General features: G+C 40.8%; 3 protein-coding genes and 1 pseudogene across 6 annotated transcripts; 3 read left to right on the top strand and 1 right to left on the bottom strand.

The window, feature by feature from the left end:
• Window positions 1-11,377: 11,377 nt before the first annotated feature.
• Window positions 11,378-25,678, bottom strand: ARMT1 (acidic residue methyltransferase 1). Of its 2 annotated transcripts, none has more exons than XM_041743135.1 (5): window positions 25,527-25,678; window positions 23,418-23,523; window positions 22,744-22,988; window positions 17,057-17,222; window positions 11,378-13,063 (listed from the first exon to the last, which is right to left on the bottom strand). In XM_041743135.1, the coding sequence occupies exons 1-5, from the start codon at window positions 25,565-25,567 to the stop codon at window positions 12,296-12,298; spliced, it is 1,326 nt and encodes a 441-aa protein (XP_041599069.1). In that variant the 5' UTR covers window positions 25,568-25,678; the 3' UTR covers window positions 11,378-12,295. The 2 variants fall into 2 exon arrangements, with proteins under 2 accessions (XP_041599069.1, XP_041599070.1); XM_041743136.1 differs by lacking the exon at window positions 25,527-25,678 and adding an exon at window positions 25,439-25,478.
• Window positions 25,679-25,889: 211 nt separating this feature from the next.
• Window positions 25,890-69,816, top strand: RMND1 (required for meiotic nuclear division 1 homolog). Of its 2 annotated transcripts, XM_041743133.1 has the most exons (12): window positions 25,890-26,085; window positions 32,077-32,531; window positions 39,909-40,017; window positions 41,981-42,056; window positions 46,112-46,151; window positions 48,162-48,262; window positions 50,422-50,528; window positions 51,387-51,451; window positions 52,190-52,266; window positions 55,555-55,675; window positions 68,998-69,114; window positions 69,605-69,816. In XM_041743133.1, the coding sequence occupies exons 2-12, from the start codon at window positions 32,091-32,093 to the stop codon at window positions 69,635-69,637; spliced, it is 1,287 nt and encodes a 428-aa protein (XP_041599067.1). In that variant the 5' UTR covers window positions 25,890-26,085; window positions 32,077-32,090; the 3' UTR covers window positions 69,638-69,816. The 2 variants fall into 2 exon arrangements, with proteins under 2 accessions (XP_041599067.1, XP_041599068.1); XM_041743134.1 differs by lacking the exon at window positions 32,077-32,531 and having other exon boundaries at window positions 25,958-26,085.
• On the top strand, window positions 47,976-48,100 carry LOC121485875 (annotated as a pseudogene).
• Window positions 69,817-77,846: 8,030 nt separating the features above from the next.
• ZBTB2 (zinc finger and BTB domain containing 2) lies at window positions 77,847-105,519 on the top strand. Of its 2 annotated transcripts, none has more exons than XM_041745178.1 (3): window positions 77,847-81,516; window positions 96,798-96,982; window positions 102,727-105,519. In XM_041745178.1, exons 1-3 carry the CDS (start codon window positions 81,019-81,021, stop codon window positions 104,096-104,098), a joined length of 2,055 nt encoding a protein of 684 aa, XP_041601112.1. In that variant the 5' UTR covers window positions 77,847-81,018; the 3' UTR covers window positions 104,099-105,519. The 2 variants fall into 2 exon arrangements, with proteins under 2 accessions (XP_041601112.1, XP_041601113.1); XM_041745179.1 differs by lacking the exon at window positions 77,847-81,516 and adding an exon at window positions 81,526-82,061.
• Window positions 105,520-112,164: the final 6,645 nt, after the last annotated feature.

Here is a 112,164-nt window from a genome sequence, read left to right as displayed (position 1 = left end):
AAATATTCCTCCACTCCATGAAGAACTTCTGTTTACAGTGCCTGCAGTCTACAATGTGGAATATTTTCAATCAACTATTTTAACTGAAAATAAATGGTGTCCTTCAGGTCTTACAAACATATATAATTATATCTCTAGCAATCTATAACGTTAAGTAGTAGAATAATTGAACACCTAACTGAAAATCACATAATTAATTAATAACAGAGCTGGGATGGGAATTCAGATTCCTTGCCCCAGTTACCAACTCTTTGAACAAGAACCCACCTTAGAAATGGAAGGTGGCTGACAGGTCTTCTCTAAGATCACCATTATTGGGGTTTCAGAAGTTCAAATCACAGTCTATTGGGAATTTATGAGAAAGGAAATAGAAATAAAAAATTAAGGCATACTTTTACAGATTTGTATAAAGTGTGCCTCATTTAGTATAAAACAACTTATCAGCATTGCTATTAAAGACCAGACAAGAATTGAGATAATTTACATGAACAGATTTTGGATTTTCACCAAGATAGCAAAACATTTTTATATCATCCCTTTGGTTAGAAGAATGAACCAGTTCATTCTTGTCAAATCACTTCCATCTGTTCACAAAAATAATTTCCCTTCAAAATAACTACCCACTTGTTTTCAGCTGGTTGGTGGCCTGAAACATGAGAGGCTTCCATTTCATTACCGGATTTGCCAATGTTTAGCCCTATGCACCAAAGTACTCAGAGAAGATTCCCTTTCTCAGTGTGATGTTCAGCCTGTTGTAAAATTCCATGAATTCATGTATGTCCAATGATACAAAATGTAATAATTCAGAAAAACAATCCTTATTACTGCCTCATCGATTCTAGATCATTATTCTAAAATGTATCTTTGATATTTAGAGCTGAGGTTTTTTCTACTTCTACTAAGATTTCAACATATTAATAATTGATAATATGGTTTATGATTCACATAATCTTATGACTCTAATTTCTAATGATAGCATATTTACTTATTTTTTAAAAAATTAATTACATGATTACAGATTATGCTAACAGCATAACAACTTCAATAAAAGCCATAACTTGAGTTTTGGAATTTAGCCAATCGGAGTTTAAATTTTGGCTCTGTCATTGACTACATGAGTGGCCTTGTGACCTGTTACTTGAAATCACTGAGACTCCATGCTCTTGTATGTATAATGGAATACAGATATTTGTCCTCTGGATTGTTATGAGGATATGATGCCACATTATGAGTGAAGCTCTTAATACCATGCCTGGAACATAGTGTTCCATAAATGGTATCTATTCTGATGATAACACATCTATATGTGCTTGATATCCACTGATTAAAGATGACTCAACCCATGTGCATGTGTCAGATTTTTCCACTTCTTTTATTTTTTTAAGGACCCCTGAAAGAAGCCAAGCTGGATGACAGAGGATTAGCATGAAGTGAAGGTTGAGATGAGAAGAAAAAATACAGTAGAACGTGTTTCCTGTTTGCCTCAAAGAAAAAAACTCTGGCAGAATAAATCCAATCATGTCTTCCACTGGCTTTGTGAAAAAGAAAGAAGAAAAATTGGGGGGAAACGAGAAAAATAAGAGCAGTTCTTCTTAACTGTTTTTGTGCTATCAAGTCCCCAAATAAAGTGTCTTAAGTTTTGACATAATGACGAAGCAGTAATTCAAGAGGGCTGAAACAACTGTTATGTGGTATGAAAAGCTCTATGATTTCCACAGGTGACAAAGGGACAGGTACCACTAATATTGCTCAAGTTTATGGCCCAGATAGAAAACTGGAGGAAATACTTTAGGAAGCCATGTAAAAACCTAAAAATGTGCTCATTATAATCGCAATGGTATAAACATAGAATTACATGAAAGGGAATAAGCTAAAAAATTAAGACTGTATTATTGACATTTTAAAACTTTTTTGGGGGGATCCCTGGGTGGCTCAGTGGTTTAGCGCCTGCCTTTGGCCCAGGGCACGATCCTGGGGTCCCGGGATCGAGTACCACATCGGACTCCTGGCATGGAGCCTGCTTCTCCCTCCTCCTGTGTCTCTGCCTCTCTCTCTCTCTCTATGTCTATTATAAATAAATTAGTAAATAAATCTTTAAAAAAATAAAAAAAATTTGCCAATATTTCTGCAACTAAAATCATTAAAAATCATTAAGCCATTAAAAAATGTACAATTGACATAAAAAGCTGAAGGAAATACTAAATTTCAGTTCAGGATTAATGAAAATAAAGATGAATCTTTTTCCCAGTCAAGTTTACTGTCTGCCTGGATATGTCTGATGAACCACTTGACACCACTTGAAAAATTTCTGCATTGAAGGCAAACCACAATTTATTTTTTTTTTTAAAGATTTATGTATTTATTTATTTGAGAGAGAGAACACACAGGGTGAACTGGGAGGGGGTGCAGAGGGAGAGAGAGAATCTCCAGCAGATGCCTGGCTGAGCGCAGAGCCTGACCCAGGGCTCTATCTTCACCCCCAAGAAGATAACCTGAGCTGAGATCAAGAGTAGGTCACTTAACTGACTGATCCACCCAGGCGCCGTCCCCTGCCCCAATTCGTATTTTCTTTTTTTTTTCAATTCATATCTTCTTAAATGTAAGGTGCGATTGGCATATCATTTCCTTTAAATTTTCTGAATCACAGTATAAATTAATTTGCTATATTAAAATTAACCAAATAAGGAAACAAAAGTAGTAGTGCTTTTTCCCTTCAAGCAAAGGCTAAATGAATGGAAAACAATTATTTTTATTTTCTTACAAAGTTTTTTCTGGTGTGATTTTTGTATATTGTTAAAATTTTTTTTTACTCATCTTGAGTTTTAATTGTATTTTCTCACCTATTTTGATATACTTCTACGATAAACCACTATATATTTTGTTGCAAATATATGTATACATAAAATTTCAGCCAAGAAAGGAATGAGGACAATTTTTTTGTCATTGACCTTGCTCCATTTTACCACAGCAAACACCAGAATCCTAGCTCCACTGTAATGATTTTAAAGTTGAAACCACAAGAATGTGTGCAGTCAACAATGAAAATTATACTCCACCAGTTTTTCTTGCTGAAATGAAATCTCTGTGGTAAATAATACAGAAGGAAAATCTAGCCACTTTACTATGCTAAAGGATCTCCCCCTTGTGCCTAAACTTTGTATTGAACTTAAAAGAACTGAAAGTCATGACACATGGCATGAATTTAAAAAAAAAAAAAAAAGGTAAGGAAAAGAGACTTCCCTTCTCATATCAAGCAATTACTCAATACTGAAGGTTTCGGGCTATCAGTCTAATACATTATTATTCTAGCAGGACCAGAATAATTGGGTGGCTTCAAATAATTTGCAGGAACTGAAGACTTGCAAATCTTAATGGGAGTTAGTTGTCCAAAGATTTCATTTCAGCCTCTTTTATAATAGCAAAAGTTTTGGACAATCTACTCAGCAAAAGAGAATATGATCTAGCTCTATGATGAAATGTTTGTAGCCATTAAAACTCACATTTTTTTTCGGTAAAGGGAACAAAAGCAAAAATGAACTATTGGGACTTCATCAGGATAAAAAGCCTTTGCACAGCAATGGACACAATCAACAAAATAAAAGGCAACCTAAGGAACAGGACAAGATATTCACAAATGACATTACAGATAAAGGGCTAGTATCCAAAATCTTAAAGAACTTATCAAACTCAATACCCAAAAAACAAATAATCCAGTAAAGAAATTGGCAGGAGACATGAACAGACATTTCTCCAAAGAAGACATACAAATAGTTAACAGGTACATGAAAAAATGCTCCACATCACTCAGCATCAGGGAAATAACAAATCAAAACCACAATGAGATACCACCTCACCCCCGTCAGAATGGCTAAAATGAACAATTCAGCAAATGACAGATATTGGCAAGGATGCAGAGAGTGGAACCCTTTTATACTGTAGGTGGAAATGCAAATTGGGGCAGCCACTCTGGAAAACAGTATGGAGGTTCCTCAAAAAGTTAAAAATAGAGCTATCATATGACCCAGAAATTGCACTAGAGGCATTTATCCAAAGGATACAAACATAGTAATCCAAAGGGGCACATGCACCCCAATGTTTACAGTAGCAATGTCCACAACTGCCAAGCTATGAAAAGAGCCCAGATGTTCATCAACAGATGAATGGATAAAGAGGTGGTATATATATATATACAATGCAATATTACCCAAGCATCAAAAAGAATGAAATCTTGCCATTTGCAATGATGTGGATGGAACTAGAAGGTATTATGCTAAACAAAATAACTCAGTCAGAGAAAGACAAACACCATATGATTTCACTCATATGTGGAAGTTAAGAAACAAAACAAATGGGCAGCCCGGGTGGCTCAGCGGTTTAGCGCCGCCTTTGGCCCAGGGTGTGATCCTGGAGACCCCGGATCAAGTCCCAGGTGGGATCAAGTCCCAGGTTGGATCAAGTCCCAGGTCAGGCTCCCTGCAAGGAGCCTGCTTCTCCCTCCGCCTGTGTCTCTGCCTCTGTGTGTGTGTGTGGGGGGGGGGGGGGGGTGTCTTGTGAATAAATAAATAAAATCTTAAAAAAAAAGAAACAAAACAAATAAACATAGGGGAATAAAATAAGATGAAAATTGAGAGGGAGGTAAACCATATGAGACGTTGAACTTCAAGAAACAAACAGGGTTGCTGGGGGGAAGCTGGGTGGGGGATGGGGTAACTGAGTGATGGGCATTAAAGAGGCACCTGATGTAATGAGCACTGGCTGTTATTTGCAACTGATGAACCACTAAATTCTACCCCTTAAACTAGTAATACACTACATGTTAACTAAAATGAGTTTAAATAAAAATTTTAAAATTTTTTTTTAAAATTTTTATTTATTTATGATAGTCACAGAGAGAGAGAGAGAGAGGCAGAGACACAGGCGGAGGGAGAAGCAGGCTCCATGCACCGGGAGCCCGACGTGGGATTCGATCCCGGGTCTCCAGGATCGCGCCCTGGGCCAAAGGCAGGCGCCAAACCGCTGCGCCACCCAGGGATCCCAAAAATTTTAAAATTTTAAATCATATTTTTGAAGAATTTTTAACAATGGAAAACTGACCACAATATAATATTGAAGGAATAAAGTAGTATCCAAAGACGCATATATTTATGGAAAACTCCCAATTATGTAATATGTACTTCTTCATTCATTCAACAGTTACTATTTGATCTTACTGATCAGGCTAACAGATTCATTTCATCCTTAAACTTCAATGTAAATAGCATTACCTCAGAGGTTTAAAAATTATTTCAAATGCTAAAATTAAAATTCATCACCTATCAATCAGCCATTCACTACCTCAACCGTGTGTGGGATAAATATGCAGAAGCCACAGTGGGTTGCTTCCCCCCAAAAATGTACAACTAATGGGATTCAACACTTTAGAAATGTCTTCTATATGAATGATTTTCCCTCTTATTTTCTAAAAGGTCCGAAAATGGAGTGAATATTAAATAAACTAGAAGGGGGGAATGTGACCCATCCAAGAAAACCAGAAAGGAAGAATAATGTGAGTGGTGGTCTCTAAGGGATGGTTTAGTTTAACCTGATGCTCCACTCAAAACAGCATCTCCCTGTCAGCACATTACCAAGGGAAAAAAAATCAGATTTTACGGAATATCAATGTGGCCACTAGGGGGTGCCAGAACACTAATATCCCTGCATGACTCTTTTTTCCTAGGGGACTCCGGATTTGAGATTGAGCATAGTTCAAGTTGACCAGAAATAACTTTTCTTTTTCCAGTAAAATGGTGAGAATGTGACAGGTCACATGATTCATAGGAGACCAGGGATTAGAGATCCAGTATTTATGAGTCCGTTATTGAGTCCCAGGCCATACTGATACCCCAGGGAAAAAACGAAAACAAAAACCCCAACAGACTTCTATGCCTCCAGCAGGAACTAATTAGTAAATTAGAAAAAAGTAAAATGACATTAACAAAAACATAGATTAACCAGATAAAAACTTCAGGAGTTGGAAAAAACACTCCAGAATTTACAAAAAAAAAAAATTTCAGACAGTATGATCCTTTTTTATCTTAGGTATGTAAAAAAATGTCTAAATATGGAGAAAAACCTAGAAATAAAACATAAAATTCCATAGGGGTATTTGAAGTTGCTAGGATTATGTTCTTGTTTTTCCTATTTTTTTTTCCTTCTGCTTTATTTTCTGTAATTTCAAGATATCACTGACTGCTTTCTACCATGACAGACATTACATTAACACTTCAGGTAATAAGATAGGTGTGCGTAGAAGTGTTTGGTCTCCCCAACCCCTACCCCCAGTTCAGCCAAAATAAGAGTGAGAGAGAGTGAGAGAGAGGGTAGAGGGGAAAATAAAAGATTTATGGAGGGAGAGTCTCCAGAACAAGACTCAGTGGAGGTTTGGGCAGAAAGAACTGTTATAAAAATGCACAGGAGAGAATTTTAAGAAGTATAACTCTGAATTGCTTTTGATCCATTCTGAAGTTTTCTTAAAATGTAAGTAAAGAGTTTGAACTACGTTGATACTGCCTTTTGTGGTGGATATTTCTTTTAGAGAAACTTGAGGTTGAACAACAAGGATTCAGGCTTGATAAAGATTCAAAAGCATTACTGCATTTTTATCCAACACAAAATACCACCTCAAATTATAGGGGAAAAAGCTGGATCACCCCTAACAAATATTTTCCATTTGCTGTTTAATCAGAAAGTAACATAAACCCATGGAGTATAAATCACCATCCTCCCCTAATTATTTACCTGCCCTTCATCCATATTTCCATCATAACATACATAAGATACTGGATCTACATCCTGATAAAAATGCATCGCATAAAATGGCTGCTTTATCCAGAAGTTACTTCATACTTAACCAAGTATGGTATCAGCAGTTGAAACAATTGCAGATGCTATTTTGGGAAAGTTTCCCAGGATCACTCAACCCCACAACTAATGGACTCTGGTGCCTCGGCTTTACCCGTTATCCTGCTCTGTAGCTGTGCCAAAGAAAGAAGGACCAAACTTGCTAAGTTGAAATAAGTGGGAGAGCAGAAGACTGTAGGCAGAACCCTGACATTGGGGGTTTCTCTCACTTCAGTGGCCCTGAAGGGGACGTCAAGAAGTAGTTCAAAAACCAAGGCTTTGCAACAAAAGAGATAAAAGAACTTCATCAAAACAGAAAACTTTTGTGCTCAAATAATGCCATCAAGAAAGTGAAATGACAAGGAAGGAAGGAAGGAAAAGAAAGGAAGAAAGAAAGAAAGAAAGAAAGAAAGAAAGAAAGAAAGAAAGAAAGAAAGAAAGAAAGAAAGAAGAAAGAAAAGGAAAGAGAGGAAGCCATGGGATGGGAGAAAATATTCATAAATTATGGATCTAATGAGACTGATGTATCTTAGGAAGATATATAGAAACTCTTACAACTTGATAATAAAAAGATAATCTAATTCTTAAATGGACAAAGGAATTAAAGACATTTCTCCAAAGAGGATACACAAATGGCCAATCAGCACAGGCAAATATGCTCCAATACACTAACCCTTAGTCATTAGGGAAATACAAATCAAAACCACAATGAGATACCACTTTACACCCAGTAGCACACTGTAATAAAAAACATAGATAATAAAAAGTGCTGACAAGGATATGGAGAAATTGGAGCCCTCATTCAGAGCTTGTGGGAATGTAAGACACTGCAAATGCTTTGGAAATGTTTTGACAGTTCCTCCAAATGTTAAACATACTTGCCATGGGATCTTGCACCTTATTCTCAGGTAAGGTCACCCAAGAGCACTGAAAACATATGTCCACACAAACACTTGTAAATGAATGTTCATAGTGGCATTATTCATGATAGCCAAAAAAGTGGAAACACCCCAAATGTCCATCACCGATGAATGGATAAATAGGACATTTCCATGTATCCACCTAACCATATGATGAGGCAACAAAAAAGAACAAAGCGTTGTGTGCTACAACTGATGGCCTCGGAAAGAGGCCAGCCACAAAGCCCAAATACTTGATTATTCTTTATATATGAAATATCTAGAACAGACAAATCCATAGACAGTAAATTACTGGTTGCCAAGTGCTGAGAAGGGAATGAGCAATGACTGTGTAGGGGTACAGGGTTTCTTTTTGGGGCAACAAAAATGTTTTGAAATTAGATTGTGGTGATGGTGGCACAACTGTAAATATACTAAAGTACTGTATGCTTGAAGTAGATGAATTGTATGTGAATTATCTCTCAAGAAAGCTGGTTTTAAAACAATTCAAAAACAACAGAAAAGGAACTCTTGCATAGGAAGAGTGGGTGGGAATGTAAATCGGTTGCAGCCAATTTAGTATTGAGGGTTCTCAAACAATTAAAAATAGAAATATAATACATCCAGTAATTCCACTCCTAGGTATGTACCCAAAGAATAATAAAATGTTAATTCAAAAGAATATATCACCCCTATGTTTACAGCAGCATTATTTATAATAGCCCAGATATGGAAACAACCTAGATGTCCACTGATAGATGTATCATATACACACACCCACACACAGTGTTAGCCATAGAGAAGAGAAAAGAAAAAAAAAGATCCTGCCACTTGCAATAACACGGACGGACTGAAGTGGTATTATGCAAAGTGAAAGAAGTCAGACAAAGACAAAGCCCGTATGATTTCACTTATACATAGACTCTAAAAACAAATAACAAAGGCAGAAACAGACTCAAATACAGAGAACAAACTGGTGGTTGCCACAGAGGACGGGGATGGGGGGATGGTAAAGTGGGTGAAGTGGAGTGAAAGATACAGGCTTCCAGTTAGGGAATGAACAATCACCCAGATGAAAGGTACAGCCTAGGGAATACTCCATGGTATTGTGACAGCAATGTGTGGTAACAGAAGGTACACGTGTGCTGATCATAGCAGAACATGTGGACTTCTCCAGTTGCTGTGTTGTACACTTGAACCTAATGTAATATTATGTGCCAACTAAACTCCAATTTAAAAAACCCAACCCGTTCAGGCAGGTCCTGCCACTGCTAAGCATTTTTGAAAAATGCCATCTTAAACCAATTTCCTCTTCCAAACTGGCACTTTTCTTGCTTGCTCTTTTGCTTCCTTGCTCTTATAGGAGGGGTTGAACTATTCCTTACCAAATTCTAATTTTGTGTTCTTAATAAAACATGATAAAAACAGAAAAAAAATCCATTGCTTTAGAAAATGCAATATATTACACCATAGTCCACACTGTGGCTATGAACTCAATACACATATACAGTGGTGTTCTAACTTATGTCAAGTGTCTACAAACAATTCTCTCATGTTCAATATTTTAGTAACTTAGTACTTAAAACAGGAAGAGATGTAGAGAGTAAATTCAAAATGTGCAGCTTTACAAAAAAGACACATAGATCAATGGAATAGAATAGTGAACCCAGAAATGGACCCTCAACTCTATGGTCAACTCATCTTTGACAAAGCAGGAAAGAATATCCACTGGAAAAAAGTCTCTTCAAAAAATGGCATTGGGAATATTGAACAGCCACATGCAGAAGAATGAAACTGGACCATTCTCTTATACCACACACAGAGATGGTTTAAAGATCTAAATGTGAAACAAGAATCCATCAAAATCCTAGAGGAGAACACAGGCAACAACCCTTTTGAACTTGGCCACAGCAACCTCTTGCAAGACCCATCTATGAAGGCAAGGGAAACAAAAGCAAAAATGCTCATCAAGATAAAAAGCTTCTGCACAGCAAAGAAAACAGTAACCAAAACTAAAAGACAGCCTACAGAATGGGAAAAGATATTTGCAAATGATATATCAGATAAAGTTCTATAAAGAACTTATTCAAACTCAATATCCAAGAAACAATCTAGTCAAGAAATGGGCAGAAGACATGAACAGACATTTCTCCAAAAAAGATGTACACATGGCCAATAAGCACATGAAAGAATGCTCCACATCACTTGCCACCAGGGAAATACAAATCAAAGCCACAATGAGATACCACCTCACACCAGTGAGAATGGCTAAAATTAACAAGACCAGAAAACAACGGATGTTGGAGAGGATGTGGGGAAAGGGAAACCTTCTTGCACCGTTGATGGGAATGCAAATTGGTACAGCCACTCTGGGAAACAGTGTGGAGGTTCTTCAAGAAGTTAAAAATAGAGATCCTCTATGACTCAGCAATTACACTACTGGATATTTACCCCAAAGATACAGATGTAGTGATCCAAAGGGGCATATGCAGCAATGTCCACAATAGCTAAACTGTGGAAGAAGCCACGATATCCTTCACAGATGAACAGAAAAAGATGTGATATATATACACTTTGGAATATTACTCAGCCATCAGAAAGGACGAATACCTACCATTTACATTGACATGGATGGAACTGGAGGGTATAAGGCTGAGTGAAATAAGTCAATTGGAGAAAGACAATATGGAGGCCGAGAAAAATTAAGGCCATCCCACCTAAAGTTTAGCATTAGCACAAGGACAGCCATCTTAGGCCCCTGTGAATAAGAGCTGAACTTTATGCAAAAAACTGCAGAATGTCCTCAATGTCCTTGGCAGGTAATCCCCGAGGCACTTACCTTGTTGTCAGAAAGACAACAGAGCCCACGCCCATGGTAGAAAGTCCCATATTAGAATGAGAACAGAGCTCAATGCCCTTGAAAGCCTCACATCAGAATGTAAACAGAACTTGGAGAAATTCTTCCACCCCTTCTGAAAATCTCCTAGACCAGCCTATAACAAACCCAGCTGTAAACCATTTCAGGATCCAAGTCCCTGCTCCGCTGTGTCGGGCACACTTGGACCCAAGCTCGAGCTTGCTAATAAACCCTCGTGCGCTTGCATCGGTGTCGGCTCCTTGGTGGTTTCTCGGATTCGCAATCTTGGGCACAACACAATTATCAGATGGTTTCACTCATATGTGGAATATAAGAAATAGTGAAAGGGATCATAAGGGAAAGGAGGAAAACTGAGTGGGGAAAAATGAGAGAGGAAGACTCCTAACTCTGGGAAACAAAACAGGTTGCAGAAGGGGAGGTGGGTGAGGGATAGGGTAGCTGGGTGACAGGCATTAAGGAGGGCACATGACAAGATGAGCAGTGGGTGTTATACTATATGTTGGCAAATTGAATTTAAATAAAATATTTTAAAAACGTGTAGTTTTATATAAACATTTTACAAAACTTTTTAGAAACACTTAGCAAGGACACAGACCATAACCTCATTGTGACATAATTTAAGAACTGCTTTGGCGACATACACATTATCAGTTTATTACATAGACTCATATTTAATCTTCCCTTCTGGATCTTCTCCCACTGGAAAATAAAACCAACAAGATTTTCAGTATGATTCATTTTATTATACCATCAGAAAAACATTTCCAGGTTTACTGCTGATTTGTTTCAAAACAAACTGGCCTGAAACTTACATACTTTAATATCTAATGGTCACCAAAAAATGGGTAAGCATATAAAAAATTAACTTAGTACTCCAAATTCAATGCATAAGAATCTTTTCTATCTAAACCATTTTTTAAAAACTTCAGAACAATCTAAAAATCTGTTCATGTAAAGCACTTATGTATTAATATAGTTCAGTTGATTATGAATATCACAAATAGAAGTAAAAGAGATCAGTTCTTCAAATACCATGTTTCATTTTGTTCAATTTTGGGTTTCCTACTATCCATTCCTCAGGTCAATCAAAATACAAATGCGTGCAAAAGTTCAAGGAGAACAAAATTTACAATTAACTTATGAGGTAATCTTTACTTTCATTGTTCAAGTATCACAGTTCTAAGAAATGTCTCTTTCTAAGCATGTCTCATTTAAGAGGTTTGTTTTCAGAGCCCTTATTTCTAGAGCCCAAAACAAGTGAAATAAAATCCCATGCTTCCTTGAATATTAAATACCATGCAGCATAGCATTAAAACAATGTTAACTGACTTTAAAAGCAGAATTCTCATATTTTACTTTCTGACCAATTAAAAGTTCATTAAAACCGCTTGAAATTATGTTATTAAAATTCCAACATAAATATCTACAACTAGATTAATCCACTTATCTCCTAAACAATGTAGTGGGCAAAATGCCCAAAGAGAAAAGCATCCAGAGTGTACTTAAATGAACACTGAGAAGCCATGTTTCCCAGAGCTGATGCAGAAGAGCTATGTGACTAAATTCACACACTGCTTTGTCTGGGGATGCAAAGTGTGGGTCGTATTTTTCTATGTAACTTAAGAGTTCCTAAAGCAAGTCAGAGCGGACCATCAAACTGAAATATTCCATACTTGCCACTGGTCAGCCAGTTGGGCTCAGAGGCCATGTACTGTTCAGCCTGCCCCGGCTGCAGCCCAACCTGAATCTCCGCTTTTAATGTTCGTATACTGCAGAGAGGGGCAGGATGGAAGCCGTTCAAAGCCTGATGAAATGGAATGGTAAATTCCCACTTTCTATCACCTGTCAACTTCCTATAGTTCAAATCACCCTTGAATAAAATTAAATGTGCCTTTTGTAGTTCAGCATACAAGTCAGGAGCAACCTGAGACATTACACAGAATTCATGAGGCAGAGTCCAAAATATATGGTCATGGTAAACCCATTTGCCCATTTTAATATAATTTTCCCAGTCAACCCCACACCTGGACATCCACTTATGATTAGAACTTTTGACTTGTTCAATTAACCAGTTAAAATCATGGATAGTAGTATCAGAAACAAACCACGGAATAGTTTTTCCATAAAAATGGATCTCAGTAGCCAGTTGCGAGGACAACAAAAAGTCAGCTAAAACTAAATCTGTAACAAGTTCAAACCCAGAATTATCCAGAACAATATCAACTCTAGTAATAGATGCTTTTTCTCTTGTTTTCTTGCAGTTGTTAAGCAGCGACCAAAGATGTTCCATGTCATTCACTAAAATCAGAGGTTTTAGTTCCTCCAAAGAATTTATTATATTGATTTTCTGAGAACTGGTTTCCCCGCCTGATAGAGACAGATCACACTTATTTCCCCACAGTGAAATCTGAAAAAGAAAAAGTACATAACTTTTACTCTTCTTTTGAATAACCAACAAAAGTTTATTACGTAAAATGTGGGGGGAACAGTTGTTAAAAATATTCATAAAATTCATTTCCACAACACTCGATATAAAATAACCTTCAGATCTACACCTTCTCTAATAATACAAACACTGTGTTTACATCATGATGTAACCAGGTTAAGACAATGAAACATTTTATTGGTCACTATATAATAAATTTTTTAAAAAAACTAGTTTGAATGAGGTTAATGACCTGGATGGCTTAAATGAGAATGATTTTGCATCTTGCAGACATTAGAATATTTCTCTGTAAAAAGATGCTACAAGGGATGCCTGGCTCAGTGGTTGAATATCTGCCTTGGGCTCAGGTGGTGGTCCCCGGGTCCTGGGATCGACTCCTGCATCGGGCTTTCTGAGGGGAGCCTGCTTCTTCTCCCTCTGCCTATGTTTCTACTTCTGTGTCTCTCATGGATAAATAAATAAAAATCTTAAAAAAAAAAAAAAAGAGGCTACAAAGTTTATTTAAAAATCCAAAGTCTGGGACACCTGAGTAGCTCAGTGGTTGAGCGTCTATCTTTGCCTCAGGTTGTGATTCCCGGGTCCTGGGATCTAGTCCCACATCAGGTTCCCCTCGGGGAGCCTGCTTCTCCTTCTGCCTATGTCTCTGCCTCTCTATGTCTCTCATGAATAATAAGTAAAATCTTTTTTTTTTTTTTAAGAGTTAAGAGATTTATTTATTTATTTACTCATAGAGACAGAGAGAGAGAGAGACGCAGAGACACAGGCAGAGGGAGAAGCAGGCTCCACGCAGGAAGCCCGACGTGGGACTTGATCCAAGGGTCTCCAGGATCACGCCCCGGGCTGCAGGCGGTGCTAAACTGCTGCGCCACTGGGGCTGCCCGTAAAATCTTAAAAAATAATAATAATAGTAAAATAAATAAAAATTCAAAGTCAAGAGAAAAAGAAGTTCCCTTTTCCCTCCCCAAACTGCTCAGTTTCTTTCAGTAGTTGTATAACTAGGACCAAGCAATCTCTTTGGTATTTAGTTCTCTTACTTGAAAAATAAAGAAATTGGGCATAGTGATGTCTAAAGATCCTCCAACTCCAATCATGTATCATTCCACTTTAAATTGAAATGATACTGAGGCTTATTTTATAGAAGATGGTATGTAATTAAATTATGTGTTTAGGAGTACAGGCTCTAGAAACAGATACGGGTTCAGATCCCAACATTTCTAGTTAATATACCATTATATATAATATATATTAATGTATACTGTAATATATATTTATATATTATATACTGTAATATATAATATAAGTAGAAAGTTAATATAACTTTCTAGTTAATAACTGTTGGTCAATTATGTATGTTCTCTAAGGCTTAGCACCCACAACTGAAAAATGACATAACAGCACTTACCTTGTAGAGTTACTGTGAGAATTGACATAATATATTTAAGTAATATACACCATACCCTGTAAATATTTGCCAAAACAGACTCTACTCTTGTGTGATTCAAAATAAGAGGAAAATGCACATCCTAAGAATATTATTTTAAATAATATTGTGGATGAATGAATAATATCATCATCTTATAAATAATAAGATAACGGTAAGTGTCCACCTGATGCGGAACACAGCAGTGTAGGCGACGGTACCCCTCTGCTGGCGTCAGGATCTCAGTCCACTGCCTGCACATCTCCCTCATACCATCTTCCAGTTTGTAATTCCATGTTGATTTGTGCCATTACTTGTCCATCTATATTCCCTCAAGATTACAGGTTCTATGATAGCAAGAACTGCCTGTTTTCCTTGCCATCACAAGCCCAGCATCCAGTCTGACAGAGCAGGCACTGAATTGTTCGCTCTGTGGATGGTGGTGGTGTTCTGGCTTCTAAAAACAGATCAGTGTTCCCTGCAAACTAAAACACCTTCAGGTTTCTTGTGGGAAGTTAACCTGCTGGTCATCGTGAGGGCTAACAGAGGGAAACTTTGAAACTTTGGCCTCATTTATGCGGCCAAATTCAAGGACAGAAAACACAGTGATATTTCTCCTTCTTTACAACTTACTAGACTCATGGGACAAAGAGAAGAGTCAAAGGTCGCTCCCTGAAACAATGGGCCATGGAGGGGTAAAGACTGACTAGATACTGCTTTTTTTCCTTCTTTTTAAAATTCTAAACTGTGCATAAAGGATAGTTCCAGCGGGGGTGGGGTGGGGGGTGGGGATAATTAGGCTTATTATTTAACAGTACCCTGAAACAACTTTTCTTCCCAACTTAAAATAAACCTTTCCTCTTAATCATGCACCTTACACTGCGTGTCCTTTAAGTTTTAACAGGATTCCGCCATCTGTATTGTCAAAGTATTTCCAGAGTGCTGGTGGCATTTAAACTTCTTCTTGGTCCAGTCATCCCTCACCCAAGTTGCATTAGTAACAGACTTCCCCGTGTCTAGCCTTGTACCCTTTCCATGTGTCCCAAGAAGTAATCCTTGAAACATGTCGATCCTTCTTACTCCTCTGATGAAAATACTCTAATAGCTCCCCGATGATTGCAATGCGAGTAAAAATGCTTATGAGGCCTTCTGTGGCCCTTCCAGTCCTCTCATCTCACCTCGTTTCTGCAGAATCTACTTGCAGTTTCTCTCACACACCTGCCAGGCTCCCACCTCAGGTACCCTGGCAGGAACGCTACCCCACACCTGCAATGTGACCCACTCCCTCACCTGTCTCGTGTCTTACCCCATCACCCTCTGAGGCTTAAAACTGCTTGGCAGCCCCACTTAAAACTGCTCCCTTGCATCTCCCCCAACATCCCCATTCTCCTGCCCTGCTTTCTCTCTCTTCCTGGCATTTCCTAAGAGCATCTCTTTCTGGAAAATGTTTTTAACTTTGTCTGGGAGATGAGGGCTGGGGATATTGTTGCATAAAACCACACATTTTCAAATAGTTCTGATTCTAATAACACATCTTAAATCTTAGGATGTTTTGAATGAGAACTAAAAACTAAACTTAATGCAAGACAGATGAAGAAATGTAATAAAATCATATTAAACAGGCCACTGACCACCTGAGTGTTTCCACCTGACAACAGCAGCAGGCTAGCTGTTCTAGGCTCTGTGCTCCACGCTGACACAATTGAATCTACCTTCATTCTCACGTCAAATGACAAGGTAAATATGCCATCCTCATTTTACAGGTGAGAAAACTGTAGCTCAGGGATCCCTGGGTGGCGCAGCAGTTTGGCGCCTGCCTTTGGCCCAGGGTGCGATCCTGGAGACCCGGGATCGAATCCCACGTCGGGCTCCCGGTGCATGGAGTCTGCTTCTCCCTCTGCCTGTGTCTCTGCCTCTCTCTCTATCTCTCTGTAACTATCATAAATAAAGTTAAAAAAAAATTAAAAAAAAAAAAAAAAAGAAAACTGTAGCTCAGAGAGATTAAGTACCTTGCCTCAGGTCCAGTAACAAAGTAACAGAACCAGCTTTCAAGCCCAAGGCAGGCTAGGCCAACCAAATGACTGTGAAATATTTTCTCTCAAGAATGACAGAAGCTATAAATCCAGATGACTCCTGTGCCACTAAAATCACTTCCAACTGAAGATTTCAAAACTCATTTTCAGGGGCAGTCCAGGTGGCTCAGCAGTTTAGCGCCGTCAGCCCAGGGCGTGATCCTGGAGACCCAGGATCGAGTGCCATGTCGGGCTCCCTGCATGGAGCTCGCTTCTCCCTCTGCCTGTGTCTCTGCCTCTCTGTCTCTCTCTCTTTCTGTGTCTCTCATGAATAAATAAATAAAATCTTTAAGAAAAAAAATTTTTTTCAGAGATTAGGTGGAAACACTATCACTAAAATGATAAAAAAAAAAGATCCATTATAACTTAAGTGACAATACATACATGTGCTTTGTTGTTAAATTAATACCATCTTTTAATTGAATATATGAATAGGCTCATGAGATTAATTATCACATTTACCTGAAGAAGTCGGAAAAATTCATCTTTCAGCTGATTTTCATCTAGGTCTTTGATAGCTGTTACCAACTCTTGTAGGTGAGTGCACAAAGCAACAATAGATTCCTGTGACTCAAAGAAATTTTGCTCTTTTGATTCTTTAAATACATCAAAGTCATCAATTGGTGGACTATAGGAGGAGAAAATCATTTAGGACAAACATTTATAAAACTCTGTACCTTCTTTTTTTAACATTTGGGTAATTGCAGTTATTTTTAAAGGAAAGAGAATATTACTGGTAATAGACACTGTATCAAACATAAATCAGGTTACATAAAAATAATTATCAAATTACACAAAATAAATCAATTTGATCAAATTACACAAAAATAAATCCCCAAACTCATTTTAGTTAACTGTCAGAAGTTCCCTGATCAAATATTTTACTGGAATTTGGAATAATTATACTGATATACCCATATCCATAATTATTTACCCAGTAAGGTTTCTAGAGCAAAAGGAGAAAGAAACAACTTTTCAAGATAACTGCCTTACTTTAACAAGTATTTTTTGCATGCTAAATGTGGCAGGGTTTCACGAAACAAATATATGCATATATTTGTATATAATAATTACCAATAGAGTCAAACACATGGTACTATGGGAACACAACAACTAGCAAGAAATCAGAAAATATTAACATAAATTTTACTGTAATAACAAACTTTGACAAATTTTGACATATATGTAGTTTTTTGGGTTTTGACCAATGGTGATATACATGCCGGAGCTTTATGCTGTCCAATGAGATCAAATAATATTAATACTGACCTAATAACATATCTAGCAAGTATAAATAAGAACATCATAGACTTTACAGAACCAAACAGAAGAGACATTCAGATCAGCTGATCTTCTAAGTTAGCACCTCTTTCCATGGGTCATCTGCCTTAAGATAAAACCAATGTGACTGATGTGAGACTCACTGAAAAAGCAAACACATACCAGGATTCATACATCCACACAATTATGGTTTCCTTCCAGTCACCTGGGAAGCTACATCCCTACTCCAAGGATGCTGCCATTGCTCAAAGCACTTTTGGAATTTCCTTCAGAACCTGTGGCACATTATTGAACGTCCCATCAGTGATAGCACATCTTTATTTTCTAGAGTTAATCTGGAGCCAAGTCACTTGGAGAAATTTCAGTAGAGTGACAGGCGTAAATCAAATGGAGTAATAGATTTTCTATCAAAAACGAAGAATGACTAAAAACTAATGAGACTAATTTCTTTTTGAGGCTTGTACACCGGCTCTGAAAGAAGTTCCAAAGAATTAAAAGATGACTTCAGCAATGGCAGCTTTGCTGAAATAAATTAGTCTCTCAAGGTGATTTAAAACGAATAAATAAAACCTTTACAAAGTGGGGAGGGGCCTGGGTGGCTCAGTCAGTTGAGCATCTGCCTTCAGCTCAGGTCATGATCCTGGGACCGAGTCCCCACATCAGGCTCCCTGCTCACTGGGGAGCCTGCTCCTCCCTCCCACTTGTGCTCTCTCTCTTAGTATGTCTCTCTCTCTCAAAAAGTAAATAAAATCTTTTTTAAAAAAGTGACTTAAAAAGATAAAAATTATTTGGACGCATAGGTTCAAGAGTAGGGTGAGCAAACTGCAGCTCGCAGACCCATCGTGGCCCACTCTGTTTTGTATGACCTGTTAGCTAAGAATGATTTTTATACTTCTGAATGGTTGAAAAAGGATTATTTTAAAACACAGGAAATTCAAATTTCAGTGTCCATAAAGAACATTTATTGACACACAGCCATGCTTGTTCATTTACACACTATCTGTGGCTGCTTTGCACTGCAAGGACAGAGCCAAGGAGCTGCAACAAAGATCATGTGGCCCCCAGAGTCTAAAGTATTTACTATTCCGCCCTTTACAGAACAATTTGCCAATCCTTGTTCTACTGTTTTATTAGTCAATCATTAAAGTCACAACATATATTAAGAGTGAGCCTTATTCCTTGTATTTAGTAAACTCCTACACTTATATATGATTTCTGATTCTAAAAGTGTTTGCTATTTTAGAATCTACTAAAGCTGTATATGTGCACAAACTATGGCCAGGTATTCCAGTCCTAGATTACACCCAACAGAAATACATGTGTTTGCTCACCAAAAACATGTGCTAAAATGTTTGTAGCAGTATTCTTCATAATAACCCCATGCTGGGAACTACTCAAATATCCATCAACAATAGAATAAACAGACTGTGATATATGCATATAATGTAATCTGATGTAACAATGAAAATTATTTACATTTATATGCAACAATATGGAATGAATCCTGACAATGTACACTGAATGAAAGAGGCCAGACACAAAATTATCTCCAAAATAATTTCACTTAAATGTAGTTTTTAAAACAGGCAAAACTAACACAGGTCAAGATAGTGTTATCCTTGAGGGGTGGGAATGGCAGGATGGAATGGGGCCACAGGGGAGGCTTCTTTGGGTCCTAGTAAGGCTCTGCCTCTTGATCTGGGTGCTTGGGACGTTAAGTGTGTTCTAGTAAAGATTGTTGAACACTTAAGATACGTTCTGGATATACATTATACTTTATTAAAAGCTTTTAAATGTCTGCTATTTTCTTTGTACTTTTATTTTTCAATATCTGAAGTACATTCACTTAATCTATTTAAATTTTGCATACGGCTGATACTTTAAGTCTTAATTTAGACCTGCAGATTACTTACCTATTTAACTTTTTTTTTTAAAAGATTTTATTTATTTATTCATGAGAGACACACACAGAAAGAGAGAAAGAGAGAAAGAAAGAGAGAGAGAGAGAGAGAGAGAGAGAAGCAGGCTCCATGCAGGGAGGCCGACATGGGACTCGATCCCGGGTCTCCAGGATCAGGCCCTGAGCTGAAGGCAGCACTAAACCGCTGAGCCCAACCTATTTAACTCTTATAAAAACTATAAAACATGCATCTTGGCAAAGAAAATTAGAAGTATATTTCAGTGTAAGGGGCAAAATCAACATAAACATGTCTTAAAGCTAATGTGTACTTTGGGAGCCTAGAAAAGTAAAGATCCTACTTTGGTCACTGGCGCTATTACAGGCCCAGGAGAGGAATTCCTTCTATGAATTGGACATTTAAAAATATTCAGCACTAGTTCTCCTATAGGATATATCTTCCGCACATAGACCTAAAACCTGAGTTCTGCTACAAATTTCCTGACTTTTGAGTGTCAGCCACAGAGATCACTTGAGGAGAGCTCTAACATTCTTGTTCCTGCAACTTAAAGCTATATTTTGCCTTGACCCCTTTTAATAAAGCTGTTCCTGAACCAGTGGGTATATCAAGCCAGGATGTCCAGAATCTCCCTGAGGCATGGAAAGAAAAACTGATGCCCAGGCCCTACTGCAAAGAAATTAAACCATTGGTGTTTATTTTAATATAATGATTTCAAACCCTGCATGTTAAAAAAAAAAAAAAAATTCTCCTCTAACTAGGTTATAAATGTGTAGCCAGATTTGTAAACTTCTACCCTAAATTTTTAAATTCTGAACCTAATCTACCTCCAAAATCAAACTTAGAAACATATTCCTTTTAGCTTTCTATCTTCCAAACTCCCTCAATCCCACACAGGGAGCTACCCCATGTTTCAACACTTCAGCAGCTTTGACTCATACCATGGATATTTTCCAGATTTATGAAACCATCACCCAGAATTTCAGACTCATCTTAGTCCTTGACAGACATCCAAATCTGCTACTTGAAAAAAGGTTTAATGAGGGCTCTAAGCAGATTTACACAGACCAAGGTCAAGTAATGGCTTTACCATTTACCAGCCATGTATCCATGTAACCCCAGGTAACTTATTAATAACATCATCAGACCTCAGTTTCCTCAACTGTAAAATGAAAACCATAATTAATATCTACACTTCAGTGGGCTGTAAAGTAACTGGAACATAGCTGGTGTCCAAAACATGACAGCTCCTAGTATTAGCTATCATCTTGCTTAAGTGCCTCCCCTGTGTCAGGCAATGTGCTACATTTTTAATAGTATATATACTTTGCTTTTAAAGCAAAAGTTTTAAAATACATTTATTCAGCAGTGGTTGCAGAGTGAGACAGAACTAATTAATTAAATACACTTATTCAGCAAAAACAAGCTGTCACTTTAAAAAATAATTTCTAAAGATTTAGATAGAAAAAGCTAATGTATAGCCTCAACTTGTTTCCCCAAATATTTATTTTATTTTATTATTAGTACTGATTTGACCAATTGTTCTAAATTATCCTTTCCTATGTTTTGAACTACCACCAAAGAATTTCTTTTAGCAAACCTGTATTTTTTATCCAATGACCTAAAAGGATAATCCACATTACATTTTCTTCTGCTTTTTAAATCGGTTCTATATCAGAACTTTCCTAGGAAAAATTAAATTAGTATAAACAAGCCTAATAAAAGTAATTTTGATTTGTGTTTAACTTTTAAAGTCTGTCTGTAATCTAGCCATTAAAAAAAGGGGGGGCTAAGAATTAAGGTAGTGCAAAAAAAACTGTAGTGATCACATTTCTGTTGACTTCTTACCCCAAATTAACTGACATATTATCTATTTTTATAAATAAAATATGATTCCTTTGCCCTATCTTGTTTTACAGAAATAATTATTTGAATAGTGAAAGGGAATAGAAGGGAAGGGAGAAGAAATGGGTAGGAAATATCAGAAAGGGAGACAGAACATGAAGACTCCTAACTCTGGGAAACGAACTAGGGGTGGTGGAAGGGGAGGAGGGCGGGGGGTGGGGGTGAATGGGTGATGGGCACTGAGCGGGGCACTTGACGGGATGAGCACTGGGTGTTAGTCTGTATGTTGGCAAATTGAACACCAATAAAAAATAAATTTATTATTTAAAAAAAAGAAATAATTATTTGAAATTAACATTTTTTGTTCAGGAAATATAATTTTACTCTAAAACTAAGTCTTCATAAGAATTTTTAATTAGTTCCCATTTCAGATATTATATCCTTTTAAAGAAAATTCTTTTTTTTTTTTTGTATTTTTTTTATTGGAGTTCGATTTGCCTTTTTTTTTGTATTTTTTTATTGGAGTTTGAAAAAATTCATTTTTAATAATCTCTATACTGAATGTGAGGTTGGAACTTACAACCCTGAGAACAAGAGTCACATGCTCTATCAAACGAGCCAACCAGGCACCCCCGGATATTATATTAAGATATAATTGCCAAGGGGATCCCTGGGTGGCGCAGCGGTTTGGCGCCTGCCTTTGGCCCAGGGCGCGATCCTGGAGACCCGGGATCGAATCCCACATCAGGCTCCCGGTGCATGGAGCCTGCTTCTCCCTCCGCCTGTGTCTCTGCCTCTCTCTCTCTCTGTGACTATCATAAATAAAAAAATAAAAAAAAAATTAAAAAAAAAATAAAATAAAATCTCCTCTTCCTCCTGTACAGGAAAGTATTTCCAGAAACGAATTTTCACATTTAAAAAAAAAAAAAAAAAGATATAATTGCCAAGAATCTATTATATCAATAACATTTGCAGAAATGTCCAATACTGCCACTAGTATCTGTTGAACTGAATTCTCGCTTCCACTGGTTTTTAAACTTATCATTTTATAATTTAAAAAAAGCATTAAGTCATCTAAACATTTATAATTTGATGTTATGTACTTACCTCTGGATAATTGCTTCATGAATTCTACGATACATGTAGCATTCTACAAACAACCAAGGTGAGTAAAACCACCTGGGTTTTCCATCATTTTCATTTAGAAGACTCTGCTGATATTCTAGGTACTGATTCCATATGTCAGTATCAACAAACTTCTCAACAAAGGGGATTATTGGTTTATCTGTTTGCAATTCATTTCGTAATTTAGAAAGAAGAGAAATTGCTTTCTTTTCAGCTTCTGTGCCTTTCTGCAGAAAAATGAAAAAAATTTATATACCTAAAATATATAAATAATCCATATATAACTCATATATGTAAACAGTTAATTTATATAGGAATAAGTCCTCTTCCATAAAACATTTTTAAGGTCTTAAAGAAGGAAAAAAAATAACTAGCTTTCCAAACTACATTTCATGTCTTTTACAAACCATTATAAACACTGAAATTCAGAAATCTTCAGTTGAAAATCAAAGAACACACACATTATCCTGTCTTATCGATTCTATCCTTTTTTCTTTCTTTTTTTTTTTTAAGTTTCTTCTTAGGAACCCTTTGGTTCTTATCTTCTGGAGGCAAGATCTTTACCACAGAAGGAAAACAGCTATTGTGTTTCTGTTAAAGAGTTAACGAGGAAAAAAAAAAGTTAACAAAAAATTAAACTGAAAACACGGTATTACCTCTCCATGTTTCTCAAAAAATTCACTTTTATGTCGATGCAGTGTATCAATAGCCCTGGTTAAGATCTGTGGTATTCTGTCTTTAATTGTAAGATATGCAAACGATCTAGAAAAGAGAGCCACATACACAGTACATTACTTAGCGTTATTATCAGCAGATTGGCCATCTTCCAGTTTCATTTGAATCAAAATTCCTTTTCATACAAGTATTATAAAGTAAGCCACCATTGTTCAACTACTATATTAAGACATATGAAAATCCTGAAACTTTGCTGGTTTTACAGGTCATGAAAGCTAAACAGCCTTTGTACATCTAATCCCAGATTCTCCCCTTGAGAGAATCCTGTGTCTCTGCTTCTCTCTCTCTCTCCTCTCTGTGTATTCTCATGAATAAATAAATAAAATCTTAAAAAAACAAAACAAAACAGGCTCTTGTGCCAGGTTTATTATTTAGTAGGTGACTTCATATACTTAGATGAATGAGGCAATGGATGTAAACCTGCATGAAAGCCTCTAATGTGCTAGAATATAAAGATATTTATGAACCTGCTTCTCTCTTTTTAGTCTATGTTCTTAGCCAATTTTAATTCTCCTCAAAGGTTTTTTTTTTTTCTCCTGCCTTCTCTACCTACACAGTGACTTCATCCAATCCATCCCACTGTGCCCCCAAACAAAATTAAGGCAGGTTACCATCACACTCTCCCAACCAAAAAATTAGGAGACTTTCTAGAAGCGCCAAAGAATGAGAAAGCTAGTGGAAAAACTTGAGACTTGCATTAAAAAAAAAAAAAAAATAGGGATACTCTTGATTCTTGGCATACAAAAATCAAAATTTACAGATCATTTTATATACAATGAATTTTTAAGTAAATGCATAGGATTCAGTTAGAAAATTAAGACTTTTTTTTAAAAAAAAAAAAAAGGAAAGAAAGAAAATTAGACTTTGGGGGCCGCCTTCGGCCCAAGGCCTGATCCTGGAGACCTGGGATCGAGTCCCACGTCGGGCTCCTTACAAGGAGCCTGCTTCTCCCTCTGCCTGTGTCTCTGCCTCTCTCTCTCTCTCTCATAAATAAATAAAATCTTAAAAAAAAAAATTAGACTAAGTGATGAAATTCTGTGCATTTTTAGGGCACAAAACTTAGGTTATCAGTTCACGTATATATCTTCAGATCACCCAAGTGCAGTAGTTAAATCTTGAGGGAGTCAAAAGTTATACCCAGGTTTCCCAGCAAAGGGGGAGAGAGGGGTGTCAGGACCCCTAACCTCAACCCGCCACCACCACCTTGCGTAAGAGCCAACAGTACTCGATTTCCTCGGAGTTTCCTCAAAGACCTGCATCTGGGAGGGTAAAGTCCCAGGTCAGAGCCCAGGGAAGAGCCAGAGGAACCCAGCGCTCAAAACAAATCTGGGGCACGGCGCGTGGAAGGGGAAGAGCTGCAGGCACCGGACAGCGAGATCACCGATTAATCTCCACGGCCCTGGGGGAAAAAAAAAACCTATTCCCCGACAAATCTGAGATCCCTGACTTCTGCAGGGAATTTTAGCCTCCCCCAAAAGAGCGCTTGTTGGAGCAAAATAGAAAATGATCACAGCCTCGGCGCTGCGACACCCTGAAAGGGGACAGAAGAGGCTTAAACTCTGAGACGCTCATGAAAAGTTCAAAAAAAAAAAAAAAAAAAGGAAAGAGCAGCATGGGATGGGGTCGCTTCAAAGACAAGCTGTTTAACGTGAAGGGAAGCCAACGCCTCCTAAAAGGCCCGGAGAAGGGCGCAGGGGGAAGCGGGGGGACCGGAGGATGCCCGCAGGGCGCGCGGGCGGCGGCCGGAGCTCGGCCACACGGCTGGAGCCGATCCGAGTCGGGCCCCGGCGGGCAGTCGCGGCCCGCGGCCCGCAGCCCGCAGCCCGCAGCCCGCCCCGCGCCCCGCGCCGCCGAGCGGGGGGCGCCGAGCAGACGCGCCGGGCAGCGGGGCCGGACGGCGGCACCGGGGCCCCTCGGCCCGCCGCACTCCCCCGATGGTTACCCAGAGGCTTCCGGCGACGCCCGGCTTCCCGCAGACGCGGGGAGGAGGAAGAGCAGCGGAGGGACTGCGCGAGGAAAGCGACACGAACCCTACGTCCTGCCCCGAGAGGGACGCCGGGGACCCGGCCATCGCTGCCGCCGCCCGCGTCGCACCCGCCGCAGGGAGGGAGGCGGTCCCGGCGCGGAGGAGGAGCCGGGAGAGGGAGGGGCCGGGGCTTAAAAAAATGCGTTTGAATGAAGAAACTTTATTTAGTGCCCGTGGAAGAGACAAACAACGGCCGGCTGGAGGACGCGGAGATCTTCCGGGGACGAGGGCGGGGACAGCGGAGGGCGACGAGAGCAGCGGAATAAGGAAGCGGGCGGAGGCGGAAGCAAGCAGGGACCGGGAGGTCCCTGGCACTAGGGAGCGGAAAAGGTCGCGGCGACGCGGGTCACGTGGTCCGCCGGTCACGTGGCCCCGGCGGCTCACGCTCCCGCAGGGCCCGGCGTCCTGTGCGCCTGCGCAGTGCGGGCGCCGGGAGGGCCGCCGGAGCGGCGGTGCAGGCTGCGGGGAGCGGGAGGTGCGGCTGCCGTTGCTCTTCTCTTACCTGCCGCCGGGTCGCGGAAGCTTGCGCGCTTGGCACGTCCCTCTTCTTTTCCGGCGGAGAGGTTAGTGCGCTGCTTTTCCCCAGTAGCTTGTGTGGTTCCCTCACCACGGGCCTCACCTTTGGTCGTGGCCGCTCGGAACCGCTGGGGTCACGGGTCACAGGTTCCATCGGAACCGCTGCGGTGATCTTTGGTTGACTTAGCTGGGACTGAAGCACGCAGTCCACAAACACTTACTGAACCTTTTTTGAGCCAGTGCATAGCGCCTACCGCAAATATTTTTTTTAAAAAAAAAATTGAGTTTAAGGAATTGGAAGGCATGCTCCAAAGGATTAGCGCCGCTTATCCGTTGAATCGTAATCTGGCTGATACTGTTTTATTGTTTGGCATTGTTCTTAAGAAGTAGGAAATGTGCCAGTAGCTGCCTTGTATTTCATTCAGAAAATAGGAGTTGAATACTGAATACTGGGCACTATGGTTGCAGAAGACACAGCAGGAACGGTAGGCAAATCTTATCCTCAGGAAGCTTATATTCTAAAGAGAGAGGAATCTATTCTTTCTTCTCCTGGTTTCTCCTTTAGTTTTGTCACTATTTTTTTAAACAAAATTTATACATATATTTTAAGTAATCTCTGCACCCAGCATGGGGCTGCAACTCAAAGCCCCGAGGTCAGGAGCCCCAGGTTCCACCGACTGAGCCAGCCAGGCGCCCCTCGCTTTGTCACTACCCAACATATATTTCACTGACTTATCCAGTTTATGGTCTGTCACCTCCAATGTGATGTAAGGTTCAAACGATAGGGGTTTTTGTGTTTCATTTTCATGAATATTATCACCTTTGAAGAGAAAGTCTGACACATGGCAGGAACTCAGTTCATCTTTGTTGTAAGAATTGACAGATTAGAAATATGAGGCATCCAAGTGATGTTCAGTGCAATGGAAAAATAAAAAGTGAAGGAAGATAGTGGGTCTTGGATTGTGGATTTTAAATCAAGTTGTTAGGAAAGACTTCACAGGAGCAAGGAGGTGAAGCAGTGAGCTTTACAGGTTCCTAGGAGAAGAACACAAGGAATAGTAAGTACCAAAAAAGTACCAAAAGACAGAGTGACTGCAGCAAAATGAGCAAAGCATAGAGCTGTGGGAGATGTTAAGGTGGAGATAAAGGGCCAGAAAGGGGGACCATGCATCCAGTTTAAGATCGTTGACTTTTGTTTCATGTGAGATGAGAGGCTGGCATCAGATTTTGTGCAAGAGAAAAGACGTGATCCTTCTTAGGTCTAAAAAAGGATCATTTTGGTTGCTGCACTGAGAAGAATCTGTAGGAGGTAAAGAACAGAAGCAGGGAGACCCGTTAGGTGGCTATTTCAGTAATTGTGGGAAAGACAGCAGCTTGGATCATGATAGTAGCAGTGTTGGTTGAGACCTGATGCAAATAAAGCCAATCTGACAGATTGGGTATGGGGAATGAAGAGGTAAAGCGGATTATAGGTTATTGCCTTTAGCAAAGATAAGGGTGTAATCGCTATTTTGTGAATGGGGAAGACTATGGGAAGAATAGAACTTGTGGGAAGATTTTAGACGCTCTGTTTTGAGCATGTTGTATTTTTCATGCTTATTGGAGTGGTTTAGGGATAAATACTTGCTATTCGTTACTGCATAGATTGTATATAAGGAGCTGAGAATAGAGAAGTGGCCCAAATACTGAGCTGTGGTGCTTTCGATTGTTGAGGGTATAGGAAAACACAAAAGAGACAGAAGGTACAACCAATGAGGTAGGAGGACAATGGCCAGTGTCATATCCCAGAAGCCAAGTGAAGAAGGTACTTCCAGGAGGGTAGAGTGGTCAACTTATCTGATGTTGCTGGTGAGTCAGGTAAAATGAAGACCGAGAAGTGACCATTGGAATTAGAAATATGGAGGTCATTGGTGGCCTTGACAAGTGGGTTTTGGTGAAGCGGTAGGGATGAAACCCTGATTGGAGTGGATTCAAGAAAATCAGAGGAGTTAGAGACAATAAACTTTTAAAGGAAACTAACTCAGAAAAGGTGTAATATGTGGAAGGAAAGATGGAGTCAGGGGAGAATTGTTTTTATAAGATAGAAAGAAATCAAAGCATAGTCATGTGCTAATAGGAATATGCTGGAGGGGGGCGCCCCAATGGCCCAGTTGGTTAAGCATCTGACTCTTTGTTTTGGCTCAGGTCATGATTTCAGGTTCCTGAGATCAAGTCACATAGTGGGCTCCATGCTTATCCCAGAGTCACTTGTCCCTTTCCCTCTGCTCCTCCTGCTCTTTCTCTGGTATTAATAAATGAAATCGTAAAAAAAAATAATAATAATAATAAATAAAAAAGAATATACTACTGGAAAGAAGGAAAAATAAATAGCATGAGATAGAAAAGAAGAGTTTAACCATTCCTGCTATAGGCAGGAAGAGTGAGACTTGGTATGCACATGGAGGACTTGGTTCCAGATGGGACCAGGGGCAGCTCTTCTGTGGCAGAAAGGAAGACAAAATACATGGACACAGAAGCAGCTGGTGAGCAGGTGGATCCTGGTGAGAACTTGTGGAAATTCTATTCTGATTGTTTCTGCCCTGTCAACAAAAGAGGAAACAAGGTCATTATTGAGGAGAATGGAAGAGGAGGCATCGGAGGTGAGGAGAGAGCACAGAATAGACTGTGGTAGGGAAACAGTTTTTTGGTTGTCGAGCAGCATGAAAGGCACTCCTGAAGGAAGCATTCATGATTAAAGTGAGACCAGTTGGTTTGGTTTGTTGGTTGTAGCCATGTTCAGAGGCAGGAGTACACCCACAAATTAGGTGAATTATATTTAATTCTGGTTGATGTGATGTGGAGGAGAGAGGGATGCAAGGGGTTTGAAGTATATGGGAGAGGAAGAGACGATAGGCCGCGGAATGTAGGCTGAGCATGGTGGAAGAGAGGTGTGGGGAGTGAAGGACACTGGAGGGTGTTTGGATCATTGTATGGTTAGGTCCTATTGAGGCTGAAGAATTGTTAGAATTGAGTAAGAGAAGAAAGTGAGCTTAAAAGACCAGACATGGGGTTTGGAGTAGCACACCTGAACTTGAGCGGGTGAGGTTGCAGTTGTTGATAAAGACGGATCTAGAGCAAGACCCTCTAGGAGAAATACAGTGCAAGCTATATAACGGCATTTGAAGTTTTCTAGGGGCTTTAACCGTAAAAATAAGTGACATCACTTTTAATTTACTTAGCTCAATATACTTAAAATATTATTTCAACAAGTAATGTAAAAGTTATGGAGATATTTTGCTTTTTTGTATGAAGTATAAAAGCCAAGTACAAAAAATTTTTAGCGTTTTTGAGTCACATTTCAAGTGCTCAGTCCTTGTTTGTGTTTCGTGGCTATTATACTGCTGAGAGCATGTGAGCCCGGGAGGGAGTGATTGAGGGAGAATGGAAGACAAGATAGGCAGAGAACCCAGGCTAGGGGATTGGTAGACTCGTGTCCACCACTGATCTGTGCAGAGCTTATGCAGAGCTTTTAGAGTAATTAACAATCTAATAAACTTTTAACCTTTAAATTTAGTTTGTGCAATTACAATTTAACTTTCCTGAGATGTGCCCCAGTTTTTAACAAAGCCTAAATCTGGTGTGTGTGTTGGATACCTTAAGTGCTACATCTTTCTCTGCAAAGACAAAAGACACACTTCTTGTTTGTCCTGTAGCTTTTGCATTCTTTGTCCTAATGCTTTGCATGGCCTCTATATTAAGGCAGTCTCTAGTTTCAAGGTAAGAATTTCCTAGAAAAGAATCAGTGTATACAAATTTCTAACTTTTTTTTTTTTTTATAATTAGGTTCTTCAAAACCCACTGGCTGAACTGGCAGGGAATAGTAGTAATTAAAGGTGAACTATAATAGCTAATTGGACTAGAACTAAACACAGAATTCCAGAAATATTTTTGAAAGCATATATTTTATGCTTATATTTTATGCAATATTTTAGTAGCTTCTAAACATTGCTGTGATGCACCCTGGTCCTCCTCTAGGAGGTTGGTGATAGAGCACAGTGGTTAGGTGTCATCTTTGGAACTGGAAAAGCCTGGGATGTAATTACATCTCAGTAACTTCCTACCTGAGCAGTTAGCCTCAGCTTCATCATCTGTAAAATGCCTCCTGGGGTTCTGTTCAGGTAAAGCCCAGAGCCTCATGTGTGACAATACTCAATGAGTAGGGTCTTAGTCTCTGTTCCTTTTCTACCTGTTACCAAAGATAGGTTTCTTAAACATACATCAGATCGTGTGAGCGTCTCATTTAAGATCTCTGGCTTCCCCCTATCTGTAAACACTCTTTTGCATCACTCACTGTCTGATGCCTGGCTCCTCCTCTGTCCTAATCTCCCGCAGCTTACTCCTGCCTCCCCTGTGACTGCACTCCAGTTGTCAGATAAACAGTAGTCTATCTGAGGTGTTTGATTTGATGATTCCTTAGGCTTTTTGAGACCCAGTTCAGATGTCACCTCTGTGAATATGTCCCACCCACCCATTACCCCAGATGCTCCCTCCTCTGGGCCCCATAGCAGTTGGTACATCGCTCTGTTCAGAACTTATTACATTACTCTGTTTACCCAGCTAGACTGAATTCTGAGATGACTGATCCACTCATATACCCCTAGCACCTAACATGCTATTTTTATAAATTATTATTATTGATTCCCCAGTATAGGGTTTTAAAGATTTTATTTATTCATTTGAGAGAGAGAGAGAGAATGTGTGTGCACAGCAGGGGGAGGGGGAGAAGGAGAGGGAGAGGCAGACTCCCTGGGATCCCAGGACCCTGGGATTAAGACCTGAGCCGAAAGCAGGTACTTAACCATCTGAGCCACCCAGGTGCCCCAGGCTTACGTTTTTTGTTTTTTTTTTTTTAAAGATTTATTTATTGGGACGCCTGGGTGGCTCAGTGGTGGTTGAGCATCTGCCTTTGGCTCAAGTTGTTATCCTGGCGTCCTGAGATCAAGTCCTGCATCAGGCTCCCAGCATGGAGCCTGCTTTTCCCTCTGCCTATGTCCCTGCCTCTATCTCTGTGTCTCTCATGAATAAATAAATAAAATCTTAAAGAAAAAAGATTTATTTGAGAGAGAGAGAAGAATATGTTAACAAGTGGGGGAGAGAGAGGGGAAGAGAAATCCTCAAGCAGTCTCCCTGCTGAGTGTGGAGCCCGAGGCAGGACTCAATTTCGGGATCCTGAGATCATGACCTGAGTCAAATCAAGAGTCAGATGCTTAACCGGCTGAGCTACCCAGATGCCCCTATAAATTAGGCTTGCTTTTAAAGAACAAATATTTTGTGCTGTAAATAAAGGGGGAATTACTTACATATGCAGTCTCTTTCCTTTGGAGTGTTTCTTTCTCTCAGTGCCTCACATCCCTTACCCCCACTACCAGGCCCAGTCTCAACCTGAAAAGCACTTTCCTGTTCAAGAAGCAGCTCAAATCTTTCTGAGAGCCTTTCCTGACTCTTGATGTAGAATCAGGCCAGCTTCTTGTATGTTTCCTCTGCACCCTGTGCTGTAGATTTTTGTAGAACCTAGGACCTATCCCCCTGAGTTATAATGAGCTGTTGAAAATGTCTGTCTCTAGGAGACCACTAGCACTGGATGGCAGGGGCTGTGCCTTTCATGGATGCATCCCTGGCCCTAACTCATTGTATATCTCATTGAATAAATTTTGAATAAAGGAATTCAGGAGAATCGTTCTTTTAAACGGTTCATATGCCAATGAAATATATGAAGAGATCCCATTACTGTGCTTTTCTTTTTTAGGTCCTTGTCATGTCATTGGCTTTATAGTGTTGTAATCTTCCAGAAAGAAGGCCAAAGGTTAATCAAAGGAAACGTGGTGGAAACACCTGTATTTATTTTTTTAACGTCATTCTTTTACTAGACTCAGGTTAAAGTATGTTTGTTTTGTAAATGTTTTTACAGAAATCTGTTTATTAGGAAAATATTGTATATATTTGAAAATATGTAAAAACGAAATGAAAAAAACAAACTTCTAAAACTCTTTTTCTTTTAGCTTGGGATGTGGTAATGTCATCCAGACTTTTCAGAGCCCTGGCCGGATCTCACTGTATTTTATCAAAAGTGTGTCAGTGCCAAAGACTTGTCCAGCGAACGTTAAAACCACTTAAGGAATTTAAGACTACAACATGCAACACCACAACGAGAAGTCAAAACTTGGATTTGTTCTTTCCTGATATAGCAGCTGGTGGTTTGAATAAGTCCCAGGTCCTGGAAAGGAATCAGCACCTTCCAACCAGGAAATCTTTTGGTACTCACAGGAAAGTGACTCACAGACCAAATCTATTAGGTTCTAAGTGGTTTATAAAAATATTAGAGCGGCATTACTCATCTATATCAACAGAAACACTTGTTCCTAAGCAAGACTTTCCGCAAATCAAGAGACCACTAAAGGCATCGAGGACCAGGCAGCCATCCAGGACCAACCTTCCAGTTCTGTCTGTCAATGAGGTAAAAACGTGTGGTGGTGGCAGTCTGTTTTATAATCATTGCTTGCACTGTAACTAGTATCCATGGCACCACAGCTGTACCATGAACATAAGAGGGCTGGCAACAAGATCTTTGAAGCCTAGTAGTAAAGCCTGTGATATCCAAAGGGAATCAACATCTTTTTTTTTTTTTTTTTTTTAAGATTTATTTATTTGAGGGCATCCCTGGGTGGCTCAGCGGTTTAGAGCCTGCCTTCAGCCCAGGGCATGATCCTGGAGTCCCAGGATCAAGTCCCACGTCGGGCTCCCTACATGGAGCCTGCTTCTTCCCTCTGCCTGTGTCTCTGCCTTTCTCTCTCTCTCTGTCTCTCATGAATAAATAAAATCTTTAAAAAAAGATTTATTTATTTGAGAGAGAGCACGAACATATGAGTAGGGGGAGGGGCAGAGAGAGAGAGAGGGAGAGAATCTCAGGCAGACTGCGTGGATGGTGAGTGCATAGCCTGATGTGGGGCTCGATTCCAGGACTCAGATATCACATGAGCCGAAATCAAGAGTTGGATGCTTAACTGACAACCACCCAGGTATCCCAGGAAATCAGCATCTTAGTTTTAAGGATTAAGAATATGTTTAAAGACAAACTATAGGCAATTAAATACAAAAATAGGACAGCCCGGTTGCTCAGCGTTTTAGCGCCGCCTTCAGCCCAGGGCGTGATCCTGGAGACCCGGGATCAAGTCCCAGGTCAGCTCCCTGCATGGAGCCTGCTTCTCCCTCTGCCTATGTCTCTGTCTCTCTGTCTGTCTCTGTCTCTGTCTCTCTGTTTCTCTCATGAATAAATAAATAAAATCTTAAAAAAAAATTAAATACGAAAATATAGTTTGTGACAAGTTCCAGACTTAAGGAAACTGAGAAAGAAGACTAGTATTAAGTCCAGTGTTGGAGTAGTACCATAAAAACACCCAGTTAAAAAATTTCAAACTATAGAAGTTCTTCATCAAATTAAAATAACCATTTTTTTAGTAACTCTGCGGACAGGTGAGTGCTCATTAGTCTGTGGTAACTGTATGGGATGGGTTAGTGAGATGACATGGGAAGTACACTCAGAAAACAGGGTTTTGCTTCTTTAACCTTTGAGGTTTAAAGGGGGTTTTTTCATTCACTGTTAAGAAGTTTGTGGGAGTTTCTCAGCTACAATTGCATTTGGCTTCTGAATGATCAGTACTATTTAAGATCAGGATTGAGCCCTTTGCTAACTTTTGTATCTTGCATAATACCTAGGACTGTGCCTTCTACTTAATAAACATTTGTTAAATTGGAAAAGAGGAAAAAAAAAATTGGAAAAGAGGGAAGAGAGACAAGGGATCTTTGAGGTCCATGGTCATCAACATTAACACTGGAAATATAAAATATTCAAATCTTGATCAGGCCTTCTGAATCTATCAGAAAACAGATTAAAATATCAGTCTTAAAATTTTAATTCTGAGGGTACCCTAAACATGTATAATTTGTGGGGTTTTTTCCTTACTGCATAGTTGACTTCCTTCAAAAAGGTCTTATAAAAAACAAACAAACAAACAAACAAAAAGGTCTTATAGGCCTTCAGTATTGATCCTCAGGTTATGAAGTTAGGAGTTGATTCATGATTTTTAGTTTGGACTCTAGCTTTATTTGAATTCTTGTGTGGGGTCTCTGAACCTAGAGAAGAAATGAAGGAAGTGTTGCATGTGTGCTAGTCTTTTCCTTGTAGCTCCTGATTTTTTTATTGTATTGTTTAGCTTTGTGGTAGTTTGGGAAATTCAGCATTTAAGTGACAGATGATATTAGGTATAAAAACCTGAATTCATGGCAGATCCAAGAAAGAGGAAGATCTGCTCCCTTTGTTCTTTTGTTATATCTAATAATCAAGTTTCTTAATAAAGAGGCTGATATAGTGGAGATGTCACTTTTTTGTAGTTATTGGTCGTAAACTATCTCAGAGGCATTATTTCTTTGGGCTATCCTCAGACTTGGAGGCAATTTTTTTGAAAATTTTTTTTTTTTTCTTTTTTAAGGGTTTGGTTTTTTTTTTTTTTTTTTTTCCCTGTTTCCAGGAAAGGGTTTGAGGTAGATTTTCAAAATTCAGTGTAGTTTTAAAGGAGCCAACAATTGACATAGAGAAGTAACTGGCTCCAAGTACCTGGTATGAATATTGAGTTCTGAGAAGCCCAATGATTAAAGAAAAAAAGGAAATCCTCCTGGGTTGTACATCTGTTGTTCTTTAACAGGAAAAAAAGAAAAGCATAACAATAGTTTATGAGAAAATCATGATTTTGTATCATGGAATTTAAGGAGTCCTATTTCGTGGGTTCTTATATCAGAGATATGTAACATGATAGATGTGACCTCAGTTGGAGTTTTGCAAAAACAGAAACAGTGTGTTGTCACTGTAAAAGCACAAGGAAATCATAGAAAACTTAGGTTTGTGACGGCATTTTTAGAATGATTTCAGGTAGTGCAATTTTGGAACTTTTTTTGGTTTATTTATTTATTTTTTGTATTCTCTACACCAGCGTGGGGCTTGACCTATGACCCCGAGATCAAGAGTAGCATGCTCTTCCCACCAAGCCAGCCAGGTGCCCCATGGAACGTTATTTGTGATGATCTTACTTTTCATAGGTGAGCATAGTCTTGAGATGTGACTGGATATTCTATCCCCAAGGCCAAAGACTGGCTTTTGTCTGGCCCAGATGGAGGGCATCATGGGGCTGACAAATCCTTTTTGGTGGTATAGCCCTATCTCCCCTTCTAGACTGAGACAAGAAGGACTCTGCTTTGTACCAGAGAGCGGATGTGCTTTCTCTTGTCCCCATTCATGCTTCTGAACTCGCCCTCTTCATCTGCCACATAGCATGCTCTCAAATTGACTGAATGAGGTCAAGCACCCTCTCCACTGGAATCAAGTCTTTACCTGGTGTCATTTTGCAGAGATCATAACCTACTAAGATATTCAGCCCATGTGCCATTGGCTCATAGTTTATCATGGCAGCAGCAGTGCTCCCTATTGGTGTGTCCTGTCTCTCAGGAGGAACATGCTGGAGGATGACAGCCACTGCTCTGAGCAGTATGGAGGTGGGCACGAAAGGGAAGGTGCTGGGTGCCTGCTAATGATTTTCGGAGGATCACCACTGTATACTGTAAAGTTAACTAGTGGGTTGTTAATAGTTGTTTGTTATGGGTTGGTTGGGTTTTTTTTTTTTCTTTTTTTGTGACTAGAATAAAAAGCATGAGAATGTATTACTGTGGTAGAGCTAAATACTATTTTGTGAATTTTCTGTGCCAATTACTGGTATGTATGCACATATGCATATGTGTACTATGTATACAAAAGGCTTTCTCACCATGGAGTGTAGTCAAAAAACTTGAAAGCCAAAGCATTGTACTGCTAACATAAAATGTATTTGTGTTTTAAAACTTTATCTCTAATGTATACATAACAGGAAAAACATGCATTCTTTGACAGTACAGAAGTAACGTTGCAGTAATGCATTAAATTTCTTTAGTACTAGAATATGAATAAAAATAAACTTTCTTTTTCAAGAAAAGCATTCCATCAGAGTGTGTAATGTGCTAAAACAAGAATCATATATAGATTTCTAGCCCCATCTGCTGGAACATGTTTTCTGTTGCCAGAAAAATGAAACACATATTGAAACAAAGGGGCTTTCTTGGCTTTGAGTTTGAGGGGTTTGCTTTTGTTTTTGTTTTTGTTTAACATTTTAAAATAGAAAGGCCTAAACGTAGGTGTTAAATGCAGTAACTATTTTAGGTTAATTTGGCACATTTATTTAAGAATGAGTTGTTAATCCTTATCCTAAACCCTGAAATTTGCACGCTCTCTCTCTATATATAGATATGTGATTCATTATAAAAATCCAGAAAAAGACATGTATGGAAACAAAAGCTTCTTACAATGTAACAATATAATAGGGAAAAAATGTGACTAGAACACATTCCATGGGCCCATCTTTCCCTTTACCAAATAGATTGAGTACAGTCCTGAAGTTTAAAGGATATAAAACTTAGAAAAGAGCTAGCAAATCAAACTGAAAAACTTAGTGAATCATTTATTAATAGAAGCAGCCACAACTTAAAGAGAGACTGAGATCCAAGGTGCTTCAGGAGGTAAGCGGTAATGGGTATCAGGGAAGGCCACAGTGGGCAGGAGGGAAGTATTGTGGCAAACCATGTAAGCTGTGTGACACTGGCCGGAACTTTGAGCCAAACCAAACAGGAGACAGAGAAGGAAAGGTGACAATCTTCAGAAAGTCTGCAAAAATCCTTGGAATGGCTAAGTAAAAACAGATTGTGTTTCAAGATTTATTTTTAATCTCTTTGGAATCAATATACTTTCTCATGGAAGCAGCGACTGCTTTGTCCCATCCTTGAGCATGCGCAGTAATATACCTTTTTAGCATGGATGGGTCTGGTTGGTGACAAATGATGTTAAGGCAGGCAGGGGACAGTAGGGAAGGGGAGAGGGACTGGGTTGACTGGAGAACTAGACACACACACACACACACACACACACACACCCCAATCTTAGTTGATCATTGCCAGATATTCCACTTGATCAGAAGTTGGTGGAAATCTGGGTTTTGTGTGAAATTTTAATTCGTTGTTGATGAAGAATTCAAATCTTCAAAACACTGGATGGGTCAGCTCTTGAGTTGGTTAGTTCTCTGAGCTGCCAGTCCACGATTCTGATTCTAGAGACAATCAGCCTCTGCCATTTTCAGTACAGTTCTGGAAAGATCCTCCACTAGAATAGTTCTGGGACTGGGGTCCCCTTATCTCATCTCTCTTTTTTAATTTAAAAAAAAAATATTTAAGTAGCCTTCACACATAGTGTGGAACCCAGTGCAGGGCTTGAACTCACGACCCTGAGATCAAGACCTGAGCTGAGGGACGCCTGGGTAGCTCTGCATTTGAGCATCTGCCTTCAGCTCAGGGCATGTTCCTGGGTCCAGGGATCGAGTCCCACATCAGGTTCTCTGTGAGGAGTCTGCTTCTCCCTCTGTCTGTATCTCTGCCTCTCTGCGTGTCTCTCATGAATAAATAAATAAAATCTTAAAAAGAAGAAAAAAGATATGCCTGGGTGGCTCAGCCGTTGAGTGTCCGCCTTCAGCTCGGCATGATGATGATCCCAGGGTCCTGGATCGAGTCCCATGTTGGGCTCCCTGCAAGGAGCCTGCTTCTCTCTCTGCCTGTGTCTCTGCCTCTCTCTCTCTCTCTCTCTGTGTGTCTCATGAATAAAGAAATAAAATCTTTAAAGGAAAAAGAAGACCTAAGCTGAGATCAAGAGTTGGACACTCAACCGACTGAGCTACCCGGGCACCCCTCTCCTCATCTCTTGCCTTTTTGTGCCCCCTGCCCTTCTCCTTCCAGCCCAGACTAAAGCATGTCAGGTGTAGTAGTCACAGAAGTAATTCTGACATCCAACCTAATAGACTGATTTTTCTTGGCAAGCTTTGATAAATTTGTTGGGTGTCCTGCAGAGCCGAGCCCACCCACTGTGGCCTTCCCTGATGCCTGTTACCAGGATTCCTCTCTTTGATCCGGCTTAATCACATGTCCTATCAGCTCTTTCTAACGCCATGGAGCCTTGAACAGATAACTGCTAGCAGTTCTAAACCTTGATGCCTTTGTAATCTATACCATGTATACTCTGGCTCTACGGATCCATATGATTTGTGTATCAGTATGTTCTTACCCTTCATGGTGACTCTGGGAATCAGCTTATCAGCCTACCTGAAAAAAGAAGGGGTGCTACATCCATTTATCCTCACATTTCAACGACAATTTCTACATCTGACTTTTCTTTATCCCCCCACAATTAAGTTAAAATCATTTTGCTGATGAGTGGATATTTGATTGATTTTAGGCTTTTCAGTTTGTGTGTATTCTCAGGTCCTCTGTTTATTACTCTGCTACTTTTTAAACCACACATTAAAACAGTGTAACAGACTAAGGAAAAGGCAAAGCAGGGTTAGGCCATTTCTTTGAGATAGGACCAGGAGTTAGGTAACAAATGTAGGATACGGGAAGGAATAAATATACTACTTTTCTGAAATTTTGTACTAGGCACGTAACACAAAGGGAAAGAGTTCAATGCTGAGATGAAGAACTCTTAGGAGGAAATTTTGAATCAGTGACTCATAAACCTCTTTTAACCAGTGATGGGCAAAAGCAGCATATATATCCAATGAATATAGAATCACTCATGTCCTGATCAGAAATATAAAATGATGACCATATGAAAATTCAGATGTAAATTACTAGATAAACTTTTTCACCTCCCATAAATTTTGATGGTTTAAACATACCTGTACATGCAACAGAAATCACTGTAATCTAACAAATAATTGATCGTTTGTGCTAGCCATGAAATTGAGCAGCTGACATCAGCTTGTTTCAACTTCACAACTCTGTAATAGACATTTTGTCATTCTGATTTTTTAAAAAATACTATTCAGATTCTGTGCTGAACTCATGAAGCCTTTGCCAATAGCTTTTAATCTTAATTGACTTCATCCCCTAGTGAGAAATATATTTTCCATTATACAAACGTAGACACACATAAGTGACCAAAAAAACTTCATAAAATAACATTTAGCTTTACTCTGAATAATGGACTGTAACATTTTCTATTTTATTGTATTTAATTTTTTTAAAAGCTGGTTTGAGTCACCTAAATCGGTAGCAGGAACTCACTGATGGGCTGTGACTTACAATGTGACAGAAGCACTGTGTTGTGCCATGTTCTGTACTATATAGACATACATAGCACAGATGTACATGTGTGTACACAGGCGAGATAACATGCACTAATGAAACTGGGACAGATTCTCAGATAAACAACTTTTCGTTTAATATTAACCAGAGTAAAAGTTCTGTGCTTCCTTTGTAGATTTGAAATAATCTCTGCTGTAGAAGGCTAGTGACAAATTAGATGACCTCTAATAATTATGTTGCTGTGAAAAAGTCCTGGAAGCAAAAGGTTTGGAGAGACTGTAAATATCATTCCACCCAGGGCCATATGATGCCTTAATCCTCTCCATATCTTTTGTTCAATCTGTGCTTGCAACACTACCACTGGGGGAGCAGCTCTCTTTTCTGGTTAGCCCATTACATCTTTTTGGTGGCTGGCAAGAGAAAGTTCTTTCACAGATTGGGCTGAAATCTGTCTCCCTATACCTTCTTTCTCTTCACCCTTATGGAACCTCTTGTATGAACTTTTGAGATGTCTATTGAAAACTCTCAAGTGCTTGCTTTGCAAAATGGAGTCCTGGAAGATGATAGCCATCACAGACATTTTAACCTCTTGGTAACCCATGTCATGCTAATCTCGCCAACACAGGACCTGATGCACTGCACAGCATTTGCAACTGCAGATGAATATCATCTCGGGACTCTCTCTCAAGATCTGACCTCCCGTGGATATGTTGAAGTAACAAGCTTGCCTAGAGGTACATCTTGAACCTGGGGCCAAGTATGTTAAAACGTATGAGAAAATAATTTTCCTCTGATAGACCTTAAATATGCATTTATTTACGTTCCATTTTCTTTTTAAAAGATTATATCAAGGGCACCTGGGTGGTGCCCTTAGTTAAGCATCCAGCTCTTGATTTTTGACCTAGGTCATTATCAGGGTCATGAGATCAAGCCCAGGTCATTGGGCTCTGTGTTCAGCAGGGAGTCTGCTTGGGACTGTCTCCCTCTCCCTCCACCCCTCCCCACCTCCTGCACTCTCCTGCTGTCTCTCTTTGTGTCTCTCTCTCTAAACTAAATCTTTTAAAAAAATAAAAGATTATCACAAAAATGTTGAGTCTCTTTATACAAATGGCAAAGATAAGAAATTAAAATGTATTTACAGAGAACTTAGTTCACAGATTAAAATCAGTATGATTTATTAAGCTTTACACTGTGACTTGGGATGATCAAAGTCACACTTCATTTCTATTGCATTAAAAAGTTGTTTCAGTATTATGGAAGAACCATGCAATTGACAGAAATATGGGGGAGAGCCTTTAAAGAAAAATTTACCAGTACAATCTGATACTTTAAAACTAACAAAATGAACTAAAAGAGAACTACAAAGAATATTTAAAAAGAGAATTAAAATAAAAAGAGGACGTTAGGATAATATCAGGAAGGATTCTTGGGGGAAAAAAGCCTATTTTAATATTAAAAGATAAGTAACTTGGAGCACTCTGATGGAAATTCATGAATTTACCAGAAGGTAGCAAAAATGGCAAGTTGAAAACCTCCCTGCTACATAGAAAATTCTTCAAAGAGTCATTGACCCCATGAGAAACTCTTGAAATGTCATTGTGCTCTTTCAGCCTCAGGGATCGAAACAGACTTTTTGTGCTGTTTGATGGCAGAAACAAACATAAATTGACTGAGAAAAAGAGTTATATCCAGAACCCTGAAGATAAAAAATTTCCCAGGTATATCCTTGGCTGATTCCAAGGGCTGTCAGCAGGGTGACCCTGGTACCCTGGGCTAGCTTCTAGCACCAGTCCCGCAGCCCTGGCAGGTCTTTTCTATTTCATTTACGTTGCTCTTGGCTACATGGGTGAACTTTGCCCTCTGTAGGATGTAGTGCCTAAGGAAGTTAGAACTCACCCAAAAATGGTAGTTTAGAATTTGGTCTTTATCTGAACACCCTGTACCCCAACCTCTATTAGAAACTTGAAGTTTTGTTGGTCCTACTTTTTGGTTAAGAAATTACATACAATTTTTTGCATATTAATATTAGTATATGTATTGATATATTCATGTATGTTTATAATTTGTTGTAGAATATTTACATACTTATAACATATTAACTATGCTTGTATAGAAAGCAACTACTCATTGATGAATATATGTATATAATATGTATATTTAATAATATTTGAAAGGTTAAAATATTAAAATAGTTATGGGTGGCTACTGTGGTAGTTCTCATGATTAATTGAACTCAGATATGTTTTGAAATGGTCAATATCTTCATTTCTGTGTATTTTCTCTATATAATTTAAAATTCATCAAAATGAGTTGTTTTGTAATACTATATTTTTAATAAAATGGTATTTAAAAGAAGAGAATTTTATAGATAATTTAAGTCTTGAATCTTAGTGTATTAAAACTAAGACTTTTAATAATTATTAACTGGACTAGTGACTACTGAATTAAAATGAGTGTCAGTGAGTAGTTTTAAATAGTACTAATAATAGTGTCACAGGTGTTTCAGTGTTTTGTGAAAGTAATTTCTTATAGTCTTTGCATTTTCAAATGTCAAATACTTTCAGAAACCTAAAATTGGATAGAATCTTACTATATGAAGGAATGATCATAAATACGTTATTAAAAGTTCATAGGTGACTCCTAAACCTTGTATCAGTTTCTGATTGTAGCTTTTCACTCATTTATTTTAAATCACAGATGCAGCAAATATTTTGGTGATGGGTGTGGAGCACTCGGCAAAAGAAGGCGATCCTGGAACAATATTCTTCTTCAGGTAGGACAAGTGAGCAACCCTTACTGGGAAATGGCCTGCTGTCAGATAATATGGTCTTTCCTTTTTTTTTTTTTTTTTCCTCTCCGAGTGGTAGAACTACAGACGGTTTATTTTTGTCTTTCTGCATTTTGCACATTTTCTACGTTGTAATATTTTTTTCCTTTTTCAAATTTTCATTTAAATTCTAGTTAGTTAACATATAGTATAATACTGGTTTTAGGAGTAGAATTTGGTGATTCCTCACTTATAAATATAACACCCAGTGCTCATCATAACAGGTGCCCTCCTTAATGCCCATCACCCATCTAGCCCACCCCTCACCCACCTCCCATCAACTCTCCGTTTCTTCTCTGTAGTAAAGAGTCTCTTATGGTTTGTTTCCATCTCTCTCTCTTTTTCTTTCCCCTTTTCCCATATGTTCATCTGTTTTGTTTCTTAAATTCCACATATGAATGAGCTCATTTGGTGTGTCTTTCTTTGGCTCACCTATTCCACTGAACATAGTACACTCTGGCTCTATTCACATAGATGCAAATAGCAAGATTTCATTCTTTTGATGGCTGAATAATATATATATACACATATATATTAAGTTATATATATTATATATGTACTCATTATATATCTATATATATTACATTGTATACATACCACGTCGTCTTTATCCATTTATCTGTCAGTGGACATCTGGGCTATTTCCATAGTTTGGCTGTTGCTGATAATGCTACTATAAATATCAGGGTGCATGTGCCCCTTCAAATCTGTATTTTTGTGTCCTTTGGGTAAATACCTAGTAGTGCAATTGCTAGATCGTAAGGTAGTTCCGTTTTTAACTTTTTGAAGAAACTTTGTTCTCTTCTCCAGAATGACTGCACCAGTTTGCATTCCCACCAACAGTGTAAGAGGGCTCCCCTTTCTCCACGTCTCTGCGAACATCTGTTGTTTTCTGTGTTGCTAATTTTATCCATCCCGACAGGTGTGAAGTGGTATCTCCTCATGATTTTGATTTGTATTTCTCTGATGATGAGTGATGTTGAGCATCCTTTCATGTGCCTGTTAGCCAAATGTGTGTCTTCTTTGGAAAAAATGTCTTCGTGTCTTCTACCCATGCCTTAACTGGATTATTTGGGTGTTGAGTTTGAAAAGTTTTTTATAGACTTTGAGTACTAGCTCTTTATCAGATATGTCATTTGCAAATATGTTCTCCCATTCTGTAGGCTGCCTTTTAGTTTTGTTGATTGTTTCCTTCACTGTGCAGAAGCTTTTTATCTTAATGAAGTCCTAATAGTTTATTTTTGCTTTTTTTCCCCTCGCCTCTGGTGACATGTCTAGTAAGAAGTTCTATGACCAAGGTCACAGAGGTTGATGATTTCCTATTTCACACTTAGGTCTTTCATCCATTTTGAGTTTATGTTTGTGTCTGGTGTAAGACAGTGGTCCAGTTTCATTCTTCTGTATGTGGCTGTCCAGATAACATGATCTTTAAACTTTAAGGTGCACCCTCTCCGTTAATAGTAAATGTATTCAAAACTTACTGTGATTTAAATTTCTCCTTAGATTCTTATTTGATCTGGGAGATTTTGTCAATTTTAGGAATTTTCTGGTAAATCCTCTTATAAAACAATTTTTAAAATAAATAGTTTTTCCATGGCTTGTCTTTACAAGTCTGGATTTTTGTTTACTGAGAGTAGGTAAAGTATCCTATTTTTCATCTGCAGTGCTCCTTATCGGACTCATGTTCCCACCCCTCTGTGTTTTCTTCCTTTTTTTCTCCTTCTGTAGCTCCTTTGCTATAATTTCAGACCACCTTACCCCTCCAGAGACTTCAGACTAGAACCTTGAGTCACATATACTTAATCCTTTTATTTAAAGGTTGTTTTAATACCAGATACTCCCGAGTAGCTGATTGAGAATGATTATGATAATAGAAACCACTTAAAATAATTTTGTTTGTCCTCACAGCTCTTAAGGAGCTGGGGAAACTCAGTGTGAGAGAGATTTTTTTCTTTTCTTTCTTTTTTTTTTTTTTTTTTTTAAATGTGAGAGAGATTCAGGGAAATACCACAGTCATGGGACTATTCTGTGGCAGAAGAGAAACACATAGAATGTCTGGAAGAACCCAAACTTTGATAAAATGTTTGTGATATCATTTTGTGTAGTTGATGATAACTGGCAGCTCTAGCTTGCTTCCCATCAGTGCCTTACCTTCTTTTGACATAACTTTGGAGATAATCAAGAGTTCAACATTCAGCCCAAGTAGAATAGCATCCCCTTTAACTCAGTGAGGAATTTGGATTTCTGAGGGCCTCTATATTAGCACCATCCAGTAGAAACACTAGGCAAGCCTCATATGTAATGATACATTTTCTAATAGCCACATTTTTAAAAGTTAGAAAAAAAGATTTGAATTTGAACACGAATTGTATTATATGTTGCCTGAAAATAATTTTAATAATGTGTTCTATTTAACCAGCATACCTACAATGCTATCATTTCAACATGTGATCAGTCAATATAATTAATGAGATTTTTACACTGTTCTTTTCATACTAAGTCTTTGAAACTCAGTGCATGTTTTACATTTCCAGCATTACTTGGTGTGTACCAGGCACATTTCAAGTGCTCCACAGCCCACATGGTCTCTGAGTGCCACACTGCATAGCACAGCTCCCTGAAGGGAGAGGGGTATGATCCCCAGATTTCTCATCTGCCTAGAAGTGATAGTCTGAACTAAGAATACTCCACCTGTGGCTTTAGATACCAATCACATCTACATCATAGATCCTACACTGGCTGGTTGCCCAGCTTGCTTTCTGGTCCCCCAGCCTGTCCACTCTCCCCTCTGCCAGTCTGCTTGCCTGTATATAAACAGGATCATTTTTCAGTAGGTGCTTTGGATCACTCCACTTTCCTTCTTAAAATTCTGTGGAACTGGACTAAACTCCTTGTCACTGTCTCTCTGATCTGATTGCCTCCTGCTTACCCGCATCCACAGCCTTGCAGACAACTAGCTATCTATTCTGAGATGTTGTCGTGCTCCTCATACCTCCTCACGGAGGCAGAGTGTTCCCTCTGCCGTATTTCCACTTCCCATTGTCTCATTTGGCTAGTCCTACTCGTCCTGTGAGAACTGTGTCCCTCCCATGGACATCCCAGAGTACAAGCTGCATAACTCCCAGAGCACCAACCACGCCACACTATAATTAGAGGTCTATCTATCAGTCTTTTCTAAATTGGCAATTCCTTGAGGATAGGAACTAGACCATACTCATCTTTGTTTTTGATGCAACACACAGATCCACACATATACTAAGCACGGTGCTTAAGAAACATTTAAATAACGGTCGGGGACCACAGAATTTTTACCTTCTCCTTCATTTCCACTTTTCCTTCCTCCAGTGCAATAACTCAGAGCCATAACTTCTCTCTCTCTCTCTCTCATTTTTTTTTATTTACCACCAAAAACAGTTCACCATGTCAAACTTTAGGAATCAAAACAAGTTCATTCATAGTTTTTAGACCCTATATTCTTTCAAAGCCAGAAATAGATGGCTTCATTGTACTGCTCCAAGCACTGTAAGGATGGGTGGCATTTTTCCATGGGTGCTTTTAGCCATCTTTGGCTTTAATTTATCTCAGTCTTTTTATTCCACAACTATTAAAAGCATGATCCTTTATTCTTTTCCTATAGCAGAATCTGCCTAATGACAGCTAAGACGGGTCCCAAAATTTTCCTTATTCTGTACATCAGAATTGAACCAGGTATGAAACAGTCTAGATACATGAAGTTATATAGTATTACAATAATATTTATTCTGCAAGCCATGTGAGAAGTCATGAATTTGGGGGAGCTCAGGTTTTATCAAGAGTTCAATAATAGCTCTTGTTTTAGCAAATCCATCTAGGAACCATAATGTCAAATAAGTAATAAATCACATTTTTAAAAATTGCCTTCTGGATATATTGTAGAAGTTACCTAAGCATGGCTTTATGTATGGCCCTAAAGAATATATTCCAGCATTAACTTAGTTGATTATTTTATTCTTTTAAATCAGAGAAGGAGCTGCTGTGTTCTGGAATGTGAAAGACAAGACTGTAAGTATATATAAAGTATAAAAATATAAAAATTTAGTTTTCTGAGAAAAAAATTGTTAATTATCACTCAATAATCAAACCACTAGAAGATAAATTAGCAGATAATTCACAACTTATTTGCTCTGCATTATGTGTCATTATTTATCCTAGCATTTTTATCTTCTAAAGTGATTATATTTTGGCTTACAAGTTTCTTCCATTTTTTTATCCCCTGGACTTTGTGAGAGTCTAATTTGTGAGAATCAGAACAATCCTAGCTACACTGCAGACAGAAAGACGTATACTTTGTACATAATAATCTAAAAAATGAAATACAATTCAGTGGAAGCTGGCTGTACTAAATCTTATTTTAAATCAAGTTTTCGGGGAGCCCGGGTGGCTGAAGGTGGTTAGCGCCACCTTCAGCCCAGGGTGTGATCCTGGAGACCCGGGATCGGGATCGAGTCCCATGTCCACCTCCCTGCATGAAGCCTGCTTCTCCCTCTGCCTGTGTCTGTGCCTTTCTCTCTCTCTCTCTCTCATGAATAAATAAATAAAATCTTTTAAAAATAAATAAAGTTTTCTAGAACCTACTCATGCACAGGAAATAATTTCTTTGTTATCTCAATCACAGTTTGTTACTACTATTACAGTCTTTTTAGAGACAGTTTGGTAATACACATCAAAGCTTTATGTTTAACTCAGCAAAGTTTTTTACATCTTGAAAATTATCTAAAGGGAATAATCACAGTTATGTGTGATAAATGATGTACAGATATGTTCATCAGTGTACTACTTACTGTGGTCAAATTAGAAATAACCAAAATATGAAAAAAAAAAACAAAAAAAGAAATAACCAAAATATGTAATAGGCAGTTTATTAAATATCTCCATAGGATATACTACAGTTCTTAAAAATCACGTAGAAAAATATCTATTCCTAGGAAATTGTCTAAATTAAAAGAGCAGATTATAAAATATAACCATTATAATGCCAGAGCTGGTGAAAAAACATGCCTCATACGCTCCCAGTTTTACTAAAAGGTAATATACCTTCCCTACACACACCTACACACAGCAATGGTAGGGTGGGGTTTTCCTGAAGAAAAACAAATATAAATGACTAATAAATATAAGAAAAATTGGCTGTTTGAAGTGGCAGAGATATAAAGAGCTGATAATACCCAATATTTTTTAAGAATGCTCTCCTAAATATTTGGATTCTAAAACTGGAAAAAAATGTTGCTAAGAGTTTAGCAACATTTATCAAAATTGTAAGTGTGCATGTCTTTTGATCTAGCAGTTCCTAAGGAAATAGCCCTATAAGACCATGGAGATACACACATAAAAATAGTACATTTGTGCCCTTGTAGCAGTAGAGAGTAGAAATAATCTGTGGGTGGACATTGGAGAAGATTAAATAAATCATTTCTGTATTAAGAGAGTATCACTGAAAATGTTTACATGCACAGTATGATCTCATGTTCTATAAAAAGCAAATATATATACCCATTTTTTAAAAAATAAGATCTGGAAGGATATGCAGCAAATTTAGTGAGGGTTACCTTTGGGAGTTAAGAATTCAGGAAAGCAAAGAGACTGCCACTTTTCTGTACCTTTATGTAGTTTACAATTTTACAGGTATGTAACTTACATATTTTTTTAAAGATTTAAAGGATACAAACCATGATGTTAATTAGTTGGTTTTCTTTAGGTTCTGGAATAAGATAATTTTAATTTTTTTCCTTTTGCTAATCTGTGTTTTCTAAATATAAAAACAATATATTATCTTGATGAATTTAATATCACAAAGAATTTGCCTTTTCCTTAAAAACTAAGCAGAAGACCTTCGCTCAGTGGCAGGATCATAGCCAATGAGGTTTCTCTGAGGCACAAGTATTGTTAATTAAAAACTAAACAGAAGAAACGTCATCTGATGTGATGAAAAATATTATAAGCATTTAACACTGTACCATAGTTTTGTACTGAGAGAGTCAGGTATAATTTCGGGTTGTCTTCCTTCTTTCCTAGATGAAGCATGTGATGCAGGTCTTAGAAAAGCATGAAATCCAGCCCTATGAAATCGCGCTGGTGCACTGGGAAAATGAAGAGCTTACCTACATAAAGACAGAGTAAGCATTTTATCGAGTTTACGAAAAGGGCACTTGGCATAACTTGGAGGTGATAAACAACTTATGTGTCTGGAGACTGATTTTAAGAAAAAGGTTATTGATGCAAATATAAAGCCTAAACTATATAATAAATATTAGTAGGTAAACATGATGGTTTGCACTTACTAGGCTACCCATAAATTAAAACAAGTAGATAGTTTAATCCCAAAATGATTGAGTGTCCTAAGCAACCTAAATCAGTAAAATGCTCTGCCTTCATCAAAATGAACCTGTCAAGTTACTATAGTAAAGGTTTCTCATAAGTAAGTCCGTTTTTTCCCTGTTGATTTTGAGTACAGATTAGGTTGTGATCTAAGAAATGGGGATGCCTGCAGGAAGTGGGGGCCTCACAGCATTCTCAGGGAAGGTGCATGGGTAGGCAGCATACCAGCTGACTTTCTTGTCTCAGCAGGCAGGGAGAGATGAGGATACATGTCAGGGTCGAGAGAAGGCAGTGTGATCAAAACTGCAATGCCTTTTTCTTCGGGGAGTGACCTAGTGGAACATGGAAAAAGAATTCTTTGTATTAAGAATGGAAGAAAGGAAGTGATGAAAGCAGAGCTTTAGGAAAATCTGTAAGAGACACCAGCTGTAGACAGACAAGATGGGATCAGAGCTAAATAATAACAGCCAACAAAGATAAACCACTCGCCCTGCACCAGGCACTGTTCTAGGTGCTTACCAGGCATCCTTTCGTTTAATCCTGACAAAAAAACCTGCAAATGGCATTAGCTAGCTTTTGGACAAGGTTTGGAGATGTTTCGTCCTGCCCTTGGGCACCTGACCAGTGCGTGAGGGCCTGGGCCCAGAGTGTATATACTTGAAAGTCAGGTTGTGAACCTGAGAGAGACAACAGAGGAAGAGCTAATAGAATGTTATTCATTTTCTTATTAAGCCCTCGGCCTTGTGGTTGTTTCCCCTGAACTTCCCTTCTGTACTCTACATCCAGATTAGACTGTTCCTGGGCACTTACAGACACACACACAGGCATGCTCACTTATTACCTCATAGTCTGTGGAGGGGTAAAGTCCCCACCTGAGATTTCTTTGGATCCCGGATCCCATATTTGGTTTTGTCAAAAAGCCCATCATAGCTGCCACCACTGTGGCTGTTACGTGAGTCCTGCCAATGATTCCAGCTGTTTGCTGACTCCAGCAGTTCTGTGATGTTGGCTGGGCTCCTTCATTAAAGCATCCTGTCAACTCTGCTCTTTCTCCTCTTTTCTTCTTCCTTCCACCTGAGGTTGTCAGCACATTGTACCTCACTGCTCTCCATTGGGCCTCCTGGTCCACAGCTTTGCCCCTCTCCTGCTTCAATCTTCCGTACGGTTTACCCTATATTTTTCCTATTTGCTTTTGACATTTCTATTCCCAAATTCCCAGTCCTCCCAAAGCCCTTACATGTGCACTTCACTTTTTTTTACCGCTTCCCCACCTCCCTCCCTGTTTCTACCGTGTCATTGTGGCTTTAGGTCACATTGTATAGATAGCTTTATATTTACCATGTGATCAGTTAGCAATTTATTGTGATCATGTTCCTTTTCTACAAAATATCAAAACATGCTTATTAATTTTTGCCATGTGGATTTGCTATAAGTGAACCATTCCCCTGTTGAGCATTTAGTTTCTTTCTTAATTTTTTACTGTTAAACATTTGACTGTCAAAAATTTTTTTCCCACACAGATCTTTCTTTGCATCTCTAATTATTTCCTTAGGATAAATTCCTAGATGTGGAATTACTTGGATCAAAGGGTATAAGAACGTTTATTTTTTTATTTTTTAAAAGATTTTATTTATTCATGAGCAACACACACACACACACACACACACACACACAGAGAGAGGGAGAGACACAGGCAGAGGGAGAAGCAGGCTCCTCACAGGGAGCCCGACGCGGGACTTGATCCCAGGACTCCAGGATCATGCCCTGGGTGGAAAGCAGGTGCTAAACCGCTGAGCCACTCAGGGATCCCTAAAAACTTTTCTAAGACTTGGTACAAATTGCCGAAATGACCTCTAGAAAGAGTATAAGGTGACTACTTCTTCAAAAGGAAAAGTTAAAAAAAAAATTTAAAGGCTTTTTAAGATTTAGAAGATCATTTTTTTTTTCCTCTTCACAGGGGACAGTCGAGACTTCACAGAGGGGAAATCAGATTAAATTCAGAGCTAGATTTAGATGACGCCATTCTAGAGAAATTTGCTTTCTCTAATGCTCTTTGCCTTTCAGGTAAGTTATTGCTACTTATCAGAAAAAATGTTACATAGTTTTCATTTCATTGGGGAAGTTTAAGCATTCAGTAAAGATTTCGGCATATTTTCAGATTACTCAGCAAAGCCATAACATTTCTTCTCAAGAGAAAAAAACATATAGAGAATAGAGTATCTGTGCTGAAGCTGTTCATTCATTATTAACCGTATTGATAAAGCTTACCCTCTCCAAAAATATTTTCTGTAGTATCATTATTCTCTTAGTTCTCCTGTCCTCTCCAGTGTGGTTGTTGCTCTCAGGTTGTTGCTGATCCAGGCAGAGAAAGCCCCAGGCCTCTAAAAAGTGCACACCAGTTCTCACAGCAATGGGACAGAAACGCATGCCCCTGAATAAAACTGCAGAAATTCTCTAAGAATTTTTTGAGTGCCCCCTCCACAAGGCTGCGTCTGACATGGCCTTATCCACACCATTCTAGAGGCTTCGGGACTTGGGAGCTTTACACACGGCCCCAAGGAAAGGAAGGAGGGTGGGGGAAGGTAGAGTAGGCCTGGCTCCATTTCCCTTCAGGATATACCTTACACACACTCTGGGCTTCTGAGATCCGGTGTTAGAAAATCAGGAATTCTACTAAATATCGCTTTGGTCTGCCAGCAGGGCTTGGGTATCTACTCTATATCTTCCATCTTTTTCACTTTAGTGCTGCCCTTTATGATGATGAACTATTCTTAAGTTTTCAGTTGTATATTGTTAGTGCATTGCTTTTTAAACTCTTGTTGAAATGGCAGCAAAGGTACTGGGCAGTTAATTTATGTATTCTGTATTAACATGAATATGATGATGAAAAAAATGTTCCATTGTTGTTATTTTTTTCCGCAGTGAAACTGGCTATTTGGGAGGCATCACTGGATAAATTTGTTGAGTCTATTCAGTCAATTCCAGAGGTAATTATGCCAGTTTTATGCTTGTTTTCAAGAATTGATTTGTATTTGGGAAAAATACAAATTTCCCACCTTAACAATATACTTAGGAGTACAATAAAGTAGTAATAAACACTACACTGAATTTAAGCCAAAACAGAACACTTGTTACATATATAATAAAAAATTTTATAGGTTTTTTTTTTTTTACTTTTGAAAACTTAGAATTCTAATTCTGTCTGGTGGTGTAATATTTGTAATGTAACTGAATTTTTTAAAAAGTGAGCTGTTTACTCTCTAAGGAAAAAGTTTATGACCAGTTATCTTTTTTTTTTTTTTTTTTTTATGACCAGTTATCTTGATTGAAAAGTGCTTTGCTGAATTATGAGACAAATAGTGGCTTGAAAATACATATAAAGTTTTTTCAGAATACACCAAAACTCGTGTTTACTGTTATTTTGTTTTTATTGTAAGAATAATGGAGTTATACTTGAGAAAAGAGGTCCTGCTTTTTTTTTTTCTTTTCAGTAAGAGATTAGGGATAGATCCTAGAAAATGCTAGTGGGAAGGGAAATAGAACAAGGGAATACAAAATTTCTACCTAATAAGATGTTGAAATTTCAAAGAAAAATGACTCAGAGACATCATTCAAGAGATGTCATTTACATCTGCTCTAGAATGTGCTTTATGGTTCTGTTACTTGTTGGAGATTTGTTTGTACGTATATGTATGTATGTGTGTATTTTTTTCCCTCCCAAATAGGCTTTAAAAGCTGGGAAGAAAGTGAAACTATCTCATGAAGAAGTTATGCAGAAAATGGGTGAACTCTTTGCCCTGAGGTAGAATTTTCTCTGTAAATAAAATTAATGTATGTATTTAACAGTCTGAAGAAGACATTCCTGTACTTGTATAGTAAAAAGCAAACGTGTGCCTTTATGGGAAGTGCAGCCATTTATATCTCATGGATTTTCAGCAGGGGAATCTCTTATCCATTAGAGGCACATAGGCTGTACTAGGACTGCGCTGCAAGAAATTCTGCATATGCACAGAGATCATAATTAATCTACATTAAAGCTATGTGAGGGAGCCCAGTAGATGCTCTCTGTAGGTAGAAAGATATATTCTAGAATTTGGAAATGTGAATTCTCGGTAAAAATATGTCATTCCATCCAGAGAGTATAATGCTAAGCAAAATAAGCCAGAGAAAGACAAATACCATATGATTTCACTCATATGTGGAACTTAAGAAACAAAACAGATGAACAAGGGAAAAGGAGAGAGACAAACCAAAAACAGACTCTTAACTATAGAGAACCAATAGTTGCTGCGGGTGGGGGAGGTAGGGGAAGGGGATTAAGAATACATCTTATCTGGGGATCCCTGGGTGACTCAGCGGTTTGGCGCCTGCCTTCAGCCTGGGGCATGGTCCTGGAGTCCTGGGATCCAGTCCCGTGTTGGGCTCCCTGTGAGGAGCCTGTTTCTCCCTCTGCCTGTGTCTCTGCCTCTCTCTCATGAATAAATAAATAAAATCTTAAAAAAAAAAAAAATACACTTATCATGACATGCACTGAGCAACATATAGAATTGATGAATCACCATATTGTACACCTAGTATGACCAATAGAACACCGTAAACTACATTGGAATTAAAAGAATATATATATAAAATTGCCTGTCGCTAAGTAGAAGCAAGTGCTATAGAAAAGTTATGTACCATATTGACTCAGACACACGGTAAGACGCCACAGCAGAGACAAATGCTGTCAGTGAAGCTATGATACGATGCTTGTTTATCACAGAATTCACATCTTACGCTGAAATAACTCCTTTAGCTGTATTTGGGTGTGGATTCCATCACATTCCCCCTTGGGCATACGTAAAAGGGAGGCAAGAGGGAAGTTAAGGCAATGACAACTAAGTCCTGCCTGCCACCTGTAAGACATCATCAGCTTTAAAGCTGCTGTCCATTTTCAGAGACTGGAAAGAAAAGTGTCTTAAAACTGATGAAGTAAAAAAAAAAAAAAAATGATGAAGTACATCAGTGCGTCATTTTAAATAAGTTTCTGGAAAGGTGTCCAGTTATTTTAATTTTGTAATTTTCCCAGGATTTATGGAATGAAACATCCTGAATCTTGGCATTATTCTTACCAGGCAGCATTATTCAAGGTCTTTTCCCTCAAAGTCTACTGTGTGAGCTGCTAGAGATCGTTGTAAATAGTTTAGAGTTGTTTTTCCACATTCCCCATAGAGGTTGGCCTGGAGAGAAGTGGTCCAGGATTTCTTCATCTCTGTGTTCTTCATAACCCAGGGGCCCTCATTCAGGATGCCAACAAGATGAAAACCCATCCATCAGGAGCGTTCCGTAGCATATCTGAAGCGTTGAGCCTTGAGTTCTCTAAGAAGCGAGGTAGAGAGTGTCTCTATCCTCTTCTCTTGATAATGCCAGTAAAATTTGATACAGCAGATTAGCATCCTATCAAAACTCAGAAGTCACTGGGTGGCTCAGTGGTTTAGCGCCTGCCTTTGGCCCAGGACGTGACCCTGGAGTCCCGGGTCAGGCTCCCAGCCTGGAGCCTGCTTCTCCCTCTGCCTGTGTCTCTGCTCCCCCCCCTGCCCATGTCTATCATGAATAAATGAAATTTTTTTTTTAAAAAAAAAGGATACATGGCAGGTTACAACATTGGGTGAAAAATCAAGTCCACATTATGTATGGTATGATCCAACTTGTGTAAACAAAAATGAATAATCATCTTTATCTCGATATGTATGCATACCAAACATCTGTGTTTGTGTATGCACACATACATGAATATATGCATAGAAAAGGTCTGGAAGGACACAGTAGAGGGAGTGTTCACAGAGCCTAGAGGATTTGGGCTGTGTTTTAGGGTAAGAGAACTAACTACTGTTTCTCAAGTTCTTCTCTAGGGCTTTCTTTGTTATAGTGAACAGCCACTTACGTGTTACTTCCGTGCCTTAAATTTTCATTTAAAAATAAACGTAGGGGGGATGCCTGGCTCAGCAGTTGAGCGCCTGCCTTTGGCTCAGGACGAGATCCTGGAGTCCCAGGATTGAGTCCTGCATCAGGCTCCCTGCATGGAGCCTGCTTCTCCCTCTGCCTGTGTCTCTGCCTCTCTCTCTCTCTCTCTCTCTCTCTCTCTCTCTGTGTGTGTGTCTCATGAATAAATAAATAAATAAATAAATAAATAAATAGATAGATAGATAAATAAATAAAGTCTTTTAAAATAAATAAATAAAAGTAAACCTAGGTGTCTCACATAAAAAGAAAATAAGGGTTTGTGTATGCGTGTATTGTCCAGCGTTTGCAGAAACACTGGAAGAACAGAGGAAGGGTTAACCTGTCATGGGTGGGAGAAAGGGAATGATGGGAAGAATAGGAGTGGGATTTGTCAGTTTACCTTTTCTGTCTTTATAGCCACATAATTACTTACCAATAAAAAAAATGTATATATGTTGTTGTAAAAAGAATTTTTTTTTAAGATTTTATTTTTTCATGAGAGACACACAGAAGCAGAGACATAGGCTGAGGGAAAAGTAGGCTCCATGCAGGGAGCCCAATGCGGGACTCGATCCCAGGACTCCAGGATCATACCCTGAGCCAAAGGCAGACGCTCAACCGCTGAGCCACCCAGGCATCCCTATATTGTAAAATGTTTTAAAGAAAACAAAAAAGCTCAGATATTAAAAGCAAAATGAGAGGTTTTATTTTTCTAACAACATAAATAACATTAACGTTAAGGATTGAGTTAATTTGGTTGCAAATTTCAAAATGCTTATGTAAATTTTTGTATTTACATATTTCTCAGAAAGGTCAGTATTAGTAGATGTTTTATTTTTTTTAATTTTTATTTATTTATGATAGTCACAGAGAGAGAGAGAGAGGCAGAGACACAGGCAGAGGGAGAAGCAGGCTCCATGCACCGGGAGCCTGACGTGGGACTTGATCCCAGGACTCCAGGATCGCGCCCTGGGCCAAAGGCAGGCGCCAAACCGCTGCGCCACCCAGGGATCCCTAGTAGATGTTTTCATAAAGTACTTTGTAAAAAGAAGATAAGGACTGATTTATAATTCAGAATTAAAAAGTTATCATTTTGTTTTTTTTTAAGACACCGTATAAACTTGAGTTCAGACTTCTTGATCACTCCCGATTTCTACTGGGACAGAGAAAACCTGGAACAGCTTTATGATAAAACCTGTCAGTTCCTTAGCATCACTCGTAGAGTTAAGGTATGTATTTTGCACTTTTACTGAGAAAGACAACTCTCTTCTAATTTGTGTGACTATGTGAAGAGAAATTTTAAATGAAGTTAATGTGTTTAACTAGTTTTGGAGAAATACTTTGACTTTTATTCATATCTCTGGATTTCCCCCTTGCCCATCTACTAAATACAGTTTCCAACATGTTTCTTTATTGTATTAGATCATGTTCTGATACTTGCTCTGCAGACTAGATAAAGGTAGTGAGAGTTTAGAGGCCTACTCTTCCATTAGCAAGCTCTGATCAAGTCTCAAGAGTTCAGGGGTCCTGGAACTGTGTTGGTGGCAGTGAGAATAGAAATGAATTCAAGAAAGAATTCTCTGAGACAAATCCAGTGGCTGGTTAACGGGAGGACAGACACAGGGAAGAGTCAAAGATGACTGACGTTTGCCTGTGAGTGACAGATAGGAAGATGACAAAACAAACAGGTGGGGTCAAGGGGAGTGTAAAAGCAAAACCGAAGATATGGTGAGAGTAAGTGGCAAGAAACCATCCAATGAGAACCATCACGCAAGCATTTAGATGCATGGAAGTAAAATTGAGAAGAGTGACATAGGTATCAAGAGAATGATGGAAGTGGATGGAGGTGATCGTGATGGAGATAAACCACATGATGGAGATGGGGAAGGAGGGTTGGAAACAAAATGGATGTTGAATGACCATTGCACATAGTTCTATGTTCTATGTTTATTACATTACGGTCCACATAACCACGCAGTCGAGATGCAGAGCTGTTCTGTCACTACAAAGATCTCGTTGTGCTGCCCCTTTCTTGTCACACCTCCTCCCCTCCCCCACCATCCCCAGCCCCTGACAAGTAATCTTCCCCATCTCCATAATTTTGTCATTTTGAAAATGTTACATCAATTAATCATACAATGTGTGACTTTTGTTTGAAACTGACTTTTTCACTGAGCATAATGTCCTTGCCATTCATCTAAGTTGTTGTATGTGTCAAACCCTGCCCTCCTGTGCATTACTTAAACATTTTTTGGAACCCTATTTTGATTTATCTGTTTTTAGTATATCTCTTAGGCATTTAATGGTTGCCTTAGATGTTATATTATATATATGTAGTTTATCATAGTCCACTAGTTTTGACATTTTACCAGATTAAGTTAAGTACAGAAATCTCCTACCCTTCACATCCCTTTACCCTCTACCAGTTGTCTGAACTATTTTTCTGCAGACATTGAAAACTCCGTCACAGTTACAATTTCTGTTTCAGCCATCAAATACAATTTAGGAAACTCAAGAGGAAAAGGAGATTCCATTGTGTTTACCTGTATTTTTATTCTTTCTGTCATTCTTTTTTCCTTTGTGATGTTCCATGAGTTCAAGTCTGTAGAAATAGATTCTAGAGCAGCCTGGGTGGTTAGCGGTTTAGCGCCACCTTCAGCCCAGGGTGTGATCCTGGGGACCCAGGATCAAGTCCCATGTCAGGCTCCCTGCATGGAGATCTTCATCTCAGACTGTATTGATTTCCCCTTCCTTCCCAAATAATATTATTACAAGCTCTAGGATTCTGGGCTGGCAGTTCTCTTCCAGCACCCAAAAATTGCTATGGCACTTAGTGCTGGGCTGCTTGGTTTCTAATGGGATAACATCAGGTCCTTTCTTACACTCCCATGCATATGTGAGGTTCTGTTCACTTGTTTTCTCTCTGTTGTTTGAATGGGGTCATTTCCATCATTCTGTCTTCAAGTTCACCCATTCTTTTCTTCATCACCCTCATTCGGATGCTAAACCCATCACTGGGTTTTTAAATTTTACTTATTGTATCTTTCAGTTCTAAAATTTTCCTTTGATTCTTATGCTGTCTATGTCTTTGCTGAAATTTTTTTTTTTCACTTGTTTCAAGCATGTTCGTAATTGCTTATCGATAACCACTTTAAAATGCTTGTCAGATCATTTCAGAATCTGACTTATCTTGATGTTAGTATCTCCTGATTGCCTTTTTTCAATCCCTCTGTCAGTACCTCTAGTTTTCTCTCAGTGCCTCAGGTGTTATGTTTGTTTTTGCTTCATATACAAGGACCTTCATGTTCTCTACTCTTCCTCAATCTGATTTCCTACCACTTAACCCACATTCATCCTACGCCCCATCAAAAATAAGTGACTTATGGAGTGCCTGGGTGGCTCAGTTGGCTGAGCATTCGGCTCTTGATTTCAGCTGAAGTCATGGTCTCAGGGTTGTGGAATTGAACCCTGCATCACATTCTCTCCCTCTCCCAGCTTGTGCGCATGCACACTCACTCTCAAATAAATAAAATCTGAAAAATGACTTACGATTTCAGCAGCCCATCATGGCTCATTAAAATGGCAGCTCTGGTATCTACATATTTTTTCTCCAGGCAGACATTTGCCCTGGAATAACATTGAATTTACCTTAGTTGTCACTGACCTTGTTACCAACCCTTCCTATACAAGCATCTTCCAGCAGAGGAGAGTGGAGGTCATTGCCAGTGGTTGGGGAAAGAGGCCCATCCCAAACTATGTTGCTTTTAGTTGACCCAAAAAGATTGATCAGTGATACTATGAGATTCAAACTTCAGTGGATTCCAATATGGTTTTAGATACTACATCTAGCTAAACAGGATTTGACCATACAGATGTCTGGTCAGACATGAAAAGCATTGGACTTCCCATGGTGTGGACTATGTTAGATAGGCTGAAGACAGGGGCTATCAAAGGGATGCTGAAAGCTTTACAGAGTTGAAGGATATCTTGTGGTTGTATTAGTTAGCTATTACTATAGAACAAATTATTCAAAATCAAGTGGCTTAAGACAGCACTTACTATTTTACAGTTCTTTGGGTCAGGAACCCAAGTCCAGCTCAGCCAGGGCCTCTGGCTCTCTCCTAAGGCTGCAGTAATCTCAGGGATTGGCTGAGAAGGTTAACTTCCTAGTTCATGCATGTGTTTGTCGTTGACAAGATTCAGTTCCTCTCAGGGTGTTGGGCTGAAGTGTCAGTTCCTTATGAACTCTTGGCCAGAGGCCTCCCTCAGGTCCCTGCCACATAGTCTTCTCCAGAGAGCAAGCATCTCCCAACATGGCTGCTTGTTTCATCAGGGTGAGCCAGTGAGAAGGGGTCAGAGCACTGCCAAGACAGACTTTAAAACAATATTTTGTAAACTAATCACAGCAATTACAGCCTATCACTTTTGCTGTATTCTTTTTGTTAGAGACAAGTCACTAGGCCCAGCCCACAGCCCAGGGGAGGGAATTGCACAAGGGTGTGAGTGCCCAGAAACCGGGACTTTGGGTGGCATCCTAGAAGTCTGCCTAACACAGACTTCAGATTTTGAAAAAGGTGGAGAAAAGTTTAGAAGCCTACTTGGGAGGCACTGTGACCCACATCATCCTCATAGTGCGGTTACTTTAGCGATTCCTTCCTTCACACCACCAAAGGTACTGCCAGCAAGCATCACTGGTCTCATGTTCTGATTCATCAGTAAGCCAACTGCCATGGCCACTTGGCTTGTGCAAGAAGGTTGATGCCAAAGAAATTATCTCATATTCCACCTGGAAGGTGACCATCTTTGTCTATCCTCACAATACTAGATGGAATTATTGGCATCAAGTCTACAACTGAGGACACCTTGAGTGACGAATACCTTGACAACCAAATGGTCAACTAATTCAAGTGCAAACATAAGAAAAAACATCAGTGACAGCAAAAGAGCTGTGTAGGCTTCCCCTCTACTTATTGTATGCTGAGTACTCTTGTTTTCAAGTATCAGGCCAATTTGAGGTTGTGTCCCTCCATGACGGTATTGACATGTAACCACTGTCACACATCAGCAGTTGGGAGAATCAGATGCTAACCTGTCTCTGGGTAGAGAAAGTCCATGCAGTTCCAGCTATTAAAGGCACTAATCCCTGTGGGTGGTTATATTTATAGCCCCAACATTTAACATCTTTGAGAAGAAGTAAAACTGAATTTATTCACAGATGATAGGATTTTATACGTAGAATATCCTAAAAAATCTACACCAAAAAAAAAAAAAAGAATCTACACAAAGCAACTAGAACTAATTAGTGAATTTATCACGGTTACAAAATTCAGGGTCACTGTATAAAAGATAATTCTTTTTCTTTATAACACCAATGAACAATTGGCAAATGAAAAATTTGAAATATCATTTACAATAGCATCAAAACCTCATATTCCTTAGGAAAGATTTTTAAAAATAAGATCTGTACCCTGAAAACTATAAAACATAGCTGAGAAACCAAATGAATGAAGACATGTATCATGTTTATAGAATAGAAGACTCAACATTATAAAGATCTAACTTCTGGAAGTTGACCTATAGATTCAACTCAATCTCAATAAAATCCTCAGCAAAGGTTTTTTTTATTTTAGAAGTAACAAGCTGATTTTAAAATGTAAATGCAAGGAGGCTTAAACTAGCCACAGCAATGTCGAAGAAAGGACAAAGTTGTAGGACTTTTATTATCTGATTTTAAGACTCGCAGTAAATCAAGCTACAGTAATCAAGATATTTGAATATAGCATAAGAACAAATATATAAATTAATGGAATGGAAGAGAGTTGAGAAATATACATAAAAGCAATTGATTTTTGACAAATATAAATCAGTTCAATAACAAAGGAATAATATTTTCAGTAAATGGTGCTGGAACAATTGGATAGCTGAACTCTATCCTTTACTTCACACCATTTTAAAACAGATCAGAGACCTAATGTAATAGCTAAAATTATAAAACTTCAGGAAGAAAATATAGAAAAAAAAGCCTTATGACCTTCAGCCAAGCAAAGATTTCTTAAAACCAATTAAAAAAAAATTTAAAAGGCATGAACCTGGGGGGAAAAAACTTGATAAGCTGAACTTTTTTTCAAAATTAAAAACTACTGCTCTTTGAGAGACTGCTAAGAATGTGAAAAGGCAAGCCACAGTCTGGGAGGAAACTTTCTCAGTATATATACCTGACAAAGGACTTATCCAGCATATACAAAGAACTCTTTCTACTCAATATTTAAAGAGCAGCTCAATTTTTTAAATGGGCAAAAGATTTGAATGGACACCTCACGAAAGAAAGTCGTGCAGATGGCCAAATGAACATGAGAAGATGTTCAGTGTCATTGTGCACCAAGGAAGGGCAACTAAAACTACAATGTGATATCACTACACACCCATTAGAATGGCTAAAATTTAAAAGACTAATGCCAAGTGTTAATAAGGATATAGAGCAATTGGAACTTTCATTACTTGTGGGAATGTAAAGTGGTACAACAGGTTGGCAGTTTCTTGTAAAATTAACCATTGTGTTACTATAAGACTCAGCCATTCCACTCCTAAGTATTTTACCCAGGAGAAGTGAAAACACATGTCCTCCCACTCTTTCATATACAAATGTTCACAGCAGCTGTATTCATAATAGCCCAAAACTGGAAGCAGTCAAGTGCCCATCAGTAAGTGAGTAGAAAAACAAAATGTGGTATATCCATACAGTGGAATACCACTCAGCAACAATAAGTTAATTATTGATCCATGCCACAACATGGGTGAATATCAGAATGATTATGCCAAATGAAAAAATCTAGACACAGAAACATATGTGCAATTTTATTTATGGGATCTAGAAAGGCAAATTGAATCTATAGGTACAGAAAGTAGATCAATGATTCCCTGGAGCTGGGGCGGGGGTGGGTGAAATGGGGCTGTAGTTTCCAAAGGAGCACACAAGGAAACCTTGTGTACTTAGAATGGCTTCATTTTATTGTATGTAAGTTATGCCTCAGTAAAATTAATTTTAAAATAAAGTCTTTTGTGAGAATTTTTTAAAAACAATACTAAACAAAATCATCAGTATTGATGAGATAAATACACTGGGGATGAATTTTTTTTAACTTTATTTTTATTATATTTTTTTAAAGATTTATTTATTTATTCATGAGAGACACAGACAGAGAGAGAGAGGCAGAGATGTAGGCAGAGGGAGAAGCAGGCTCCTCACAGGGAGCCCAATGTGAGACTTGATCCCGGATCCCAGGATCACGACCTGAGCCAAAGGCTGGAGCCCTACCGCTGAGCCACCCAGGCGTCCTACTGGGGATGAATTTAAGAACACTCAGTATTAATGTTCTTGGATGGGAATGGAGATTTGTGGAATCATGATCATTGTGATGAGGTGTTAAGTCATTTACACCAAGCAGATACGAACCTTCTCTACCTCTTCTGATAACCAGCCTGCTGTGCTTAATTGAGTTAATGAAAGTGGCTGAGCAGTAACCAAGATAGCCAGCTGCTTGGAAGTTTGAGCTCAGGCATGCTCCCCAAGCCCATCCTGTCTTCCCTCAAACCATGGTTCTGTAATATTGATGCCCAGGGTGTCCCTCACATGTCCTTGTGGACAAGATCATGGTCACCAGTTATAAAGGTGATTTGAGTCAATGGTTCAGAGGAGAAGTATAAAGAATGTCTTTCAAGAACTTGCTCAGTGTGAATGCTATGTTCAACAGGAAAGCCAATTTTAAAGGTGAGAAATATCAAAGTAGGATTAATAATGAAACCAGAAGTGCAATGAAATAATCAGCTAGTGGGACCAGAATCAAAATGGTAAGAAGAAAGGGGAAACTTGGAGAAAGTGCCACCGCATCATCACTGATGCTAGACCAAAGAGGGCACCTCCAATGGAGACACCATTGGAAAGTTGACTATGCAGCCCAGAGAGCAAGTAGGGTAGGGTCTAGTCAGTCCCAAAATTGGAAAAATCCTGGAACAAGTCAGTTCTGTAGCAGTTTTTTTTTTAATCTCATATGAACTATATATAAACTACAGTACTATTTGCCTCTCAGTCCTTAACTGAGTACGTAAGGAGAATGCATACATTGCAGTTAATCAGAATAAAAATAAGAGTCTTTTTAAATTCGGCACCATCATAGACCTATCTGTAGCTTATGTTCTTCCAAGTTGATGCGATTTGATTCATTTGATACCTTTGGGCCAGGACCATCCCTGGTTGCATTTTGCCTGAATGAGCCCAAGTGTCATGTTCTAGGAGAGTTGTCCCATCTGGTCTGTGTTTCTGGAGTACTTGGTCTGCATCCTTCAGCTGCAGCACTTCACACATCGCATCTTAGTGTTCTGATTACATGTGCAGACCGAGTTCCTGGTGAGGGCCTTCTTCTGGTTTATAGACCACCACCTTCTCGCAGTGTCCTCACGTGGCTGTCTGATGTCGCCTCCTCTTCCTAAAGGACACTAATTCCATCATAGGGACCCCACCCTCACCTCCTGAAGGCCCCCTCTCCAAAAACCATCACTGTTGGGATTAGAGTTTTCACCATAAGAATTTAAGGGGGACACAAACATTAATTCCATAATACCAACAGTCCCTGAAAATCCACTTTATTTTTTATTTTGGAGCCAAAAGTCAAGATTCATTTTAATTATCTTTATAAATTACATATTTCTACCACATCTTTATTGGATTCTATGTTAGGAACTGGGGCAAGATTGCTAAAAGTAGAAGTAGCAATGTATTAGGGGGGAAAGGGACTTAATATGAAATTGGAGCTACACTCGTGGGATTCCCCCTCTCCTTAAAACACAGCAGCAAAAGGGATAGAAGCTACTTTCCCCCGAAATATCTAAACATAATGAGCATGCCAGAGACAGAGGGATTATTTGGCTCATGGGCCCAGAGGGCAAGGTATGTGGATTGGGATCTCTAGCCCGTAAATGGCTGTTGAGCATGATGGCCACGTGGGTATGAACTACATTTCATTTTTATGTAATGGATTTGGAGATTCCGTTTCTGAAAACTCATTATATAGCAGCTAAAACTTAAGGCTCATCAAAATTCCTTTGGTAACTGCCAATTTTTATGGCACTCCCCTCACATTCCACTGACTGTCTCCCCTGTTGCAGAGGTGCCCTATAATCATTACCATTGTCACCTTTGTGGCTTAATTCAGTCATTACAGCTAATTGTTCATTTCTGAGACCCACTCTGAGCTATCTCTTCGGTGTGAAATCTTCCACGAGTTAGCAAGCATGCTTAAAAGTTCCCAAACTACATTTCTCAGAGTATTTTCTTAGCACACCAAAGGCAGTTAGGACTCGCTGGGTTATGTGAAGATTATTTAGAAGGAGTTAAAAGAAATTAGCCTTCCTTAGCATGCTGAATACAACGCTGGCGCTTTACTTGATACAAAAGAAAATTAAGAGCTGGTGGTGCCCTTCAGCAAGCTTTGCTGTCTAATAAAATGCACAGAACAAAGAGTTAGTGGTAATGCCAGGAGAAAGTTGTTCCTTGTTCCATTTGTTTGTTTGGGTTGTTTTTTTTTTTTTTCCTAGAGGAAAGACTCTTGAAGAAAATAAGAGTATTAGGAGGCATGAGATGTGCTGAAAGCAGTCCACGAAGCTGTGGATGGGGGTCAAGACATTTCATTCAGTAACTAAGCCCTGGAAAAGATCAGAGAGAAGTTCCAGAAGTGCAGTAGGGACAGAAAAGCCAGGTGGCAGTGGGTCCCTCACTGCACCTTCTCTATTGATGTTCCCCAACATTCTGTCCTGGGTGCTCTCCTCGTGCGGCCTGCTCCAGCAGTGCTCCTGTTCGTTTCCTTCCACTGCTGTTTTGTCCTGATGATTTTCAAACAAGTATCTGTAACCTCAGTTTTCTGCTGGCCTTCCAGGTGTTTCCTATTGCCTACTAAATCTCTCATGCTTCCACACTGACCTACCCTATAGCATCCCTTTGAGAATCAGTTCTCTGTATCACTGCACACTGGAATGTAGGCTCCCTGAGACTGGAGACCAGGGTTATTTTTTTCCCTGTTATATTCCCAGTTCTTGGCAAGACCTCACATAGAGCACATGCTCAGCAAATACTTGTAGAATTAATCAGTGATTAAGATTTCAAAATGAAACCCATGGTATTCTCCCAGAAAACACTGAATCTTCTCTATTCTCCATTTCAGCTTGTGGCAGGACCACTAGCCTCATCCACCTGTCAGTCAACCAGAAAACTGACATGCACAGTGGTTTCCTCTTTCTGCTTCACCCTCCACATCCTGTCATGCCTTCCTTTCATTTTCTCCTCAGTGTCATTCGTTCATTGCCAGATACTTATCAAAGGCTGTAGGATAGGCTAGTAAAAATTGGGGGGGGGGGGGCACTGCATTGACCCCTGCCTTCAGGTCCCCCTGTGACATTCCTGCTGCCTCTCACCCTCCTCTCCACCCCCCCCACCCAGTCTCAGACATTCTTGACTCCCTTCCTGCCCACCCACCCCACCCCCACCTCTCCACTGGCCCCTTGAGCTAGCACCATTCCATCTCCTCACCCAGCCCAGTATAGTCAACACAACCAATATTTGAAGACCGCACAGAGGACTTCACATTACCTACAGAATGGAGTAGGTTTCTCTTGCTGCTGTAACAAATTACCTGAAACTGGCTTAACACAAATGTATTGTATTACATCTCTGTATGTCAGAGGTCTGACATGAGAGTCACTGAGTCAAATCAAAGTGTTGGCAGGGCTGTGTTCCTTTCTGGAGGCTCTGCATAGGAAAAGGCTTTCCTTGTCTTTTGCAGCTCCTACAGGCTGCCCACATTCCTCAGCTTGCAGCCTCTTTCATGTTACAGAAGTGAGTTGATGACTCCTCACGGGGCATCACTTTAAGTGTTCCACCTGCCAGTTCCACTTGTAAGGACCCCTGTGATTCCACTGGACACCCCTCCCCCGATAATCTAGTTTTATCTCCCTATCTTAAGGCCAGCTGATTTGGAGCGTTAATTCCATATGCAGTCATAACTCTCCTTTGCCATGTCATACTCACAGGTCCCAGCAAGTAGGGTGTGAATGCCCTTGGGGGGACCGTTACTGTGCCTACCATGTACAGTCTCCATTTCCTCTCACAATTTGGCACTGACTTACCTTTTTAACCTCATTTTCAAGCACTTCGTCCAACTATCTTGCATGCTTTGCCTCTGTGCTCTCCCCTTCCTGTGGCTCTCTACCCTTTCTTCCTAGCACCTGCCTATTTAGAGCCTACTTCACATTTACCACCTCTGTGATACCATCCATTTTCTCGTGTTCCCTTGTGTGTGCATGTAACATGCAGGACTCTAGCTAAATGAAGTCGGAAGCATACACTAATGGAGACTCTCTTGCTTGCACACCAGAGAAAATTTTGAATGAGCTTACCTATCGCCACGTACGGCTGAGAACAAGGTTAGAGCAGGAGAATAGTGTCTGTAGCAGACCCAAATAAGTCAATCAAGACTCTTTCCTCAGCACCTCTGTGCCAAGTTGGCCTCCTTCTTGCCTCTCAGTGGCCTTCTCTGTGAGAATGGGGAGAAATGGGAGTGGGAAGAGGGAATGTCCCGAGTTTATATTTCACTCTACCTGGCAACATCAAAGGATTGGGCCATGTGTCCAAGCTTTGACCAACCATATGATGAGGGAAGTGGCCATTATGGTCGACTAAGCCTGGGTCTTATATGCACCCCTTCCACTCCGGAGCTTTTGGGGGTTGTTGGGATCATGACTGGCCGCCTCAGGTGGTTGAAAATTGTGGAAGAGTAACTCCCCCAGAGGGCGGGGATCAGCAGGGCAGGGTGCTGGGCAGATAGCTGAGGCAAAATGAAGGAAGCACTAAAACCAAGAAACAAAGTGTTCTAGGAGCACCACAGAAAGAGCACTTTGGGAAGCATAGGATGCCATGCACAGGACCAAATGATCTGGGATTCTTTGATTTCGAGAAGGCAATATACGGTAAAATGTTTAAAGCCATGAAACAGAGGAGTGACATGATCCAGCTATTTAGAATGAGAACTCTGATGCCCAGGGAGATGGGGCAATGGATCCATTCCTAAATAATGACTATTTCATAAAAACCTACTACATAGTATTAAGGAATGCTAAGAAAGGGATAGATCCAGGACTGTCCACAATGGTGCATAATTGTAGGGAGTGGGAATTAGAGATCAAAGGTCTCCACCCCACGTGACTGGGAAGACAGCATAACCAGATAAAAGGGGAAGCCAAGACAAGGGATAGACTTGGCCAGGTTGTCAGTTTTAGCTTGAGAAACATTAAATTTGAGACGTGGTCAGGAAACCTATAAGATATTTCATAGGCAGTTAGAAATACAGAGAAGAAACCAGGATTAAATAGTTCTATTTGGAAGTAGAAAAGAAATAGTAGTTTAAGTCTTTCCCAAAATGTGGGATACATATACTTGTTCAAGAGATGGAATTTAAGGGCAGCCTGAGTGGCCCAGCGGTGTGGCGCTGCCTTCAGCCTGGCGCGTGATTCTGGAGACCCGGGATCGGGTCCCATGTCAGCCTCTGCGTGGAGCCTGCTTCTCACTTTGCCTGTGTTTTTGCCTCTCTCTCTCTTTGTGTCTCTCATGAATAAATCTTAAAAAAAAAAAGAGAGAGATGAATATAGGTAACACATGGACTCTGAACTGAGTAACATTGAAGCAAGTCATATTTCTCTTTACTGTCAGGAGAAGCACTTAGTTTGCTTTTAGGGTCCTGATGGGCCCTCTGGTGTATGCTGCTCCCCCACTTGCCCAGGCGTCCTGCTCCGCTTCCTATAGGCAACAGTTTCACATCACACTGTTGTCCATTGATGGTAATGACAGTTTACTTTCAAAATAAACATATTAAGCAAAGTCTTTTGGAAATTACATAATAGTACAGGTGGCACATATACATCACAGAAATAGTGATGGTGGGATGCAAAGTGACTGAAGTTTAGGGAACATCTACACAAGCCAAAGTGGGTGAGATTGTGCAAGCAGAGCATAGAGCCAGAAGGACAAGATCAGGACTTTGGGGAATGTCATCTAAAGGCAAGAGATAGAGAAACCCCAGGAAAAGAGGATGGTCAGAGGTAGAACCTAGTTCTTAGGGGAGAAAAAGCCAAAGGAAGTGTGCGTTTCAAGATGTTGTCAAATGCTTGAGTTGATTGAGATTTAGAACCAGGAAAAGTTGTTAGACTTAACTAAATCTGCAGACTTTTGGAAGTTTCAGAGGAGTTGTAATATGCAACTTCCAAGGGCTAAAGAATAAACGGAGTGACAGGGTGATGAGGAAGTAGAAGGAAGAATGTGTCTGTCTACTCAGAGATAAAAGTGGAAGAGGGTTGGGACAGCACCTTGAAGACAGAAGCAAGCCTGAGGTGAGTGTGTTTATAGACCAAGATGGAGCAGCCAATAGAGAAGCAAGGGAAAGAGGAAAGGAGGAGGCAGTGTTCTAAGCATTTACAGAGTAGAAACTACAGGGTGGCCATAAAGGCTGGGAACATGGTGAATATATGCTTATGATTGTGGTTCCCTATGTTCTCATTGAGGCGGTTTAATGATCTGTACAATCATTACAAGTACATACGGCACACGAACGCATTTCCATCAATCCCCAACATGCATCTGTGAGGATTGTCTGAGATTTCCAGACCAAACCCATACCCTCGGCGTGCCCCGTAAGTAATCAGGGGAAGTCAAACTTAAAAAAAAAAAAAAAAAAGGTTTCCAGACTTTCCAAGTTCCAAAAGAAAATGAGATACAGGGATCAAGGAGGTAGAACTACCGGTGGTCACATCCAAGTCTTAAATTCAAAGATTCTGTTTTCTGGGGGCACCTGGCTGGCTTGTTCTGTAAAGATGCGACTCTTGATCTTGGGGTCATGAGTTCGAGCCCCACATTGGGTGTAGAGGTTACTTAAAATCTTTTAAAAAATCCCAGACTGTTTTCTGTGACCCCACCCCCACCAACATGTGGTGGAGGCATCAGAACTCAGAAGCTCTGCAGTCTAGCACTGAGAGCAGTACCAACTAGTGGCACATGTGCAGCAGGTCAAGTGGTACAGAACCCTGGGGGTTTGCACAGAACTTGAAGAACTGTAGAAGGTAATCATTGTTTTTGTCATCTGTAGGGCATGTTTTGGCCACAGCACATGTTTCAAGTTTGCCCTTCTTAACTACTACACTCCCAGAGGCAGGTACCAAAAACAAGGACTCAAAAACTTTTTTATATCTTCTATCAAAATCTTAATGTAAGAGCATCAGTAGGCAAAGTACTTCTTGCAGTTCAATCTGTACATTACAAAATGTCTCTAGGTGGACTCACAAGAGGCAGGTACTGCTGGCAAGTGGCCACGGTAACGAAGAGCAAGAATTGAAGGATAAATTCTCACCGTGTACCTACTTTAGACCTTTCAAATTTTGAAGTGTGCCGTTAACTTATTTCTTAAACTTGTTTAAGTGTAAGTACAAGATATTTCCTAAGGTTTTTCTAATGCAGGTCATGAATGAAAAACTTCAGCACTGTATGGAGCTGACAGATCTAATGCGGAATCACCTGACTGAGAAGAGGGCGCTCCGCCTGGAGTGGATGATTGTCATCCTCATCACCATCGAGGTAAATAGCTTTTGAAAATGAAAGTAAGAGCACCTGGCTGGCTCAGTGGAGTGTGCAACTCTTGATCTCAGGGTTCTGAGTTCAAGCCTCAAATTGGGTGTAGAGATGACTTAAACATTAAAAATATTAAAAAAAAAAAAAATGTTTTTTGACATAGAAAATGACAGTGGAAAAGAGCATGGCTTTGTTCTGATTACTAAGTATATTTGGAAGTGAGGTTAAGTTTCAAGTGACTATGGTAATATTGCAAATGCATGAAGTGTGATTTTTGGAGAAATTCCATTTTTAAAGACAGCATTTAGAGAAAGTTCTGGCTGCATATTTTTCATGTACGACCCAGCAGCAAGTATCTTTGCCTCAGATCTGCAGCTTGCCGTATGGGAAAGACTTTAGGAGCATTTTTCATTAATCACAATTTTGGAAAAGTCATTTTTAGTTTTTACCAGTGGCTTGCTATGAAATTTAATAAATCTCTTTTTACCACCCTAAGGTAATGTTTGAGCTGGGACGAGTATTTTTCTGATCAAGTGATAATCAGAGAAGAGTTAACAGTACAAGAGATATTCAAGTTCTACAATCAAAAGTAAATGCTCACTGTTGGGGAAATCTCTTAATAGGTATTTAATTTTTTTAAATCAAGAAGTTGTGATGATCTTTTTCAGCTCCTAAATGTATTGCTGCTTGAATAAAAATTATGAAATATCTGGTGTTTGGGTCTTTAACACTGAGAATTTTAAAGGAAGATATTTTAAAGAACTATAGAAAGCTTAGCACCTAGGATATGCAGGCAGATACTTATTAAAGCCAAAAGGCTTAGATTTTGGGCACTACCTCTCACCTGTCTCCAAGAAATATCAATCCCAGCCTAGGAGAGCCAAATAGGAAACTCTGGACTGTTGAAATAAATACAGGACAGGTTTGTGATGACTAGAGTGAATTTTATATACGTACTTTGGATGGCATAATCTCAGTATGGCTGCTCACTGGCACTTCTCCCTTTATTAATCAGGACTATCCATGCTTTTACTACCAACCTAGTCAAAATATTCTTCCCACACATTTTTTTTTGTTTCACACATACTTTCGGGAAATGAAAAAATGCCAAGAACAAAGAACTTGACATTTATGTGCTTACCATCTTGAATTGATGAACATTTTTAAAAAGCAAAGTCCTTTTGGGGCACATGTGTGGCACAGTTGGTTAAGCTCCTAACTCTTGGTCTTGGCTCAGATATGATCTCAGGGTCATGAGATCCAGCCCCATCTTGGGCTTAAGACTCTCCCTCTTCCCCCTATGCTCTTAACATCTCTAAAATAAGTCTTTAAAAAGCAGATTCCTTATCTTCATTTTTATGCATAACCTCCACTTGCCTCACCATTAAAAATTCTATTTTTTTTCATGCATTATAGTTGACCCTTGAATGGGGGGGGGCAGGGGCTAGACATACTCACCCCCCACAGTTGAAAACCTCTAACTTTACTCCACCAAAACTTAACTACCAGCCTGTCAACCGGAAGCCTTACTAATAAGTCAATTAACACATTTCTTGTATTTTTACTGTATTCTTACAATAAGGCAAGTTGGAGAAAGGTTGAGAAATGCATTTACATACTGTATGTACTGTGTTTATGGAAAAAAAATCCACCTGCATATAAATGGAACTGTGAAACTCAATAAAACCTGTTGTTCAAGGTTTATATCCATGAAAACAGTATTACTGTTCTAACTTGATACTTATTTTGCAACTTAACTGCTACACACTATTTCACAAAGAAAATATACATATACCTATACCCTTACCAGATTTACATACTTATTTGCTCTAATAGTGCAAAGGTAAACATCTTAGTACCATTTTCATTTTTAGCACAGTGCCAGAGTTTGATTAGCAGTCTGCTAAAACACCTATATCCTATATCCTAAGACTTCCCTAGGAACATGTGGGCATGCAGAGTCAAGTAATGCATTCTAGATCTTTAAGTTCCACAGAAGCACTTTTATATAAAGCTGCTATGCCTGTATACACACCTGCAGCCAATGTATGAAGCCTGAAGCCTGTTCTCCCCTTTCACATCTTCCCTTCTCACCCAGTCTTCAATGTTAGTTTGGTCCACTATATTTAAAAACCTGTAAGTGTATTTAACCTATATCTAAAAATTTGGGGGAAGCCAACAGGAAGACAATTTGAAATAACTGGTCAACAAAGCTTTCTAATTTCATAGGAACCATATAAGCCCCCACTTATTAAGAGGGGCATTTCTAATAAAGTTTTACTCTAAGTATCATATGTACATTTGCTGTGTCAACTGTGTGTTAATTATAACAATTTTAACAACAAAATATGAACATTTGGTGTCTTATGGTCATTGCAAAACCTAACATTTCAACTTATATACAAATATGCCACAATAAACAAAAGGATAATCAATAAGACCTTCAAGCAAAAATTTATTAGGTAAACATTTTGTGGGAGGAATTAACAGTTTTTCAAGAAGAAAAAAGGAACAGTTAAGTATGAATTGTTTACTTACGTTTATTAAAGCAATCATGGCAGACACTCATTATGGTATTACATTCCACTACATACATTAATGACAAATACCTTTATTTTTAAATACCAATACTTAACGATTCATCAGAAACTGCATCTTTTTCAACTCCTTAAATTATGAAAAAGCTTCAACTTAAAAAAAATAAAAAACCTCTTTCCTAGAACTTGATTTTATTTATTGGAAAGAAGGAGAACACAAGCAGGGGGGAGTGACAGGAGAGGGAGAAGCAGACCCCTGCTGAGCAGGGAGCCCAATACAGGGCTTGAACCCAGCACCCTAGGATCATGATGTGAGCTAAAGGCACCCAGGTGCCCCAGTTGTTTTATTTTTTCTTTTAATTATTTTAGGTGTAACAGAAGAAAATTTTTCATGATCACAACTTCTTTAACAACAAAAAGAAATCCTACCAGAAGACTGAGGAAAGCCTAAAGTATCTTCACCTTGGTGAAGCACTCCTCAAAGTGTTATCAAATTTCTATCACTCATGAGAGGAGTGACTAAGACCAACCTAGATTTGCATTCCTCACCACCACCTACTAGCTCTATCACCTTGGGCAAATCACTGAACCTCTCTGGGTCTAAGTCTCTTCATCTGTAAAATGGTTTTAACAGTACCACTACCTCAGAGAGCTGCTGTGAGGATTAATGGAATTAACACATGTGAAGCTACCAGTTTACTGTTATTACAAACCATCTGAGTATAAAATCTATTGGATTCTGAAATAAAACAAGTTGACTATTCAGTGCATGCCCCAAAAGGCTTTTAAACTCTACATATTTTGTATGTACCAGGCAGCTGCCAATAGGCATTCTGGGGTGCCGCCTTCAGATAATCACAGCAGTCAGAAACAGGAATATTTTTACATATAAAATTAATATACTGCTTCTACTCTCAGAAACATTTTTTTACAAAACTTAATCATATTCACCTATTTTTAATTCCAAAGTGTGGTGCTCAGACCAATTCCCCAGCAAACATTTAGGTGCCCCTGATTTATATTCCTGTGTTTCGCAATCAGGATTTCTGAGGCTGCAACTAAGGAATATTTTTTAAAACTCTCCAAGAGATTCCCATGCTCCCTATACTGAGAAAGCAAAGATAGAGATTTTTCAGTAATTCATTAGCACCTTCTTGTTCCATTTAATGTACTAAGTACATTACTGAATCTCCTCAGGTAATTCCTTTTCTTTCCCTACCCCAACCTCCTCATGCTCTCCTCTCCCTGCCTTTACAAACTTTATGTGTGGGGCCCTTGCTGTGAGATGATGAAGATGAGTAAAGGAAGCTTTTCCAAATACTTCCAATCCAAGCCTATTAACTTTCAATTTTCCACTGATTATGAATTGCCATTTTTAAAAGAAGTTTTAAGGTCACTATTCCAAATTCCCTTTCCTTATGGGACCTTTCCTCAGGGGTTTAAGGGAACAGGATTTTTTAAAGGGCACATTTTTTTCACTCCTTCTGCACAATTTGAAACATAGATTTAAATGTTATCTTTAAAAAACAAAATGCTTCAGAGCACCAGGGTGGCTCAGTCGGTTAGATGTTCAACTCTTGGTTTCTGCTCAGGTTCTAACCTCATGAGTAATGGGATAGAGCCCTGGCGTCAGGCTCCATGCTCAGCGGGAGTCCACTTGGATATTCTTCTCCTTTGCCCTTTTCCTGTGCCGTGCCTGCGTGCTCTTTCCAAATAAATAAATCTTTTAAAAATTTTAAAAATAAAAAAATGTTTCAACATGTCCTAGACTGTTATGATAGAATAGGCTGGAAAGCACACAACTGTAAAACCTAGTCACAGAGACCCTCCTTTTTTTCATGTAATACAACAAATACTCAAGATGTGCTACTCTACGCTCCAAAATACAGTTGGCAGAGATCATGAAAAGGGCTCCTACTTTCATGAAGCTTACATTTAAATGAAAGTTGTAGGACAAGTAAACAACTAATCTGCTTAAAGATAGCAGATGTTCCACAAAGAAATCTCTGAAAAAATCAGGAAAGGTGAACACAACAGTTAAACTAAAGAACCTAAAATTTACGTGCAATTTAGACAGCACTAGAACTGAAAAGAAGCCCAAAACAGGAGAGATCCTGGTTAAGTATGAATTTGACTTTCAATCTAGCTTTTTTTGTTTTTAAGACTTATTTATTTATTCATGAGAGACAGGGGGGTGGGGGGGCAGAGACACAGGCAGAGGGAGAAGCAGGCTCCATGAAGGGAGACTCGATCTCGGGTCTCCAGGATCACACCCTGTGCTGAAAGCGGCATTAAACCACTGAGCCACCCGGGCTGCCCCTAATCTAGCTTCAATACACAAGTCTTAAAAACCTGCTTACAAGAATTTAATATTGCTAATATAGAAATATGTAACTTGACTACTACTTGAACTCATCACACAAAGACTTACATACAGAGGGCAACAAACCAACAAAAAAATGAAGTAATTCCAGTCAAATCTAAGCCAGCAAACACTCGTCTTTAAATTCAGAGTATTGATCTTAATCTAAAAAGTCTCATGTGGTTTAGGTTCTGGTTACCTTAGAGATTTTGACTCTAAGCACTCTGATGGCAAGTATGATTAGTTTGAATACTTGTCCTGTGGTTCACTAATGAAATCTGATAAACTGGAGTCCTCAAATTTTATATGGTTCTTTCAGATCCTGGATTTCCTGGCACTGAGAGGTTTCCTGCAGCAGCCAGACTTTCAGTGGTAGGCTAGGGAAGACCTGGGCAAAGCAGCCAGCTGATTATCCTAGCTTCAGACCACATTTTAGAAATTAATGTTTAGACAACTTTTTCACAGGAGGACTCTCCTGCCACTCACAGATCTTTAATATGGATAAACTACTAAAAATAGGAATCTAGGGGATCCCTGGGTGGCTCAGCGGTTTAGCACTGCCTTCAGCCCTGGGCATGATCCTGGAATCCCAGGATCAAGTCCCACATTCAGACTCCCTGAATGAAGCCTGCTTCTCCCTCTGCTTATATCTCTCTGCCTCTCTCTCGCTGTGTCTCTCATGAATAAATAAAATCTTTTAATAAATAATAAAAATGGGAATCTCCCCCACCAGTGATCAATCACTTTCATAAAGAAAAACAAGTGGGTATCATACACAGACACAGTTACCAGGGGAAGTAGTGTTTCCCTGTAAATTTCGTCACTGATTTCACTTTCAAACATAAAAATCCCAAGTCAAACACAATTCTATGAACAAAAATTCAGATGCAGATTTCTAAGAAAGATTTCTAAATTAAAATAAATGTCTTAAAAATCAGTTGTGACTACTGAGATTTATGTTACAATTTGGAGTCCTTCACCCAATTTGGCTGAGGAAAGAAGCCAAGGCTACATATTACACAACTCCATTTATAAAACATGCTAAGAGACAAAAATGATGATGGAGAACAAATCAGTGGCTATTGGGGATATCAAGTGGGAGGAGGTTAAGTATACAAAAAGACAGCATGGGCAAGTTTTTTGAAAGTGGTAGAAGTGATCTGTATTCTAACTGATGGTAGTTACCACAAATATTTATCTATGTTACTTCATAGAACTATACACCAAAAGAAAAAAATTTCACTGTATAATTTTTAAAATTTCTTTAATCAGTGATTACTTCAAAAATACCTTAATGACCTTATCATGGACTGAGGTACTGTGCTAAGCCCCCTTACATACATTCTTATTTTATAGGCACACAAACCTGAGAGATAAATATTATCCCTATTTGAGTAAAAACAAAAACAAAACACTGAGGCTCAGAAGTGAACATGCCCAAAGGCCAAACTACTTAAGGTTACAGAGCAGGATTCCAACCTAGATTTGACTGCAAAGCCTATATTCTTCATCAATGTAAATATCCTATACTCTCTCTCCTCTAGTCATAAATACCAACCACTGTCTCTTCCAATGATGTCAGAAAGCTATTAAATTTACTCATTCTATTCCTAACTCAATACATTATAATAAAGTGAAAATATGCAGATGAGCAAAACATGATTCTAGAGCAGCACAGTCCAAAAGAACTTTCTGCAACAATTGAAATATTCTGTATCTGTGTTGTCCAATAGGTAGCCTATATCCACATGTGGCTAGTGTGACATTAATTTGCAAAGGCATGTATGGCTAGTAGCTAACCGCACTGGACAGCACACTTCTAGAGAAGTAACTTAAAAAGAACATGCATGAGAGAGAAAAAAGCAACTTATCAAAATATGGCAACTCAACAATAAAACAATTAAAGGTAGATGTATAATAAAGGAGTAAAGGTGAGAAATGCACAACCACTTGGGGCACCTGGGTGGCTTAGTCAGTTAAGCATCCAACTCGATTTCAGCTCAGGTCATGATCTCAGGATCGTCGGGCTCTGAGCTCATCGTGGAGTCAGCTTGTCCCTAACCCTCTGTTCCTCCCGGCGCTTGCTCTCGCTCTCTCAAATAAATAAAGAAGGAAATGCACAACCAAACAGGTCACAAAACTAAGTCTATTTTTCAAACATCTACTCACCCTTCAAGATTCAGTTTAAATACCAACTTCATTTATACTACCACTACACTTTAAATATGTGTATATAAAGAACAAACTGTATATAAAGTATATGACTGTGTTTTCCGCCACTGGACTGTGAATATCTTAAGGACAGATATTAACATATATATCACCAGCACCTCCCACCTGTATCCAAAGGCTTTGTACAATAAACATTTTTTTCATTCAGTTCTAGTGGGAAAAATTATCTTGTTAGGTCCTTCAACTACAAATTCAATTCTGCAAGCATTTGAGTACCAGCAATATATAGGAAAGAGAAGTCCCTGTAAAAAATTTACAGTGGGGATGGGAGTTACAAGACACAGGTAAACAACAAGAGCAATCACGTAAATATAATGCACATAAGCATGTGCTTCATGGCTGAACAGCAACTGTCAGGTGTCCTGATGGTAAGAGAAACTGGAAAGCAGTTTAAGAACAAAGCAGCTATTGTCAATTCTGCAACAGCAGAGGTGTAAGAAAATTTACTGTATCCCCAACCTATTACTCAGGAAAGTCTACTGGATTTAAAAGAAAAAAGTTAAGGGAGGCCTTCAAAATTTATCCTGGCTCTACTCACATTATCCATGTATATCAGGGTCCCATCCTACTCCTTTATACCACAAAGAAAAAACTGGTCTTAGAACAAATCTTACTAGATCCAAAGTTTCCATGACTGTCTCACAGCAGAAAGTGGTATCCATTTCTTTCATACTCAAACCCTGATTATCTTTGTTATAATACCTTCTTTTAGGTCCTAGAAATGTGCTATCTAGAATAGTTACAGAGTACAGTCTCCAGGTCGGTATATATGCAGCATCTGGAGCTAACAGTAAGTAAAGTCCTTCAGAGCAGCCCGGGTGGCTCAGCGGTTTAAGGCCACCTTCAGCCCAGGGCATGATCCTGGAGTCCCGGGATCAAGTCCCACATCAGGCTCCCTGCATGGAGCCTGCTTCTCCCTCTGCCTCTTTCTCTCTCTGTGTCTCTCATGAATAAATAAACAAAATATTTTTAAAAAATAAATTCATTCATTTAAATCTTTTAAATTCATAAGTATATTTTGTTTCCTCTAAAAATAAATGGGAAGGCGGTACTGGTATGAGGAGTCTGCAAATTCACAGACATCAGGTATTATCTGTAGGCCAAACAAACAAAGTATTACTATCATGTAGAAGTTTGCAAACCACGAGACTAGGAAACAACAGTTCTATACTATAACTTCTTTATATATTTAAAAATCACTAACAAGTTTTCTCATCTTAATCAGCACACACATCATTCATGACAAAAAAAAAAAAAGAAACAGAAAAATCTGTTTAAATGTTCCTACACTGAATGGCCATGCGCTGGCTAATTACTTAACTTCTTTGAGCCTCCCTTCTCAAATTTAAGATTGAGGGCGTGAGACTAAAAGCCCTCAGAGAAAAAAACTGACTTAATTAACTAAGATAATTACTTACAGATTGACTTCAACAAGGCTTCTGATTCAATCCTAATTCACCCATAAACAGGAAAAATACAGAACTGTGGTAGTTATTAAAATATGTCATAAATTCTTTGATACTCCACCCTTCAAGATATGGAACTTAATTCCACTGCCCTTGGCTGTAGGCTGGACTTAAGTGACTTTCTTTTAACTAACAGCATGTGGCAGTGGTGTGGCTTCCTCCTTGCTCTAGCTTGTACTGAGGGAGACAAACTACCATGTTGTGAGGACACTCAAGCAGTCTGTTTGAGAACTAAGACCTGCCAATGCCAGCATTAACCTGCCAGAGATTAACCTGCTTCCAGCCACCTTGGAAGCAAATCCTCCAGCCCAGTCAACATTCTGACTGTAACCTCATGAAAGACCCTAACCCAGAACCACCATGCTATCCTAGTCCAGATTCCTGGCCCACAGAAACTGTATGAGATAAGCAAATGTTTATTATTTTAAGCCATGAAGTTTTGGGGTACTCGGTAATAGCAAGAAAAATAATCTACCAACCAGTGTTTTTCAAAAAGTGGACCTTGATTCATTTAAACCACCAATTTTTTTTTAAGTTAGAAAAAAATACATTCTATAACTCAGAATAACAAGTACTATTTTCTGAAAACTGCTTAAACTTTATGTATGTGTACCAGGTAGCATTTAATAAAACGTACATCTTAGAATTATAACCAAAAAGATTTGAAACCCCAAAGCCAACACTAATGGGATTAAAACAAAAAGTCCTCTAAAGTATATAGAATCCTTGAGGGAATATGGACTCAGTAACAACCACCTATAAAATATGATTTCTTACAAACTTTATAACCAAACCAATGAAATATAAGACACTCTCAATATCTTTTCTTATATTTTAAACTTGATATAAAACACAGAGGGCATGGTAGACTTAAGCATGTAAAATCATGTCATTTTCCTAATTCAAGAGGTTACTCAGGAGGACATCCTTATAAAATTATGTAGTGAAAAAGCTGCTTTGGGATCTACCCACATCTATTACTTCCCCGATTACTTTTATCGGTTCAAGGAAACTCCATCTTCCACCTGAGCACAAATGCACAAATTTTTGCAAAAAAAAAAAAAAAAAGTAAGTACAACACTATTAAATTGCTTTCTGCCCACTATCCAAGTCTCACTGGAATTATCCTCTTCAGAACACAAGCAAGTGCCTACTTTTCTAATTGTATTTCAGCATAACATGCATCAAAACTTTCAGCAGCACATGACTGTAGAATATTTATGCATAACTCAACATTTGATGAATCCACTTAGATTATTTGCTTACACTGTGATTTTCTTTGAAGTAAAATGTGTGAAACTATTTTTGAACTAATTTACCAAATTTATTTTCAAAATACCAAAATAAGTCAGTACATAAGCACTAAAGAGATGATTTAACTTCTGATTTTTCTTATAACTGAACTCAGGGCATTTGTGGCTCTCCCACAACCAGACAGCTTTCCTTGTCCCAATGCTGAAATACACTACTAGTTCTTTACAAGGACTCTTTTCTCCCCAACCTTTATATATGTATCCACCTAAATATTCCACTTCAGCAAGCTGCAGAAAACAGATATAATCTGTACAGCATTCCTTATAATGCTATTACTTAGCATACTTGGCAAAATTCAAGTAGGCATGCCTATGCCTTGAGAACACTGGCAGCAGAGCAGCCCCGTTCTAAAGTCAAGAGCAGCAGCTTCTGAAGACAAGACTAGGATGCTCCTGACAGCACTTTCTCTAGGAATGTGATCCAGGGTTTCAGGAATAACCCTAGTTTATTTCTGTAAAACTATGTAAGAGTACAGTACTGAGAAACTATTCACTGGTCTTAAGAGAAAGTAGTTACTTTGAAACTCAAGGCCAATTACTCTAGACACAATGGCTAAAACTAACCCAAAACTTTAGCATCAGTTTTGTCCACTTTTTTTTTGTCCACTTTTTCCTTTAGTTTCCCTCAAGTCAGTTCCCTCTCCATGTAGGCACTCCATCAGACTTGAAAGTTCACAGTCAAGGTCTAAAAGAATTAAGAACCCAAAGATCTCTAACTATGACTGTGTACCAATCAGAATCACTTTAGTTTCCAAGTAAGATGAAACAGACTTCAACTGCAGAGTCAATCCAAGGAACCTGGCATGCCAGTCTGAAGGCTAACTTTGATGTGTTAGTGATAGTGCACTAGGAATACTTGTATCAGGGTCAGAACTTAGTTTTGCAGGCAGACATTTAACCACTCAAGTCATTTATCTAGCTGATCAAAGAATAAGAAAGTTCAAGGCAGGTATGTATGAAATCTATTATTCACTTTTGGACCACTAAAGTTACACAGCTGCTTATTTTGTCTTCAAACAAGGAGGAATTAGTCATCGGTAGCCCTGGGTGTAACTGGATTACTAAATCAAACTCAGATTTTTAGGAGGGGACACGTCTGTATGTCAAAGTAACTGTCTTAAGATATTATGCTTACCTTAAATATTTTGGGAAATATGTGCCAGATCTCTTCGCTAAAGTCTGGCTCTGTAAACCAAAATGGGTTCAACATCAAATTAAGGAACTTCTAGCTGAATTGCATGCTTTAAAACCAAAGCGAATCCTGGAAACTGCTACCTCCATTTCCTTAACAATCAAGCCATATTCTTTTTAAATCTCCCCAAATCCTAACTGTGTAAAACACAGAAATCATTATATCCAGTCCTCAAAAATTGTACTTCCAAAGACAAAAATAAAACTCTACTAAAATGGCAACACAAAAATAAACTTTGAAATGTTAAAAATGACCACCAGAAAATCTAAGTCCCCTGCCTGCCATGTAACCTGCTACAGGACCTCCAAATTTAACAGAATGGCCAACTCTAAATCCACTCTAACCTCAGAGACCGAAAACTTTACAGGAAAGTGAACTGTTCTTAAGTAACAAACATACTTTTTGCAAACTGGCTTTTTTTTTTTTTTTTTTGGACCAACGCTTCATAAACAATTGCTGAAATAAGCATCAAACTCAATACTAACAGGCACGTCTGACATCACACTCAACCAGTCTGTTAAGGAAGCACTTGCACCTCTTCAAACACAGCACAGACAGACATCTACTTCGGTGTGACTTTTCAAATCCACTCGTGACAGAAAGGTACTAGTGATTTACAAGTTTTTCCCCAGTTCTCAAGTCCACTCATTTCAACTCTCCAGATGAATACTTAGGACACACGGGAAATAAAGGGACGATGGTATTGGCCAAGAGATGTCAAGCACAAGCTTGCAGAAGGATCCGAGCAGTTCTGCATCCCTACCCCGAGCATCTCCAGGATTGTCCTACCTAAACACTTTATGTAAACATGGGGCTTGTGACTCAGGCCTCCAGCCCCAATAGGTGGAGAGAAGTTTCCTCGCCTCGGCTGCACATGGTTTGCAGAAGTTTGGCTGGAGCAGAGCGGAGCCTGGGTGGGAGCGGCAGTGTAGTTAGTGCTGCAGGCGGCGGCGGCGGCGGCGGCAGAGCAGCAGGAGGCGGAGGCGGGCGGGGGGAGGGGAGGCGGCTGGGGGGGCGGAGGGGGCTCTTGCCGCCACTGCTCTCTCGCCGCCTCTCCCCCCCGGCGGGAGCCGCTCTCAGCCTCTTTGCACTAGTCGCTCCGCTCTCTCGGTCATGTGACCTTAACGTAACCGGACAGGAAAAGCCCCGCCGCCGCCGCCGCCGCCGCGCCGGAGACACCGACCGCGGCGGCAGCAGCAGCAGCAGCAGCGAGAGGCAGAGGCGGCGGCGGCGGCGGGGAGAGCACGGCCGAGGCTGCCCAGCGGTGCCTCCTCCACACCCCCCGCCGCAGCAGCACCGGCGACAGGTAAGCGCGCAACGCCTCCACCTCCCGGGGCCGGTGCCCACGTGCCGCCCCCAGCCCGGGCTCCGGGAAGGCGGGGGGGGGGGCGGGGGCCACCGGAGCTCGCAAACGGTTCCGGCACCAACGGTGGCAACAAAGAAGACGAACGACCCCGGTCCCGGGGCTCCGGGTGAAGGCAGGCGGAGGGCCCGGACCACACGGGGACCCAGTTCTGGGAAGCGAGGGCAGGGGCGCCCCGCGGGGGCGGTGGCGGCTGCGCCTGGCGCCGGGGCTCTGGCCGCCTGACAAAACCATCCCCCGGAGCCAGGCGGCGGCGAGTCGGCGGCGGCTCCATCCGGGGCTTTGCGGGAGGGGGAGGGGACGGAAGCCGAGAGGGCGGGCGGCGGATCGGAGGGAGGGAGGGAAGGAGGGAGGAAGGGGAGGGGGGCGATCCGCGTTCCGTTCCCCGTTGCCGGTCCCTCCCTTCTCGCCGCCACCGCGAAGCGCGTCCCGAGCGGCGGCGGCCGGTGAGCGTCCCGCGCTGGAGCCCTGAGAGGCGGGCCCGCCAGGTGCGTAATCCTCCCGACGCCTCGCCGCCGCCTCCTGCTGCTGCCGCCGCTGCTGCTTCGGCGGCAAGGCCGCGAGCTGCGGAAGTGGGTTTGGGGGAGGGGAGCGGGGAGGGAGGGGGAGGGGAGGGATCCGGTCCGACCGGAGCAGGCCCGGCCTCTCTGGCGCTTCTCCCAGCTGCAGCGGCTCCTACAGCTGCTGCCGCTACTGCTGCGGCTCCGCCTCCCCGCTCGCGGGCGGGGGCGCGCACGCGCGCTTCCGGCCTCCTCGGGTCTCGCGCTGTCTTCGGCTCTCGCGCGCGCTCTTCCCCTCGCCCTGTCTGACCACCCCCCGCCCCCGGCGCCGGAGCTGTTGCGCCAGCCGGGGCGTTGCGCACGGCGTAGGCGTCGGCATTGTGTTAAACTCCGCGGGACTTGGGGCGAGCGCGCGCGCGCACGCGGGACGGAGGGGAGCGGAGAGCGTGCGGCGCGGCCGGAGTGCGTCGCCCCTCCCCTCCCCTCCCCCCAGCCCCTCGGGGATGGAGGCGGGGCCGGGGTGCTCGGCGCCCGGGCCCGCCGGGTCCCCGCCGGTCGGGCCGGCCCCGGCCCCGCCCCCGCCCGGGCGCCCGCCCCCCTCCCCCCTCCCCACTCCCCCCTCCCCGCGGGACGGGGCGGGGCGAGGCGGGACTGGGCGGCCGTTGGGCTGCCGGCCTCCTGGGGCGCCGCCCGGGTGGACCGCTGCGGCCCGGGCCGCGGGCGTGGGCGCGCTGGGCCGGCAGCCCCGGGCTTCCGCTGCCCGCCGAGCTGCGCGTCCGCGGAGGCCGCGGTTGCCCCGGAGCTGCGCTGTGGTTTCTGGCTGCTCGCTCCGCCTGGGGTGTGGGCCCGGCGTCCGCGCCGCGCTCCCCGTCGGCGCGGCCCTCGCGACCCGGGGGGCTCCGAGAGGGGGAGGCTGCCCCCGGGCCCGAGGCGTCTTTCCGGCGGAGCGGAACCCCCATTGACTTTTAAACAGGCTGCGAGCAGAGCTGAGAATACAGATGTGCTTAGGGAGCAAGGTTCTGGATGCTTTTAGCTGGCGGCGGGCACCAGATGGGGCAGGGCGAAAATGCAGGCAGTTACCGCAAGAACTTGAGCTGCTGAACTCAACGGTGCCTTAGGGAACTAACCCCCCGCCGGCCCAGTGTTCATTGGCTCTTCAGATGCAATGGGCCCACGTAGTGTGGGAGTCTTCATTCTGTTCGTTTTCATAGGCTATTGTCTCAGTAAAATAAAGCATTAAAAAGGTCAGAGTTAGGGGCTCACGCAGAACTTGGGGGTGCTCAGGGTTTCCTTAAGTGGGCTGCCATGTCCTGTTGAGGACGGGCCATCCGTGTAGAGCTGGAGCAGGGTGGACCTATCACTAGCATTTTAGTTGGAGAGGCCTGAGACTTTAATACAAAGTCAGAATGAAGACATTTCAAATCCTCATGCCTGCGATTTCTTAAAAGCCAACATCAGTTGTTAAAGTAGGTCTTATTTTGCATTCTAAATGACCTTGGTGTGTATCCAGGGTGTTTTCAAACAAAAGGTAATTTTTAAGAAAAAAAAGTTCCACGCTACTTTAAGCTGGGCATTTCTCACTTAATAAATTGACGGTTGACAGAAGTGTGCTTTCTAGCCAAAGAATTGACCTGTTATTGACACCATGGTAAGATCTCCCAAGTACAAGTTCATACCAGTGGTGTAATGCCGCAAATAGTAGTGGAGGAATCTTTTAAAGGGCGGCAGATAAAGCACCCCTGAAGCTTTGTTATAATGTTTAGTCCAACCACTTGCCGGTTTTAAAGCTGCTCTCAAAGAGGGTGTAAATAAATGGTGCTCTGCAGACTTCCACTGAAATACTCCAGCAGCAGGGTAAACACTAGGCATGTTTTAGATCACAGAATAACAGCTGCCAAGATGACATTTTCTTTTTTATCGTAAAGATTAATATAAATTTTGCACTGTCCTCAAAGATCTGCACTTTTGTAATATAAAAATTACCTAAAATATAAAATTTTTTTCACCTTAAAGCTCTAAGAAGATGCTCCTTGTAAACACTGCATGTCCTGTGTATGGGGATATGCTTTCCCCAGCTTGAGAATGCCTGATAACGGAGGTAGAAAGTGAAGGAGGCCTCTAAGCCTGCTGTGTGGCATTGGCTTGGGAATGGCTTTGGAATTGGGAGACTTTTGCCATCTCTTCTTAACTGCCTGGATACTTCATGTCTAGACCCACTGACTTTTCCCTGAAGTAACTTTGAAACATTGAGCAAGTGGTGTGGTTCCAGCCTACTGCTGGTCTACTGAAGACTACCGTAAATTTCAGAATGCACCGGCAGAAACGGGAATTTATCACTTTCCCTACTTCCTTACGGTCACAAAGCATGACTCTAAAAACCTACAAGGGAATTGAGAATTCTTATTTTCCTGAAGAAAAAAAAAATATAAACATTTTAAGCATTAGACTGAGAAGATTTTCTAAACCTTTTTTATGCTCAAGTAAGTTATAATTTTATTCATAAATTAAATAGTGAAAGTATTACTTTGAGTCAATAGTAAATAATAGTGTTTTACAATGCCAGTATGCCATTAAGAGATGGAGTCAGTAGCCACAAAATACTTACCAGGAGTTGGCAGTCCAAGACATTTTAGGACCATTTTTTTTCTGTGTTATAAGGGCCAAGTTAGAGGCTGTGTTTATACTCAAATACATAATTCCCAGTTCACGTGGATGAGGTATACATATGACTTTCTCTCTTCAAGAAAGCTCCATGTGCAAGATAGGAAGTTGTAAAGCATTTTGATGTATCTAAGTACTTACAAAATAGTTTTTTTACTTTACAAGAAGTATAGTTCTTTAAATTGTGCACGCACCTAAGTTCTGCATCAAGCAAGGATGAAATATCAGAAGCATCTGAGAACAGTTTCAAAGTGTCTTTGTGTTCTACACCACACCTACCTGCTTAGATTCTTAGCCCTAAAGTGATTCTGACCAAGGGTTGTCTAAGTGTGGTCTACAGACCCTTCTGAATCTCCATGAAGTCAAAGCAATTTTTATAATAATGCTAAGATGTTATCGTCCCTTTTAACTATTGACAAAATGTGTCAACTTTGGAAAGATCTGCTGCATAACTCACTGAGCTGACATTTTCCAGTGACCAATGGGTGATGCTCAAAAAAACCACACATGGGTAAAAGATCTGTTCAACATGCAAGCTAGAGCAACGTATTTTACTATAACAGAGAAGGAAAATTTCATTCGTTACTTTTTTTTAGATCAGACTGCTAACCTTTAAGAAACTAAAACTTGTTAAGTTTTGGTATAGTATAAAAGAAAAATATCCACAGTTACCTGGAAAAGTTATTAATATATTTCTTTTTCTCACTACATATGTGAGTGAGGTTGGATTTTTTTCAATACTCAACCAAAACAGATATCACAACAAAGTAAATGGAGAAATAGAGTAAATGCAGAATCCCGATGTCTTCTGTTAAAGAGATTTGTAAAAATAGCAAATTAGATTAGGTTTTAAATTTTGCTATGTAGGCATATGTATTTTTCCTTAAAGTTGAGTATAGCGTAATGCCTTTAAAATGGTCGCTTTAATATCAACTCTTTATTAGCCATAAATCTCTGACTTGGTTCCCCTTGACACAAACTGTCCTGGAACTGCCTCCTTCTGACCTTCACTTAGAAATTAAAAACTAATTCCAAAGTTAACATCAGCAACCTGTAATTGAAAAGACAATCTCTTACAAATTCAATGCTTTTCAAAGTCAAAATACTTGCTATTGATTAGCTTATGTCCCACCTTTTTCTAATTACTGTGGAAGAGGATTGACTAAAGAAATGTTAAGAAAAATACACCAACCTGTCACCACAACTCATTAAGATACATTTCCTAGCTTTGAGTTACAATTTTAAAACGTTAAAATTCAAATGACCAGCCTCATTCAGGTTTACTTTATAAGCTATGAATATTAATTATTAATAATACTAATTGAAAAAGCAGTTTTTTCATCCTGGTAAGTGGTCTGAACTACTTGAAAGAATCAATCTTACTTGTGGGTAGTGCTTTTTCTGTTAGTGATGTGTCCTGTGCATTACAGTATTCATTTATGTTTCACTTAAATAAAATTAAGGACTTCAGAGGACCCTTTTAGTGCCCTCGAAATGGGTAGTCTAAGTGGTATTTAGTATCTTAGGAGAGCTATTATCTTTAAAAAGTGAGTCATCAATTCCCAAAAGTTGTTTTGGTCTACTTATACTGAAAATGTAGGCGGAAGTTGGGTTGTCAAAATATAATGTGATTGTTTGTCCCACTCAGCTGCACCTCCAAAAGATGAGTAACTTATGTAGGAATCAGCTCCACTTGTGCTACATGTTGGACGTGAAGGCACTTGACATCTAGGCAGCATCGCATTATCAGTGTGGAAAACAGTGGTGAAGCGTTAAATAATATGAATGGTCATTTATATTTGGCTCTGCAAAGTGTTTTTTACATATTTCAACATGTGTCTCCCAGTCTCAGAATTTGCTTAAAAAAAAAAAAAAACTTCATACACCTATACATGCATAAAGAAGGCATTTTCTGAAAATCCACTTGTAAGAATTGCTTCCCCTCCCTTCAGGCACCTGGCTGGCTCATTCAATAGAACATGCTACCCTTGATCTCAGGGTTATGCATTCTAGCCCTACACATTGGGTGTAGGGATTACTTAGAAACAAAATCTTTTAAAAAAGAAAAGGATTGCTTCCCCTCTCCCATCTCTGTTTTGCTTCAGTTCCTTTCTGCTCACTATTCTGATTTAAGAGAGACATGATTTTTTTTTTTTTTTTTTTTTTAGTTTGGGTTTTTTAAGTTCCATTTATAGCTTTAAATGGTTGGGGGCTTTATATAGGTCTTCAGTTTGTCAAGATTTCATGTCAGCCCTCTGTGACTAGGGCTACTAAGAATTTTGGGGACTGATCTGTGGAGCCAGGAAGGACAGAGGAAAACATGTGTAATCTACACCCCAAAGACAGAGTTCAGTTGCCTCCCGTTTATACCCATAACCTCTCATGTAGGGATGGAAGGTTGGAGTCAGATACACCCAGCTTCTCGAAAGACTCGGAACATAAATCCCAGCAGGGACTTCAGAGCCCCAGACCAGTGTAACTAATGTCTACTGTAAACCTCTCCTTGACCTCTAGCCCCCAAATTAGACCCCAGTTTCTTGACCTCGTAGTTCCTTGTATTCTTCTTCGCGTTGTAAATTGGTGTCTCCTTGGTTGTCTCAGAAGTATCTCGGTCCCAGCATGCCTGAACATAACCTCATAATCCTTTTCCCCCCAAAACTGGCTTTTTGCCCGTGTTCCCTCTCCTGGCAGGAATCCCCACAATCTCTCTAGTTACACAAGCAAAAAATCTAGTAGGAGTTGTCTTGGACAACTCGATTTCCTCCACCCTCTTCCATCTAATTCACCAACCAATTCTGTTGAGTCTTTATCTTCTAACTACCTTTCAGATCCCATCCCTCACCATCCATTCAGATCACCACCACCCAGTCATCTCTCTTCTAGAACCATGGGAAGGTCTCCCCTCCCATCCTCACCTGCCTCTTCACTCCCCTCATCAAATTTGCCTGGCTTGGCAGTGCAACCATCTGACTACTCGTCCTACAAAATCCCCTCTGGTGGCTCCCCCTGCTTTTCAGATATGGACCAAAACCCTTAAGAAGACCTGAGTCTCCAACTTTGCCCTGCCTCATTGTCTTCTGGCTCTCTGACCCTCAGTCACATGGGCCTCCTCCCAGTTCCTCAGCTTCACCTTGTTCCTGCCTGTCCTAATTAGGGCCTTTGCATACTGATCCCTCAGCCTGGACTACTCCATCTTCACCCAGTTAACTCTTCTCATTCTTTAAATAGCTGCTTACCTGGCATTTCCTCACGAAAGCCTTCCCTGACTTCTAGCCCCCAAATTAGACCCTAATTTCATGACCTCATAGTTCCTTGTATTTTTCTTCACATTGTAAATTGGTATACTGATTTGATTCTGCCCTCAAACTGCATTCTGCATACCTTTGTACCCACTACACGCAGCACCTCAGAAAGCTCTCCCCAAGTACATGACTACGTCCCAGATCTGCTTCTTTAGAGCTGGACTACATGTGGGCAAGTTACTTAACTTCCTAAGTCTAACAGATTTCTTCTGGAGAGAGGGTAATTAGCCCTTGGCACATAGTTGGTCATTTATTATTAATGCTATAGTTATTAATATTATAATTAATAGTGCATGCAGAGTAAGAAAATGATATACCATGGTATTACTGAGGATTAGATGATGAGTGTAAAAAGAGTTACTATAAAATATAAAGCACTATTTAGAACTTAATTGTTAGCATGAAGAAACACAAAGTGACATTTAAATATCAAAAACTTTTTCTAGGGGATCCCTGGGTGGCGCAGTGGTTTAGCGCCTGCCTTTGGCCCAGGGCACGATCCTGGAGACCTGGGATCGAATCCCACGCCGGGCTCCCGGTGCATGGAGCCTGCTTCTCCCTCTGCCTGTGTCTCTGCCTCTCTCTCTCTCTCTCTCTGTGACTATCATAAATAAATAAAAATTAAAAAAAAAAACTTTTTCTAAAATATTGCATCCTTTAAACTGATGTGAATTTTTTAGGTTAATCTAGGATAAATAGAAATTGAACTCTTGCTCCATAGCACCCAGCTACTCAGGGACCAAGAACTCAACATTCTTCTCCTCTCTGAACATATATATTTTTTTAACAAATATTGAACACCAGACAATATGCTAAGTACATGGAATAAAGTAATAAATGATAAGACTCAGTGCTGGCTTTCTGGAAGCATCATACAGACATATGTAAACTGGAATGTTCACAGATGCTCCAGGGATAAGGAGAGCCTCCCAGACTTGAGGGTCAGGGAAATTCTGCAGAGGACAAGTAGGGCTGGGACTGGGGAAAAGAGGATGTAGTAAGTGGTGGCTCCCTCTGGAAGGGGCATGTTTGAAGGTCGAGCATAGAGGTTCTAAGGCCCCATTCAACAGGCCATCACTCCCAATGGTGGGAGTAGAAATGTGGTACTGGGTTCAGCTTTACGAGTAAGGCTTCTGAGCAGTGAGTGTTGCAGACTGCAAGGAGTCCAAGAATGGCCTGGGCTTTCGGGCTAGTTATAAAGAAAAAGGCCCTTTTTCAGCTTATTTTAACTCATCCAGTGTTTCTCAAGTGAGTGAAATAACATCATTTTGTCTCCATTATCATCAACATACTCAGATGAAACTGGGTTTTTGGTGATGGCCTTAATTTCAGAACAAGTTGGATACTTGATCACTTCGTAAAGATCACTGAATGGGTAATCTTACATCAAGAAGACAATTAGGCACAACTTAATATCATAAAGTAAAATTTTACACTGATTTTTTTTTTGCATTCGAAAATTTTTCTTCCATGTAATGAATATAGTGCCAACAGTCCTTCCTTTAGAAAAGCACTCTGACCGTATGTCCTTTGTGTCCAGTTATATTTAGAAGTCCCCCATCCCTACTGTGTATGTGAATATTTTGTATCTTTTCTTGCAAAATAAAGAGGGAATGATACGCTATTGGACTGCTTCAAGGTTGGTTAGTCTGTGTTTTAATAGGTCTGTGAAACCCAAAAGTTTGGAAACCATTAAATCAGCATGAGAGCGTGTTGTGCAGAGTTAGGCAGGGGTTGGGTCAATGCGGGATCAGGTAAGCTATGCTGAAAATTTTGGGTTCCATCCTAAAGGCAGTAGGGAATCAGGAGAACTTTAAGCAAGATAGTAACATCAGATTTGCCCTTTGGAAAGATCATTCTTGCTGTTCCATATGGTCGGATTCAAGAGCTAAAGCTGTAAATGGAGAGATGAGTAGGGAGGCGGGGCTAAGCATGGTGGTGGGATAAGGAGTTGAAATTAGTGGGCTGTGAGTGAGTGAATGAGTGAGTGAGTAAGGAATTAGGGAAGCAATGGAGCCCTGCCTGAAAGGGGGGATTGGGATTCCTGGTTTGGTCAAGAGATGGGTGGTGGTGCCATGCACTAAGCTGGGGATACAGAAGGAAGGGATTTGTGTTCATGGCTTTTACTTTCCTTTGGAGGAAATGAGGGTGAGAAGAGGAGGGATTTGAGTTGTTTTTCCTATTCTGAATTGAGGAGTCATGTGAGATGGCCCAATGGGAGTGAACTGGATCCCCACAGAGAGTCCCCAGAATGAGAAGTAGGCTGTGGACCAAAGACACAGGAGCATCAGCAAAAGAGGTCCTCTTTCTTGGTAGAGATTAAAATAGAACAGCCAGAGGTGAGAGAAAACCAGAGCACAGCAGCCTTGGAGCCCGAGACAATATTTATGGAGCAGAAGGAAGAGTATTTTAATACCGCAGAAAGGTGGAGTAAGCTCAGGGTGGGGGGCCGGGGAGTAGAGGTCCTGGGTGACCTTGCTGAGCCATCTCAATGCACTGGGCAGGAGTGATGTGGCCCATGAGCAGTGGATGGAGGTGGGGAGCGAAGAGCTGAGCCCCCCATGAAGATGCTGTGGCCTCAGCCTGTGCAGCATAGGCTACATGGCAATGGCTCTGAAGGGGGCCATGGTGAAGAAAGGTGATTTAGGAAAAGGGGATGCTGTCAGCTGGGCAGGGTCGGGGGGCACCACCCGAGATGCCCTTCTGATGGAGTCCAGGCTGGAGATCCCCTCCCACCCCTTTTCTCAGACTCATTCACATGTGTCAGATCTGCGGGGGTGGGGGGATGGGTTCTGATTTTTCTCCTGAGAAAGGTTTTTTTGGGTCTCCAAAGTAAGGTTTTTAAAAATTTATCTGTGCAGAGTTTTGTCTTCTCTGTGTGAATTTTGAACATAAGACTTGTTCTTTCCGTGTTTCCTCCTCTCGTTGGGCTTTTTCACATCCCTGAGACTCCCATACATGTATTCTTCCCTCTGTATGTGAAAGACATGTTCAGTTTGTTTCCTATTCTAGATTGAATAGGAAATCTCTAAATCAAGATCCTATAATAACTGATAGACCCTCTTAAAAAAAGAAACATTTCACAAGATCCTATAATAACTGATAGACCCTCTTAAAAAAAGAAACATTTGGGATCCCTGGGTGGCGCAGCGGTTTGGCGCCTGCCTTTGGCCCAGGGCGCGATCCTGGAGACGCGGGATCGAATCCCACGTTGGGCTCCCGGTGCATGGAGCCTGCTTCTCCCTCTGCCTATGTCTCTGCCTCTCTCTCTCTCTCTCTGTGACTATCATAAATAAATAAAAATTTTTTTAAAAAAAGTTAAAAAAAAAGAAACATTTCACATTTTCATGGCTTCATTCTTACAGTCTGAAAAAAATACTTAACCTTAGTCTTTTTGTGGAATGAGAAGGAGCTCTACCTTTTGTTATATCAAAGGAGATTTTCACTGTAAGAACAAATGCTTCAAAAATCCTATAAAATACTGAGAAGTTTGAGGACATCACAACATAAAATTATACGTTAAAATTCTCTATAAAAGAAAACGAAAAGAAAGTGAGAAAAATGTTAGCGATCTATGTGATAAAGGGCTCATTTTTATTCTATACAAAGGGTTTCACAGATCGATAAGAAAAAGACAAACAACCTGATAGAAAAACGGCCAGAGCTCATGAAGAAATAGAAGAGGAAATGTAAATGATCAATAAGCATAAAAATATACTTCCTCTCATCACTAAATCCATAGAAGGTAAGAAAAGGAGAATGGATTTGGCAAAGATTCTGGAAGAAGAGGTAATACCCAGGGCTGTCAGAGCGGAGAAACCAGCAGGGGTGGAGTGGATGGGCAGCTCGCCTCTGTGCGTCCGTGAGAGTTGAATCTCTTCTTACAACTATAAATACTTAAAAGCAGCAATAAAAAGAAGGTTTCCGATTGATTTTAAACACACTGGCGCCGAGCACGTTCCGACAAATCAAACAACCCAGCTTAAGTCTCACTTGGTGCCCTTACTGACTCTGTAGTCAGGGGCAAACTAGCGAACCTCTCTGTAAGATACGCGCAGCAGTCCCTCAGATAGAAGTCGGTGTGAGATTAAATGAATAGCATATGGAAATGAATGGTCAGCGGTAAACACTCCTCCATAAACAAGAGCCGCTCTTGTCATTATCATCAGGGAATAAATAGTAACGTGTTACCATACTTGAAGCTGCTGTCAGTGAAGTGACACCTGGAGCGGCGGGAGCATATTCGGGAACCCCACTCAGAGACAGAGCGCAGGAGAAAGCAGCTCGATGGTAACATGCTCTCAGAGGATGTTACACTTTATTGCAGAGAAAGGAAGGTTAGCAAGGTGGAAAAGGAAGTATTCTGGCACCTTTCAGCCAGCAGCCTTGGAGACCAGCTTCTAAGGTTAGATCCTGGTGAGGTCAGGTTAGGGTGATGTTTCTGTGTAATCCCTGGGCCCCCATCACCTGCCACCAACTCTTGTTTTCATCGTCAACCCCAGGCCTTGTTTCTGTGTCCCTTTCCTAATCTTAGTGCTTTTACTTCTCTGACATGTGCAGAAAATACCGGGGGAACTAAGGTCCTGATACACTCCCTGGATGTGGACGCGTAAATGAGCCAAACACCTAGGTCTCTGCACTCAGATTGCTGCTAACTCAGGTGACTCTCCTGCCTTTCATCCCTGGAGAAAGCTCTTGATAGAAAATATGAGACTTGGGGCACCTGGGTGGCTCAGTGGTTGAGCCTCTGCCTTTGGCTCAGGGCATGATCCCGAGGTCCTGGGATCGAGTCCCACATCCCTGCAGGGAGCCTGCTTCTCCCTCTGCCTGTGTCTCTACCTCTCTCTGTGTGTCTCTCATGAAGAAATAAATTAAATCTTTAATAAAAAAGAGAAAGAGGGATCCCTGGGTGGCGCAGCGGTTTGGCGCCTGCCTTTGGCCCGGGGCGCGATCCTGGAGACCCGGGATCGAATCCCACGTCGGGCTCCCGGTGCATGGAGCCTGCTTCTCCCTCTGCCTGTGTCTCTGCCTCTCTCTCTCTCTCTCTGTGACTATCATAAATAAATAAAAAATTTAAAAAAAAATTAAAAAAAAAAAGAGAAAGAAAGAAAAGAAAAGATGAGACTTGACAACCTCGATCCTTGCTTTGTGATCTGATGGGTCTCTCAAAGTATTGTTCCATTCCAGTCTTTTCTTTTAGGTCACACTTGTTAATTCTGCATCTGCTGTATCATGCCTAGAACAGGAAGGAGAGTGGGGAGCTCAGTACCAGCTGAGTAAGAATTGCCATGGGTCTGCTTTGTTTTGTTTTGTTTAAAGCTTATTGATAATGCATTCTCCACAGTAGCTTTCCCAGGTCTGCAGTTGAGCATCATAGTTATCTTTTTCTTTTGAAATCTGGCTAATTAATTAATGTATGGTAGGACTTTCTTTTTTTACTTTTTATTTTGAGATAACTATGCAGGTACAAGAAATAACGGAGATCCCATGAGCCCTTTACCGAGTTTCCTCTGATGGAAACTTCTCACTGAACTGTAGCTCCACATCACAACCAAGGTGCTGACCTTTATAGCCAAACCTATTTCCCTCCTGCTCCCCTCACCCTCTATTACTAATCTGTTCTCTGTTCCTATGATTTTCGAGAGTGTAATATACATAGAATTGTACAGTGACCTTTGGGGACTGGCTTTTTTCACTCCGCGTAAATCACCCACCTTGCCCTATGCATGTATCAGTGGTGCATTTCTCCTTACCGGCTCTGTGGTTTCCTACAGTGTGGGCATACCACACTGCCTAACTGTTCATCTACTGAGGGACATCCGGGTTGTTTCTAGTTCTTGACTATTAGGAATAAAGCTGCTATGGATATCTACAGGCAGGTTTCAGTGTGAACATGAGTTTTCATTCTCTGGGATGAATGTCCATGAGCACTGTTGCTGGGTGGTACAATAGTTGCATATTGAGTTTTTTAAGAAATTGCTGTTTTCCACAGTGGCTACCCCCTTTCACCTTCTCCCCACCCATATTCAGTTCATTGGCATCCTTGCCAGCATCGGGTGTTGCCATTATTTTTCACTTTGGCCATCTTGACAGGTACATAATGAAATCTCATTGTGTGGTTTTGTTTTGTTTTGTTTTTTAAGATTCTATTTATTTATTCATGAGACACACAGAGAAAGAGAGGCAGAGGGAGTAGCAGGCTCCATGCAGGGAGCCCGATGTGGGACTCGATCCCGGGTCTCCAGGTTCACACCCTGGGCTGAAGGCGGCACTAAACCGCTGAGCCACTTGGGCTGCCCTCATTGTGGTTTTAATTCGCTTTTCCCAGTCACCAACGAGGTTAAAGGTATTTTCAAATATTTATTCACCATCTGCATAGCCTCTTTGGTGAAATGGGTCTTCAAGTCTATTACCTATTTTCTTTTTTCTTTTTATTTTTTTTTTTATTTTTTTTTTTCTTCTTTTTTCTTTTTAAAGAGCATTCTCTTTTTTTTTAATTTTTATTTATTTATGATAGTCACAGAGAGAGAGAGAGAGAGGCAGAGACACAGGCAGAGGGAGAAGCAGGCTCCATGCACCGGGAGCCCGACGTGGGATTCGTTCCCGGGTCTCCAGGATCGCGCCCTGGGCCAATGGCAGGCGCCAATCCGCTGCGCCACCCAGGGATCCCCTATTACCTATTTTCTAAATAGTTTTTTTTTTCCTGTTGAGTTTTGAGAATTCTTTATATATTCTATATACCTGTCTTTTGTCAACAGTTTGCAGAGGTTATCAAGTATTTTCTCCTGGTCTTTGTCTTTTCATCCTCTTAACAGGCTCTTTCACAGAACAAAAATTTTTAATTTTGATGAAATCCAACCTAATAGTTTCTCATTTTATACTTTGGTGTTCAGTTTAAAAGCTCTATACCTAACCCTAGATCCCTGAGATTTTCCCCCAAAAAGTTATAGTTTGGTGTTTGCCTTTGTGTCTAGGATTCACTTTTTCTTTTTTTTTTTTTTTCTCTTTGCCTATGGGAGTCCAGTTGATCTAGCGCCATTTGTTGAAAAGATTACTATTCCTGCAATGAATTGCTTTTGTGCCTTTGTCGACCATCAATTGTGCATATTTATGTGGATCTATTTCTGGGATCTCATTCTGTTTCATTAGTCTGTATATTTATCCTTTTGACAATACCACACTGTCTTGAATACTGTAGTTATTTGATGCATCTTGAAGTCAGACTGACTCGTCCCACTTTAGTATTCTTTTTAAAAGTTGTTTTAGCTATTCTGCTTTCTTTAGCTTTACATTATACATTTTAGAATATTCTTATCTCTATAAAAAAATATCTTGCGAGAATCTTGGTAAGAATTTTGTTAAAACTATATATTGACTTAGGAAAAATTTGTTTTTACTATGTTGAGTTTTCCTAACCATAAATATGGTATGTCTTTCCATTTCTTTAGATATTCTTTGATTTCTTTCTTCAGCGTTTTAGAATCTTCAACATACAAGTCATATATATGCTGTTAGATTGACAACATATGTATTTCAATAGCTTGAGTGATTGTAAATGATATTATATTTCTAATTTCATTGTCCACAAGTTCAAAGTTGTGTATAGAATTGCAGTTGACTTTTACATCTTTATCTTATAGCCTCCCTGTGGTTGTTGCCAAACTCATTTATTAGTTGTAGGAGGTTTTTGTAGATTCCTTGGGATTTTATAGGTAACAACCATGTTATCTGGAAATAGGGACAGTTTTTTAGTTCTTTCTTTCCTGTCTATGTGCCTTTTATTTCCTTTCTTGCCTTATTGCACTAACTAGAACTTCCAGTGCTATGTTCAGTAGTGAGAGTGGGCATCCTTGCCTTGTTCACCGTCTTAGCAAGAGAGCATTCGCTCTTCATAACATTGAGTCTACTGTTAAGTACAATGATGATCTATGTGTAGTGGACTGTTATAAATGTTCTTTGTGGGAAAGGAGCAGTCTACAGATTTGATGAACCATCTCCTTTAGAGGCATTTCCCCTACTATGTGGATGATACAGGCCAAGTGGTTTCCTAGGATGAAGTGTGAGAGTGAAGACCTTAGAATTTGGAGTCAGAACATTCCGATTTCAGTTTGGGCCCTCTTACCTTCTAGCTAGATGGCCCTGGGCAAATTATTCCCACCTCTCAAAGCCCAATTCCTCCTCCACAAAAAAGGAAGAATACCATCCTACTTCCTCCCTCCATCCTACTTCTTCCCTCCCATCTTACAGGTGTCCAGGGGAATAATGGACGGGTCAGTTATTATATCCCCTGCCCTGGCCACACAGCAGGAGCTGGAAAATTGCCCCAATTGGGTAATATTCACCCTATCATGCTGTGGCTTCACCCTAGGACCTTAATTTACTGATCTCTCCAAAAGGTTTGACAACCTCTGATAGGTCGTTAGAATTTGCATTTTGGAATGGTAAATCTAAAGACTGAATGATCTGGGGATGTCTGCTATATCCAGAGCAGACAACCAGTTCCTTCCCTGGCTCCTCCACTGTCTGTGTAAACATGAGCAGACCATGTAATCCCCCAAGTCACTGTAAATGCCATCATCTGTAACATGGGAGTGAAGATAGAGCAGCTCCTTCACACAGGTGCAGTGGAGACTGAGTGAGTGAATTGATGCCACATTGTTAGCATGTCCTGTGAGCTGTGCTCATTACTATTGGTGACTATAAAGGACACATACTTACTTGTGAATCACCTTCTTAAAAAAAAAAATTGTTTGCTTTGCAGATTTTTAAAAAAATGGATTTGGCCAACCATGGACTTATTCTCCTGCAACAGTTAAACGCTCAGCGAGAGTTTGGTTTCCTGTGTGACTGCACGGTTGCCATCGGCGATGTGTACTTCAAGGCACACAAATCAGTTCTTGCTTCATTCTCCAATTACTTTAAGATGTTGTTTGTCCATCAGACCAGGTAACTAACGTGCTTGATAATAATCTAATGACTGTCGACGCTGAACTTCGTGGCCCTCTTCCCCTCCCCCCCCCACCCCCGGAACCTGCTCTTAGTCCATTCAGACCATGGGGCCCGCCTCCCCTCCCTGGAATCTAGGCTCCCAGGCTCCCAGTTTCCCCTTGTGACCTCACTGGCCCCCTTGCCCATCCTGGTTACTCACACTTTCACTGACCTTCACGTCCCCCGTGGCCCCCCCACCCCAGTTCCCTGGCCAGCTGTCCCACGCACGACAGGATCAGTGGCCCCAGCCTCCAGAATCCCTTTCTCTGACTCTACTGGCTGCTGCCACACACACACACACACACACACACACACACACACTCGCTCCCCCCCCCCCCCCTTCCCTATTTTTATCCTTGTCTGCCAGCCTAATGAGAAGCTTGAGGGCATGGATTCCCCAGTTTCCTCCTTTTCTCTCTTGAAACATTTCAATCTCAGTATCTTTGCTTGATCTTTCCTTCTCATCTCTCCCATCTGGAGAAAAGGACCCTTGCTGTCTCAGGAAAAGTAATCTTCTCCAGCTCTCAGGCTACCAGATCCTACCTCTTCCTCTCTGTTCTGTACCTGTCACTGTGCACTCCCCCCATCCCCACACCCAAGTCTCTCAAGGACCCAACACTCCCCTGCCACCCTGACAGTGCTGTCTACTTGACTTATGGGGCAGCTTCTCCTTTATCTCACCAAGAAAGTGTTCAGAGGGTGAGCCATGACCTTGCTGGTGCTCCCCCCGCACCCCTCCTCGCTGGTGGTACTGTGGTTTGTGCTCTGTCTCTACCAAAATCATTTCTCAGAGGTCACCTCTTCATTAAAACCATTACTCTTCTCAGCCTCTGACATCCTTGTCCTCGGCAGTATTTGCTACTGCTTGCTTCCTCTTTAGGGCCGTCATCTGCACTTTGATAAGGCACAATGTTCCCCTTTCTCCTGCCTTCTGGGCAGGACCTTCCTGGGAGTCGTGCTGAGTTTTGGTCTTGGGCTGTCCTTGCGTCTTTCCATGTGAACTCTCCTGAGGGGAGCTTCTATTTCTCCTGGTTTTGGCCACCACTGGAAACCACAAGTTTACAGTTCTGGCTTTGACCTTGTTCTGAGTCGTCTAGAACTCTGCTTCCCCAGGCTGTGAAGCTGGCTGCTCAAGGGACAGAATTGAATGCCAGCATGTCTGACACTGAGTTAGGCCTTCCTGGGTCCTGACTTCCCTGTTTATCTCCAAGTAACCCGCACAATGTTGCAATGGCAGCCCATTCTCTGGGTCCCCAAATCCTCTTTCCCTCACAGTCCCTTTTGCATTAGCCCTTTCCTTCCCCTTCTTACTCCCTTCCATTTCCTGATCATTCCCATCAGATTAATATTCCTAAACAGTGCTTTGATCAGAAACTCTACTCCATGCTGTTACTCTTTTGATCAGAAACCTAGAGGATATCCATCCATTGCACATCAAAACAGCACACAGATTCTTCCTCTTTCAAAGCCCCACAGACTGGCAGCCTGACCTCCAGCCTCCTAGGCCACCTTGCCACCTCGGGCCAGCCCCTCCGGCCCACCCAGTCCCTCAGCCCAGCTCCCCTATCGCCTCTTCCATAACCCCTCCCCGAAGTGACCCAAACCCATCTCTTCCTCTCTCACATTTCCTAGTACTTTATGCCCATTGACAATATCAGCACATTTTCCCTGTGTTATTCTTGGTATACCTATCTCCTCTCCTCATTTGTCAGTTTCCTGAGGGCAGAGACTGGGTTTGACAAATCATTTTGAAGGCCCCAGGGTATAGGTCAGGGATTTGTACAGAATAGCCACTAGTTCAATGTCTGGAGGAGCAGAGTAGGTGAATAATAGGAATAGTGGCAAGCAGAGGATGCATTGTCTTATTACACTAACTATAAAGATCTTCCCTCTTACCCCATTGTAGGGACTTCATGACTAATGGGTTCTTAGAAGTTACAGTACACTGAATTGAAAGGGGGAAGATGTTCATTTTGAGGAGTAGAAGAATACAGTTTAATGAGTTTTAAACAGATACAAGAAACTTAAGTGTAGGGCAGTTAAATGCCTTTGTAAAAAGCATTCCATTTTTAATGGAAGTGTGGTATCTGTGTAGGTAGGAGTCCCAAAAGGAAGCAATGGAGTGCTACTGTGCTAGAGGCAGTACAAGCCTTTTCTCTTTTAGACAAAGCAAATGTAAGGCAAAGGCCCAAGGCCCCTTTCTTAAACCAGCGCCTTTTTTGCGAGGTTTAAAGGTGGCCTGAGGATACCTTGTTTTCAGTTGGCTTAAGAGTGTTTAATGTCTGTAGTACCACTAGATGTCTCTGTCTCATGTGCAACACTCTCAGTAGTTAAGTTTTAAATCCTGTGGGACTGCAGACATGGAACTCCCTTAAAAGCAAAGCTGCGGAAAGGCTGGTTTTACTAAAACACAACCTCCTGATAAGGTCAAACATTATTTAAAAGTTATTTCAAAAGTTCTTTAAGCCCATCTTTTACTTAGAGACTCTAAGTAAAGGAAAAATGAAAAATGCAAAGTTTTACGAAGGCCCCCTGCCCCCCGCTGTGCTAAAACCATGTTTTCCCTATAAAAGTGTTGTCAGGCAGACATCTGCAAATCAAACCACGAAGGTGTAATTATCTGGAGAGCTGTGTCCTTCCAGAAGGACTTGGAAATGACCAAAGTCTGGCCCATAGTGAGCGGAGAGGTCTAGCTGCCTGGGAGGGAAAGCAGTCAAGGATGGAAATAGCTAGAATGCAACCTAAGGAACTTTTTAAAATAATTTTTAAGTGTTTCTGTGTGTATATGTGTGCATGTGTTCTTCTGCTTTAAAAAAAAAAAAAAACTAAAATCAAGATAATTGGTTTCTAGGAACCTGTGTGGGCCCCAGGCATTGGCATTAAATCCCAGAGACTGGCTGCATCTCTGTCCCCAGTGGTTTCTCACCAGTGACCCCCCCCCCCCGGGGTTCCTTTCAGAGCCCTTCTCCAGCCTGGAGGGGTCTCCCAGCCCCTGCCTTCAGAGATAGCGCACAGTTCTGGAACACCTGAGCTCTACTCAGTCATTGCCCATCACAGGCAGTAGACAGAGGACAACCTATACAATAACAAATGAAAGAAAATCATAAAACTTACAACAAAATCTTGATGGAAAGGGGCCCTGCTTGGTACTTACCACTCACAGATGCTATAATATGTAGCCACTCCCCCACTCGTGAGATTTCACCTGCTTCTTCTCTTTCTGTCCCTTCTGCCTGGAGGAACGTTCCCTCCTGGCAGAACAAAGGTGCCCTATAGTCCCCTGGGAGTACTTTGTATCCTTAAAGACCAATGGTTTCCCAGTTCTCTATTTTGGAGGTGATTGTTTATGTTATTAAAGTATTCTTCACCATGCAAGATCCCTGAGCCTTTATTTTGAATATTGAACTTCCTTAGAGCCCCAAAACGTATTCTAGTATACACATAGTATTGTTGGCACTCACCCTGTGCTTGACGGGAAGGCCACCTGTAATTGCATTCCTATTTAAGGGAATATAAATAAAGGACTATAAAAAGACTCTAAAGGAAGAGTGAATGATCTGTGTGTCTTTTTAAAAAATAGAGTCACATAAGGTCTGTTCTTTTCTGCCATCAAAATGCTACTAGTTTTTATGCGTCATCCTTATTCTTTGACTTCCATACTTTGTAGTCGTTTTTTACATGATTGTTTGTATGCAGTCATCTTGAAATATACACACACTGATAGCAAGACAGGAATCATTCACATCTGTTCTGTCACAGATTGCTATTAAAATCACTCCTTTAAAAAAACAGTAAGTGTTAAATTTGTAAGAGCAAGGTCTACTGTTACTTTTTTAGCATATTGGAAAGTATTTATTAGTAAGATAAACAGCTAAAGGAGACCAAAAGTTATAAGAAGTCATATAATCAAAAATGATTATGAATTCTAAGAACCCGATTAAATAACTGATCCATTTAAAAAAAATGATTATACATTCTAAAGGCACTCAAGGAAGCTGTGTTTGAAATTGAAAATGCACTGTCTGTAGAATATATTCCACTCAGTGGATGATAGCACATACCTCATACTGTATAGGTATAATCATTACTTTCTAATGATGTGTTAGAATTTCTGTCATTAGTGATGGTTTAGGGAGAGTTCTTTGGGACTTTTTGATGATAGCTGCTTGATCAGAGTGATGTTTCTGGAATGAGGCCAACACTAGCATCTAAAAGTTAGAAAATCAGATGCTTTAAGTGTCTCAGATAAATCACTTAACTTTTGGGGATCTGTTTCCAGATCTCTCAAATGGGAACAATCAGATCTACCATAACTGCTACACAGGATTGTTTTCATACTCTAACCAATTTTGGTGGCATGGGCTTGGAATGAGACCGAGGTTTAAATCCCTCTTACTGACTCGTGATATTGAGCAAGAGATGAAATCGTTTTTTTTTTTAAGATTTTTTTTTTTTATTTATTAGAGACAGACAGACAGAGAGGAGCAGGCTCCATGCATGGAGCTCCCATGCTGTGGGACTCAATCCCTGGTCTCCAGGATCACGCCCTGGGCAGAAGGTGGCGCTAAACTGCTGGGCCACCAGGGCTGCCGGACATGAAATCTCTTTGAGCCTCAGTCCCTTATCTGTAAAATGAGAATTAATGGCAATTTAATGAGATAATGCCTGTAAAGCCCAGTGGTAGTTCTGTTGACAGTGCTGGTATTTACATTTGGTAAGGAAGGGAGTTGTCCTGGAACCACTTTTTAATGCAATCTAGCAATACTGGGGAGGTGATCTGACCCCATTAGAGCTAGATGTTTCTCCATCTCTTACAGTGCTTCCACCTTCATGCTGGACACAGATCAGAGAGCTGCAGAGCACAGAGAGAATTCGGCTTTATTTTTCTCTCACTTGTGTCGTGTCGCTCTTAGCACTTGTTCATACTAGTCCAGCTCCCCTGTGTCATTTTACAAATGAAAAATCGTTCTCATCGGGTAGATTGTTTGATTTGCCTGAAAAGATCTCCTGCTGAGCCCAGGATGGCATCGGATCAATAGAAAATCATAGACTTTTAGCCAAGAGATCTGCTGGGTGGGTGGTTCTTACCTGTCACTAGGTCACAGGCCACTTCCAGAAAGCAATAGGTCCTCTGCGCAAAACGCACCATTTTTTTATATATATAGAACTCTTGGAGTTCTATCTAAAAATATAATATGACTGAATTTCACATACACCGTGAGGAGAAAAAGGGCTTCAAGAGTCTGAGTTAAGACGTCCTGACTTAAGTCAAGACTTAAGGCTGAGATAAGAGTTAAGCTTGCCGTGAACTTTTTCTTTCTCAGCCCTTGAAAATCCCTGTTCTTGGTACGATTAAATTACATAGGTTCCAGTAATCTCCCCTGAGGATTCCATTTCATGAAACGCTAATAATAGGAAACGGGGAACACTCTTGTCTTATTTGCCTTTAAAGGGGCCCCCTGGGGCACCTGGGCGGCTCAGTGGTGGAGCATCTATCTGCCTTTGGCTCAGGAAGGACGTGACCCCAGCTCCTGGGATCAAGTCCCACCTCAGGCTCCCCATAGGGAACCTGCTTCTCCCTCTGCCTCTCTCTCTGTCTCTCATGAACAAACAGATAAAACCTTCTAAAATAAAAGAGATCGTGTCATCGTTGGAGACTCGGGGTGACCCTTACTTACAGACTGTTCCCTTGTTTCTTCCAGCGAGTGTGTCCGCTTGAAACCGACTGACATACAGCCGGACATTTTCAGCTATCTCTTGCATTTGATGTACACTGGGAAGATGGCGCCCCAGCTGATTGATCCCGTTCGCTTGGAGCAGGGGATCAAGTTCCTGCACGCTTACCCGCTGATCCAGGAGGCCAGCCTGGCCAGCCAAGGAGCCTTCTCTCATCCCGACCAAGTTTTCCCACTGGCTTCCTCCCTGTACGGCATTCAGATCGCCGATCACCAGCTGAGACAAGCCAGCAAGCTGGCCCCAGCCCCCGAGAAACTCGGGCGGGAACCGCGGCCACAGGCCCCCAGGATGAGCCAGGAGCAGGTGCCCGAGGCCTCGCAGCTCTCTCAGCTGACTTCCAACCTGGCCCAGGTGAATCGGACGCACCTGACTCCCTCGGACCCGCTGCAGACCTCGCTGTCTCCAGAACTCGTGTCCACCCCCGTGCCTCCCCCGCCTCCCGGGGAGGAGACCAACCTGGAAGCATCTTCGTCCGACGAGCAGCCCGCGTCCCTCACCATAGCCCACGTGAAGCCGAGCATCATGAAGAGGAACGGCAGCTTTCCCAAGTACTACGCCTGCCACCTGTGCGGCCGGCGCTTCACCCTCCGCAGCAGTTTGCGGGAGCACCTGCAGATTCACACCGGAGTACCCTTCCCGCCCAGCCAGCCCGGTGAAAGCCGAGGGCCCCTGTCCCTCTGTAGCAACGCGGCCGACCTGGGCAAAGACGCCATGGAAGTGCCTGAGGCCGGGATGATCAGCGACAGCGAGCTGCAGCACATCTCCGACTCTCCCATCATCGACGGGCAGCAGCACTCGGAGACGCCGCCGCCCTCGGACATCGCGGACATTGACAACTTGGAGCAGGCGGACCAGGAGAGGGAGGTAAAGAGGCGCAAGTACGAGTGCACCATCTGCGGCCGCAAGTTCATCCAGAAGAGCCACTGGAGGGAGCACATGTACATACACACCGGGAAGCCTTTCAAATGCAGCACTTGCGACAAGAGCTTTTGCAGGGCCAACCAGGCGGCCCGGCACGTGTGCCTCAATCAGAGCATCGACACCTACACCATGGTGGACAAACAGACTCTGGAACTCTGCACGTTTGAGGAAGGCAGTCAGATGGACAACATGCTGGTACAAACCAACAAACCCTACAAATGCAACTTGTGTGACAAAACATTCTCGACCCCCAATGAGGTGGTTAAACACTCGTGCCAAAACCAGAACTCGGACGTGTTTGCCCTAGACGAGGGGCGGTCCATCCTCCTGGGCAGCGGGGACTCCGAAGTCACGGAACCTGACCACCCGGTGTTAGCTTCCATCAAAAAGGAACAGGAAACGGTGTTGTTAGACTGAATGTTACTTTATCTTTTTAAAAACTGTCATTTTTACAGAGACGATCTCCCTTCTCTTCCCCCAGTTCAGAACTGTAGTTCTCCATGGCATGATACAGACAGGTCCCTGGTCCCTCTGTCCTCCCCACGCCCTCCCCGTCCCCAGCCCTTCCTCCACAAAGGCTTTGTGCATTATAAACCTGGAACATATTTACTTCAATTCAGGGGATATTGGAAAGATAATGGTCAGTAGTACTTATAAACTCAAATAGATTTTGAGACGTTTTAGATTATTTAAAAAGCATACTTGGAACTAATGAAGGGTATATAACAAAACAAAACAACTAGAATGCAATTTGGTAAGCTAAAATTATGACTTTCCCTGGGTAATAAGTCTTCCTTCTCAGAAAATGTCAGAAAATACAGCATGCTTCTTAGAGATACCACTGGGCTCTGTACTATGCAAAATCTAGAAGGTGTGGGGAAACTTTAAACCCAAGAAAATGTTCTTAGTATTTATCCTCCAGGGGTCTTATTTCAGAATGCATCCTTTGAGATTATGTCCAGTCAAGAAAAATCATTCGTTAAGAAATCTACTTGAACACAACACAAAAGAGAAAAAGTAATAATGTGATGGCAATCTTAATTTTTGGATAAAACATGACAAAGCTGTGAGTTTGTGTGTTTGTAAGAGAAAATGTATGGATATTTGCGATAAACAGGTGTACTAACGCACATGCCTTATCAAAATGCTGGCTTCTTTCAAAGTTGAACAAGAACAAAATTCTATTTTAGTTTCTAATAAATCTGTTGGCTGTTTTAAAAATCAGATCTGAAAGTACTAGTCTATAGATTGTCTTTCTGAAGACGACACGCCATTCCAGCAGCATTATTCCAGTGCTAAGTTTGTTTTAGCACAGACTTGCTGCTTTAAATCAGTGTATGTGCTGCAGGAAGAAGGATGCAGGAAAGTGCATCTCACAGGGGGAAGTTGTGGGCAAAGCATATAGTAACTTTAATGACTTTAAACGTTAATGCTAATAGTTTACCGGCAACATTCATTGAAGCATCAAAAATGGCAGAGAAAAATCAGGATTAAAAAAAAAAAACAACACCTAATTGCTGTTTGGGAAAAAATTTGATTTTGTTGTTTAGTCTCCACTTTTTTGTTTTTTTAAAAAAAAACACCTGAAATCTCCTCCATTGGCCTGAAAGCAGTAAAATGTGTCCACTAATCTTTCCTTGGGCCAATCACAGAATGGTCTGACAGGACAACACAGGAGCCAGAAACAAGGACCGAAGGGAAAAGGGAAGAACAGTTCATAGCTGTGCTGTACGTATATGTGAAAAACTGAATATCCCGTCATCCTGTTTCATGTATAGTTGCGTTCTCAGATTTGTAAGTTTTTATACATACTTTCATTGAATAAACAATTAAATGGGTATTTTATTGTATCTGCGTATGACTTTTGTCTACCCAAATAGATGCAGGGTGGGGGAAGTTACCTGAGGAGGCATCTCCTTGCTGCACTCCTTCTGTCGGCAGGGCTTAGGGCAGCCCCCTTCACTAGAGTGGCATGGTGCACGTCTGTAAAATGAAGACAGTGATGACCGCTGGATCATCACATTGTGGAAATCAAATGAGTAAACTAAATGAAGGTGCTATGGACAGGCCAGCCTTGGCTAGGAATAGGATCTGGAGGCCATCCTACCCATCTTTGTTTTACAAGGAAGAAAAAAAGACCCCAAGAGGTGTTTAACAAAAAAATGACACAAAATCATGCTATATACACCTAGATTCTTTTTTTTTTTTTTAAGACTTCTTATTTATTTTAGAAAAAGCACAGACGTATCTGAGCTAGAGAACACACTAGTGGTAGGGAGGACCAAAGGAGGAGGGAGAAGCAGGCTCCCTGCTGAGCAGGGAGCCAGAGCCCAGTGCCCAATGCCCAGTGCGGGGCTCCATCCCAGGACCCTGGGATCATGACCTGAGCCAAAGGCAGCCACTGAACTAGCTGAGCCACCCAGGCGCCCCTTCACCTAGATTCTTAAATACTGAGAGGTTTCCACTGAATTCATCTTTTTGTTTTTACACTATATTCAAATCTCCCAATTTAAATGTGAGTCTTGTGCCAAATTAACTTCTGTGAATATATGTGGAAGGGGAAATCCAGGCATGCCCCCGCTGCCCTCCACAGCACTCCAGGCAGGCTCCAAGCGACATGGGACTCGGCCAGAGGCTCTTCAAGAGCAGAAAGTCATGGGAGTCCCGAGGGATAACTGGGGGTGAGGCTGAGATGGGGGAGCCACAGCTCACTTCCCACCGTGTGGTGATGGGGGAGGGGCAGGAGGTGTGTGCAGCTACTTCTTATGGGTGGGGTGCAGGGGCTCTTAGCCCTAGCTTGTGGCCACCTCATCCTCTGTGACAGACCAGCCAGTCCCCCCCGTACCCTAGAATGCTCACTGGCTATTTCATCACAAAAGGCTCTAAATTTAACAATTCATTCTTAATTTTTGATGGCACCAATTTAAGCTAGCTTTGGAAATTTCAGGTGATAGTATGATCAATCTGAACACCTGAGCCTCAGCATTAATTTAAGCTGTCACTCTCCACGCTTCAGCCCTTATTAATGCCACCGGTCCTACAACCTTCATAGGGAAAACAAAAGTGACTCATGGTGCGGGGTGGGGCTGGATTGCTCAGTCCATTAAGCTCATGAACCTGGAGTCCTGGGATTGGGATCAAACCCTGCATGGGGTTCCCTGCTCAGTGGGGAGTCTGCTTCTCCCTCTGCTCCTTACCTTGCTCTCTCACTCCCTCTCAAATAGATAAAATCTTCTTAAAAAATTAAAAATAAAAGTGACTTGTTTGTTCAACAGATACAGCTAAAAAAGTAAATTTGTAAGATATTGTAGGATTCTACTTTACCATGGGAAATATGGCTGTAATGGGAAGAAAGCATTGCCATTAAAAGGCATTTGTTAATTATTCCCCAATAAAACTGGAAAATATATACATCTGTATATAAAGTAGCTTTGAATAATGATGTAAGAATGGAGAATGGAGTGGACTCCAAACATTCTCCTTTATAAAGCCATGGGGGAGGGTGGCGCCTCCCTGGCTCAGTCAGTGGAGCATGTGGGTCTTTGATCTCAGGGTTGTACATTCAAGCCCCATGTTGGGTGTAGAGATCACTTAAAAATAAAATCTTTTAAAAAAAGTCAGGGCACCTGGGTGGCTCAGTGATTGAGGGTTTGCCTTTAGCTCAGGGCATAATCCCCGGGGGTCCTAGGTCCAGGGATCAAGTCCCACATCGGGCTCCCTGCAGGGAGCCTGCTTCTTCCTCTGCCTGTGTCTCTGCCTCTCTCTCTGTGTCACTCATGAATAAAATAGATAAAATCTTACCAAAAAAAAGAAAGAAAAGAAAAGAAGTCAAGGGTGCCTGGGTGGCTCAGTCAATTAAGTGACTGCATTCGGCTCAGGTCATGATCTCATGGTCCCAGGATGGAGCCCCAGGTCAGATCTGGCTCCCTGCTCAGAAGGGTGTCTGGTTCTCCCTCTCTTTCTGCCCCTCCCCTCACTTATACTTTCTCTCTCTCTCTCTCTCTCTCTCTCTCTCTCTGTCCCTCAAATAAATAAAATCTTACCAGAAAATAAAAGTGATAGAACCAGCCACCATTGTTATTTGTAACCTCCCTCCCAAGAAAAGGAAAGTGCTGAGGCATGCAGAATGAGCCCTTCAGTTCAAAATGTTAGGCCTTGGTCATGCATTTCAGGTAAAACACTGAACTGTTATGTTTAAAAAGATCAAGGCACTTAGGAGAATGGTTGTTGGAGGATGGTGTGGGGGGTACTTCCTACAACTTGCTTGGGAATTATGGTGGGGGAGGGGGAGCCCTCCACTCATTCACTAGAAAGGAATGTTGAGATAAACTTATATTCTGCAGAGTAGTTTACTGGAATGGAATGTTCTTGAGGTTGACTGCATTTTTAGGACAATTTTAAGAATCCTCAAAATACTTAAATTGCATTTTGTTTTGCAGTTCTCCATTTTGGTCTGGAACAAATTCTTGCTATACATCATTTGCAGGTGAGCAATAATTAGGCTTAGAAATTTTTAAGGAAATTAAAAACTAATTATCTTAAAATCAACTAATCCACATATTCTAGAACTAGCTCCTTCAACACAAGTGGAAGAATATCAACTAAACTGTTAGCAGCTCTCTACATAAAAAAGAGACCCAGGGGCAGCCCGGGTGGCTCAGCGGTTTAGCGCCTGCCTTTGGCCCAGGGCGTGATTCTGGAGGCCTGGGATGGAGTCCCACATCCGGCTCGCTGCATGGAGCCTGCTTCTCCCTCTGCCTATGTCTCTGCCCCTCTCTCTCTGTGTCTCTCATGAATAAATAAATAAAATCTTTTTAAAAAATTAGACCCAGAATCTTTAACGTGAAAAAAAAAATGGACCAGGATGAAATGATATTCTATGGTTTCATTCTCAGATCAAAATATTTCTGAACATAAAACACAGTTATTCTGGACTCAAGTTTGTGCTATTCTCTGGGAAATACGTAATGACCTGCCCTGCCTAAATTTCCTGTTCATTATGAACGTCTCACCTTGTGAAAAAGGCATTGTCACAGAAGGGCTGGGTTAGGGGGATGCAAGATCCTCAACTGTGTGTGTTTGCTAGGTGCTTTCATTTACTCTCCCATCCCGGCAGACGTGTGTCCCATTTTTATAAATGAGGAAATTGAGCCCCAAAGAAATTAAATAACCTTTCTGAGGTTATCCAGCCAAATAGAGACAGCCAGGATTCAAATCCCCATGTGGCTCACTCAAAAAGCAATGCTCTTTCTACTCCCCCAGGGATGTTACACACCTACCATGCACCTATGACCAGCCCTGGGCGATTGACAAGTCCTGTATTGTTGTAATTGACAAGCCTTTGATTCAGCAAAAGAAGTACAAGGCACGGCTTTTCTTGCTCACCTGACCTACTTTTTTGTGTTTGGTTTCAGACCCAGGTTTGTCCAAATTATATTAGATGGGGGAAAAAAGAGATTTTCCCAAATGTGCAAACATTTCTACAGGCTAGAAGCGATTACTGGGGCAGAGGTGCCTGGAGCAGGGAAGGGAAAGCTTTTTCACCTGGTAACCTATTTGTTCTGCTATCGAGGCAATTAACTTAAATCCGTTCTACAGCCTAATATTATTGCAGTGATCCTGAAACAAGCACATCAGAATCTCCTAGAGGACTTGATTTAACAAGACTTTCAGCCTGGCAGAGTGTCTGATTCAGTCCCAAGACTTTTTAATCAGTCTGGAGTCAGGCCCAAGAATTTGCATTTTTAACAGATTGTCAAATGAGATGATGATGATACCAGGAGCCACATATTTTTTAAAGATTTTTTTTTTTTTTTGAGAGAGCATGAGCAGGGGGGAGAGGAAGAAACAGACTCCCCGCTGAGCAGGGAACCCAATGCAAGGCCCCATCCCAGGACCTTGGGATCATGACCCAAGCCGAAGGCAGACCCTTAACCAACTGAGCCACCCAGGCACCCTCAGGAGCCACGTTTTGAGAACCACAGCAATACTGTATTATTTCTACTCTATTACTGTCCTTTCTTAGTTCTACTTGCTTCTCAGAAATGTGATGACCAGGAGAGCTCATAAGGGTCAGACAGGGACCTGTGACATTTCTAGCATTCTTCTTTCTTTGAAGCAAAGTGCTCCCTAATAAGATATGTGCACCGTACACATTGGTACAGGAGCTCTTAGAAGAAAGAAGTGAGCTTCATTCTAAACCTCTCTCTTCTCATTCGAAATGGCCCTACAACCTATGAGCGTAGAAAGGAATGAAGCCAAAGTAAACAAATATCCTAAGTAGTTTTTGGGGAGGCCACTTCACTTTCTCCTTCGTTAAAGAGGCAGGGATTCCGATGAGGCAACAAAATGGCATTAGGTAGTTGGCTAAGGCCACACAACCACCTAGCAGTAGGTACACAGCCCCCATTTCCTCAGCCAGGGCCCTCCTGCTACCATCACACTAGCTGGGAAATGCTTCCAAGCTGTTAGTAGTTTCAATGTATTTCTATAATTTTTTGTCAGCAAAAGAAATGGAACTAAAGAATCATCTTTGCAGTTAGGTAGCGATGCCCATAAGCAGATAAAGGTGGGAGAGAACCAGGAGCCTGCATGATACAGTGTCCGGAGGAACCAAGGAGTGCCCAGGACACTATGAATTTAAGATCCCTCCCACAGACCCTCCACCCCATGTAGCATGTGTGGCCCGTTAAGTCTTCCTGGGGAGAGGCACAGGGGGCCACAGAAGCTGAAAAGGCAGAAGGGAGGAAAGAAAAGAAATGCAGAGGACACCCAAGTGGATGTTTCATGTCTAAAACAGAGCACGTCTGAATAAGATGTATATATTCATAACATTGTAGAAAGATCAGTGTCTTTATTCTGAGTTTATCAAAATCTTGAAGGAGACAGTCGTCATTAGCAATCACGATGTTGCCTCTGGTGGACAGTCTTACTAAGATTTCTCTTCTAGGGATCACTGGGTGGCTCAGCAGTTTAGCACCTGCCTTTGGCCTGGGGCGTGATCCTGGAGACCTGGGATCGAGTCCCATGTTGGGCTCCCTGCATGGAGCCTGCTTCTCCCCCACCTCTGTCTCTGCCTCTCTCATGGATAAATTTTTTTTCAAAAATTTCTCTTCTGGGTGATCCCTAGGTGGCACAGCGGTTTAGCGCCTGCCTTTGGCCCAGGGCGTGATCCTGGAGACCCGGGTTCGAATCCCACGTCGGGCTCCCAGTGCATGGAGCCTGCTTCTCCCTCTGCCTATGTCTCTGCCTCTCTCTGTGTGTGTGTGACTATCATAAATAAATAAAAATTTAAAAAAATTTTTTTTCTTCTAATGACTAATATGAATGTATCACGATGCATTTTGCTTTCTAGTTTCTAAAAGCACATTTGCAACAGGAAAGACTCGTGAAGCATGTAGTTCTATGTTCTGAAATGACTCTGCTGTGACAAGTAACTAAAGCCTCGTCTCGCTCAGTCACCCAACCAAAGTTTGTGTCGAGCTTTTAAGACACATTGCAGGATCCATGTAGGTTATTTCCCCCTCTGGGTCTCCAAGGACAGAGAACAGAAGAGCCATTGCTGTCTCATTGTTCTCAACTCTTTTGACACATATCCAGCTACCAATCCTGCTTCTGCCCTTCGATAACTCATGGGCCTCACTGAACATTGCCCAAACTAACTACTATCTGTGGCCCCCGCCTAGGTCGGGGTTTGGCTCCATATGCAGGCTGGTAACCCAGAAGCTTCCTCCTTCAACCCACCGAGTTCCCATGACAGATAATAAGGCGTCGTGCCCTGTTGATTCTACCTCCCATTCTCTTGAGCTCACGCAAGGCTTGGCAGCCAAATGGCCATGACTTTAATATCACGTGTTACAGTGAAGCTGCTTTTTTAAGGTTTGAGAGAGTGAACACGAGCGAGATGGGGAGCAGGAGAGGGAGAAGCAGACTCCCTGCTGAGCAGAGAGCCTGACTCGGGGCTCCTGAGATCATGACCTGAGCCGAAGGCAGATTCTTAACCGACTGAGCCACCCAGGTGCCTCTGAAGCTGCTCTTACGAGGTTAATGTAATACTTCTTGTGTTCGAATTTTTAATGTCAACAAGCAATGGAAGCATATGCAGAGTTATGAGATCACTCACTCATAACTGGAGGTATGGCACTGTCACAATGTCTTTTATAGTTAGATATCAAAAAAGTAGGGTTGATTTCTAAGCCGGCATCAAAAGAAGTCATGACTATCTTCACCACCATGCCATCCCAAATCCTGGTCACCTTAGCCAAAACCATAAAGGTTAAAAAGAACAATAGCAACAAAAAACCTTAAGTGACTTAAAAGCTGGTGATCTAAACCTCAGCTTTCTTCTATGGGTTAAGACCAAATCCCCAGCTCACTTCCAGTGACACAGGCTGGCTATGGTAAGGAATTTAGCAGGAAGGAGAAATCTGCATTTACACAAGACTGTGCCAGGATGTCTAGCAAATCCAATCCGAGAATCAAAT

The sequence above is a fragment of the Vulpes lagopus genome, chromosome 2 (assembly GCF_018345385.1).
Source record: "Vulpes lagopus strain Blue_001 chromosome 2, ASM1834538v1, whole genome shotgun sequence".
NCBI classification, from domain to species: Eukaryota; Metazoa; Chordata; class Mammalia; order Carnivora; family Canidae; genus Vulpes; species Vulpes lagopus.
This window is presented reverse-complemented; position numbering and strand designations above follow the sequence as displayed.

Coding starts and splice junctions, on each gene's coding strand:
- ARMT1 (XM_041743135.1), bottom strand. CDS start 25,567: ATGGCCGGGTCCCCGGCGTCCCTCTCGGGGCAGGACGTAGG. Junction 17,223..22,743: donor CATGAAGCAATTATCCAGAG/GTAAGTACATAA, acceptor CTCCTCCTATAG/TCCACCAATTGATGACTTTG. Junction 13,064..17,056: donor AATTTTTCCGACTTCTTCAG/GTAAATGTGATA, acceptor TTTCTTTTTCAG/ATTTCACTGTGGGGAAATAA.
- RMND1 (XM_041743133.1), top strand. CDS start 32,091: ATGTCATCCAGACTTTTCAGAGCCCTGGCCGGATCTCACTGTATTTTA. Junction 32,532..39,908: donor CAGTTCTGTCTGTCAATGAG/GTAAAAACGTGT, acceptor TCGCCAACACAG/GACCTGATGCACTGCACAGC. Junction 55,676..68,997: donor GCATCACTCGTAGAGTTAAG/GTATGTATTTTG, acceptor TTTCTAATGCAG/GTCATGAATGAAAAACTTCA.
- ZBTB2 (XM_041745178.1), top strand. CDS start 81,019: ATGGGGCTTGTGACTCAGGCCTCCAGCCCCAATAGGTGGAGAGAAGTT. Junction 81,517..96,797: donor CGCAGCAGCACCGGCGACAG/GTAAGCGCGCAA, acceptor TTTGCTTTGCAG/ATTTTTAAAAAAATGGATTT. Junction 96,983..102,726: donor TTGTTTGTCCATCAGACCAG/GTAACTAACGTG, acceptor TGTTTCTTCCAG/CGAGTGTGTCCGCTTGAAAC.